Source organism: Centrocercus urophasianus, unplaced genomic scaffold (assembly GCF_019232065.1).
Source record: "Centrocercus urophasianus isolate 14NV4802_14NV808 unplaced genomic scaffold, USGS_Curo_1.0 seq_11, whole genome shotgun sequence".
NCBI lineage: Eukaryota > Metazoa > Chordata > Aves > Galliformes > Phasianidae > Centrocercus > Centrocercus urophasianus.
The window spans coordinates 19,538,726-19,682,601 of NW_024884253.1; the positions used below are offsets into that span (position 1 = coordinate 19,538,726).

The following is a 143,876-nucleotide window of genomic DNA, read 5'->3' on the forward strand; positions in this document are numbered from 1 at the left end:
AAGCATTTTGATACGAAAATTTTTAATTTATTTCTGTATTTATTTATCTTTTTAATAAATTGCCCATTCTACTTAATTTTGAACAAGAGAGAGCAAAATCTGTTCTTTTCTTCTCGTTGTCATTTTCAAAATGATTTCTGTGTGCATCACTTGAAAACTGAGACTCAGTGTACGAGTTTTAATGTCAAGAAACACTTTTTTTTTTACTTTGAGCTTTCCAGAAAGCTTGTGGAGTCTCCATCCATGGAGGCATTTTGAAGCTGCCTGGAACCCCTGCTCTGGGTGGCCCTGTGGGAGCAGGGTAGGCCAGATGGCTCCTGCCAACCTCAGGCATTCTGTGATTCTGCCATTTTGGGCTCAGTAGCTAACCTCGCTTATATTACTCATTTATATACAATCATAGGGTGGCTTGGTTTGGAAAGGACGTCCTGACTCTCTGCTGTGGGCTGGTTGCCATTTACCAGCTCAGGCTGCCCAGGGTCCCATCCAACCTGGCCTTGAGCAACTCCACGAATAGGGCATCCACAGCTTCTCTGGACAGCCTATGCAATGCCTCCACTGCCCTCTAAGTGAAAAAATTCCCCCTAACACCTAATCGAGTCTTTATAAACTCATCTCAGCAACAGGCTTGGATATGAAGTAATTTGCTCTCATCTGCAAATGAGAAAAGCAGTAGTCAGTAGTTTTCAGGTTTTTTTGAGTCATTAAGTCCCAGACGTTTCCCAGTAGAAATACAGATTCCTCTCCAGTGAAGTGAAACCTAATTGCAGGAAGTGTAATTTTCTTTTGTGCATGGTTTACTGACTCCCCTGCCCCTGGACCAGAGGACCCCAGCCGGGGCTCCAAAGATCTTAATTGTTGTTGTGAATAACTGCCTATTTTCTTAGCAGGACTTTCAGCTCCAGAAGGTACAATCTAATGGCTTCCAGTGAGTATTATTTATCATATGTGCATACTGAGACTCATGGCATTACTTCCATCCTTCAAGTCCTAATAGTGATGTCCTGTAAACAGCTGAGGGCTGTTCCTGGGATGTTATGTATTTCCTTGTCAGTCTTGTGCACAGCAGCTCTCACTTCTAACTTCCAGTGTGGTTTGTTGGATTGTACTGATTCATTTTTGAAACAATAATCTATTTTAACTATTCTTACAAAAAACAAACACAAGGCTTTACAAGTGAGCTGAACTTCCCAGGAAACCCACACAAACATCCTCTTGCTTGCTTGAAAGCTGATTGTACCATGTACAGACTGACACATCAACGCACTTGTAAGGGTGACTAATGCTATAACCTCCCTTGAAGGTAAAGACCATGTTTGTGTGATCTGCTGTACTTGGCAAACCTGCCTTTCTCCATAATCACCAGTGTAAATAAAGAGTAATTTAACTGAAATCAGTGGCTGTACCTGTGACAGTCTGGGGTGTAGTAAGATTTGATTCAAGTCCACAGGGGTGAATGTACACTTGTTGACATGGCTTCATACCACAAGCCAGTGCCTCAAAAAGACTGGGAAGCCTCAAAGCTGAATGTTGTATCTTTACCAGTTGAGATCTGCTCTCTGAAATACCTGTTCTGATCTGTTCTCTATATTCTAGCTGGTATTAGCATTTCTCTCTGTATTAATAGCACTCAAAGTGCCCACCTTCCTCTGGGACTACAGTGAATGCTTGAGTGGAAGAGGAATGACTTTTCATTGGAGGAAACTGATGGGGCAATGAGCTGAGGGAAACAGCTCCTTTCAAAAAGATGGGAAGACAAGAAAGGGATGGCTGAGGGAAGGCAATCATTCAAACACCACAGCTTCTGAGAGACTTTGTGAGTCCCTTTCCCCCATTCCACCTTGTTTCCCATCTGCACTGAGCTGCTGCAGCCTTCAAGCAAGATTGCCTGAGCGCACCTGTCAATCAGTATGGCAATGCAGGGAAATGGTCTAAATCTCACGCTGCAGTTTGTTTGCTGTCACACTGCTTTTGTATTAATCCTGGCTGCATGGTACATATGGTTCAGAGTCACATCTTGAGAACCTTAAATCTGAATTTAAATGTATATATTTTTTTTCTTATTTCTGATATAATCTACTTGTAACATACGTTCGCAACTCAGGAAATTTCTAGTGTTTTATATCCCTTCATAAAGACACTTCCAAAAGAGCACCTGTGTGCATTGCAGTGTTTGCTAGAAGCACACCAGTAAATGAGTACTCTGTGTCCTTTCAGCTGGCATTAAGATTATAATGAATCATTGATAAAGCTAATAATGTACTCAGTTTAATCTAATATTACAGCACAATAGCTGTGCCTAGTGCTTACAGCACAGGAATATACAAAAGTAATTAGTTTTACACCACTGAAGCTAACTGCAGTTGAACCTCTCCAGGTTATGAAAGTTTGCCAAAGCAAGTGGTACAAAAGATCACTGAAGGCTGCATGTGGACTGACTTTTAAGCATCCAGGCCAATCTCAGTGTCACTTCAGCAAAAGAAGAAATAATATATATCAGATGCATCTCAAGTAGCTTATAAAGGAGCTATCAACATCTTGATGTGAAACTGAGCTACGTGGGAGAGTCCCTCTGACAGTTGCTGTTGCTTCCAGAATTTTTCCTGGAGCTTGCTGTATGTTTACCTTATGAGCAGAATCACCTCATTTGCAAAGCAAGCATAGATTCTATGGACCAAAAGTAATCATAGCCTTGGAGCCAGACCCTTCACTGGTATGTGCCATAACAGCTCTTTGATGGAGTTACACAGCCATGGACCAGCTGAAGTTCTGGTCCACTTGCTCTCTGAAATGGCAAACCAAGCACAGTCTTCTACAACTTTTTAAACTTAAATCAGAAGATTACGCCCCAGATTACTGTATCTTTAGGTAGTATCCATAGACAGACAACCCTCAGGTATGATATCCTGCCCAGGTAGAAACATATAGTTGAACTCATTTCCCTGACAGCAGTATGCAGAACCAGATGTAGCCTGGATTTATTGTGGTCTGTGGATCATCCCAGCCAAAGATGACCACAGGAGAGATTACTGCCATCTCACTAGCAACAGTGCTCTATTTTCTGCCTCTTCAGAAATCATAGTGTTAGCTACAGCATAAGAAGTAGGGTAGGACAAGACAGGAATGCCAAGCTGACCTGAGCTTCTGAGGCCATCAAACCCAGCCACCTGCTGCTTGTAATTCTTTTAATGAATGTCTCCAGCTCAAGGGCCAGCACCTTGATGTGCCCACGTGCCAGGCCTCGGCTGGCAGCAGCAAGGACCAGCCTCTGTCACAGGGGGCACCACAGAAACATCAGCTCAAGTAAATGGACTTGACCAAACAGGAATTTATGGGATAGGGGCGCTGAGGAGGAGCTTCCCAAAGACTAGCATTCATTCCACAGCCATGAGAGGAAGTGGTTTTGCCTCTCAGTGAGTTGTTAGGCGGGATGGCTGGTCTCCGCACTGCAGGGCAGGCCGAGCAGGGAGCTGCTCCCTCCTCAGCAGGGAGAAATGGCCTCCTCAGCCCCTTTGGATGGAGTGCAGGGGGCAGTGAGTCCCTGGCTTGGGAGGAAGGCTTCCTAACAGTCAATCTCTTTCCCTCCTTGCCTGTACTTTATTTACGTCAAGAAGCTACAGCAGATGGCATTACTACACACCCGACTTGTAGGGTTGGTTTATCATGTGCTAGCACAACAAGAGGATGCATTTCACATTAGGTTATGACATGGCTACCCTTCTTCCTTAGGCTGACAGGACTAAGTCAAGCCAGACGTGTTGGGATGGAGCTGAGCATCATGTCTCAGCAAAGCCAGGAGCTCCCAGGAACATCTACAGTATTCCTGCGCCATATTTAGTAGCAGTGGTAAGAAAGCAACAGAGCTCAGCAGAAAAACAAGTCAAAAGAGATATGAAATGATAGCAGAGATGGAACAGCACCAGGAAACCAGAGAGCTGTAGCCAACTGAAATAATACTGAATATCGGAAAACTGACATTAACCTAGGAGATAGCCTGTCACAGCTGAAAAACAGGGCATAGCACAGTGCTGCTGGTCTTGCCACCCCTAAATTGGAGCTTTCAGTCTAAGCTACTTTATTTATTTTAAGAACCATGTCCAGATGCACCACGAGTGAATTTTACAGTGGAAGTTTGCATGTCTATCAACACGGAGATGAGTTTTGCCAAAAAAACAACTCTGCTAGCAGTTTGTTGAGCTTTACAGTGATAGTCACTTCAGGCTGTTATTGTGAGTTCTGCTGGGAAGCTTTTATCACTGGGACCACTTGTTTAAACAAAGAAGATTCTTACAACCACCAAATGTGGCTTTTAAATGGGGGAAGTTTCTTCAGAGTCACCAGTTTGTCTCTAAATTTGCCATAAACTCCCATCAGCTACTTTCCTGTCTCTTTAGAGATCTATAATGATAACAGCAATTATAATAGATAATAATTCTGAGAAGTCCTAGCCAACTCATTCCTAAGCAGAGTGATAGAACTGTTGTCCATGCTGTCCACAACTCCCTTCATCAGATGACTGTTACTAAAGCCTTTTCTATTCCTGTGCTCATTTTCTTGCCATTTGTCCCAGCTTTCTTCAGTTTCTCTTTAACTTGGAAAAGATTAAAAGAAGAAAAAGAAAAGTGAAGAAAAAGGACCCAATTTCTTCAGACGATTTTTTTTTTTCTGTTGGTGAGAACGTCTGTCTCTTCACAGAGACCAATTAACATTCTCAACATCACTCTGGACCTAATCTAAATATGAATAAAATATCAAACCCTTCCTAAAATTGTTCTTTGTTCTTCTTACCACATTGAAATTGACTTTTTGACATGATGCCAGGCAGAACTTCAAGGCAAAATGCATAATTCCTCCCCCTCCACGTTTGCATACTGAGATGTCCGCTGGCCATTGCTCCTGTAACAATGGACCCCCAGTCTTCCCTGGAACATACTGAAGGTCATGTATAACAATTCAGAACTGTCTTAAAAGTTTGGGATTTTTTAGATATCTGGATTGGTGAGCACATTATTCCTTCCTTGATCTAATGTCACCTTTTTATTGGCTTAAAGAAATGAGCCTGTAATAAGCATTGAACGTATCACAGAAAAATGAAGAAAATCTTGGGCATTGGAACATTCGCATGGCTCTTGCTCATTTCTGGCTAATTATGGTCACTTCCACATGTAATTATCCAAATAGCTCTAGCAATCAATGTAATTGTGCTAAGCTGTTTAAAAATCAGCCTCATTAGATTTTACCTGGTAAAAATGTACAGTTTTTCAAAACCCTCTGTTTTGATCTTATGTTAGCTGCCAAAAGGCCTTTAGAAGTAAGTAGGTTTTCTTTGTCTCTTTTTTTTGTTTCCTGTGTGTATTCTTTGACGCTCATTACAGTGGTCTGAAAAATGTCTACTACCTCCTGTAAAAAGCTATTAAGCGTGTCTGCAAGTTATTGTACAGTTCTTTCATTTTCAACACTGTAAAATCTCCAGCTTTGATGACTGCGAGATTAAAAGAATATCTCAAAATGTGACCTGGAGTTGTGTCGTGCACCCCTAAAAATAACTGTGCTGGGAAGCCCAAGGAACACACAGAGCTGCTCTCTGGCAATCACACCAACACGTGGTGGAGGAAGAGTGCATTATGTCAGATGTGCACTCCCTCCTGCTCAGAATTGGAGAGCAGTGGGGTTTGTGCTTTGGGGCGAGAGGGACGAGTGGAGCTGGGGCAAGGTTGGGGCTGGCTGCAGCTCTGCTCTGAGGGAGCGGAGGCGCACTGTCCCTTCAGCAGTGCCTGTAATGCGCTGCGATGGAGAGCCAGCCCCCTACCAGCGCCGCAGCACCAGGGAGGTGATAATTGTCAAAAGTAAGCAGTAAGTGCCCTGCTGAGTGTGAACATCCACTGATACATCACTGCCGTCAGCCAGCTGAAGGATACTTTTTCACACTGGGTTTGCTGTTGGAAGAGAAGCTGTTTGTTCTTCAGCAATAGGTACTTGATTCTCTCTTTTTATCAGTACTAAATCTCTTGTGGTCCTAGGGATACGCCAGGGTTAGGATTTGTTCTAGAGAGCAAAGCACAAAACAGGAGAGGAAGACAGATGCAGGGAGAATTTAATAAAACAGGGCCTTGGATGTGGCCCAAGGTGCTGGCTGAGCAGCTCTGCGGGGCTGCAGAGGTTGTGCCCTGTGCAGAAGCCAGCCCGGTTCCCCTCCAGTGGCCGTGGCAGACAGTGAGCAGGGACAGGAGGGTGGAAGTAGGCTGAGCCCCAGGGCAGCCCCTCGCTGTGCCATACGCTAAGCCAGGGCAACCCGTTGGCCCTGCAGCCCACAGCATGGTCCCATGAACATGAGGAGCTGACCCCCGTGTTCTGCTGAAAAAAAAGCAAGTGAAAGGCTTAAGCACAACTACGGACGGCTTTTCTCTTATCTGAAGATCTGATGCTTTCCATGCCTCCCTTTGAGTGTAAAGGAGGTTATGCTGGAGTCATCTCTCACAGCTGCACCATAAAATACCTCAGTCATGTGGTTTTAAGCAACCCAGAGCAAAAAAATAAACCACAGTTCTTTAAATAAAGATGCACGTATTCTTGTGACATTTCCACACAATTCCAATTTCCAAGGGAATCAAATGCTCATTACTACACACACTGTTCTCAGAGGCCAAATCTGGTTTTTAGGCAAAGAGAATTCCCATTTGGCTGGGCTTATTCATACAGCCTGCATTTTTATTTGAAGTGACTGAGAAAATTTTAAACTGGACTGAGCAAGTAATTAGATGAAGAGTTCGACTGTATTAAAAAGTCCTGCACCAATAGAGAAATGGCTCTGCTGCAGGAGCTGACCATTTTATCTGATATGCAGCTTCCAGGAATCTAGATGTAGAAGAAATGTGCTATGTAACACTTTATTGCAGCTACAGGGAGGACAATGAGAGTGAAGAATGGCCCAAGAGCATTTAATCAAACTAGAAGTTAAAAGGCCACTCGGGTGTCTGATGTTATATGGTAGATCCCAGTTTAAGAAAGAGATGGAGCCTCTCGAACTCTGTCTCTCCCCTGCTTTAGGATCGTGGAGTTCATCTTTTCTACAGTACACTTTCAGACTATCCCCCCGGGGCAGCCACATTCATTATTTCTGTAGAACACCGTTTTCCCTTGCTTTTATTAGAAGCAAGCAGCTGGAAAAGATGAGGAGCCAGCAACATGTGATCAGATGGGTCTGTGGGGACCACCAGGCAGCTCTCCATAGGTTGCAGTTGGAAATTCTGAAACAGCTCAAAAAGAGCTGGTTTTGCTCTTTGTATGCTAACACTGAGACGCTATGATAGTTGTGCCAGAAAGGATAGCAGTAGTGCATTATACAGGCTAAGAGATGGTTAACTTGAATTGTTCAATTAATGACCTAAAGGCGGGAGCAAACAACAGGCAAACACTGTACTGAAGTCTTGGCCTTTTGGCTAAGATGTTAGTAAGCATGATTATTCATTTGAAAAACGAGAAGGGACAGGAAGAATCTGAAAAACACCAAGGGAAAAATAATCTCATTAAATTTGTTGTCAGTCCCATCAAGACTAGAAGGGACAAAAGAGCTGAGGGAGCGACCAAGGTGTGGAGAACCAGGAGGCAAACTCTGCCAGGCTCTTGGGATCTCCATGTGATTCCTGAAGGAAGGTGAATGCCTCTGACCAGCGCCCTCCTCTATCTCTATTTGTGCATACGAAGGAAGAGAAAGAGTCTTCTTCACATATCTTTATTTCAAATTGCCTTTCATTTACCTGGCTCTTAGGGAATGGCACCTGGATTGGATATAGACTGAACGGTCAGTTTTATTTACCAATCTGAAAATTGCTACTTGGTACATTCTACTGCGAGTAGATCCTTGGGCAACTGGGATAAAGGAGCCTTGAAATGGGAATGATCAGAATTACTTTCAGGTTCTTCTCTTTAGCAGCAGGAACAGCAGGCAGGATGCCCAGGGATTTAACTAACTCCTGTTCAAAATACCACCTGTGGCTTTTCTTGTTGCACTGCTACTTCATTCAGTATGTAAGTGAATATGATAGTTGGTATAGAAGAGTCTTCAGTTAGTGTCTATTTCAGTTTCCAGAAACATAATATTAAATGTTCTGGATCAATCCTTTTGAAATCACACTAGCTCAACAAGTTTAATTGCTCATTTGGTTTGAGCTCAACTGCATTTGTGGATCTTCCAATCTCTCCAAAACAGTGCATACGTTAGTGAAGTTCCACTTGCCATCAATTTCCCTTTTTCTACAGATAAAAATTAGTTTTCCTCAAGCATTTTGCTTAAATTGATTTGTCAACTGAATGCAGCACTTTGTCAGCTTGTTCGTTATTCTGCAATACTTCAGGAACGGACAGTGTTGACAGCCACATTGCTCCTGTTATATATGTCTATGTGCACGTGTCCAACAGAACACGAGATCTTGCAACAAAAATATATATTCAAATTACAGGTTTATTGGCATCACATCTTCCTACTGTGCTAAAATAGCCTCCTGCAGTCTATATTCAGTGCTGCTATTTCTGCATCCTGCATTTTGCTGAGCAGCAAGACAAAAAGAAGGCAGGTCAGTATGGGCCCAGTGTTGCAAGGGTGTTAACACTCTCTTCTCTGGGCAATTCCTGAACTATTAGTATCAAGAGTGAGTCTTTTAATCCCACCTGGGGTGTTCTCAATGCCTTTTACTTGGCTGGAGTGTCCCTTACATATCCCTGGTACTGCACAAACACTGCATCAAGGTTTCATGTGCAATAAGGGAGAAGAAAGCTAGCTTATATCTTTGTCCAGCAAATAATCCTTGCAGAGACCCCACTGCATCCTTCCAGTTGCCTGTTGGGATCTGGCTGACTAAACTGTCCAGCTCTGGAAAAACTATCTTAAGAGTCTTAGAAATGGGTTAAGAGTTTATTTGCAAATAAAACTGTGATGCAAACTATCATCACTGACTAACGATAGCACTTTGCTTTTATGTATGAACATTTATTATAACAAATACTTATGCAGGAATCACCATCTAGATTTTTAGTAATGCTGCGGAGGAAGAGAGAAATATTTGATACCTTTTCTTAGACTAATCCAATGGAACAGTTCATCTTTCCTAGCTTTTCAGATGCTAAGTCTGAATCTAAGCTCATAATCTGTGCATTCTGTATACTGAAAGACACAGACAAAAAGGGACTCATGCAGCTTCTTTAATGATAATCAGTTGACGTGGGGCTATGGCATACCATGGGAAAATGGCACGCGTTGGATATTTACATCCAATATTTACATTAACCTGTGAGTTCAGTGTCAGAATGTGGAGTGTTTCTAGTGTTTCTATTCTTCAGAACAGTACTATATATCCTTCAGATCCTAACTCTGGATGCTGAGGCCTACAGAAAGGCAGGAAATAGGTTCAGTTCTTGTAAATGTAAAATCCTGCAAACAAAAGAATATAGAAGGCAAATGACAGACGAGAAAGAGTTCTAAGAATAATAAAAATAAGTTTATTGTCATTCTGTCTTTCTGTTAGGCAAGTGATGTTGTTTTGTTCATGTAACCAAGAAATACAGTTGTCACAAGGCAGGTGGGAAATCAGAAGCAGGAGTGTGTCATGAGATCTCTGCTGTAAACCTGTAATGCAGCACCATGAAGAGGATTTAAATTGATGCCATTTAAGTATCTGTCATTATGACTAATGTAATTACTCCACTGAGCCCTGTCTCTAGCAATGGACAATATCAGAGGCTGCAAACGAATTGCTCTACTACAGAGCCTGAATACGTTTGTGGAAGTGTAAATTCTTCCCTTGCCTGTGGTTAGTAGATTGCATCATTTGCTTATTCTTTCCCCTCACCCCTGTAGTTTATGTGAACTTCTTATCGATCATAAATTCATTCAGCCTTTTGTAAATATCAGTTAAGTGTCTGGGTATAATAATGAATTCCATTCACCAAGAATATCAGAACCTATATTGCAGGTCCCAAATCTGGCAGCTAAATAGGTGGTGAACTGGGGAGACCTGAAGCTTACAGGATACACTCCTGGCACTTCAGAAAGTCCACATGAGCAGAGGTCTATGTGGCCAGAAGCTGTTGCACAAAATAACGTTGTACCAAATCCATAATCTTTGCTCTGTGCTAACTCAGCACTCCTTAATTAAGTGAAGGACAGAAAATTATCAGCAGTATCCAGAGTAGGATCTCAACATCACAACCATTTCAATTACTATGCACATCAATCTGAGCCTGGAAGGATGGCGAGATGTTATTCTCCACTGGGCTGTGGGGTTGCACTGCCAGCTGAGCCTATTTAAAGCTAGCTCAGATAAATCTACATAACCTGCATTACAGATAAACCCCACAGCAGTGTTTCAGAGCCGGCTTGCTGAGCAGTATGACTGCACTTCTTTGCCTCAAGTGGAAACTTGGAATATCTCAGTGGTTAAAATTTACTGAAACCTTAAACATTTTTTTAACATGTTTCAGCATCAAATATCAGTTCAAGCCCTTTAGGAATAAATGTGGTGGAGGAACAGCTTCCAGAAGGTGGTGTGTAGCACTGCAGTCTCCAGAGAGGACTCACTTCTGTGGGTCTTCTGGTAGGCTGCATCTGCAGTGAGTATTGAATTAGGAATGGTATCTGAGGGAGAAAATGATCTCCCAAAAAGCAGGTGCAACCCTAACCCTGTCTTCTAACCATCTAAAATTTGTGACTCATTACCCTTGGGTGAGAGGAAATCTCTGACCATGTGGCTTGGCCAGAACTGAGTGCAGGGAGGGGGATGAAGGGCTGCAGGGTGAGTGAAGTCGTAGGTGTCAAGTACTTAGCTGGTCTAATGCAAAAATAGAGAAGAATCAAGGGAAAGAAACTCTGTGAAGACAGCCAAGAAAAAATTAAGGAAGCAACAAAACAACACACTGCAGCTTCCAGAGGCACAGTCCTCACAGGAGCCAAAGCCACTAATTCCTTTCTTGATTACTTTGGGACAGTAGGCAAATTCTGACATGAAAGACAGTAAGAGGCTAATTCAAGACACCTGGTTGTAGAAATCAACTGTGATCTGAAACAGATACTGCATATATTTCACATAAATTCATTTTTCTTTTTTGAGAAGGTCTGACAAAGTGGGCACACCATGCAGGAGCTGTATTACCCCTTCTGTAGCATGGCAGAGGGGAAGCCATGTCCTGAGGACCTTGTTAGACAACGTAGGGGAGAAAGCACATAGTAGCATTTTCCTCTCTTTGCCATCAGTGCAAATGCACATGAACTCCCTTTTTTACAGACAACAAAACATGCTTTCTGATCCTGTAGTTTTGCACAATAAAAAGACTGAACTGGGCAAAATTTTGACAAGATGTGGACCAGGGAATTATCTCAGAACTGATCCTGTTCTGGAAGCCATTATGCTTAGACCCACTGCCCATTCTCAATCACACACAGCTGATCCTCTCCTAGATACCATGGTGTGCAGCTAATCTGAGATATTCTCAAGAATGCTCTACCAACTCTGTAGCTAAATGGCTAATGGACAGTTAAAAACAAACAAACAAACAAAACACAAAAAAAACAGCAATACAACAAAGCACAAAACTTTCCCAATGAACCTGATGGGTTTCACATCATGCCTTTCATTGGTCCAGAACCTAAGTAGTATTCTTTCAGTGAGTAAAGGCAAACAGGACTGTTTGTCCTAAGCAGGAGAGAAACTGAGAAATTGTCAAAGGCTTCAAGAGTGCAGGGAGGAACTACAAAGTAGACAGAGGTACTTTGAGTTTGCAAACAAATATTAATAGGTTGAAAAAGCTACTTTAAATACTTTAAATACTCACCCTTGAAGTTGCTGTCCAAGCAAAGAAGAGCAACTTCAAGCTCTTCCTACATTGCTCCTGTGGTGTTCTCACCCCTCACAGAGCTCTCAGAGTGCAAACTGAGTGCTGGGGACTTCAAAGGATGAAGCTTGAGGGACATCCTCCTTTCACCTCGCCCCATGCCTTGAGCTCACAGAGGTTACCCTTGAAGTTTCAGGCTGACGTTTCTGCCCAGATCATGTTCATTTCTTGCACAGGTAGGAGAACAGGTTCCTATCGGGGCTGGATCTGTAGCTGACAGTAACACCACTGGAGGTAGATCTGCTTCCACCCCTCTGCTGTGATGTCCTAAAGGACCCTATTGGAACATGAATCCCGAAGATATCTGTATCCTCAGTGCCAGCACTGCAACCTTGTGTATGCATGCAGGGGCTTGGCTCAACCCTTTACAAATTGCATCCTGAGAGCATAGCTTGGAGCAGTTCTCCAAAGCACGTAATACACAGAGAGGCTCAATGCCCTACACTGCACATCTCTGTGAGAACCAGCTCAGCAGGAGGAAGAGAAGATGGTGGGAAGAAGCTGATCTTCCAAAGGTTTGAGGCATTACAGTAAGTAATGGTCTTTGTTGATATTTCTTCTTCCCTGTAGCCCAGTCTGAGCGGTGATCAGACTGAAAACCTTAGGCTGCTTCAGATACTTCCTTGCACATGGAAGGGATATTTGGGACCAGCAGTTATCTCCCAGTCATGCTGTACATGGCCAAACTAGGCACATCCTGGTATGCTGCCAATAAAGAACTAGAACTATTTGGAGCTCTCTGTCAAGGATTTAGCAAGGTACTCTTCCTGGGTGATCTCACAGCACTGCACTTACTGCCATGTCTGTGTGCAGTGACTGTCCAGAAAAGGGACTTGATGTCCTGGGAACTGCTGGAGTGACTGATGGATCTGGACCCTCTACCACAAGATATTGCTCTGCTAGTGACTTGTGTGGAGCCAGCTTTGTGTGAGAGAAGAAGTTCATACCGCATTCTAGAAGTCCGTATCTGGATAGGTTGATGAAAAAGAGAGCAGAGACTTCTGGGCAAGAGGTGAAGTCTGCAATTGCTGCTTCATAGTGGTCATGCTGAGGGTAATAACAGTAAACAGCAAACTTGCCAGAGGTGTTGGCAGGGAGACAGGCACAGCCACAAACGCAATGCTTGCAGTGAAATTGCAGTGCTGGTGGTGGCCCAAGCATGTAGAGGACAGCAGCTGTGCTATGCAAGAAGAGTTCACCCACTGGCACTGAGAAGGACTCAGGGTGCTCCCCTCACATCCCCTGCCCTTGGGCAGCAGCTCAGTTGGCAGGATGTTTTATTGCAAGTGGAAATCATGAGTTTGTTTGTGAGGGAACCTATAGATAACATTGCAGATGAGCCATACCATCAAGGACTAAGCAGTAACTGGGACTTTGGGGTGTAGTTAATGTGTCATCACAAAAATATGGATGCACAGTGTTTGTGAATATAAGTACAAATAAATCAGAGCAGATATTAACTCCTGGAGGAAGGGCAAATATAATTGTTGTCTGGCTCTGCTGAAGATGGACCATACATGCTGCTTCAAGGACCCTTCAGCCGATTTGAAATCAGCTTTAGAAAAAGAATAGTCCTTTTGTAAGCAGGGTTATTTCAACCATGACTTTAATCTTTTCACATCTAGTAGTGTTGATGAAGAAGCTATTCAGAACAACCTCTAGCACTTTTGCCTTCATACAATTCCTACTCCCTATCCCACTGTCCTCAAGCAGAAAAAAACATTCTTGCTCAAGCTTTCCAGAAACAATTTCACCTTTGGGCAGAGACTAAGCACAAAACTTCTCAAGCCCAAAAAACAGAAGGTCGAGTTTGTTCCAAGTAACAGAGGAGGAAAGCCCAGGGGACTGGAATGGAAACAGTGTTGTGCAATAGAAACGAAAGTCTGCTGCTTTTCACAAAGTAACTCCTGCTGGTTTTTCATTTCTTCTTCTAACAAGTTAAAGCCACCGAAGGATACAGGGAGTGACAGACCTCTAATGGGGGCTAGCTCCAAAGAGGCACATAGGTATCACATCCTCTCCCATAGGTCCCTGACTTCCACAGGTCTCCAGAGCTTGAACATTTCACCCAGAACTGGAGTTTTAGGTGTTCACAAAATTTTAAACTCATAAATGGTATTCTGGGCTCCATCAGAAGAGGGGTGGCCAGCAGGGACAGGGAGGTGATTGTCCCTCTTACTCTGCACTTACGAGGCCCCATCTGGAGTGCTGTGTCCAGGTGTGGAGCCCCCAGTACGAAAAAGATAGGGAGCTGTTGGAAAGGGTCCAGAGGAGAGCCATGAAGATGATCAGGGGACTGGAGCACCTCCTCTACAAAGACAAGCTGAGGGAGCTGGGCTTGTTCAGCCAGGAGAAGAAAAGCCTGCGAGGTGACCTCACTGCAGCCTTTCAGTACCTAAAGGGAGTCTACAAACAGGAGGGTAGCCAACACTTTGAAAGGGTAGATAACAGCAGGACAAGGGGAAATGGTTTTAAGTTGAGGGAGGGAAGATTTAGGTTGGATGTCAGGGGAAGTTATTTACTATGAGAGTGGTGAGGCACTGGAACAGGCTGCCCAGAGAGGTTGTGGATGCCCCATCCCTGGGGGTGTTCAAGGCCAGATTGGATGGGGCCCTGGGCAGCCTAGTCTAGTATTAAATGGGGAGGTTGGTGGCCCTGCATGCAGTAGGGGGGTTGGAGTGTCATGGTCTTGGAGGTCCCATACAACCCAAGACATTCTATGATTCTGTGATTCTACGAAATGAGTCTTCTGCAGGCTCTTGGAGCCTTGCAAGCTGAGTGACAGCTGATGTGTGTTTAGGAGCAATTTTTAGATTGCGACAACCAGATTTCTCTTGGTCATTCTATTCCTCCTCTTTAGGGGGAGGCACGCCTCTAAAGAACCAGTAGAGACAGTGCTTTATGAGCAGACACCTTGAGAACAATAAAGGTTCCAAACTGAGAAGAAAAAAGACAAGAAAATGCAAGTATGTTGTTGATGGCCTTTTTCTGCTCTTGCAAATATGCTTGTCTACAAGTGTCTATCAGACTGTGGAGAAACTGAGAAGATACAAGGATTCCGAAGATTTTAGAGTTGGAAAATAAGATCAATTATTATCATTATTTGTGTAAGGTAACAAAAGAATATTTCCCATTTTCCACCCATATCCTGCTTATGATCATAATTTAATAACTAGGACTTACACACTAAAGAGTACGGCTCCTTGCTACGATGGCACAACTTACATAACATTGTTTATGCCCAGCACTTCATGCCAAGAAAGCACTGTAACTTCCATATATCATGGGACTTCAGTGCAGGGGAAAACAACCAAAAAAAAAAAAAAACAAAAACATCCCAAAAACAAAATAATGAATGAGATCTTTATAAATCACAGAAAATGCCATGCATAGACTATCTAGTGTTTGCAGAGATGTAGTGGATGATCTGTAAGACTAACGTTGTCAAGGAGCTGGTTTAAAACACAGCCCACCATTGGAATTCAGATGTCATGTGGCCAGCATAACTGTTTGCTGGTTAACTGGTTGTCTAGGCTCTTCCATTTCAGTTAAACCAAACCTGCTGTGCTGTGGAAAAAATGTATATATGGCCAGTTGTCACTGGCCACTATATTGTCACTACATTGGATAAGCATAAAGTGCCAAACAATGACAATAATTAAATTTACTGATACAAAACTTTAAAAATCAAGGCTTCCCTCTGCAATGGAATTCTTCATTCACTGAGCTCCAGCTTGTGCTCATTACTCAGCACTACTCCCTGTAGTCAGTAGAACTAACCATAGCAGGCAATGCAGTATCAAGCCCTAGGACAATAAAGTGTATTTTTTTTCTTTTTTAATTGCTTTAAGCAGATTTTCTTTCTTAGGGCATGCATGTTCTGGGGCCTGTAGTTCTAGGTATCTTGAATTTTCTACCCTTGTTTTTTTTTTTTTTTTTTTTTTTTATTGACTACTATGAGAACTGATTCAATCACATGATGAAACTGTGAGATAGCTGATGTTTGAAGTGGCTATGGAAGCCTTAGAATCGTAGAATGATAGAATCATTACGGACTGGAAAAGACCACCAGGATCACGAAGTCCAACCCCAACCCAACCCCACTATGGCCACTGACCACGTCCTCAGTGCCACATCTCCACATCTCTCGAACATTTCCAGGGACGGTGATTCCACCACCTCCCTGTGCAGCCTGGGCCAATGCCTCAACACTCTTTCTGAGAAGAACTTGCTCCCAGTACCCAATCTGAACCTCACCTGGCACAACTAAAGGCCAGAAAAAGGACCAGATGGACAAAAAAAGCCCCTAACAGCATGATTCACCTTTAATGTATTATGACATACTGAGAATTTGGAAATTCTCAGCCTGCACATTATTTACTGGTACTTAGCCATTCTGTAGCTCAGATCAATGAGAGCATCTACCTCATCTTGCTCTGTTTGATACTAAATTCAGTCTCGTAAGCATTTATAATGTGTTTCTTATCATAGAAATCCTGAGTTTAAATATCCTTTCATTCTATCTTCAGGTTAATTACACTTCTTGACAAAAATCCTAACTGGGATTTCTCCCATGATGTGTATTTTTTAACCTACTCCACTCAATACAATTGATGATAATCAGTGCTCGGTAAATGATTTTTCACAGAGTAAACAGAAACCTGACAGAATTCAACACCTCTTCCTATCCTTGTGCAATTTGTATCTCGGATATAATGATATATAAGAATATATTTATCAGTTTTGTATTGATATTCATTCTCACGCATTTTTTCATGCCTGGTCTAAAGACATGTTTTGCACTCAGTGGATAACGTAGGTGTTTCAGTTGGTCAAGGGATTTCTTCTTCAGGTGCAAGTCAAGTGCGTTTTTACACTAGATTTTCTCCAGTAGCAAAATTGATCCCAGCAGTTCTCTGCCTGCCCCATGCCACTTGCTCCTGCTGCCGCATCAATTTTCTGCCACACTTGTCATACAAATGCGGCTGTTTATGGGGCAATACTGCAAGATGGATTTTTAGGATGAAGGATGCTGAAGACAAACTCTCCAGAAAAATACGTTTTTGGCAAGAGAGTTGAGCTGGTAGATGTAGGAAAGAAGTGAATTCCCTAAGAAAGAGTGTTCTTCAGAACAAGATGAGAGAAAGTTCAGAGACACAAATGTCTGTGGCAGAAGAGGAAAGCCTGAGGATATCTCTTTTTTCTCTAGAAATGATGGACTTGAGACCAGATGATGGCAGAGGCTGTAGGAAATACAAAATTATCTACAGAAAAAAAAAGAGTTTGGCTTTGGAGATTTTCTGTTTACAAAGGCTGAACAGTCACAAGAAAATTTCTGAGAGAGATAGGTGTGCAATCAGAGGGACGGAAACGTTTATCCACCATGTTTGATGCTCTTCCAAATGAGTTAAAAGACTTAAACATAAACATTTGGTGTTCCATCCCGAGGCACAGTAGCCTTTCCTACGAGATAACACTGCTGCACACGTAAGTACTGACACTATACTGAGACCTGTGGTCCACGCTAGCATGGACAATGAGAAGAATATACCAAATTAGGAAAACATTATTCACGTCATATGTCATATCCATTCTCCATTCCCCATCACTAAGGGAAGAAGCACTTTTCTTTCCCAGCCCTGTCTGCTCACTTCTGTTTGCACTGCTATAATTTTTGCCATTCCACATTTGACAGTGTGCTGTGTGTGCTTACATCTCTTTAGGACATACTGGATGTTTTGTTTGGATTTTTGTATTCTGATACAGCACTTTGTATGTTTCTGGCAGCCGCAGAATTAAATACCCTGCTATCTAGACAGAATGTTTCAATCTTAGATGTTCTCCAGAAAGCAAATTGGAAAGAAAGGTTTGTTTGTTTTCATAAACCTTGTATACTTGACAAAATGCACTGCGCATGAGGTATTTCCTTTTTGTAGAAGGGTCTGGGCAGTCCCTGCTTTTCCTCAGTATCTCTTTGTCATCCTGCTCTATGAAAATAATGAGAAAGCAAACAAGAAAATAAATATATCCTCCTTACAAATCAAAACAAACCTCTATCATTTATTTTAGTGTACTGCTTGCGTAGAAATGGCTCTCCTTCCTCCCTGTGCATTCTGCATTTTGCTAATTGACTGTTTTGAACGCTTCTGTCAAAAGGCACCTATGTAGCTGCAGGCTCTCTGCTGCGTGGCTCTTAGGAGGCAGCTGGATAGAGCTTTCTCTTTTGTCCCTCATCAGTTTACAGGGGAAACCATCAGACTGCCGCAGCGACCACTCTGTCTCCCAATGCAGAATTTAAAAACCTGGCCTCTGTTGCCCTCCTGTTCTCCACCATTAGCCAAGAGACCTCAGAATATTGTTACTGATTTGCTGAATCTCTCTAGACATTTAGATACCAATACATACTGCATTACTTTGCTTTTCTTCATGCTGCTTTTTGCTTTATTGCAACTGACAGCTGCACATTTGAGTTGGTAAAACGGTTTGCTGTTCTGGTTCCACTCAAAATGTGTTCTCTTATCAGGCTGTTCTGTGTGCTGTCTGTTCCCCTCTCCATCCTCTGCAACTCATTCATCTTGACTCTCGCCTTTGCTTTTTCTCCCTTAAAACCAACCTCACTTCTCTACTTTATTTCTGTGCACCACATTTAATACGTAAGAAAGCATCCGAGATGTTTCCCTGCGTGATTACACATAATAATTTCTGCGTATGTTGTCCAGCCACATGCAAGGGAACTATAGATGAGCCTAAAGTGATGTGTGCATGTCTGCAGTGCAGGAGCCTCAGCAACTCACCTATTTAGCTAGGAAGCAAAGAAGAAAGTGCATGGTTTGTAGACAACATACCAGAATTCCAGTGTAATTTTATTGCTGTTACCCTTGTTTTCCATTTCCCCTCCCTGCTTGCTGCAATTGCCTGTTCTATCATACAGATTAAGCACCTCACCATGGAAAGACCTGTATCCATGCTCAGTTTTGTGCACTGGGAGCAGTCCTGCTGGCTTAGAGCTATGAACAGGATTAAGGCTACGTATACGTGCAAGCCTGTAACAGACCACCCGCTGCAACTCCACAGCAAAACGATGGTACATGCCATTCATTTTGCAACATGTGCACGTTGAATGCAGGCTGGGTAACCGGGACATATCTCCGCTTCATGGGAGCACCACTGTGCATCTGTGAGCATGGGGCAAAGCCCACTTCTGGGCAGTGCACTCACTCCAAATGAGAAATGATTAACCAGAGAGGGGAAAAAAAGCACAAGACTTAAGACCACTGTAGTAGCAATGTATGCAGGTAACTCTTCCAGTGCGGCAGAGGGTGGGGAGTGGGGAGGGGGGAAAGGGGGATTGGGGCTAGCCAGAAGTGGAGCTCAGCTAAAGTGTGCAGGGAGAGGGCAGGCAGTCGCGGCGTTCCTGCGAAGATGGGGAGTCCTGAGGAGAAGCGGTGAAGGTCACAGCACAAGGACAGAAACCTGACTGAGCAGCCGGGCTGATGGCGAGAAGGGACTGATAGGATGCGCTAGGGCACGAAATCAGGGCCGCGTCCTTCCCGCAGGTCAGTCAGCACCCAAGCTGACCCAACGAAACGCCTCAGCGTTCCACTCTTCTCCCTGCACTTCTACACCTCCCCAGTGCGGAGCCCATCGCACAGCTACTCGCCGCACCCCGCCCAGGCAGGGCGCCCCGGGGGGCACGGAACACCCAAAGCCACAACCACCGCCCACCCCTCGGCTCGGCGCCCCTCAGTCCCGACCCAGGAGGCCGCCCCACTGCCTGCCGGGCCCGCCCCAACAGCGGCCGGGGGAGGGCGGGGGCGGCGCCGTGCGGCTGAGCTCAGCGCGTCGGGAAACCGCCGGGGCCGGGGCCGCCTCCTCCGCGGGCAGCGCCGCCCCTCCGTGCTGCACACCCTCTCTCTCTGTCTCTCACACACACACACAGCCGCTTCCTGCGTGGGGCCGGACCCGGCGGGCGGAGCGGCGCCGCTTCCTCCCTCCCTCTCTCTCTCTCGCCCGCCCGCCCGCCGCCGCCTCGCAGGTACCGGGGGTGGGGGCGAGGGGAGCGGGGAGCCCCGCGGCGGGAGTCGGCCTCCCCTCGGGCCTCCTGCCGGGGCCGGCAGCCGCCGCCCCGAGCGTGGCGGAGGGGAAGGTGGAGCGGAGGTTCCGAGCCGGGGCCGCCCGTGGGCGGGGGCCCGAGCCCCGAGGGGCGAGGGCCGGGCGAGGAGCGGCCGGGGAGCGGCAGAGGGGCGTCTCGGGGCGGGGGGCGGTGGCGGCGGCTCCTCGCATTGCTGCCGGGTGAAGTCATCGCGCCCATTGTCTCCCCTCAGCTCCCCCCGGGCGGGGCGAGGGGCCCGGCCCGCCCCGAGGAGGAGGAAGGAGAAAAGAAGAGGAGGGGGGCCCGGCCCGCGCTCCGCGCTGGGTGGGTAGCGGCGTGCGGCCGCCCGGGACGCCGCGCCTCTCCTCGCGGGGTACGGGGGAGGCCCCGCCCGGCGTTGCCTCGGCCGCGCGTCCCGGGCCGGAGCGGCGGGTCCGGGTGCCCGGGGCTTCCCTCCGCGGAGGCGGAGCGGTGGCGGTGGGCGGCGTCGGGCCGGGTGTTCCCGTGCCCGGGTCTCCCCGCGGCGCGGCTCTGTGTCCCGTGCGCAGGGGGAGCGGGGAGAGGAAGAGCCGCAGCCGGGGGGGGGTGGCGGCCCGCGCAGCCTTCGTGCCCTCGTGGTCGCCGGCTGTAAGCGTGCCCGCCGGCAGCGCCGCGAGCGCCGTGTCTGCGCGCTGGGAGCGATGGATGGATGCTTTATCGCCGTTGTCATCCAGGACGGCGTTATTTGTGAAAGGCAAAGGGCAGGTTGGGAAATGGGTTTCTCGGGGTGGGAAAGCCCGCTCGCAAACTCACCGTGCAAAACATCTGTTAATTTTTCCTTAAAAGTTAAGAAAAAAAAAATGTTTAGGAAAAAAAAATGCGTATTCTCCAATATTTTATTATCGGATGAGTTTTTCATTGTTGTTAAGTTCGGTAGAAAGGGTTTTCAGTTCGACGTTCGGAGCGAAGTGAAGCGCGTGCTCCGGGATCGCCCGCAGCGCGGCACTCAGCTGTGTGCGGGGCGGCGGCGCTGCTGCGTGACTTCCGAGCTCTGCCATTATTTAGCTGTAAACATCGAAATGTTTCTACCCGAAACTTTCAGAAATATGAGAAAACATTTCGTTTTAATGGCGTGTGAACCAGGCCAGCTTGGGGCGGAAAGTGAAAATGAAAGCTTTTAGTGTATTGGCAGCGATGCTGCTCCTAAAATCACTGCACTAAAGGGTTTACAGGAAACATCTCTGCGTGCATATTTCCTGCACCGTGCTGGAGTTCCAGCTCTGCTTTATGAAGTTCAGCATCTACAAAATGCAGAGTTGTAGCTGTTGTGTTTGTGTCGGCAGCTGTATTGGAGTCAGAGGACAGCATCAATTCTGAGAGGGGGAATCTATTGGTCTATTTGTGGTTTTCTCTGCTTCCTCTTACATCCACCAGGCAAACATACTGCTTTTCTTATATAAAGTGATTGTCAGATTGTATTTAATTGTGCTGGTTGGGGCTCAGGAGGAAGGAAGACATTTGGTAGGTGGGTTTGTTTACCTTTGTGGTGTGTACAAACCTCGGGCTCTGCAGTAGTAAATGAATCACTAAAACTCCCTTAGCTGTGGCACTCCCAGAGAACATCAGCATACGCGTTAGGTAAGCTTGTGTTGTGCGGTTATGTTCGAGTCCTTGAATTTTTTTGCCAGTTTGGTACAGCCTTTAGATGGAAAAAGTGCATGCATGTTTTATTATTCATTAACAGTCTTTAACTGTTACTCCACGTGACAAACCTTTAGACTTTGAATTTGTCCAGTGAGTAGGTGGTTCTTCCCGGCCATTCTGCTTTACTCAGTGAAGCTGATATTCTTCAGACTTATCAAAAGGATTCTTTGCAAAGATACCTTTCTCCATTTCCAGACAAACGGGCAGACAAACAAACTCCCTTTTTAGGGTGCCAAAATCTTTTCAGAGGACTTCTGGTTTGGAAGTGCTAGGAAAGGTCTTTGAACTCTGAAGTACAACTCAGCTGTTCTGCACCTACGATGGCTTTTAGCCAAGTTTGTGGTCTCTATTATGGGATCAGTTTACTCTGGCCCATGGTCAGACACCCATAATTATCTTTGTGATTTGTTTGTGGAGTTGGACCTAGACACTGCATACCAGCATAACAGAATAGATTTTAATACCTGACTGGAACAAATGGATCGATGCACGTTTCAGACCCTCCTTTTCTCAGCGTGGTTCCTGGCATGAGGCTGAGCTGTGAACTGCTCTGATCTGTAGCGTCAGCGAATGCTCTGTGAAGGAGCAGTAAAGATGCTCATTTTAACTTGGGCTTGTCCGTGAGGAAGTTAAAGTCATTTTTTTCTCTTTTTGCATTTGCCATAGAGCTGAGTTTCTGTTGTCCATTCTATATTAACTGGTGGAAGATGTGTAGCTGGATGTACTGCCGCATGCAACACAGCTTGGGGATGCTGAGAATGCTGTTGGACCTAAAATTGTTAAATATGTTTGAATACCTGGAGGTGGGCTGCTGCCAGGAAGGACAAATGTTACATCAGGCCCTGCAGAAGTGATTGTTTTGGGCTTTGATTTTATCAGTGTGTTGGTGGTTTTGCTTTCTTTTTTCCCTGTAAGAAAAACATGAAGGAAGGTCCGTCAGTTCCTAGGAAATAGAGTTCCTGATATTCCTCATATTTCACAAGGGTGGACTTCCTTCAATTTTTGATTACTTGAAGTTTTCTCCATGATCTGATCCAACATCTCTTCTGTAGTTGTTTGTCTTTTATGGTGAAGTAATCTTTAAGGAAAACAGAATTTTTTTTGCTGTTGTGCATAGGTTACGTTTCAGATATTGTCTTCTGTTTTAACTCATAGAGAAATAAAACTCCAAATACACAGCTGTGAGTTTCAACTAAGGGATCTGTGTTCCACCAGACTTGTGTGTGTTTTTTTTTCTGTTAAAGTAGAATTTCAGTCCTTCCCTCTTAAGTGTTTGTGTAAGAAATTATTCTTCAGGCGCTCTTAGTTACATATTTTTAGTGGTGGTAAGTCATATAAGTAGGTCTTTTGTCTATTGCTGATATTTATAGGTAGACTGATTTATTCCAAGCTTCTGTAAAGTGACAATCACCTCACTGTCAGACTTCCTTGTAAGGTTATTTTTTTAGCTGATGGGATCAGTGGAAGAGACTTTCTTATCTGAGTTGTAGGAAGGCTCAGGCTTCTTTCTAAATTGATCTCTGGTTGTGTTGCATACGTTTCTGGCAGTTCTCAGGCACTGTGGGACTGTCTCACCTTGGTTTAGGTTGCTGGTCCTTCCCTGGTGCTTGTGGCTCTTTCTTTTTTTCACTTAGTACAGCTTGTTCAATGTCGTGACTTGAGACTCTGAAACACGGCAGTGATTCCCAAAGAGAACTGTGGATATTATGTAGGATTAGAATATTGCAGGCCTTGGTTACAGTTTTCTTGTTGTGTGCATGGCTTATGCTAGTTTGAGTTGTTGAAAGAGTTTGGAGAAGAGAGAAAAATCCCACAGCTGCATTGTAAGAAAGCATTTGTAGTACCACTCTGAGGTCTTTCTTCATTAAGAGATGCAGGGAAGGCCTTTCTTTGCACTCTTCTGCTGGACTTTCATGGAAGTTCTTTGAGGAGAAGATTTACCCTACGTTGGGGTTTATCCATAGAATAAGAAAAGGTAGGAGAAATCATGGAAACATTGTGGTAGGCTTTTTGCTCTTAAACTGTGGCTTAATTGGTCATCTGCTGGATGACTGTTGGCATCTTGTTGAACAGAAGTCAAAACAATACACCTGTGCTTGCCTTGTGCAGGGTGACATAGAAAACTTGGTCTATGGATGGATGAGTTGAAGGATGAGTTTCCATCAGGTTCCCTTCACATCTAGTTATACTACACTGGACTGGAAAGCTGATACAAGAGCTGCTTTAATGTAAAGCAACCTGGCAGATGGTCCTAATGAAATAAGCTTAAATAAAAGTTACACATATACCAGTGTTTCCTTAGCCATTAAAACTTCCTTTCTTTAGAGGCCAGCATATCTTCTAACGACGCCGTCAGCAAGGCATTTGAAGGGCATCTTTGTTTGTTACGCTTCAGTTTGCTGTTAGTCACTTGTTTTTGATTTTTCTTTCTTCTTTTGCTTCCTAAATAGTGCTTCATTCCGTTAATGCAAGTATCCTGTTATTGTCCAGGACAAGCTGTTGTTGTGGGACTCTGTCAGTTCTGTTTCCATTTATAGTTGAGATAAATGACTGTTAAACAAACATTTTTCCATAGGTCCTTTAGCTGTTCCCATAGGGCAGATTAGAGCTCTTGCTCTAAATTGGAGCCCCTGGCTGTCCCTTTCACTTGTTCCATTTATTGAACAAGAGCTTCTTCAGCAAGAGGAATGGATGGCTCTGGAGGAACTGTGTGCTGTAAGAGTCACGGTACTTTGTTCTCATCATGATTCCTTAGTGCTGCATATTCTTTGTAAACAGAAGTACGAGTTTTTAAGTTTCTTGGTTAATAGTCAGATTTTTACATAAAATCCCACTGTGCAGCTTACATCAAGTTAATCATGTTATATTATTGTCTGAAAATGCTCAGTCTGTCATTGTTGTGCACCCAGGGAGACTTCTGGTGAGATGGATTCACCAGATAGGTTTCCAAGGCAGGGTGGGTTGGGTGTGCAGCCCGGTCCTGCGCCTTGGGGGTCTGCAGAACTCTGCATGCTGAGCTGGCGCTGAAGATTTCAGTTGAACCGTGGGGACTTCACAGTGCTACCTGGCTGTTATCTCTGATGGAGTGACATTGCAGCATTAGTGCTGCTGCGCTTTATTTATATACGTACATTTATATATGCATATGGCATATCTAATGGTTGCATTCCCATGGAAAGGACTTGGTGGTGCCATGCCTAAATGCATCATCTGTCCATTTCCTTTGCTGAAAGCGTGTAGTGCACAGGACTATATTTCAGTGAAACTGATCAAGAGAAGGAAAATTTTGACTGCTCAGAAGTCAGGGTCGAAGAGAAAAAATGATACATTTCATAGGAAGTAGGAGACTTTTACTTTGTCTAAACTAGATAGTTGATGACTGCTTTTCTCCCAGTGCTTTGGGCTTTTTATGACCTAAAAATTGATGCCATATGTTCATATTCAACGCTGCAGCTTTTCCCTGTCTTGAGATCTAATTGTACCAAGACAGTGAATGTTGCATTCAAGTGTTACCTGAACATATGTAAGGGGACTGTGTATTCAGCAAAGATGCTGATTATGTTTGCTCCTTCATTTAAAAATTCTTTATGTAGGGAGCATCCTGCTGTCCCTCAAACATGTAACAGTGGAAGAACATTTGGTCAAGATAAGCAATAGCTGCAGTGAGACCACCCAGCTTGCAAGGGAGCTGGAGTGAAGCCTACTGCAGAACTTTTCCTTCTGGTCAGCTGTTGGGAAGTGTCGTAACTAGGGCCTGTCTTTCATGTTTTTCCATAGTGAGCCGTCTAATATGGTGATTAATTCAAAGAAGTGTCTGTAAGATGAAGTGTATCCAAGGTTAATATCTTCATTTTTAGAATGCGTGTTAGAAAAAAGATTTTTATCACAGTTCAGTTTATCTTCAGTTTCTTTGTTGTGCATCCAGTTGGAGGCGTTCTGACTTTATGTTCCTCTACTTTTAAGTCAAAAAATAAATAGAACAAAGCTTTCAAACTTACTGTTTTTTGCTGAGTTGAAGACCTCGCTTCAGTTTCCTGTGAAGAGCAGTTTCCTTCTCAGTTTTACCTGTAAAGATGTATCTGGTACTTAGCTTTTGTTTGAGTGTGCCTCTTCAAAAAAAGGCATCATGCTTTCCTTTTATGTGATGTTGCTAAAAATACATCCTGAGAGTCCAGGAGCTCTTTTACTCAGGGTCAGAGATGGAGGTATCAAACTTCTGTGTCCTTTTTAAGCAACAGGAGCCTTGGTGTTTGTAGCCTGTGAAGCCAGACTGCTGCTTTCTTTCAGACATAAACCTGCAGTCGGTGCAGGTTTATCTGTGGGACAGCATAGAAGAAACCTGCAAAGCTATTGTGCTTCTGTATTCTTTTAATTTCATAATGCTGTGGTTTTCAAGCATCTCTGTTTGGACAGAGGAGTTTTCTGTATGTAGTAACCAAAAGCATTTTCCTCCTGAAGTTCCTACTTGACTATTTACTTTTTTCCTCTTTCTTCCTTTTCCTGCTCCTGTTTGCTGTGGATTTTTTTCCCCCTCATACATGGTAGTATGTTCAGATTTTTCCTGTGGTGGATAGTTGCAAAAAAATGGACTTTACCTTCTGTGACCTGACACCAGGCAGAAATTCAGCTAGGACAAGGATAGGAAAGAGCTGTGTAAGCTCAGCAGAGGAGTCCTGAGTCTTTCCATTATTAACAATTAAAGATGATTCCATGATAAGTTAGGTAATGGATTAACTCACTGAAGAAAAGAGAGCAAGGGTAAACAAAGAGAACGATCCTGCCTTGCAAGAATTTGGATTATTGGGATTATGCCTGTGTGTCTGGAAAAAAACCAATCTCTTCTGTTTTTAGTGTTAATTTAGTTAGTGTAGAGATAAGGTATGCTATGTGCCAGATAAAGTTATCTTTTGTCATTGAATTGAATCTGTGCTAGGAGCTGTTGTTTACTCAGAGGGTGGATTAAGAAATAAAAACATCTCAAAGCATTTTGTTTAGTCCTGCCCAGCAACACTTTGCAGTTTTTTCTCTAAGACTTGTTTTACTGAGAATGGTTTCCTCCAATTCCTGCACCCTGCCATAATCAGTTACCATTGCATGGCTACTAGTGTTGTTGGAGTAGAGAATGAACAAGGACATGCTTTTCTTATCAACATAGCTTTTTTTTTTTCTCCTGGTTTTGTTCCCAAGGTGTTGTGGTGATGATGATGATGATGATTATTATTATTATTATTTTGGGGCAGTGTAATTAATCCTTATCATTTTCTGTTGTTTTGAGTCATACAGTATTACCTTTCAGTTTTAAGTGTGATTTAGGTTGAAATACAGAATAATTTAGGTTTGAACTGTGGCTTGGAAATGATCCCCCACAAACTTGGAATATTTGCACTCTATGAGTTTTGAAGCCATCACACAAAAAATGGCACATGCACAAGGAGTATGAGGACACAATACGCTCCGTTTGTGGGATGGCTCCTGTCTTCTATGTAAATATGTTGTTGTTCACCTCTGGTGGCAAAAAGTAAAGAATCTATCTTAATATGGTTGGTGTTCCTCCTGCAATTTGGAAAACACACCTCAGTAAGGTTGCATTGTTCTAAAAATCGTTCACAAGAGAGAAGAATCAGAACTGCAGAAGGAATGAGCTTCCTGCTGGCAATACAGCGAACAGAAATGCAACCATTTGTGGAAAGCAAATCGATGCTTTTATCTTGGTGGTGGTGTTTTTTTTTTGTTTTGTTTTCTTTTGAAAGTGGTGTAAATTCCCAAGCACACTGTGAAAGCAATCCATCTGAAGTCAGAACGAGTCACCTGCAGCGTTGAAATCCCAGAAATGTGGGCCTTGGTTCTGCAGTATGAAACTACAGGCAGGATGCTTAACTGAACCTGAGTGGCTTTGCAGCATTTGGTGATTAAGGTAAAATGTTGTTTTAGTGATTGAAGGTGTTCAGGTTTTTTTTTTTCCAAAAAAGGGAGGAATGAGCAGGTTTACATTTGTTGTCCTGTGACTGTGAAGTACTGGAACTCTTTAACTGAGGATTGACCTCTGGTATTGTCTGCACGTGTGTATTTCTTGAACAGCCACTGTGCAAAATGGTGTATTTTACAGGTGGAGAATTGCACAGCTTTTAATAGTGGGCAGAATTTAAAAACACAACTCCCCTTTATGTGATGATGGCGAGGAGGATACCTCCAGGATGCTGGTAGTTTAGCTTCCTTGCTTGGAAACCGTGATTGAGTGCACTAGAAATGCCAGAAACAGGTGGACACGGCTTCTGCAGCAATTAAGTGGCTTCTTTGCCACCTTCTATTAATGATAAAGGGTTGCACGTATCAACAAGGTGAAACTGATTCCTCCGTTCCTGCAGCATGTCATTTCAGGGTTTCAGGTCAGTTGAGAAATACCAGAATTCAGGTTGAAGAAGCAAGCATAGCCTGATCACCATTTGTGCCTATCCTTGTTAAGCTGCAGTCCTTAATTATGTAGCTGTGGTTTTTGGTCTGTTGCTTTTCCCCCTAGTGAATGTTTTTTGCCCTGTATGCTGGGTAGTTGATCTGGGCTGGGCAGCATTAAATCTTGCCTCTAGGGCAATTGTTTCCTTTCAGTGAGTCTGTCGATGTACTCCAAATAAACCAGAAAGCTGAAATAATTTTCCTTGATTAAGGCATCTGAATAATGGCTGTGTATAGCTATCTCATCTTCCTGCTTTGTGGTTGATATGATCTTTGTTAGAAGCCAAGGAGAACTTTTCATAGGTCAACACTAATGGTATTTCTTGGTATTTGTGATGGCTTTTTTTCTGTGTGCATACTTGTACCTACTTGATAGTGCAGGCATCTTTGGACACATAACTTGCTATATAACATAGAAAGAAGTGAAGTTCTTGGGCATCCCAGATCCATGCACCTGTGGCTGGTAAATGGTTCTGTCCTTAACCATATGCTTTAGTATCTTACCTGTTAAGAGTAATATTAACCATAATACTTCAGTGGGATGTATGTAGTATTTTAGGGCTTCAGCAGTATTAATCTGACATGTGTTCTGCTGTCAGGAAATTGTGTTTCCTCTTGCACAATCTTCAGTATTGTTCTGTTTTTCCTTTAGTATAAGGGGAAGGATAAGAACAAACAAATGAAATACTGAGTAGTGACCTGGTGAAGATTCTACAGGAGAGAAAGGAGTAAAAATTATGTAGTTAAAACCATCATAAGGTATTTCAACCCTCATTTCTAAGCTGCATGAAGTAAACAGAATTAATCCTTAAAGTTTTTACTAATGGTTTGTGTGTGGTTTCCTAGTTGTTAAAAATAATAATTGCACTGACAGGTTTGGAACCTTCTCACTAAGCAGGCCTCTGCTATTTGAGCTTGTCGTATCTAATAATACTCTGTCATGCTTTACAGGATTGGCCCTGGACAGTATGATCCGTGTGTGTGAAGGGGGTTTTGTGAGTATCTTCATGCTGTGGGGGACCAAGCTGTAGAGGAGGGCATGCTTTGACAGCACTAGCCTCTTTTGCTGTCTTTTCTTGTCAGCAGCAGTGTACCTTTTACTTTCTGCTTGCTCAAGTGTTTTATCCAAATCCTATTCTAATTTAATCGGTTCAGATCTTCATTGAGAAGTTTCCAAGTCAGTCTGAATTTATACCCTTTCAGTGCCTAATCTGATGCCTTTCTCTTCTGCCATTTGGCAGCACTCCCTCTGTCAGCTTTCCCGGTTCTGCTGCTCTTTGTGTGTTCTCCTTGTTATCCATGCTCTATGCTTGTTAACTCATTTTCCTCTAGTGCTTGCAGTCTCTATTTTGGGGTACTTTGGCCCTACTGTATTGTGTATCTGGAAATAAAAGGTAGACCCTGTTCAGTTCCAGGCTGGTTCAAGTGCATGAGAGATTCCTAGAACCTAAAATGTGTGCTGTTCTCTAGAAATTATGTATTTCTCTCTTGGAATGAATATTGACAAGGCCAATAAAATGTGCATCCTAAATACACAGGTCAGAATTCCAATCCCAGTCTCAAAGCAACACTAGTGCTTAGCCTTTCCAGAGGAAATATTTCAAGTTTTGGATTTGTTTTTTCTATGATAACTTTCAAGAAAAATCCAAAACCTTGAAGAATTTGCTTAAGCAGCTTGTTTGAAATAACTGTGCTGAAGATCTTAGCATGTAAGTTTTCAGCCCAGTTTGCTTGAGAAGCAGCAACTAAGCAGATTTGGAAATAGGATGTTATAATGGGAAGTGACAGACAGTTGTAATAACAGTACTGGCTTTTCTTTTAACAAGAGATCGTTGTCTTTTGGGGTAAATGACATACTAAATTGTAAAAATGAGGTGAGTCACAATGCCTTTTACTTCTTATTACTTGGGTTTCTGTTTTCAATAGGATGGTTATATTTTTCCAGTTTGACTTAATCTGGCTGTCTGCTTACATTCTCCTCCCCCGTACCATCTGCTGTTTAACCGTGAGGTGTTATACCCATCCTTACATTAAGCCTCTGGTAGGTCTGCTGTACTCTGTGTTGCTCGTGTCTGGCTTGTCAAGTAAGGTCTGACAAATTGTTGATTTTTGGGAATTACTCCCACAAAATAGTGTAGCATGCTAATTTGGAAGCTTAGCTGCTACCCTCAGGACATCGTTAATGCAGCAAATAGCCTCAGTAGTTTAAGATGTTAAAGTCTGTGGCTGCCTCCTGTTTATTGCTCTCTCCCTCTTGGGATCTACTAACCCGCAGCCATCAGTGTAATGAAGTGCATGCCCTTGCTTCAGTTGAGATCTGAAAAAATTAGCTTAAAGGTATCTTCTGGTTTAAACAGAACATCTGATTCTGCTCTGAAGTGAATCTATCCAGTATGTCTGCTGTAGGTTAACCCACAGGAGAGACAGGACAGCTGCCTGTGCTAGTTTAAAGCTTTTAGGCTAGTTCAGCAGGGGCTTTCTTTATAGGACTCAAATTTCACAGAGAATCTGACTGAGGCTGCAGCCCCCTGTAGCAGTCTCTTGCTATGGACCTTGGAAGAGGCACTTACCCTTTAGTGTGCAACATCTTAACATTTTGGGAGAAAACTTCATGTGTATTTGCCTGCCGAACATATCTGCTGTGTGCCTGTGTGTATGAAGTTGCTCAGTGCATCATTGGGGAAAATTCTATTAAAATATCAGAGATCTGCAAACTGCCTAGCTCTGCATGTCAGTAGCATTATGAAATTTTGAAATGTTGTTTTTTTTTTCCTGCAGAAATACCTTTCTTAAAGTTGCCTATGGCTTAATTAGTCCTGATATCATTTCAGGTACAGTAATAAGCGATTTATAAGACAACAAGTAACTCTGAACCCACCTGAGGGAGCAGTGGAAACAAATGGTGTGCTGCATTATAATTCTGTTGCATTGCTGCAGTCTTGCATAGTTTGGATTTTTTTAACTGTCTTGTCCCTAAGTATTTTACCATTTAATTGTGGTGATAGAGATGTATGAAGAAAATTCTGAATGACTTCAAGTGATGTTAGTTTTCCTGGTGCTGTGGCCATTTTACTCTCTATTTTAGATTATTGAGCCAGCAGTTGTTAGTTCTTTGGAAAACTCCGAGATTATTTTCCTTTTTGTAATGTAGAAAGACAAGTATTGAAGGGTATGTTCTCCTGTACTGACACAAGATTTATTTGTAACAAACTTTAATAGCTTTTAAATGAAATTATACACCTGCTTCCTCTAATGCATTTGTGTAGCTGTTTTCTTTGGAACTGTAGCAGGAAATAAATGGTTGCAGATAAACAGCGAAGCTCCTGACTTCAAAGAGCTTCCTTCAAAAGCAGAATAACTTCACTTTCCTTTCTCAAATGAATAAAACTGAAACATAACTTACCTCGTTTTGTCCTTACCCATGTGTATAAATCTGTGGGATTTTTTCATCATGGGTCTTTTATAGGAATTTTATAGGAAACAGATTTTTCTCTGTTGCATATCCTTACTATTTATTTTTTAAAATAAAAGGCTCTCTGAAGGTAAGCTCCCTTGTTGAGAAGAGACTTATAGAGCTGAAGTGTTCTACGCTAACACTGTAGGACAGCATCTTTTCTTCAGTGAGTCCTTACCTAGAGTATTCCAAAAATAGACTAGGCAGCATCTGTTCTCATATTTTTCTTAACTGGGATGTTACTTAAGGAATCTAATTAAAACATAATAGTTTTTACTGACAGAGGCTGCTAAATCAGGATGCATCTTCAAATAAGCGTATGCATACACAAACATCAACTGTTTGTAAGCTTTGGACACCCATTTGTTTTCATTATCCTTCATCTCTGAAATACTCTGTGCTCCTGAACTTCTGTTTTTAGATTTCAGTAGCAGACGGTTTCTTTTGCAGCTCTGACTTGTAAGGAACCCTTTCTGCCTACCAACCCACATTCTTGGAGTGCACTGTGTGTATATTTCTGCAGTCTTTATAAGTATATATTTAGTGTTTTCAAAAACTAAACTTTTTTTTTCCTTTGGTCTGTTATCAGAACTTTTTATTAAGGTGTGCTATTCTAATGTTATGCTTCGTAATACATTGCATACGTCAGTCTTCTGGGAAGAACACAATTTCTAAGATTGCTACCAGTTCAGCTCTACTTCTCAGTAGTACTTTTTGTTGAGAGAAGCATTTTTTGAATTCATGATAAGCAAATTATTTTATTGTTCTTGGCAAGCCAGACCTGGTATGAATTAGATATGACTACAAGGCCTGTGTTTTATATAAAAATGCTCTCCCTTGGTCAGGATATGATCTGATTTCCTCTTGCTTTAATCAGGGCATATTATTAAATGTTAAATCTTCAAAAAGAGTAATTGTTAGAAAAGGAAAATACAAACATTATCTTCATGCAGCATAAAATTGTAACTGCAAGGCCAGAATTAACTCTTAACAAACTTGTTCTAGATTTGAGGAAGCTTGTGTTCCTCATACAAAACTGTGTACAAATGCTCATTTTTTAAGAAGGTGAAGCTTTAGATTACTGGAGCATCTGACATCTCGAGCATCAAGTTAAAAACTTTCCTTGTAGCAAGTTATAGAATCGCAAGGGTTGGAAAAGACCTCCAAGATCATCCAGTCCAGTTGTCCACCTACCACCAATGTTTCTTCACTAAGCCGTGTCCCTCAGTACAACACCTGAATGTTTCTTGAACACTTCCAGGGACAGTGACTCCACCATCTCCCTGGGCAGCCCATTCCACCTTCTGACCTCTCTTTTGGAGAAGAAATTTTTCCTGATGTCCAACCAGAATCTCCCCTGAAGCAACTTGAGGCCATTCCCTCTAGTCTTATCATTAGTTATATGGGAGAAGAGGCCGACCCCCACCTCACCACAACCTCCTCTCAGGCAGTTGTAGAGAGCAATAAGGTCTTCCCTGAGCCTGGTCTTCCCCAGGCTGAACAATCCCAGTTCCTTCATTTGTTCCCCACAAGACTTGTGCTCCAGACCCCTCACAGCTTCATCGCCCTTCTCTGAACATGCCCCAGCCCTCAGTGTGTTTCTTGTAGTGAGGGACCCAAAACTGAACACAGTACTTGAGGTGTGGCCCCACCAGTGCTGAGTACAGAGGGATGATCACCTCCCTGCTCCTGCTGGCAAGGCTATTTCTGATACAGGATGCCACCTGGTGATGGCCACTTGGGCACATTGCTGGCTCGTGTTCAGTCGAGCATCAGCCACCACCCTTAGGTCTCTTTCCACTACACAGTCTTCCAGCCAGTCTACCCCGAGCCTGTAGCGTTACCTGGGGTTGTTGTGGCCAAAGTGCGTGACCTTACACTTGATCTTGTTGAACTTCATCCCATTGGCCTCAGCCCAGTGATTCAGCTTGTCCAGATTTCTTTGTAGGGCCTTCCTACACTGATAGGATAGCTAAGTGTAGTTTGTAGTTAATTAATATATTTCTGACGCATGCAAAATAATGAGGAAATAGAAGATTTAGAGCAAAGCTAATAATTTTGGATAATTGGACTGCTGTTACAATATTAGGTATTTTTCTTTAGTTCAGTGACTTTGATTTAAAAAAAAACAAAAAAAACAAAACAAACAAACAAACAAAAAAAAACAAAATGAAAAAAACAGTCTATGCTTTGGGCTATTTCAGATATTAATGTAACCAGAGGGACAGCAGGGAGTTATTTCACCCTGTGCTGTAAAGGAACGCAAAGGGAATTTGCCTGTGTGCTGAAGCGTGGTCAGCTGGTGTGTGCCAGTGCTTACCTGGATAATGAGTGCTGGTCGTAATGTTTTTACAATGTGAAGAGTACCAGAATACCCCTACTGTATCCTGATTTTTTTGTGTGTGTGCATAGCCAATCTATCGTGTGCTTGACTAGAAGGAGGATTTCCCCTCCACCTTTCAAACAAAGGCAGGAGGAATGCTCTAGCTGTGCAGGCTCTTTCCCTTCTGACCCCTGCAGGTGTCTGTGAAAGCTTGGCAGCCTGGGATGGAATTGCTCTAACAAGTGTCAGGTTCAGCTGAAGCCATCCAGCCTGCTCTGGGGGGATTTCATCACCAGTCTAGTAATGCTTTACAAAAGAGGAAAATAGGATGTCAGCGTGCTGAAAGACTTGTGAGTGGCACAAAAGCCATACCTGGGCAGGACGCAGTTTTGTTCATTTTTTTTTCCTTGTGGGCTACTTCTAGTTGTCATGAGGAAAAGTAGTTTAGTCCAAAGCTGAAATTCAAGTGATCACACTGAGGTGCAGCTGGGGTTATGGCCTGGCTCTGTTCTTCCTCTGTATCGTACCATGCAATTAGCTGGCAATGTCCTGTGACATCCTGTGTTGAAATAACCTGGCTTCTGACTGCTGTTATCATTTTCACTTTTTCTTTTTGTGGAAAGGCTTTTTCTTTATTTGGTGTGTCTGCTTTTTGTCTTTCCTCCTTCTCTTATTTAAGAGATAGAGGGGGGTTGGAATAAATGGTCCTCAGGGAAGAGAGGATTTTGCACTAGCACTGGGAAGTAATTTCAGAACTTGAAGTTAATGTTTGTTGCTGTTGTCATTCATTTCTGAATCGACTGGTTAGTCACTGGGAAACAGAAATTAGTAGAAGAATGAAGAATGAGATGAAGATACTGGGGAACAATGATCACAGTGTGAAGGGCAAAAAAAAGCAAGTAGAGGAATGGAGCCTTGTATGTGTGAGAGAGGACCCAGGAAATGGTTGGGAATTTCTGGCCTCTTCTTGAAGAATTCAGCTATCCTTTGGGCTTGGGGGAAAAAAGATTTTGCCAGAAGTCTTGGATAGCTTGAAATTGAGATAGGAGTGACAGTAAAAACTGCAGAACTGCACATTTTGCTTATGCAGAATTGAAAACCCTTGCTTTCCTCTTAGAACTAGTAGTAGAATGTCTATATCATAGGAGTAATATTGGTCTTGCCAATTATGCACTGTTTTCACCTTTCCTTTTTAATTTAAGCTCCTGAGAACTCAGCTGATGCCTGAGTTTAGTAGGTTAGTTTCTTTCCAGTGAATTTAGCAGTATTAAGATGTTCTGTAGGTAAAGTTACATCTTTTCCTGCTTTTGCAACCCTTGTTGTCTTAATTCTGTTTTATATTGTACAGATACAGCTTTATGATTTAAACAGAATAGTTTACCTCAGGAAGATAAAAATCTGCTTTATTCTTTTGATGGCACAGTCTTTGTAGCAAGAAGTGATTGTAAAATTTTCTTGAACTAAAATAAACCAGAAACTTGTTAATCTATATGTAAAAGGAAAAAAAATAGCCTGGTATCTTGGCCGCAGTTGTAAAGTCTCCTTTATGATTTAGATCGCTGTGATAGGGAATGGCAGTGCTTGGTGCTGCTGCCATTTAGGTGTCTGTTATTACTGCCTATTGGGTTCCTCAGTCATTGAAGTCCCTGGCTGTTACAGTGTGTATGCAGAGCACAGTGCTACATGAGTTTTCTTCTGTTCCTCGCAAGTTCCTTAAATAACATTTACATTCTTAAATAACATTTATTTGTATGTTAGAATATTATGAACAGTAAGTATGAATTCATCAAATATTTCAAAGGATAAAATAATTACTCTAGCTGCTGATATGGAAATAGATTTGATTCTTGATGCTGCATTATGATCAGATTAATCAAACTTATTCTCCTTGTGATGTGAGGAGGAGCAGCTTCAACATCTTAGGCTTTTTATTGTGATACTTAGTTTAAATATAATACATTCAAATGATACGGAGGCTTTTGGAGCAGTAACTTGTGGAAGAGCCAAGTCTTAATGTCTTAACCTGTTACGCAATGGTGAGACTTTATCCAGGGGAAAGCTGACAACATTTGGAACAAATAGAGGAAGTTCTAGAGGAATGTAAATGCAGCATCAACAGCAAATCTGTAAAACAGAGGCCTAGAGCTGTTTCAGATACAGCCTGCTGTGTGGCTGAGCTGGGGAGTAAATGAGAGCTCACTCATTTGGCACAGAGGCTCGTTTGGCAGCCCACCTGTCTTCTCTTATCTTGGCTAATGTACTCTCAGTCTGTGTGCTTACATAGGAGCCACTTAAATTTCATTTGTTCAGTATCTACCTGAAACTGTGATAGAGCAGAAACTTGAAGATATTTGTCCTGTGCCATAGCAAAGGAAGAGGCTGTCTTTTGTGTTCTACTGCTCTGGTACAATCTATTAAAATAATCATACAATAGATCAAATTGTCTAAGTTTCTATCACTTTAAAAAAAAAAAGTTCTTGTGTAAGACCAAAAAACTGAATCGTGTTTCTTTTCAAGGTTTATTATTTCAGTCTGATTCATTTCCTGTTTTTCTGCTAATGTACTGACAAAAGCAGAAACAAGTATCCTTCAACTGTTTGTTTGTAAACCTAGGAAATATGTAATTCACTGTACAACAAGTGATTGTGTATGGCTGTAAGTGGTGCAGAGGTTGATGCAGTTCTTCCCTGTCGGTCCCTGCTCATGTGTTTCCTTGCCCTGGCTGCCCCAAGGTTTCAGTGTCTATAGGTGGCAATTCTGCTCAGATATGGATGAGGGGGGGAGTAGGTTGCAAGTCATCATTATTATTTTTTTTTTTAATTATGTGAGAACAAGGAGTTAGTAAGATTGGAATAAAATTAAATTAGTCCTTCAAAGTCAGTGTTTTTTTCAAGCCGTATTTCATTAAACTGCTGGGCTCATAGAAGCTGAGGTTTCACAGCAGTGAGATGTGATATTTATATGAATAATAGTACAGAAGGTTAATGATCAGAAGATGCTAGAACATACTGGCAGGGAGGTTAGCTTAGTTTTGTGCTTGAAAGTAGTCTTACAGTTGTTTAGGTTTATGGCATGGGCACGATGAGGGATTTCCTGCATCCTTCATCTCTACTGAGGACCTCGTGTGCTCTGCAGACGCTGTCCTGATGGAATCCAGTGTTCCTGTGCAGTGTGATGGGAGTCAGGACAGCAGACGGGTATTCAAATGACAGTGGACTTTTTTCATGGTTACTGATACCTGGAATGTATTAAAATTGTATTAAAAGATTTATAATGCTTGAATAAAACAGATTTTTTAAAAACATGCAATATATATTAAAGGTATAGTGAAAGAGTGTATCTTACATGAAAGCTACATCCCATTCCTTTCAAGAAAATGCCTGGAAAAGATGAAGACACTTTAGACAGAGTATTTTTCATGATGCTGTAGTTCATGTTGTAATTCACAAATTCATGAATTAGCAGACAGATGGAAGTTTGCAGTTTCTTTCAGAAAACATAATCAAATGAAGTAATTGCTGAAATGGCTTTTTAATTAAATTTGGGATTACAGCAGTCTAGTGTTTAAACCATTTTCAAACTTGTATTTCAGAATTAGTTGGATAATGTAGCAGGCTTCGTCATGTATGTGGTTTCCTTTCTTGGTTAAAGAAGACTACTTCTCCAAGGAGAAGCAAAAGCAAGGCCTTCACTCTTGTAACTACTTTCCACAGTGAATATTTCTGTGTAGGTAAGGTTATATCAGATGCTTAACTGAAGATAACTTCTGTTCAGAAGTATCCACTGTTTTCTGTTACATTCTATGAAGCTGGTACTGAAATGTTAGGTACTTCAGGATTGCCCTTGTGCTTTTTCATCGACTATTTGTCTTCCTCGACGTGTGGCTTCTCAAAGTATGGAATAGGCATGCTCTTGGATGGCTGGGAATGCCCCCCCTCCCCCAGGCTGCCAGACCTTGCCTTCTACTGAGCAGAGAAAAACTTCAGGGTTCTGTCTTCAGCAACATCAGTCACGTGGAAAACATTATATTGTACAATTAGCAATTGATTAAGAAAGAAAAGCGTAATACTTTGTACTGGTGTGGTATGTGGGTATTTGAAAGAGACAAAGGGGATAAGTTTGAGGAAGGAAAAAACATGCTTTATTTCTGCTCCAAATGGCAGCGGGATTTTAAAAAGTTTTGAAAGATGGCCATGGTGATGAGAGATAGAATTGGTGTGCTGCATATCTAGAGGGCAGGCAGTTGAGAACACATTGAGAAGTTGCTGTGGGTTTAAGGTGAGAGGTGAAGGCCTCAGGTTGTGCCATGGGAAATTCAGTTGGATATTAGGAAAAGTTTATTCTCATAAAAGGTGGTCAAGTACTGGGATGTGCTGCCCAGGGATGTGGTGGAGTCACCATCCCTGGAGGTGTTTAAGAGACATGTAGGTGTGGCACTGAGGGATGTGGTTTAGTAGGTGTGGTAGTGATGGCTTGACAGTTGGACTAGATGATCACTGTGATCTTTTCCAACCTCAGTGATTGTATGGTTCTAATGCTCAGTGCTTAGAGGAAGAGGCTGGCAGTGGGTATGACCTCCAGACTAACTGAGATACGGTATGGTGCCCTCTGCCCGTGTGGGAGTTGAGCAAGGCACGGTACATCAGCCCCAGTCTGCATAGGAGGAGTCATGCTTCCTTTCTCTTAATGCTTTGTGTTCTGTAAACTGCACAGGGAAAACCATACCTACATGTGTGCAAAGTGCATACCTTAATGAAAGTGGTCTTGGTAGATTGTCTTTTTGGCTAGAGCTGCTAGAGATAAGCAACAAAGGGTTCCTCTTTTTAGGAGGTTATGGCTCTACGTATACGATATTTGTGATTATCAGTATTTCCTGTGATGAAGTTTGCTTAATATTTCACATTACAAGGGCATGCTTTCAGGCTTTTTATTTGATTTCAGTGAAAAAAATAATTGATCCGAAATCTTTTTTTTTGTGGCTCAACCTGGATACAAACAAAAAAAAAGTAAGTGCCCAAATGTTGTTTCTGAGGTTTGTAATGCTTAAGAATATAATCCCTTGCAGCTGCTCTGCTGAAGTGATACAGCCTGTGTTCTGGAGCAGAGGTGGCTATCTCCTTCTTAAAAAGAAGCCTCTGTTGTAATTCCGTCAGCAGATCTTTAGGAAATTGCTTTGAGCATTTTCTTTTGAGTAGTTGGTATGGCACCTAAATTTCTAAATGTTTCACATACAACTGGCCTTTTTCAACAGAAGAAAATGGACTGAAGGGAAGACTTGCTCGCAGGTATTGTCTTTAACCCCTGCTAAATTGTCCTGGCCAACATCTGGACCAGCCCAGCCTTGTGTGGGTTTGGTTGCTGGGGGAGGAGGGCTGGCAAGGCTCGGTGTGGCTTAGCCCTGGATAGCCCGCTAAGCTACCAACTAGCATTGGTTTCTGTGGGAGTGTGGATTTATGTCATGTTCCCTGTGTTCTCCTCTCCATGGCCCCTAGTATGAGCAATGCTGCAGTGGACTGTAGTCCTTTTCAGGGAAGGTATTCTTAGAGATTTGTTTTTCTCTTTAGAAACCCATTGGCCAGTATTAATCAAATGTGATATGGGGATGGAAGTCTCAAAGAGAAGCTAATTCTAGCTAATGCCAGTTAAGTCTTCTCTTTTAGAGTCTGTGCATTACTAAATTGTATAAAATGAAAATCAGAGAACATTTTTATGCCCTAGCCACAGAAAAAGGTATTGCTGACTTTTAAATAATTATAGAAAACAGCTCCCTTTTTTGGAGATTGCTGGGGATAAACTTTGGGTAGAAAATGGTAGGACGAGGAGTCTGTGGTAGCCTCACTTGTAGAGTGTATACATGGTGTTTCAGGCAAGGCCCCTGTGGTCTTCTGGGTGTTTTTCTTTATACCTGTCTGTAGACATTAAGGAGTAAGTTGCAAATAGCTACTACTGCCAGTGCTTAGCAGCATCTTTGATTGTGTATTGTTCAATAAGGACACAAAGCAGCCCTACAGCTTGAGCATCGTGCAGTGTCTTTTTTCAGGTGGCAATTTTGGCCTTAATATCTGTTTCTTGTTTTGCAAATTAGGATAAATAGCTTTGTGTCACAAAAATTACTATGAAGATTTCACAAGAGCGCTCCGAAGACTTTGTTTTAATACTTTTAAAGCCATTAGTCTGGTTAAAAATATCTTACAGACTTGTATGGTATTTGTGAATTCAGTGTTGTATAACGTTGTTGTAAACCAAAAAGACGTACAACATGTAAGGTATGGGGCCTTCATTTATTAAGAAGATGAAGAATGAGGCATCCATGGAGTGAGGCCAGCTCCAGAAAGATCAGTCTGTCTGTGTGATCCTTTGGGTAGCTCAGCAGCCAGACCCAGACGTTAGGACACTTCTATCAGCCTTGCTGCCCTTCCCCCTAAGATCTGGGAGATGGCTGTGGAGCACTGTATCCTAACGGTGGTGCTCTTCCAGCCTCTCCTACCAGAGTTGGTGCACATGGTGTTGAGACTGTACCATGTCGTTGAAGGAAACAGCCAGCTGCTGGGGTAGGAAGCAGCTGGCCTCAATTAGTGCACACATCTGCCTCAAGCAGTCCTGGCAGTGGGGATGACCCAGAAGTGGAGCAAGCATTGGATACTCGTCTCCAGCCTTTACACTAGCCGAGATCGGTCCAGCGCTTCTATTGTGCTGCAGTGCATCCATGGCACATCCAGTGAGTGGATAGGGGATGGTGGATATCATGTTTATGGACCACTTTCATTGCTCTACCTTCAGTTTTTGAGTACTCACATGTGTGATGTTGAACATCTCCTTAACAATTTTGTGCAGCTTTGTGTGCACATCTCTGCAGAGTGTGAGATGGCACTGTGTCAGAAGCAGATAATGTATTTGTAAGGATGAGGGCATTCTGGAGGCTAGAAAAACTGTAAGATTCTTTCTTACATCACTTGTGATGTGATAAAGATGGCCTTCCTGTGCTGCCGTGTAGGGCATGGCTGTGTTAGGCTCCTCTGCAGCACAGTTCAACACCCTGTGGGAAATAATGGATTCGTAATGGAAAAGGTTTCCTCTTGATGTTCTAGCATGGATATTGTAGACAAATTAAACAGATTGGAAAAGCTGCTGGTAAGGCAGGAGGGTAAACTGGAAGGTATAGGTATTGTGCTGCTGAGAAACAGACTTGATCCACAGTTGTGCATTAATTTACTTCTTCTTAAATTGAGTCAGGTGAGAGGAAGAAGTAGAAGATTCTGTTTAAGTCTCTCAGCCTGATCTAAAATAATTGCGTATATAACAGAGCAAAAGGCAACTTCTAACAACCTTCACGTTTTTTTTCCTACTGTCTTGAGAATAATTGGTCCCAATTCCCCATTTGTGTGCTGCAGTAACATTGGTGAGGTGAGATGAGTGAGTAAACAGTATTTCACCAATGTGCCTGTTATGCAGAATTCTGACTTCACTGGTAGCGTATCTTTCACTCCGCCCATTTCATATTTCTTCTTTCTTTCTGCCCTCCTGTGTGTCAGCAGGGCTCTCACGGTTCTGGAGGTGAGTAGGTGACTCTTGGAGGGTGTAAAATGGGAGGAAGCCGGATTGTATCCAGGCAGTTAAATCTTAGGAACTTGCTGGTTGTTGCTGGCACGTGTTTCTGTTCTGTTGAAAAGCCACAAACAGAGCTGAAGCAGCTGTAAGCTCTAACGGGGAAGGGTGGGCAGATACAAACTACTCCGATTACATGAAAGCATATATTTAAACAGTCATATCTTTCTGAATGTAGCTGCTATCTTCTTAGCGTGGAACAACATCAGCCTGACCAATTATGTAAAAGGGCTTTGCTGTGTGTACGTTTCAGTTTGAGTTAAAGCTTTCTTAATATGAGTAAATAATGGGAGTCCTGTGATGTGAGACAGAGCAGTTCCTTTTGGAGGTGGTCTTGTGACTGATAGCAGAGTTGGTTTGTCACATCATTATTCTAGTTTGTGTTTATTATTCATATTCTCCACCTATTTTAATGTTAAAATCCTTTTGAATTTGTCTTGGCCTTTGTGCATGCTTAAATTCCATTGCACAGCTCTCACAGTAATACTGCTGTGGTAGCTACGAGGTGATCTGCCAGAGGATTCTTCGCTTCTAAACAGTTAGAACTTTTGTACATTTTGTAGGCCTCATTTCTTAGGTGAGATTACTGAGTTCCAGACTCGCTGAAAAATGAAGTTAATCCTTGCTTTGTACAGTGGAAACAGATGTGCAAGTGGAGTTTTTGCAGAGGACTTCCAGTTTTCAGTAATAGCAACCATGTTATTCTCTGTACTGGCGCAGTTACAGCGCATGATTCATTTTGGTCTCATGCTGTAGCAAGAAAACCACATGCATCTCACAGCGTAGCGAGGTTAGAGAAGCACATTTTAGGCTGAATGCAGAGCAGCTATCAAGGATACTTGCTCATTCCATGGAAGTCTCCTTCTGCATTTCAAAGCAGGCCTGGGGAAAATGAATCTCTTGCACAGATGTTTCACCTTCGCTGGAGGCAGCTCTGTGCTGCCTGAAGAATCAAGCTGATGGTAATACTCCATTCTTGAAACTTGGTTCATTTGTATAATTTGCTTTCCCTGGCTGTTTCCCTGCTGTCCCCCTCCAAAATCTACACCATATTTCTTGAATTTGTTTCAACAGACAGTGGGAAAGGCTGGCTTGGGATCAGAGCCTGAGTTTATACCTGTGCAGCTGAGGGGAAGGGCTCCTGCTGTGCTAACTGGAATTTGTTAAAAACCTCTGGTATCGTTTCCCAGTGCATTGGTCTTTTTGGTCATTGATCTGGTCCTGCTGGGAGATGGTGAGCACAATCACTGGTTTGTCCAGATCACAGTCCACCGTGTTGGAATTGGAGTCTCTCAGAGAACTGATAACGGTGGGTGCTGTTTGATAATGTCACTGGGTTATCTGGAAGTTAAACTTTGCCTGTTGTGAATGTGAAACTTGAAGCTCTTTGTGTTTGGTTTTCATTTGAATGTCTACATTCTCTCTGGTTTGTCTGGTTTCTCTGTTAGGCGCTCATTTTTCTCCCAGGAGCTGTGAAGTGAAATGTTTCTATCCTTGAGTGTTGCTTGTATGCAGGTTTGTAAAAATCGCATTTTAAATCTGTGTCGGCTGTTGCAGCCTTCTGTTGGGATTTCCCAGGTTGATGTGGCACCACGTCAGGCAGAAGTGCTGGCAGCAGAGGAAGGGGCTGTTTACAGTAAATGCGTGGGGCAGTTGGGAGTTACGTGGGAGGATGTCTCATGGGTCCTTGGGGGGTGACTGGGTGCCTTTTCACCTACAGGGTTTGAGGACCTGGCACATCAGCTTTTGGTGAGTATGCCTTGGTGTCTGCACACAGCTTGTTTGGAGTGAGTGCATACCTTTGGGGGAGAAATTAAAAACATTTCTGGTGTTGGACTGGAGCAGGGGTGACCTGCTGTTAGCTGTAAAGTGCTGAGGGAATAGAGGAGGTGTTTGAGATCAGATCTGAGATCTTACAGGGTTGCTGTGCGTTCCCCAAGCAGCCAGCACGGAGTGTTCTGTGACCACCGCTGGGACAGCATCCACCAGCTGCTTCAGGAAGCCCTCCCTCTGTCGTAAGGGAGCCGTGGTGCGTTCTGGCTGTTGGATTTGGCTCTCAGAATAATTCAGATAATTGTTTCTTTCTTGAGGCATCTGCTTTGTGTTTGGAGATGGATGAGAAGACAAAGGTTGTCCTGCCTGTCCCTCTCCTGCCCAGGGCAAGCATGACTGGGTGATGGGGTGTGCTGGTAGGGCCTCGCTGTGCCTATTGTTGGTGTGAAGATAGGGACGTGCCACTGCTCTACCACCTTCTTAGCGCTTGCCTGCGCCCCTCTGTCCTCCTCTTGGCTCTGCCTGGTGTGCAGTTTACCTGTAGCCTAGCAAACAAACCAGCTGCATGGGGAGGCTGTGCTCTGTGCGGCCGAGCCTCTGTCTGAAAATCAGAATCTGTCCTCCCCCTCTTCCTGCTCTGCTGCGTTTGTCTGCAGACAGGGGAATCTGCGTGAAGTCCCTGTCGTGCTGTGTGTGTAACGCCTGCCAGAGCATCTGCTGGCAAGGAAGGGCTGACGTCAGCAGAGCCGGGGCGAGGTTTAGCATTGCGCACATTCAGTCACCTCGTTCGTCGTGGGCGATGGCTTGTTGGAACCGAAGCAGTTTGCAGGGGGGATAAATCAATGTGAGCGCCATTTGTAGCCTGATCCTCACTCTGTCTTCTGTGCGTAGAAAATGTACCTGTCAATTGCGTTTTCCCATTAATTACAGACACCTCGGGTTATTTTATAAATATTTGTGCCTGACACAGTTGGTGTGCAGGATGCTGCTTTCAGTTTTTCAGCTGGGTTTGGTTTAAATAGCTCTCTGGTTTTCAATGAGGATGTTTTTCAGGAGCAAACTAAGTGCGTTGCTTGAGGGTTTTTCCCAATGTTAAAACTAAACTAGAGGTTTTTAAGCAAGAAAAACCATCTGTAATTTGAAATTCACAATGATTAACTTGGAAGTAGGAAGAAGGCGGGGGCTTAAAGGCACTCTGTGGGTTTGTGATCTTCCAGAGAAAGCAGTATTTTATTTTCAAGATAAGCAGGGGACTGACTTTGTTACTGCAGGTTAAACAAGTATATCTGGCATGGAAATAATACCAAAGCCTGTGTGTTAGGTTCAGCGTGAGGTACTTGTTTTGTCTGAGATGTGTCTGGTTGCAGGCAGTTTGGGAGAGCTGTGCGTGAGGCGATCAGAGCAGGACAGGGTGTCAGTGTGACAAACTCCAACTCGAGCAGGAGGATTGCAGCTGATATAAAAAAAATAAACAGGAGCTGTTGGAGTTTTTACAAACTGTTTACTTTGTCTTTTCAAGAAAAAATCATCCTGACACACGAGGACTTCAGCTCAAGTTCAGGTTAACAAGCAGTCTTGGCCTGAGGCAGTGTGTTCTGCACTAATTCAGTTCACCAGATCAGTTGTTTCTGTGATCTAGGAAGCTTTTAAATCTGACTTCAGATTTTGTTTTGTTTTTAAGGCTTACTAAACACCGTACTGAGTTGAAGGCATGAACCAGCATTACTGTTTGAAAACCACAAAGCCTGCCTTTACCTCAGAACCTGAAATAGCACAGTTGGAAGTTATAATTAGCGTTGAAGCCATTTTCAGTAACGGAGAAAATAAGCACAGCAGTTTTTCTAGGAATTGTATTGTGCTTGCTTCATCTTTTTTTTTTTTTTCCTTCTTGTAATTGTTTGATACGGTGCTGTGTCACACAAAGGGGCCTGTGCAGTGATGCTTCCACAACTGCTGGGGAAAAGCTCTTTAGGATGGTGCTGTGTGAAGAGGAAGGTAACAGCAAGCAGTTGTGCTGACAGAGCTGCTGGAAGGAAGATGTGAGGCTGCATGTGGGGGGGAGTTGGGGGTGAACCCCCTCAGAAGCATAGAGACAGGGAACTATGTTTCAGAAGTGAGGCTGGGCCGTAGGGATGTAGCTTGCCAATTCTAGGAATCATGGTGTGAACAGAGCAGTGCAGGTATGCCATGACCCACCCTTACTCTCCAGCAGCTGCTCACAGAATGTTGCTGCTGCACTTCTCTACCATCGGAGGAAAGTTATGAGAGGGTCCCATACATTTTTTTCTGACCTTATATCCTAATATTAAATGTGTTAAGCACAGCCCTTGAGTGTTTCAAAAAAGTTTAAGCGGCATGATACAATTTTCTGATGCTACACAGGGCTAGGGCATTTCTGGTGGCATTAGCTCTGCATGAGCCATGACGTTGTTGGCATGCAGACCTGTACTGTGTGGAAGTGCTGCAGAGATTCACCATCCCCTTGTTGCTCTCCCTTAATAGTCATTAATGAGGCACTGAGGACCAAGGGGGTTTCACAAGAGCCTTTGAAGCTGAGTGGGTGCCCTTCCACTCACACTTCTAGCTGTTTCAAACAGTGGAGTTCTGCATAAAGGAAGTCTGCTTAGCCCCAGGTTTGCATTATGGTTACTCTGCTCTGCTGTCAGTGGAAAAATATTTGGAAAAACTCGCATCAGCCAGGCTAAATCTTGCTGCATGCTGACACAGCCTGTTTTTTTGGCAGCGTGTGATGTTGTAGGTGGTATAACTGTGCTGGCAGAATAGCTTCTCCTGTTGGCACATACTGTATTTCCAGTATAGGTGCAGCATCAGATGTCCTTCTGATGGCCACCATTCAGCTTTTTCTTCCTTTGTGCTTTTGAACTAGCATTTGCAGTATTTGTAATGCCTGTGGAGTCTGTCTGTAATTCTGGATCATTCCCCTTGTCTTGTTCCATCTGTGCTGAACAGGCTCTATCTTTTCAGCCCAATCTCTTTCTAACCGATTTCATCTCAGTGGGGCTGGAAGAAGAAACCTTTCCATTCTTGTCCCCAAAATAACGTGGTAAGGTTGAACTTTTTACCTCATCTGTTGGTAAGCAGAGGTCTGCGTGTGTTATGGCTGGCTGTTTTGTCTTTGCTGTCCGTCGGTGCTGTTCCCATTTCTCCCTGCATTAGGTTAGGCTGTGCGATAAGTTCCACGGTACTTCTACCGCTTCCTGACGCCAATGGTTTTTCTGGAGGCAGGGAGTGTTTCCTGTCTGGAAGCTCAAGGCAGTGTTCCTGGCAGGAGGGATTATTTTTGTTTCCCTGGCGAGGACCTTTCCCTGTCTTTGTTTTTGTCTCTTTCTCTAAGTTGTTCGTTCTGGTTTGGTCTTGGTCTGTTTTTAAGATGGCACAGTTTAACTAGAGTTGTCACTGAACTAAATCCATCCACACAGGACTTTTGTAGCTAATGTTTGTGTAGTGGCTTGGTGAATCCCTAGGACAGGCAGCAGTGGCATTGGGTGCATTGCTTCAGTTTGTGCACTGATTTCACTTCTTGAGTTAACAGAAGTGGTTAGCTGTGCTGGTGCAGGGATGCTGTCTGGCTCATTGCAGTGTTATGGCATCAGCCATGGCAGAATAAAGAAGTCATAGTTCCTGCCTTTGCTGTGGACCTGCTGTTGGCATGGCTGCCATGGGTTGTTCCTTCAGGCCCCAGGTTCTTCATAGAATTGTATCATAGAATGGCTCAGGTTGGAATGGCTCAAGGATTATCAAGCTCCAACCCTCCTGCAGGGCCACCAACCTCTACATTTAATAGTAGAGCATCCTGTATTTCTGAGTCTCCTGCTGAATGATGTTTATCACAACGGATAGTTGCTTTTTACGGAGCCTTCAATCAGATGGAACCATGTGCAGAAGCTGTTGCCAAGGTTGAGGCGCACTTCAGTCACAGCATCTTAAGTTGTGGTGAGCTATCCCAGTGCCTTGCAGGATCTGTGACCCAGTTCGGATCCATGCCATGGTGAGGCAGCACACCTGGCTTGGTCTCACAAAGAGAGTTCAAGACCTTTAACCTCGGTTCCCTTTTGAAGTTAGTTTTAAGTATGTTATACGTGTTATCTATGTATCCATTTTGCTAATAATAATGGATAAAATAGCACTGGAAGGCTGGAAATTATGCCTAAATACTTTCCAGTGCTTCTTATTTTGAGGCAAAGATTTTTCAATACTAGATGGTATTTTTTTTTTCTTTTTCTTCCCCACCCTGCAAATAGGTGTTAGGTCTGCCAGAGACAACCCGGAAGGGAGCTGGAAGATGCTGTCTGTTGATCAGCTGTTCACTAATGCCTTGCTTCAGTGCCAGACAAATTCCTGGCTGCTGCTGCCAGATTGCATATTAAATTGGAGCCAGGACCTGAGATCTGTTACCTCTTCTGTACCCTGGCTGCCATCTCTGTGGTGTGGTATGCAGGGCAGAAGCTGTCCAGGCTTCTCTGGAACTCCTGCTCTTGGTTTTAGATCCTGCTGCTGTGATATTTGTCCTGCCTTACAGGGGGGTACGCATTACTTTGTTTTTAGAGTAGGACACACTCTGAAGATTGCTTGAAAACAAAAATGTATCAGAATTTGATGTGTGGTCATTGCTGTCTGAGCGGGCATGATTACAAGCCTGAAATTATGTCTGTGTATTCTGGAAGTTTGCAGAAGTCTGAGTTATTTTCATTCTGAAGCAGTTTTTCTGTAAAAATGACCTAAGCTCTCAGAAGTGTTGCAATGTTTTCCACTTGAAGTGTTGGTAATACTTGCAGAACCTAAACATTCTGTTACTGTTTCACTTCTCTCTGTACTCATTCTAGTTGTTTTGCAGTATATAATTTGGAATAAAAAACAGCTGAAGTAAATCCCAAGGCATTGATCAGTAGTAGTTTAAAGAGCAATATCCAAAGTAGGGATTAATTGCTTTGGACTATATGCAGAGCTTAAAGAAAATCCAGCATTGAGTTTTTGTTCTGAGCAAAGTAAACATGCTTGGGGATTGTTTTGATGTTGCTGATCATTTCTTTTGTTTCATTTATATTTTTCTTAACACTGCATGGACGGAGTATCTGGGTCTGTTAATACCTTATGTGCATTCTCAGAAGCAGGAATTTAAAATGAATGTTAATGTTGTCCCAGGCTTGGCAGACAGTTATTTGTCCATCCTTTGTCAGAAGGATTTGCTCCCACAGGCCAACTTTCTTATTGGCTTGATGGACAGAATGAGTACCAAGTTAAAATGAAAGCATTAATGCAGTTGGATTAAAACCCCTTTTTGGTGCATCGGCAGCTTGGGCAGTTTTTAATCCCTCATTGTTGCTTCCACTTTCCAGACTGCCTGCCAGCCAGATGTTTTAGAGCATGACTTCAGCATCTATATATATAAACAAATCACTCCACGGAGTGAAAATACATCCCCATCATTGCACAAAAAGAAAAAATTGCCAGCATCTATGCAAGAAAGCATTGTGTCTGTATGAGGATTTTAATGGTTAAAACAAAATATTTCTGGTGAAGTTTTGTTTTTCTCCCCTCCTTTTTTTTTTTTTTTCTTTTTTTTTTTTTTCTCTCTCCCCTCCAGGATTTCCAAGATTGGTTTGAGTTGGCTGAATTTGGTGTACGTTTGCTTACAGTAGCACCATAGTGCATAGGATCAGCTTCTTTTTGTCATTGCAGTAAGAGTGTGCTTGGGCTAAGACTGCTCTGCTCAGGTAGATAAGAGAAAATTGATTGTTAGTCTTCCCTGTTACAGATGTAGGCTGGGAGGTTCATAAATAGAGCCAAGTCTCACTGCTGAGCTGTTGGTTTCTGCCAGCCATTGTGCTTGGCGTATCCAGATGTAATACTGCTGCTTTGGAAAATTAGAGCATATATTATTTAAGGAATCCTGTTGCATTTGTCATCAACTGTATGTTGTGGGCCCTTAGAAGAATATCAGCAGACCTCTGCATTACCATGGCTGACCTTGCTTATAATGTGCATCTGTGCAGAGGAAATCTTTTACTGGGCATCTGAATTGTAGAGGAAAAGATGCTTCTCCTCTAAGCTGCTTGTGCCTGATTGTGGAGTGTTTTTTTTGGAGTTTGAAAGGACAGTGATCAAAAAGCATCACAGAGCCCCAAAACAGCCAGGCTTTGGGGAGGCCCATAACTGCTTGTTCTTCTGTGTAAATGCTCTCTGCAAGGGTAAGGGAGTGGTCGTGTTGGGGCTGGCAGCGTCACTCTGACTTCTAGAATGAGCTGAGCAGCTTGCATGACTTCCTTTCCTAAAAGCAGCTGTCACAGACACATGATACGGGATGTGTTGCGCAGTCAGTTCTAAGGAAGAAGCCTAACTACTGAAGGCTTTTCTGCTGTTCGGATTGGTTGGTCATGTGCTACGTACCAGCGTGAGTTTTAAAGCAGAACATGATGTATCAGTTAACTTTTGTCAATTCTGCAGCTGGTGCTCTGCAGAACTGTGTGTATTTTAACCCCCGTCAGTCTCCTGACTTGAGTGGCTGGTCAGAAGGACTGTCCCAGGCTCTGAGCCCAAGTGGTTCTGCTGTCTGCGTGCTTCACTGTCTTACGAACAATCACAGCTTTGTTCTGTAAGTGAAAATAACATTTCCAGATAATTGACACAAGGTTGTAAAGAAAAATGAACTGTAATCAAAGTAAACTGTGAGGTGACAGTGATTACCGTGTAGCATTTAGGGTTTGAGGAGATCTCTGCTGCGCAAGTGCTATTCATATTAAGAAATGTATAACTGTCGCTGTGTAAACCAAAATTCTTTCATAACATGATTTGGGATTCAAAGTAATACTCTAGACTTGATGTTGATAACAGAAACCACGATGTTTCTTTTTAATGTCTGTTGAAAGGTATTTACAAACAGAGCTCTTGTTCTGCATCAGTGATCACCCAGCTGGAGGTGTAGGTTAACAGCTGAAAAGGAATGCTGTGTGTCACCTGGGAGCAGTGCTGGCCTTCAGCCTGCTTTTAGTATCTCATACATATACTTTCGCTTAATTTTAACAAAATGTTGCTTTTTTTTCCAAGCCTGTCCTAATTGTTAGAAGATTTATAAAGCCAATTGACTGTGCTGTAAAGCCAATTGACTGTCTGTTACAGAAATTGTGGAACAGGCTGCCCAGGGAGGTGGCTGAGTCACCATCTCTGGAGGTATTCAAGGAGTGTTTAGATGCTGCACTGAGGGACATGACTTAGTGAGGAAATGGTGGTGGTAGGTGGATAGTTGGACTGCATGATCTTGGAGATCTTTTCCAACCTTGATGATGGTATGATTTCCACGTGTTAGAGCAAATCCTTTTCCTCCTGGGAGATTTCTCACTTTGCTTGTGTCAGGCTTCTCTTCTGAGAGGCTCTCCCTTCCCAGCAGTGCAGGGATAAGGGCTGCCCCCTGTTCTGCTCCTCAGTGCTGTGCTGAGAGGGATGTGGCCACCATCCTGTTGGCGCCTCCAATTGCTGCAAACACAAAGGTGGAGTTGGGAAGTGCCTGGAACAGTGCTTAAAAGCAGAACTTACTTTACTGAAATGGTTCTGTTCATTTAAAGTTGATATGTCGCTTTTGAGACTTGTCTTGACATCTCTAAAGATTTTGACAAACTTGTCTTTTGAACAAATGCGAATCTGGGAGTCCCATTTCTGAAAAACGGCTTTTCTGCATCCATCAGTGAATCTGCCATAGATACAGAGAAGTGAGAGCCTAATTAACTAAATAATGAAGCAATGTGCACTTTGAAAAAGGTCTACTGGTAATAGGAGCTCTGGTAACTTAAGGAGCGGTCTGGTCTCTGTGTCTGAAGCGAAGCGTGTGTGTGTGTGTGTGTGTGTGTGTGTGTGTGTGTGTGTGTGTGTGTGGAGGGGGGCATGAGTGTGGACGTATCTTCCTGCGCAAGTGTCTGAAAGATCACAGTTACTTTCTGCTCAGATCAGTTTTGTAAAGTGTAAGCTTGCTATTGTGGTGCCCTCTTTCTGAAAAAGAGAAAACCACAGCAAACAAAAATTTACTTTAGTATACACTTAAAATAATCTTACGCAGCTCAGTGTGAGGTGAATGAATTATTTAGGTCACTTTGACTTTGTGTTTTATATCTGGCATACTGTAATACATCACTGTAAGTGTTTGGTAAGCCTAGTTGTTTTTTTTTCTCCAGATCTGGGAACTTTCTCAAAGCTTGAGAATTTTTTTGATACAAATCTGTTAACTTTCTTAGATTGAACAATCTTACTAGTTTAATCCAAATAATGAACCTCTTTAATTTTACCTTGTATTAGAAATCAGAGTTAAAAGGCATCCCAAAAAAGCCTGCAAACTGAAATTAAATATCTTTATAATCTTGTAAACATCAAATGGCAAATATGTCACTAATTGTTGTAGTTTTTGAGGGAAAACACTGGAATTGTTGAGAAAACAATTGGACTGTTAAGTTCTTTGGAGGCTGTACCTCAGTCTGTTTAAATTCTCCATGCTGCCAGACTTCGGCTGAACCTCTTCAAAGGCAGTAGGGTGTATTCTTTTAGAAATCACGAGACGAAAGTGCTCTTTTTTTTCTTCTCAGTCTAAAAACTGCTATGGAATGAAGTGATATGTAAAGAATACCTGTTAGAGCCATAAACTTGATTGATATTTAAAAATCATGTGCATTGGCTTTGAACTTAGTAGCTTAAGCTTTTGCATACGTTTTACTTCTGATTCTGTTTTATTTTTACAATTCTTACTCTGTGGAGTAAACAGAAATGACGGTGTGTTTTTCTGATGCTTTCTTTAGATGTTTACAGATCTCTGTACGTAAAGAACATCGTAAACTAGAAATTCCAGGACACAGAGAGATCGCAACAGGAGATGTTCATTAGAAGAGGGAGGCAGAAACAAGCATCACATCTGTAGGTACGTTGTCTGTGGGTAAACTTTGATCTCTGGGCTTTTTTGCTAAAGCTGACTGCTGGTTGGGGGAATGCATCTCACAGAGAGCAGGAGAGCGTGGATGTTGGGTGCTACAGATGTTAAAGGAAGCTGTTATCCATTGATTTTGATCAATAAATAGCTTTCAATACACCAACACCGAGTTGATGGTTGGTTAAATTGCCGGGAGGAACAGATGCATGAGATAAAGGGTGCAACAGGAAAAGTCGAAATCTGTAGTTTAAGCACCAGTGACATTAGGCAGTACTTAAGGATTTTGGTGATGACGTAGCTGCAGCTAGATTTATGGTGTTTTCTGTTTTCTTACATCAATGTTTAAACCTGCTGTCATGTTGCAAAGCTGCGTGTACAGCTGGCTGGGAATGCCTTCTTTGTGATTGCTGTGCCAGATTGTGTGTGTGAAGAGCAGGCAGCAGGCTAAGCTGCTGTCTCTGTGTTTGAAGGAGTTAGGGACAGAAGGGTAGTCTTCTGCAAATAATTAGCCTGTGGAATTAGGACTTTATTGCTCTCTTCTTGCAAATTCAGTAGGGTTAAACTTGTCTGTCTTAGAGCATTTCTCAAGAAGTTTTAACCTTAGCACCTCACTAATTTTACATTGCAGAGAGCCATACCAGAAGACATTTTTCAGTCATCTCGAAGTAGAAAACTTAATTTGTAAGATTTTCTCATTTCCTTTCCTTCTTCCCTCACTATATGGTTAGCAATAGTGTTTACTTAAGGCAGCGTGGCCAACAAGGACTACAAAATGGAATAAATTGGGTGTAAGTAGAAGGTGGTTTAGGAGGTCGTTTGCTGGGGAAGCCTGTTGAGGAAATGCAACTGAAGGAACAGGCAGAAAATAAGTGCTGAGTTACGTCTATAAACGAGTTATGTCAATAAGGGTCATTTGTGCTTATGGAAATCTTCAAGTTAGAAGGTGTTTCTGTGCTGTGCAAAGTTGACTTGTGGTGGTCTGTGGCATGAGAAGAACACAAAGAACTGCTGGAGTCTTGATTTGTGGTAGGGTTTTAAGCATGGCAGGAGGCCAGAAACATGTTTTTATGTAATTTGTTAAGTGTTTTGAGGAAGTGTTGAAGACAGTGGTGAACTTACATTCTAGGAGTTGCGTGTTTCTTAATCCCTTTCCCATAATTGCTTGTATATACAGGTCAGGGAGAGTGGCACAGAATTTGGAATGAATGCTGCTGCTCAGAGTCAGGTTACTGATAGCTGTCATCCTAACTGAGCATCTCAGCTCCTTTGAAGTCTTTTGATTTCACAGCTCGACTTTTCACACAGTGTATCTATTCCGTATGGGCTCGTTGTTACTGGAATAATGCAGGCATTGTGTTCTCATGCTGTACAGAATGAAATACTTTTCTTTCTTCTGTCAGCAAAAATATGCAGATGCTGTGTTGGGTTGGATAGCATGAGAGCTGTCAAGGGCTCCATATTACGCCAGCAAGGCTTTTGTGCTTCTGTTCAGCTCTGACTGTAATTAGCATTGTAAGATTTGTCTTCATTTTTCTCTGTAATAGATCATTTGCAGTGTCTTTTCAGCAGTCATCTTCAAATGCTACTAAAAATGACAATCCAGAATTACTGCATAGGGAAGAATATGGATTTTTCAACTAACCTTGTGCACTTGAATCTAGAGAGAATAATTGATGCTTGTCTCAAAGTATCTGGCAGCTTCTCGGTTCAGTATTCCTGACAGAATTTCAGCCTTCTTTAGAAGAGCATGAGAGACTGCTTATTGGATCTCTCTATGCAAAGAGAACTGTAGGACTTAGTGGCTTCTTTAGAGCATATCACAGAATCTCAGAATCATAGGGGTTGGAAGGGACCTCCAGAAATCATCGAGTCCAGCCAAGCATGGGAGAAGAGCATGGGAGAATCTGTTTATTTAAAAAATAAAAATGAACATCTATTTAACCACTAGAACTGCTATTTCTTGATTTTTGTACATCTTTTGGAACTGGCAGAGATGGCTATAATGTGCATTCTTTCCTCCCCAGAGAAAAGGAAGGGGGAATGGTCATAGTTATAGACTTGGTTAGGTTACTCTGTTTTTTTTCTACTTTGGTTCAGGAAAAAAAAGCAAACACCACCACCTTGCTTGAAATAAATGCTTTGATTTCTGTTACTGTCTTTCATGGATTCTCCTGGCTTGATGAGGATGGTATTTTCCACTGTCCTGGTAGTACCAGCACGTTACTAAGTAGTTATGACATAGTTATAATCATGCTTTTAAGTGTATTTGTGCTCTTCTAGACAAACAAATGGAATTTATCAAAGGCATTAGGCTATGATTTATGCATCTTTAGTGTATTTCAAACACTACCTACCAGCTGCAAACAGTATCTATGATATAATGTCAATATTCTATACAAAAGATTATTCCCTTTTATCCTTTTGGGCAGTTTTGGACATTGGCTGGGAGGAGTCCCTCGTGAGACAGTCCTGAAGTGCAGAGGGGTCCAGAAAAGCTGGAGGTTCCTCAAGAAGGAAGCCTTAAAGGCAACAGGAGGCATGTCAAAAGTTGAATCTCCATCCTTTATTGGATGTAGTGGGAATGCTGAGTTCAATTTGATAACACGTGTGGGACAATGTAGCCAGCGTGGGTTTGTGAAAGGCATGTCCCACTTGACCAACCTCATCTGCTTCTGTGAGAAGGCAGCTCACTTAGTGGATGGGGGAAAGGCTGTGGATGTAGTCTACCTACACGTCAGTAAGGCCTTTCATAGAATCATAGAATCACAAGGTTGGAAATGACCTACAAGATCATCTAGTCCAACCATCTGCTCATCACCACTGCCACCACTAGCACTAAACCATATCACTAAACCAAATCCTATTTGAATCTGTCTCTCTCAGCATACTCCTGCAGAAGCTGGCAGGTTGTGGCTTAGACAGATGTACACTTCTGTGGATATAAAAGTGGCTAGAGGGCTGGGCCGGGAGAGTGAGGGTAGAGTGAAATCCAGCTGGTGACTCTAGTCACTAGTGTTTGTCCCTTGGGGTCAGTATTGGGGCTGATCCTATTTAATATATTTATTGATGATTTGGATGAGGGAGTTGAGTGCACTCTCACTAAGCTTGTAGATGATACCAAGTGGGGAGAAAGCACTGATCTAAGGGAAGAAAGGCCCTACAGAGGTATCTGGACAGGCTGGATCACTGGGCTGAGGCCAATTGCCTCAGTTCAACAAGACCAAGTGTAGGGTTCTGCACTTTGGTCACAACAACGTAGCTATAGGCTGGGACAGATTGGCTGGAAAGCTGCATAGAGGAAAAGGATCTGAGGGTGTTAGTTGACAGCTGTCTGAACATGAGCGAGCAGTGTACCTGGGTGGCCAAGAAGGCCAATGGCATCCTGGCTTGTACCAGAAATAGCACAGCCAGCAGGACCACTCAGTACGGAAAGGACACTGGGATCTTGGAGGGTGTCCAGAGAAGGGCAATGAAGCTGTGAAGGGTCTGGAGCACAAGTCTTAGGGGTAGCGGCTGAGGGAACTTGGGATTGCTCAGTCTGGAGAAGAGGAGGCCCATTCTGTGGCAGGGAGACTCCCAGGAAGCCTGTGGGGTCTCCTCCTTGGGGATGTTCAGGAGCTGCCTGGCCATGGGCCTGGGCCCCCTGCTCTGGGTGTCCCTGCTGGAACAGAGGTGGGCCAGAGGGGCACAGAGGGCCCTGCCAGCCTCAGCTGTCCTGGGGTTCTGGGGTTACTTTTGGCTGGATTTTAGGCTGATGATGTTCTCTTAGGAGGGGAAGGTTTATGTTCCTGAAATTGGCTTTATTTTAGATGTACCCTGGCAATAAAAATACGAATTTTTGGGAGTGTTCCACAGAGATTTTCCTGAACTCAGTGGCTTTTTAATTTTTCCTTTTTAAGTTTAAAAAAAAAAAAAAAAAAGGCTGAGTGACCTGAAATACAAGACTTGCTTTTAACAAACCCAGGAAGTGTATGTGCTGTAGTGCTTTTCTTTCAAATTCTGATACCTGTGGTGGGTAGCACCCTGTACAGTTCAGCTGCCCATAGAGGTGGCATGAGTGTGACCATCCTGACTGACCATGGTCTAAAGAGATCTGGCTATGCTTGGCTGCAATGACTGGGGGCTGCCTGGGAGCCTTTTCTGTGCCTTCTTGAGTGGGGGGAGGGGGATTGCTGCTTCCAGTGTCTTGGCTCAGTCATCCTGGAGTTAGGGCTCAGGTGTGCAGCACACAGCATCCAGTGTCTGATTCTGTCATACTGAATTGAAATCATGGAAACCCACAGCACTCCTTCCAGGGGCATAAGCTGGGAAGTGCCGAGGAGAAAAGTGGTGCCAGCAGGTGTGGCATCCAGATGCACACTGCTGATGTCCAGTGAGAAACAGCTTCTTTCTGTTACAATGCTAAGAACTCCTCTTGTACAGTGAAGCTACCAAGAAGTGGCAATACTTGTGTATTGCTCTGAGTTGGTGGTTGTGGTTGGAACTGATCTGCTACTTGTTGTAGAAATCTCCTCTGTCAGGAAAATTGGAGAACATCTTTCTGCCTCTTTCCTTGGAGCTGTTCCATCAGCAGAAGTTCCTTGCCCTTGCCTTGTACAGGGAGATTAACTGAACCTTAGTATGTGCTGGGAGTTCGTTTTTTTTCTTAAGTTCTGGGTTTTACTTTAAATATCATGAAAAATTCAAATGTCGTCACCTTAACTCTAGTCTTTGCTTGAATTGCAGTATGGAAATTGAATGGCAAAGCAGCGTTTGCTGTTACACTGCAGCTCTGTTTCCTGAAATATTCTGGTGCTTTACATCTAAATATGCATCTGTGTGCTTCTGTGCAAACCCTTAGGATTTGAGAATATCATCAGTTGTTTAGCCACAGTGACTTGTTTTCTGCTGATTGCCTAAGTGAATTCAAATCACACAGAAGTTCTTAGTTTATTTTATTTAACCTTATATGTGACCTGATCACACATAAAGTAGAGAAAATAAAGTTTCCAATGCTTATCGGCTTGTTAGCATGCTTTATGTAAGAACTGGTTATACATTTACTTGTCACCAGGGATTATGGTGATTTCTATACACATGCATGCACATCCCTAGAGAGCAGGGGAGTAAAGTTGCCTTCTCAGCACCACTTAAGAATAAAGATGTTCCTTGCCCCCAGGGAATTTTCAGACTCCTTAAGATGAGAAGGATGTAATGGGTAGAAAAAGCAGACAGAAAGAAACACTGGATGAGAAGATTGTAGTAATATGAATAACTAGAGCCTCACGATCTTTCAGAACCAAAAGTGATGAATGTTCTTCTAATCTCTCTCTTCTTTTTTCTCTTCTAATGTAGGGGATTCCTTTGAAGAATTTGCTGCAAACAAAGATCCGTGTGAATTTTCTGCATGACGACTTCCATACTGGATTACATAATATTAGGACATCTGACTCTGTTTTGATCCTTAAAAATGGTTAGGTTTGTATATGAGAGTTAACCCACTTCTGATGAGTGATCTAGACATGAGTTTAAATCGGCAAATGGGCTCTGATCGGGACCTCCAGTCGTCGGCTTCCTCTGTGAGTTTGCCTTCAGTCAAAAAGGCACCAAAGAAAAGAAGAATTTCCTTGGGCTCTCTTTTTCGGAGAAAAAAAGACACAAAACGCAAATCTAGGGATCTGAATGGAGGTGTTGACGGAATTGCAAGCATTGAAAGCATTCATTCAGAAATGTGTACAGACAAGAACTCTATTTTCTCCACATGTACCTCTTCCGACAATGGAACAACCTCTAGCAGCAAGCCAAGCGGAGACTTCATGGAATGCCCCTTGTGCCTTTTGCGGCACTCCAAGGACAGGTTCCCGGAGATAATGACTTGTCACCATAGATCTTGTGTGGATTGCTTGCGTCAGTATCTCCGGATAGAAATTTCTGAGAGCAGAGTTAACATCAGCTGTCCGGAGTGCTCCGAGCGGTTCAATCCTCACGATATCCGTTTGATATTGAATGATGACATCTTGATGGAAAAATACGAAGAGTTTATGCTTAGGCGATGGCTAGTTGCGGATCCTGATTGTAGGTGGTGCCCAGCTCCAGACTGCGGGTATGTTTTCCTCAGTGCCTGCAAAAAAGTGAGAGCATAAATGGATAACACGCATGGCATTACACTTTTTGAAAAGTGAATTGCTTTCTTTAGTATTTTGTTGTGTTGTATGAGTGGGTGGCAAGCGGACTTTTCATTTTAAAAAAGATAACAGATAAACCCACTACACCCCCCCCTCCAGCCCTCAGCTTTATCTCATGTAGTGTTCCTTTGTTCTGCACAGAGAATTTCAATAATGTAATGAAATGCATTGGTAGGTGGATGCTGTGTGTCACTGCAGGGAAAAACTTCAGGTGTGCTGTTAAGGTAAGGGCACAAAGCTCAGACTAAAAAATGTTGACAACCAGGTGGCTGTAGTTTTGAATTAGTCCATTTGTTTGGATTTTTCTTGGAAGAGAAAACGGTATTTCTGTGTTTTTGGTTTTTTTTGGTTTTTTTTTTTTTTTTTTTTTTTAAAAAAAAAAACAACAATGAAATATGATTGAAGATCTTATAAAAAGCCAGCTCCAGCTTCAGTTAGCTTCTGTCTCGTGGCTGCTTGACACACCACTTGTTGCCTGTCAGCGGGATTGTGATGTGTGATAATCATCAGTTTGTTCCTGCTTATTATCTGAAGAGCATAATGGTTAACATTGCTTTAAAACTCAAACAGTTCTGAAACCATTCTGAATTCTGACGTGAGTGGGCTCAGTGCTGCCATGCAGCTCATTGTGCTTCTCTGCTGCTGGTGGCTCATAATCCCATTCTTCAGCAAGTTGCTTTTTTAGAGAGATTCTTTTGCATTACTGTAACTTCTAAAGGTTGTAGCCATGACTGCAGTTTGGATGTGCAGCACATGCTGAAACAAATTAGAACGTGGTATTTCTGTTTTAAAGCCTCACAAATGAGCGATAAGAAAATGGAAAGGGAGGAGTGCTGAGAGAGAACAAGTTAAACAAGATTGGCTATTAAATGAGTTAAATATTCTGGTGGTAATGGTCAGAGTGCTTTAGAAGGCTTTAAAATGTAACCATATGGTAAGAAACATTTAAGATAGTATGAAAGCAGAATTTTATGAAGTGAAATATAATTTGCTAATTTGGATCAGATGTGATTTGCGACTGGAAAGGTGTTAGCTTCACAGGTCCAATGGACCAGAATGGGTGGCACTGCTGTGGTTTCATCTGAGCACAGGAGAAGAATGACTTAAGAGACAGATTGAGTGCATGACTTTGTAACAGAGTTGTGTGGACCAGTGCAGCTTACTCCTAATATTTTGATACTGCCAAAGAAAACAAACAGTGGATGGCCTTGTTTGAAGGATGCTTTGCTTGGGATTCGCTAAGTTTTGGTATTCTGAACAAACTTGTCTTACCCAAGCATGTAAGAACTTGGGTACATTGTCTGTTAAACCATGTTTCAGTGATTCCAGTCACGTTAGAAAGTGCTGAGAAAGGAAGGTGCAGAGGAGTTTAATGGAGACTTGACTTTGCTTGTTTTTTTGCATGTCAGTTTTCTGGTCTAAAGAAAATCCAAAGTTTATTTAAAGAGTTGGGGACAGTGAAGATAATTCTTACAGATGTATCTTTGGATACTTCTCAACAGGAATGACCTTTATCATTGTTGTCCCAAAGAAACAGGAGATTGTGTGCTTGTGTTTTGCCTTGCTCCCATCCTCGTGGTTGCTTTTGGGACCCTTGAATACTTTGAAATAGTTTGATGAAGAATCACAGAATCATAGGATGACCTGGGTTGAAAAGAACCACAAAGATAATTTGGTTTCAACCTCCTGCTGTGTGCAGGGTCACCAACCACCAGACCAGGCTGCCCAGAGCCACATCCAGCCTGGCCTTGAATGCCTCCAGGGATGGGGCATCCACAACCTCCTTGGGCAACCTGTTCCAGTGTGTCACCACCCTCTGTGTGAAAAACTTCCTCCTAATATCTGACCTAAACCTCCCCTGTCTCAGATTAAAACCATTCCCCCTTGTCCTATCAAGAAAATTCTGATGAAGTGGAGAATAAGGCAGGAGGTTGTAAAGAAAAGAATGTGAGGAAAGCAGAGTAAGCTCCATTTTTCTCATCACATATAATCAGGATTGAAAGAAAAAAGCTTTCAGCATAATTCAATTACTAAATTCTGTGGGGAAAAAGAAGCGACACCACAATAATCAAGTAGAAGAAGGACGACCAATAATGCCTTCAGTGAGAGAAAAGCTGTGTGTGGATCCTGCAGATCTTGCTTTCAGTTTGGCCTCTGGTCCAGCTGGCAGCCAGGGCTGCTGGGAGCAGCATGCAGGAGGAGGTGGGAATTGAGAAGCAGTGGGAGAGTAATACTGGGGATTTTTAGGGTGCAGCGGTTAGGAAGAGGGTAGAGGAAGGAATTGTGCAGAGGGGAGGTTTAGAGAATCAAACATGATTCAGCTTTTATGCTAATGCTGTGTGAGGGTCCCGTGCCACTTAGGGTGTGCACAGACTTCAGCAGACGTTTGCCCTGGTAGTTGCGGTACAGCAGTAGTCATACTTCTCCAATTGCTTTAGCAACTGCCGCCAGTTTGCACGATATCCAGTTAAAATGGAGGGCTTTCTTCTTCTCTCTCTGTTAGTGCTGTGTGTTTCTGGGAGACTGCAGCATGTTTGTGATGGTAGCTGACCTGATCTTAGCTTGAATCAATGTTTTCATGAAGGAGGTGGATTGAATGTATTTATTGAATTTGCAATTAATCCCAAAGTAGGAGAGGGAGGTGTAAGAAGTTCAGAGGGAAGCAGTGTTTCCTGAAGTTGTACATCTTGGTAATAATTTTCAGTTCAAATAGGTAAGAGAATGAACTGAGTAGATGATATATGGGAGCACTTATCTGCTTATTCTGCTTATCTGCTTATCATCAATGAAACACCTGGTGTAATTGTTTCAGGGTTTAGAATCATATGATTGTTTGAGTTGGAAGGGACCCTAAAAGGTCATCTGGTCCAACTCCCCTGCAGTGAACAGAGATGATCACAGCTAGATCACGTGCTCAGAGCCCTGTTCAACCTGACTTCCACAGACAGAACATCCACCACCTCTCTGGGCAACCTGTGCCAGTGCCTCACCACTGTACTGTAAAAAAAAATCCTTTTCTTTATATCCAGCCTAAATCTCCCCTCTTGTTGTTTGAAACCATTTCTCCTCGTCCTATCAAAACAGACCCTGTTAAAGAGTCTGTCCCCTTCTTTCTTACAGCCCCCCTTTAGATACTGAAACGTCATGTGAAAAATGGTCTCTATCAGAAGAACTACTGTTTTTATTAAAACTACAACTGTTGAGTGCAAACTGAGGAAGAGGCTGTGGGGTGGGAAAGGAGGGAAGTGGGGTGAGTGTCATAGGGTCAGTGTGTGGGCCAGCTGCAGCTGCCTGCAGTGCCTTGATAGGGATGTGGGCCAGTAGCTGATCTTTCCATGGGAAGGACAACGGATGAGGAAACCTTTTGGGCTTTCTTCCAAATCTTCAGATTTCTGGGGATTCTGTTTCAGCATATGAGTTGTCAGATGCCTTTTTAACAAGCCTGCAGTGAATGTGTATTCCAGATGTGTTGTGTCCTTTATTCTGCCTGAATTACTTAGTGATTTTGTTCAGAGATTACATTGCTGACGTTACTAGAAGAGAGCAGCAATCCTGAGATTCTATCTTTCTCAAGCAAGAAGTGGATTGGGCAGAATACAGTTCTTCATTCCTTCACCATACACCATTTCTGCAATTGCTTGTTCTTCTCCCATTATTTTTACTCGCTGTTACCCAGAGTTTGGCTCTTGAAATGAATGCGGCTGAAGCCTGGACTCTTGCACAGTGTGACCTAAGGTTTGCTGTGGTCTGAAAAGTTCCTTTCTGAAGGTCTGCTGGTGCATCAGCTCCAGAAGGGATGTGCCATCAGGGATGTGCCCTGTCCTTGTCAGCAGTGGGATGCAGATGTGCTAATGCTGCACCCAGTAGCCTCAAGCGCAGGCCCAGCGCACGTCTTTGTTGTATCCCTTTATGTTGAAGAAATATTTGGATCAGAGTTGTTCTGTGTGCATACAAAGCAATTATTTCCTCAAGTTGCTGTAACTGGGGAAAATTGAGCTGATTAACTTGGCAACAGTATGAAAGAGTCTGACAATTATTGAACACATTTTTACTTGGAAAGCAGGGGATGTTTGCGAACATGCAAGCATGTGTAATTTTTGTAGCTGCAGCATCTGTAACTTAGGGGTTGAAAATGCTTGTTCTCCCACCTGCTGTTTTAATTCATGAATGAAACCAATAGGACTTTGTGAAGCTTCAGACCTATCAGCTCCAAAACTGAAATAGCTACATTTGCCAGGTAATAATTTGTGCAGAAATAGTTTTTTAGTAACATTAGTAAACATTTCACATGAATTTTATGCAACTGCTGTATATGGGAAAGGATCTGTTAATAATGTACAATTTAATTTTTTACAGTAAAGCAACTTTCCTATGAACAGCTGTAGACTTAAGCCGTGCTGTGCTTGCAGATCTGCTAGTCTGTTCAGAGGGGCTGTTAGTATGAGCTAAGCTGTGCTTCTGAGTATTCTCAGCAGGGGATATAGCATTTCTATTTAAAATAAAGCTCTTGAATCAAAGCATTGAAAACATCACACTGGAGGAATTAAGAGGTGTGTGCATATGTATGTCTATCTGTGTATTTATATATTTGTTTAGGACCAGACCTAGTGTGAATTGTAATACGTGTCTGTATCTTCATCATATGAAGTTCAACATTTAAACCTGTGGCAGGAATTATTTTCAGCTGTGATTTGTGGCAGCAGCATCGTTGAATACAGCTGCTGATGGTTGTATTTGATTACAAAATAATACAACAGTTTTGTAAGTCTCTTTGGGAGCTTTTTGGTTTTTAGTGTTGTCAGAGTAAAGCTGGTAACGATGTCCCAAACTCGCATCTATTTATGTATTTCTGGTTAGAAATTAACGTTTAAAACAATGGAGAAACTTTTGTTTTATAAAATACTTACTCTGTTGTTTTGATATCTTGAAAGTTTGAAGAGCATTCAAGCTAGGAACAACAAGCAAAATAGAAACTGTTGCAGAGCAGCAGGTCAGCTGCCTTGGGAGTAACAGCTGATGCTCCTGTGGTAGGGATCATCCTGTGTCACAGACACAATCCCACTTAGACATGCCCAGAGTGCCTGGGACATTTCTGAACCTGTAACTTTCTCATAGTTGCTTGAACACCTTTTTTGGTTTTGTTCTCCCATTTTCCTAAATCATCGCTGCTTTCTGAGCTTCAACTTCTCAGTACTGCAGTCAGCACTTTCCGTACATTCAGTACCACCTGAAGCCATTAAAAGGTTGGAGAGAACAAAGTGTTGCATTGATCAGTGTTTCTGTGCAGTCATAATCTTCTGTAGTAGCAGTATGCATGTGAAAGATTGAGGTGGTAAGGAACCTGTGCTGGCAGCTCCTGGTGTCCACAGCCTTCCTTGTTGCTTCAGCTATTCTGGCAGCTCTTTTTAGCTTTGGTCTGTAGATGAAAGACACTTCTGTTAACAAAACTCTTTTGCCCCTCTTGATCATTCAAGATATGCTGTGATTGCGTTTGGATGTGCCAGCTGTCCCAAACTTACATGTGGACGAGAAGGCTGTGGAACTGAGTTCTGCTATCACTGTAAGCAGATTTGGCATCCGAACCAGACCTGTGATGCTGCTCGCCAGGAGAGAGCTCAAAGTCTGCGCCTGAGAACAATCCGTTCCTCGTCTATCAGTTACAGCCAGGAGTCTGGAGCAGCAGGTACGTATGATTAGGATACTGAGCCTGTCAGATACCTTCCTAGTAATTGCACAGTTAACTTTGAAACGGCGTAATAGTAGCTTGGAAGATGATAACTTCTTCGTGTTTCAGAAACAGAAAACATACGTTTTTAGGTTTGAATTCAAATTTTTGAAGTTAATACTTGAAGTACTCTCTGGCCAGGGCACCTGACTACTTTTAGAATTGAAAAATGCTGACATCTTTCTTACTTTGTAGCTGAAGAATTCTGAGAAACTTAATACAAAGCAAGTGTGTGTTTTCACAAGGCTGCTAGTAGTAAAACTGTAAAACAAAATTAAACCCCCCAAACACCTGATCTTCTGTTTTCAAAAGAGTCTATTTGTCAGATGCCAGCTTTGTTTGAGACACTTTTTGAGCAGGCTAGCCCCTGTTCACTAGGAGTTACCTAATTTCTCTTTTTCAGTAACATGTTACTCTCTTTGACTATCAGAAACCAAACAATTCCAGCTTCTGAAAAGCTATACTTAACCAAAAAACAAACAAACAAAAAAAAAGATAATAAAAAAATAGATAAGAATGGTCTTCAGATTTCACCCAGCTCTGATCTGCCTGGGAGCTTTTGCATCTGGCCGAAACACAGTACATGTCTTGGGAAAGAGTCTATTGCAGTTTGAATGTGGTTAGAACTGTCATTCCCTAATCCAGCCCTAGCCCTGGGAGCCTTTAGTTTCTTGATTGTTCTGGCTTGTGTTAACAAACTCACTGTCTTGCCTTAGAAATTGGCATTTTGCTCTAGTTTTCTGGTGGATTTTAAAATTTAGATAAATTAGCATGCCAGCTCCTTTTTGTTTTCCTTCCAGTCCCTACTAGCATGGTCACCAGTAGCTCTACCTCATCCGTGCTCAATGTAGTTACTGCCCTGTAAGTTGTGTGTCTCTTCCTATCTGGGATCAGCTGGTGCATTGTTTCAGCTGTTCACTGCCTGACTGCGCTGCAGTCAGTACATGTAGATGGTTCCTCACCTCTTTGGTTATTCCTCACATCAGGCACAAGGTATATCCCTCTTTTCCCTTTGTGCAGCTATTAGCACAGAGGTAGGAGACCGGGACTTTTGCACTAAGGACCTGCAAGTTACTTCGTCTGCTGTGCATAAATAGCTTGTCTCAAAGTGCATATGCTGACCAGTGATAGGCAGGAGCAAAGATCAAGACTGTGACTGTGTCACTGTACAAGTATTTCACTGTTGCTCAGTGACCTCTTATTTGCTGATGGTAGAGCTAGCTGCTTAACCACCGTTTTTAAATATTTGATGTAAGAACAAGGAAAACCTCTGGAATTTTCTTCTTTCCTACAATAGTTTTTTCTAGGGAATAAGTATTGCTGTGAAGAGAAATCAAGAAGAGGACAGTGATACCAAAGAAATGCAACTAATGTAGAACAGGAGGTGGATTTATGATAAGGCGACATAATGCAGTAGAGACAGAATTCAGATAAAAGATTCATAACAGCATGAAATGTAAAAGAGGATTATATTTAGAAAGATATGTTGTCAGTCCTGTTTTAACATACATGTTTAATGTCTGGCTCTACTATATATTGCATTAAGCCTAGAAGATCCTCAAACAGTATGTGCATTAACTATTGAATCACTTGAATGTGAACCAGTGTATTTTATTCCTGATCAGTGCTATTTGGTCCAGGGCTTACAAATACAAATGGATGTCAGAGCAGTCATTGCCAAATCATGGTTTGTAATGCAAGCCGTACAGAAAACTTCCTCAATTTTTGTAGATGGTGGTTCAGTCAGCTTTCCCAGTATCTGTCTGTAGTTGATTAAATTGATCTGCCCAAGTAACTGATAAGATCTTAATATTCATTTTTAAACAGCTGATGACATAAAGCCATGCCCACGCTGTGCTGCTTATATAATAAAAATGAATGATGGAAGCTGCAATCATATGACCTGTGCTGTCTGTGGCTGTGAATTCTGTTGGCTCTGTATGAAAGAGATCTCAGACTTACACTATTTAAGGTACGCTGAAGAAAAAAAGATCCGTATGGTTGGTAACTTATTGTTTCAAGTTATATAAAAGTACATTGCTGTGTGCTGTAAGTCTGGCTTTCTTCCTGTTGTAGTAGAGCATCAAAGTTGAAGTGTCTATATCTGAGAATTAAGTTAGTTTTCAGTGCAAGTCTTTAAAAGTCAGGGCACTGTTGTTCTGATATTAGATATATTAGAAATATTTTTCTAAGTTGCGTGTGTACAGCGTGTATGTTGTAGAACAACTGGTGTGTTATAGATGAGCATGGACACTATTCTTCCTGATCTCTTGATACTGCTGTACTGTGTTCATATAAAGCTGCACAGCAACTCTGATTATGTTACATTACCTCTGAACCACAGGCTGGGTGTGGTAACATGCAATGTGCTTTCCTTTGCATTTCAAAATCTGCTGTAAAGCCTCTCAAAAGTCTGAAGTGAGGTTCCAGTGACAGATACCAGAACAATAGTTCTGTAACTAGCTAGCAGCTAAGTACTGCGTAGTTATGTCCATTTGCTTACGATTTCTTTACAGTTTTCCTATTTCTGTCTTAGTCCATCAGGCTGCACATTTTGGGGGAAGAAACCATGGAGTCGTAAGAAGAAAATACTGTGGCAACTAGGGACACTTGTTGGAGCTCCTGTTGGAATTGCATTGATAGCTGGCATTGCTATTCCTGCTATGATTATTGGAATTCCTGTGTATGTGGGACGGAAGGTAAAATACTGTGTTCAGCTGGTCGTCTTCACCAGGAGAGGGGGGCTGGGGAAAAGATTACTTAAGACTGATTTCAGTTGTGCTTTTATGTAGTCAGTCACAAAACAGGTAGAACAACACACTGAAAAAGGATTTCTATATTTTGCCATTTTATGTCGTTATTTTAATCTCTAGTTTCCATTGTGTCCATTAGAACTGAACAATCTTTAGAAAGAGGGAAGGAAAAAAGAATCCCTTTTTTTTTTTTTATAAAGCAACAGAGCTGAGCTTTAATGCTGCTGAGTTAAATGAAAGAGTGATTCTCTTTGTGTAACTGTAACTTGTCTTTTTCTCAACGCCGTGCTATTTTGATGTCTTGTACAACAAAACCCATACCCATTTTCACAGTAGTCATGCTTTGCTCTCCTCCTGAGGTAAGTCATGCACCCATTGTAATGCATCCAATTCTTTCGGCCCAGTTTCTCAAGACTAGTATGAGTTCTGGCATTTTTGTAACGCTGAAAAGATTGATGGTTTCTTCCATTCGTCTTCTAAGTTAATGAAAATATTGAATACATCTCTTGAAAGGGATAGCAGGGGGAGAAGTTACAGTTTGGGGAGTAATAGGTAAATCTGATGGTTTTCTGTCAGCTTAGAAGATAATAGCTGTCTTCTTTAAACTATTTTTCCGTCTTGGCCATTATAACCAGGTTGAGCTGGTAAGAAAACTTTCAAGTCTGTGTGACATCTGCTTCTCCCTATCATCTTGGTCAGTTATCCTTGCCCCAAAGAAATTAAAAAAGATGTGATCTCCACTTGAAAAATCTATGCTCTCTTTATTTCCTGCTTTTACATTGGTGTCTCTTAAGCTGCTGGTTTTTGGGAAATTGAAGTTTCATTCATTGGCCTTTAATTCCACAGATCCTTGTTTTGTACCTTTTTTAAAAAAAAGTTATCATTGCAGTTTAACTTTTTCCAGTTTTCTTTTTTCCCCTCAGAGATACTCTATGAATAATGTTTTTCAGAAATCTATTCTTAGTGGCTCTGAAGTTGGGCCTCCTTTTTCAGATCAGCTCTTGTCACTGTGCTCTAACCTGCTGTTTTCCTACAGATCTCACTCCTTTGTCATCGGTCACCTGGCTCACAGTAAATCTTTGGTGACATCTGAAGGAAAAAAGAATGGAACAGGCCTCTAGTTTAATCTGCTGGCTGTCTTTACTTTCTGTTAAATAGCAAATTGATTTTTGTCTTCCTCTTGCTGGCATTGTTCTTGTAGAATAACTTCCTGTTAGCTTTGTCCTTTCCTTTTTTGTCTCCTCTATTTTAACCTTTCAGATTTTTGTCTTGACACCCTCATGCTGTTCCTTTGTACCCATTGAAAGTAATCTGACCTACTTTCCATTTTTTAACACTACTACTTCAGTAGAGGAAGCTATTTTGTTCTTCTGCAACATTTTCTTCTGCACTGGGAGAGTTTGTGCTTGTCTTGCTATAGCTTCTGCAAGGAAGCACTCATTCTCACTCATTTTTATAGATATGCATCTGGTAACCTACCACTTTTCTGCTGGTATTGAAATCTCTCTTATTTTGGCCTAATGTTTTTATTTGAGCATTCTTTGCTCTGAATTCTGAAGTCTCTTACCAATGTCCACAGAATCAGAGAATGGCTTGGATTGGAAGGGACCTTAGGTATCATCAAGTCCCAGCCCCTCTGACATAGGCAGGGTTGCCAGCTGCTAGAACAAGTACTAGATCAGATTGGCCAGTGACCCATCCAGCTTGGCCTTAAACACCTCCAGAGACGAGGCATCCACAGCCTCTCTGGGCAGCCCGTGCCAGCACCTCATCACTCTCTCAGTACAAAACTTTCCCTTGATATCTAATCTAAATCTCCTCTCCATTAGTTTAAAACCAACTCCCTGTTGTCCTGTCACTATCAATCTGCGTAAAAAGTTGGCTTCCCTCCTGTTTATAAACTCTTTTTAAATATTGGAAGTCCACACTGAGATCTCTCTGTACTCTTTTCCAGGCTGAACAAGTCCAGTTTCTTCAGCCTCTCTTTATAGGAGTTGTGCTCCAATCCTTGGAACATCTTTGTGGCCCTCTTCTGGACCCTCTCCAAAAGCTCCATGTGTTTCCTATGTTGGAGGCTCCAGACTTGCCTCATGAGGGCAAAATGGAGATGGACCATCACCTCCCTTGCCTTGCTGGCGACTTCTGTTCTTGCTGGTCTTCCTGGCTGCCAGCTGGCCAGTGCACACTGCTGGCTCATGTTAAGTTTTCCATCAACCAGAACCCCTAAGTCCCCAGCAGGGCTACTCTCAAGGAGTTCTTCTCCCAGTCTGTATAGGTGTCTGGGATTACCCTGGCCCAAGTTCAGAACCTTGCATTTTGCTTTGTTGATCCTCATTAGGTTCCTGTGGGCCCAGCTTTTGAGTTTATCAAGGTGCCTCTGAATGGCATCCCTTCCTTCTGCTGTATCAACTGCACTGCTCAGCTTGGTGTCATCAGCAAACTTGCTGAGGGTGCTCTCAGTCCCATCATCTAAGTCACTGATAAAGATCTTGAAGAGTACCGGACACAAGATGGACCCCTGAGGGACACCACTTATCAACAACCTCACCTGGAGTCCACAGTCCTCTGGTGTGACCTTCCAACCAGTTCCTTATCCACCAAACAGTCCACCATTCAAATCCATGTCTCTCCAATTAAGAGATAAAGATGTGGTGGGGGATCATGTCAAAGGCCTTGCACAAGTCCAGGTAGATGACATTGGTCTCCTTTCCTTTGTCCATCGATGCCACCACTCCATCAGAGAAGGCCATTAGATTGGTCAGGCATAACCTTACCTTTGTGAAGCCATGCTGGCTGTCTCAGATCACCTGCTCATCCCGCATGTGCTGTAACATCTCTTCCAGGAGGATCTGTTCCATGGTCTTCCCAGACACAGAGTTGTTACTCTGTGTTTTTTAAGAAATCCAGACCACTTATGGATTCTTTTTCTGATGTGTTCCTTTTGTTTGGGTAAAATTGCCCACAATAGAAAAATTTAGTATTGGCAAGGATCCTGCTGATGGCTTATGGAGCCCCTTAACACCAAGTCTTCCTGGATTTGTAACTCCTACATGGAGCACTCATACTGTGAGAGTATTCATTTTTTTTCTTGCTAAACTACTGCCTACAGGCTTTCCAGGTATGTTCCACACTCACATGCTCCCTCACTCCATGTTGTTCTCTGTATAATGTACTCCAGAGCAAGTACATGCATTCTCTTTATGTAGAATGACAGTGTTTTCCTTTTCCTTGCCTGTCTTGCCTGAACAAATGCAAGTTCTTATTTGATTCCAGCATGAGAACTATCCTAGCAAATTTAACATTTGATTTACAGAGCACAACACATTATAAAACTTCCATAAAGTTCTACTCGTGTTGTTACTCTTGTTGCAATGGCAGTTTGATGTAAAAATAATAACAATAATACTGTGATTATCCGCTTGTTGTTGTTCTTTGCTCTTCCTTAGATATACTGAAAATTAACTTAGCATGATGCCAACTACTAAGATAGAGACCTGCTGGTCATTTGTAATTTTGTCTTAACCAAGAGTTCTGACAGATGAAGCACTTATGCCTAAAATGCCACTTTCTTAGAATTAAATAAAAATGAAGTAGGAAATCTCTGTAACGCAGTGATTTTTGATGGCCTTCCAAATTCATGATTTGCTGCAGTTGAGTTTGAAATGGTTGTGTTTCAGAGTTATGGCAGACTTAAACCATCAGTAAGGGTTTTGGTCAGCAGATCCTTCTGAGGAGCATCTTCTGATCTGAGACTTCGCAGTTCTACATGCTGGTTTGCTGAAAGAGTCTCTTCCTCTTGGCTTGTCATGAGAGGGTGCCAGAGCAATGGAGTTCTCACTCTCCCTCCCTCTAGGTTATGTTTGGTGAAGGCTGTCTTACTGCAAGATTTGCATGCCTCTGATGTTTCAGTCTGTGTTTAGGTCTAATTATCTGTGAAAATTTCACTCCATATTGTTTGGGGGAAAGATGACAGGGAATGGGAAGTGTCAGTTTGCTTGGAGGAGGCAATCCTTTGATCTTCAAAATTGTTTACTTTTCTCAACCATGTAAGCTAGAGTCATGATTCAACAAATAACAGCAACAAAGCTATTAGTGATTTAGCTTTCTTGAGGCTGAAATTAAACACTTAGGAGCTGAATTGGAGGGCTTCTAAGTTCAAAGACAGTTGCCTAAAATCAGACATGTAAGAATTTTCTTCTTTTGATATAGGTTTAGGTGTAAATCATGGCATAGAATGTAGTCTGTATGGAAGAGAGCAGGATACGGATTCCAAATTATGTCAGTTTTTCCATCATTGCAGCAGTGCATTACTGATTATTGTAATGCTCTAAAAACCCATTTTCCTCTTCTTTCAAGATTCACAATCGATACGAAGGCAAAGACATTTCAAAGCACAAGAGGAACCTGGCGATAGCAGGCGGTGTAACCCTATCTGTAATTGTTTCTCCAGTTGTAGCTGCAGTAACTGTAGGTAAGCAAATATGATTATTTTGTGTACTGGTAACACCTTGCAACCAGAGCTGCGTAAGCACTCATGAGTGAAACACTCAGCTGAGATAAGTTTTATGGTTTCCTTTTGCAGGTACAGAAATTGACATAAAACAAATGAAAAACAACACATAAGGAGTATGGTTACACATTTATTGGGGTAGAATGGAGGATTGGGAAACATGGCATAAAATGAAGAGCTAATTATTTTTATCTTGCAAATTGAAGTTGTGATGTTGTCATCCATCTTAAAACTGAAATATGTAGAGCTTCTTCTAAATAACTAAGACAAGGCTTTTGCCACGGAGTCTGTCTGTATTCTAATGATTTAAATAATTCCTATCAAATTTTCCTCAACGCGGAAGAAAAACAGTATTTTAAATTTAACATTACAGTAGGTGACAAACTATAGTAGAATACCAGCGACTTCATGTGGCTGGAGTCTTTCATTTTGGTTAGACTGAGGAGCCATGCATTGGGTCTGTGTTTGTCCTGGCTCTTTCAGAAGATGCCAGCTTTGCCATTTTTGGTACCTTCTGTTGGCTTCCATCAGCAATTTACACACCAAAGGAATAACTTTCACAGTCCATTAAAAGTGGTGGGATAAACGTGCACGCAATATATGCATTTTAGCCTGTGGCTTCTTTCACTGTTTTCCCTCTTCTCCTTGCCCCCCAGAATTGTTTACATTTAAGGTAAAATTTTATGATTAAATTCTTAGATGGAATCTGCATGATACAGGAAATACTAAAGATCCAACAGTAGTAAGATGGTGAGTCCCATAAAATCAATAGCAAAGCCTCATCTGACTTCAGTGAATGCCACGTCCAACTGAATTTATGTGAATATTAAGTATATTCTTTTTTTGTCTGTAAAAGAAGTTACAGAGATTGGAAGTAGTAATTCACCCAGCAGTATGTATGCTTCTCTGCCTTTCAGTTCTAAGAGAGGGCCCTTGTGCCCAATGAAAGTAGTTTTGCTATCACTTCACTTGATATATCAGTATTTCTTACTTTTGTTCTCTCCTAGTTTCTTTGAAGCCTGAAATGCTAAGTAAACGTCATTCTATGAAATCACTTTCATAAGAGAGTGCAAAATATGAGTTGCATTTAGTTAACTCAAGGTGGTACCTTCCTCTGCAGGTATTGGTGTCCCTATCATGCTGGCCTACGTGTATGGAGTTGTGCCCATCTCCCTCTGCCGAAGTGGAGGCTGTGGTGTTTCAGCAGGCAATGGAAAAGGTGTTAGGATAGAATTTGATGATGAAAATGATATAAATGTTGGTGGAACAAATGCAGCTGTAGGTAAGAAGATGTTTTATTTTCTGGACTTTGTGACTTACATTTGATAGCCTCAGATACACAGAGAACTTACTTGCGGGAGAGGTATGGTGCAGTCAGGGCTGTCTCTGCTCTGTGCTAAAAGATGAGCTCTGACATGAGAGGGAAGCTTCTGTGTTGATGTTGTGCTGTGCTGTAGAACAGCATTTGCTCACGTGGACATAGAGCAAGACAGTCAGCTGTCTTGTGGTTTGATTTCTGTGTAAGCTGTTGTCCTGCTTTTTGCACGGCACTAAGTGAAAGGTGACAGCTTTCTCATTCTTGACCAAGGTTAAATGCCAGTAAGTGACTTTCAGGCAGTAAAGAGTGCTGCCACATTATTGTCCCTTTTACTCAATTGCTGAAGCAACTCTTTGAGTTTTCTCTGAAGTTGGCACGCTTTAGTTCCTTAGATCCGGTGTTGCAGTTTGATCAGCATGACTGAAAGCAATCTGAGGATCCCACTGCCATTTCACCTCCTTTCTAATGGTCAACAAGGTGCCAAAAGTGCAGAAATGCAGGACAGTGGATCTGCAACGTAATCTTACGTTAAAAATGATTTTGTTCATTTTTTTAAGAAAAAAAAAAAAAGTACTCCCTTTTAAAAGTCATTTATCAGAATACTAATCCGAAGCAGTGATGCAGTAAAGCTTTATTTGCCAATCTGAACCAGAACCAGACTTGTGCAGTGCCAATCCCATAGATAAAAATTTTAAGATAAAATCAGTGCTGCTTTTTCAGAATACTGTAGAATACTGTAGGTTTGTAGAAGCTTGCTGCTAGCTTTGCTCTTTTTATCTCTAATGGGAAAGATTAAATGCCTTTAGTTGCTGGTGCTGCTTTTTTTTTATTTAATTACTTGATGATATCCTTTGATACTGGGTTTCTGTGATCCTTGACTCCACGTTACGTGCCCCACCCCTGGACAACTTTTGGATATCCCTGGTATGTCATGTCTGATAACAACCATTACAGCAACTCCAAGAAAGGAGTCTCGTTTTCTTTGACAGTGACCTTTTTGTCACTGTATTTTATAAACCCTTCTCCTTCCTTTCTGTCTTAGATACCACTTCAGTCGCAGAGGCGCGTCACAACCCCAGTATCGGCGAAGGAAGCGTTGGCGGGCTGACTGGCAGCTTGAGTGCCAGCGGCAGCCACATGGATAGGATAGGAGCCATTCGAGACAACCTGAGTGAAACGGCCAGCACCATGGCGCTGGCTGGGGCCAGTATCACGGGCAGTCTCTCGGGAAGTGCAATGGTTAGCTGCTTTAACAGGTAAGAGCTGTTCTTCCTGACCTATAGCACCCAGCCCTGAATGTGGTGTAGAATCATAGAATGGCCTGGGTTGAAAAGCACCGTAGTGATTGTCTAGTTTCAACCCTCCTGCTATGCGCAAGGGGCACCTCACACCTAACACAGCTGTGTTCTCAGTAGGGAGCTCTCTGCGTGCATCTCACACTGACATCATGAGTTCTGACTTGTTCAGAAGTCTGCAAGTACAAAATTGCCCTTTCTGAACACCTTGGCCCTGCCTCGGTCTGCTGTGAATTGGGGTCTTACTGTCCATAGGAGACGGGGAGTATCTGGAAATGATTGTGTGGGGTTCTGGAAGGAATTTGCTCCTTAAGAAAATGAGCAGTGTTTAGCACCTCTCTTAAATAGCTTGTGGGTCCAGGCTATGTAGAAAAAGGAGGGCAAGGTAGCACAGAGAGCTTCCTTAGTCTAGAGCTGTGACTGCTGGCTGAGGTACGCCTGTCCTCATCTTGAAGGTGCTGAGAGAAGAAAGCAAAGCAAACACTTCCAGTTCACTGTCAGAACACAGATAAAGAAGGCGTTTGGAAAGAAGCTTATGATCCCGGTTTATCTGTTTTCAAGTTTCTGTTATTTCTGTTGAAGTTGACAACAGTACAACAAAGCAGAGTACAGAACACAGTTCTCTGACTGTTAAGTCCTGATAAGTCATGATTTTGCAGCTGGGTCAACATGGGAACTGTTGTGAATTTGTGTGTCCTTTTGATTGTTTTCTCTGTTTCTGGAGTACGGTACCTTATCTGCAAAGGAATTGTAGCTCAGCTTGGAACTCATTTTTGTAATTCTCAGGAAGGAAATAACCCAGAAACTCCGTTTTGTGTGCAACATTTTACTTTGTTGGCAATTTCATCTAATTTTGTTTTTAACTGTGAAACTGTGCTTACTATTGTTTGGTGGAGAAACTTTACAAGGTGGTAGTAATTCTCAGCTAGGGTGCTTTAACTGTAGTAGCAGCTCATGCAGCTCTTTTTCTTTCTCTCCAAGGCTGGAAGTACAAGCAGATGTGCAGAAAGAACGCTACAGCCTTAGTGGGGAATCTGGCACAGTTAGCCTGGGAACAGTTAGTGATAATGCCAGTACCAAAGCAATGGCAGGATCCATTCTCAACTCCTATATCCCTTTGGACAGGTAAGAGAAATGTGAAAAGAGAAGATTAAGCCTTGCTTACTAAAGGATACCGTAAGCGTGCCTCTGCAGTTCTGGTTAAAGCTTTGAAGAAAGAAACAATTTTTTGGTTAGAAATTGAATTACACGTGATTGCTTGTATTTGCCAAGCTTTCTTCCAAAGAGGAGAACAATCTCTGTAGCTCAGTAAAGCGTTTCATTTTCAGACTGTCTGCTTCTCTTTGGGTTGTTTACTTGGTTAAATGCTTTTTCCAAAACGGGCGACGTTTCTCTCACTTGCTTTTGCAGTGTATTTTGAAAAGCTGCAAGAGTTTGTCCTGCTGTATCGCCTGGCTTGGTTCAGATAACTGCTTACACCAGGTTCATTCTTGTTGCAGGGAAGGCAACAGCATGGAAGTGCAAGTGGATATTGAATCAAAGCCAGCCAAGTTCAGACACAACAGCGGAAGCAGCAGTGTTGATGATGGCAGTGCTGCAGGTCGGAGCAATGCTGCATGTTCATCGGCCTGTGTGCCAGAAAGTAAATCTAGTGCCACCAAGTGGTCCAAAGAAACAACAGCAGGAAAAAAATGTAAAGGTAAGCTGAGAAAGAAGAGTAGCATGAAGATAAATGAGACAAGAGAGGACATGGATGCTCAGCTGTTGGAACAACAAAGCACAAACTCCAGTGAATTTGACTCTCCCTCTCTTAGCGATAGTATTCCATCCGTAGCAGATTCTCACTCGAGTCATTTTTCTGAGTTCAGTTGCTCAGATATGGAAAGTATGAAAACTTCCTGTAGCCACGGTTCCAGCGACTATCACACTCGCTTTACCACAGTCAGTGTTCTCCCCGAGGTGGAAAACGATCGCTTGGAAAACTCTCCACAGGCGAGCGGATTCCCGGTGCCTGTTGCAGCAGCCGCAGGCACTGATGGTCAGCAGCTGAGTTACATTGCTGAGGAAAGCATTACTAACGGATCTTCAACAGATGTAGGTCCGGGTGTTGATGAAACTCTGAAAGAAGCAAACAACAACCATTCACAACGTGCTGCGGATTTAAGCACTGCTATTCAGACTGAAATTTAAGCCAAAAAATGCTGCAAAAACGTATTTACCACTAATGAACCCTGTCTGAAAGCTGGTTTAATTACATGCGACGGCTTCCGTAGGCTTCAGGTGACCGGCAGAAGCAAGGTTTTGATACGGCTGCGTTTTATATACCTGTCTGTTAAGGCAGAATACTTCATATGGATCTTAGAGCCATGTGAAGGGACATGAAGGCTTTAACAAGTGCATTACAGCAGTACAAATACGTCCGTGTTTTTTATTTTTGCCACAACTTTGCTTGAAAGCGTATACTTGGTGTATTTAGAAAAAATTGGGTAATTCTTGATATGATAAATGCTAAAATAAGTAATACATCCTGCACTGTTCGCTCAAAAAATAGGGGATGTGGGATAAATGGGTGTTAGCTGAGCATTACTGACTTAAAACCATTCTAGCGTGAACTCGAAGGGAAGCAGAAGTTTTGCAGAGGCCTCTACAAACATCTTTCAGTATGAAATCTGCAGTGAATATCCATAGTGATCTTTTGTTTTATAACTGGGCACAGTATTTGGAATGCATGTGGAATGGATCGTGTAGCTCCAGGTGATGTGGCCCTGTGTCAGAAGCGTTCGCGTGCACACTTAGAGCGAGGCTGTGGCGTGTTACGTCACTTAGAAGAAATTGGTACTTAATGCGTGGTGGAATGGAGACATCACCTGTGGACAGCAGTGGGGTCACTTATTTATTCATGCAACCAACCGTGCGGCAGATAAGGCTGCTCTGCGTTGTGTAAAACCTGTAAGATAATGATCCAGTGATTTATGAGCATCGTGGAAAAGCAGATGCAGTCACCTTTCGTGAGGGGGAAAAGCGGTGCCCCGTCAATTCTTGGTGCCTTGGAAAAGACTGGGTGTGAAGTGCCTGGTCGTTGGAGGATTTGTCTGTCGTGTTTTCCAGAATGTCCTCTTTGGCCACCTTCAATCACAAAAGAGAATCCTAGCGAATAAATGACTGGTAGATAACTGTATGATAACAAAGTATTAGCCTACCAAAGACTCACTCAGGCTTTCGTGAATGACTTCTTTTACATGACATCTCTTTGCAAGACGTGCATCTTCAGTCCCAGAGTCGGAGTGCAGGGCAGTGGCTGCCCCGCTGCCACGATGGCTTCTGGACATGCTGGCTTATTTTTCTTTTGCATATGGAAGATGTATAGATAAACACAAGCTGAAATTGGCCAAAGCGCCTGCACTGTCCAATGTTTTGGTTTTTTTTCTTTTTGCTATGTAAATCACTAAAAAATGAGGGGAAAAAAAGTTGTGAATATCAGAAAAACAGTTACCAATGTTCTGTCTTGTGTTCAATGTATTGCCATTATGGTGCTACTGGGAGTTGGGTTGGATGAAAAGAAGACGCCATGTGCTGCAGTTCTCTTCCATGACTTATCCTCACCAGTTTCATTAAATGCTTATAACACTAGTGCCAGTTACATCATTTGATAATGCTTGTTACCATATTTGTATATTTGCAATTCAGTTTTGCTCAGTAATATGCGTGTAAACTGCATATCTGAAATAAATGTCTAAGTACTGAGTTGAGTGGTCCTGTCAGCATGCAGGCGGCCTTATGGAACCCATCGGATCTCAGGCGGCTCTCCACACGGTCCAGCTCCGACTGCTGGCATCTTCTGTTGCCCCAGATTTGGTTTTGTTTGGTGGCCTTTGGCTCTGGTGTTTTGAAACGTTGCCAATGGTGGATGCTTAAGGAGAGGATAGAAATGAGGATGAATGAAACAGACTGTATCCTGGAAATGGCAGCGAGGCACAGAGGCAGTTCTGTCATTGGATGCTCTGAATTGGAAGCAGGTGTGAACTCTGAATTTAGTGGGAAGGTTTGAGTTGGGCATTTTTGGGTGTGTGCACACTTGATTCTGGATATTTTTTTTCTATTTGTTACAGTACTCTGTTATTGATGAGTGATGTGTTGAAATAGGATGAGCATTAACTAAACATTTTATTGTGCCTCATTCTGGGCTCTCCAGCTCAAGGAAGACAGGCATCTACTGGAGAGAGTCCAGCAGAGGGCTACAGAGATGAGGTGGGGCCTGGAGCATCTCCTGTGTAAGGAAAGGGTGAGACCTGGGGCTGCTCAGCCTGGAGAAGGGAAGGCTGAGAGGGGATCACGTCAATCCTTGTGTCTGAAGGGTGGGAGTCAGTTGGACAGGGCCAGGCTCTTTTTGGTGATGCCCAGCAACAGGACAAAGGGCAGTGGGTACAAAGTAGAACATGAGAAGAGCTTCTTTGCTGTGAGTGTGACAGAGCACTGGAGCCGGCTGCACACAGGGGCTGTGGACTCTCTTCCTCTGGAGATACTCAAAGCCCACCTGGATGCTCTCCTGTGCGACTGCAGCAGGGAGCTGCTGTAGCAGGGGGTTGGGCTGGGTGGTACCCAAAGGTCCCCTCCAACCTCTACTATTCTGTGAAGCATTTACTTCTCATCTCAATACCAGTGCAGGAATCCTGATGTAATTTTTCAGCCCTGTGTAGAAGCTCTCAGTAATGGTCATGAACTGAAATATTAACTGATTCCTTTAGGCAGGAGGGTGAATTTGGAGTAAATTGCCACTGTCGCAGCTGAATCACTCATGGTTCTGTTACATGCCACATGCAGTCCAGCTGGTGGATGTACTTCAAAGCCACACTGTTTCTAAACCATGGAGATAGTTCAATTTCTGCATGATCTCTTGTGACCTCTGTCTCGAGCCGCTTTAAGCCAGAAGCTCTTTGCACCTTGCTGTAGAACAGGAGCTGTGAACATCCTCTTAGGCATCTGGTTCAGTTGTTTTGAATCTGCCTCGTGCAATAGCAATAAAGTTGTTGCAGCTCCGAAAGTTCCTTTTGGCTTTTTCCACTCTGCTTGTGGAACACCGAGAGCACATCAAGGGGCAGTGATGCCCCCTGATGCTTGCAGCTGGGAACTGGAGCTGTATTTTGTTCTGTGAATTTAAATCTGACTTCATCTCTCAGCACCTCAGCTTTGCTGTGCAGGAAATTGAAAATATATTATTTCTCTTTTTCCTGGCAAAGCAGCTTTATCAAAAGAAAGTAGTAGTTTCAGTTGCTCTGAAATAACCTTTGGTAATTTTATATTCCACGTTAAAGCAGTTAATAGAGCTGCAGAATTTGTTTTAGCAGAGCACTGTACTGCTGACTCATTTTGTATCTTCTCATATGTGACGCAGTCCAAACGGGCTGTCTCATACATTTTAAGCTTAAAGTGGCATTGAAATGTTTTGAGTCTATAAAAGAGCAAAGGCTCTGCTCGTGTATTGATGGAAGGCAGTGTAGGTTTATTGAGGAGAAGGTGATGGTGTGTGGAGCCATCCAGGCATGCTGGGGTGGGGAGCGTGGGGTGTGCTGGTTGCAAGAAAGGTGAAGGATATTACCACAGGTAGCAGCCTGGGGGAAGTGGGTGTCACCTGAATGAAGAGTTTCCAGGTCATCCCGTGGAAGGGAGTGGAGTTGTGCTGTTGGGCTTGGCTGCATGCTGGCTACCCTGCTGTGCCCCAAAGCTGTCACATCAGGGCATGAAATGAGAAGCAGTGTAGCAGGTGGGAAGGTTTCTTGGAGGGCATGAAAGCACGTCCTTAAGATGTGATTGGAAAATATACTGAACACAGTCCTGGACAGAACATGCAGATCACTTTTTTGGACAAAATGGAGTTCAGCATACAGGAGCAGCCCCACACTGGGCTGTTGCTGGGTGTCCTCTGCCACAAGAATGAAGCTGATGTGGCAGCACATCCTCCCTGCTGCTGGGAGGGAACCCTGCGGGCTGTGTGCTGAGCAGCTGCCCCCCATCCTTGTCCTCCAATTCAGGTGAAGTTACTGCTCCAATAGCTTCATGCACTGGATGGAGGTGGGCAGGCCACAGGGAGTGGGGCTCCTTCAGCTGCATCGTGGCTCCTGCGTAACACCTGGGGTGCCATCGGAGGCTCCTGGCTGTGGCACCTGCCTGGATGCTGTGTGGGAGGCCGATCAGGTTATACCTGAAGTGCCTGGGAGCTGCTGGTGGCTCTGAGCTATTTCCTGTGCTGCAGGAACGTTCCAGTTTCTGCTCCCCATCCTGCCTTTGAAGATGAGGGGTTGTTTTGTTCTGTGAAATTTGCAGTGTCAATTAATCAGCGTGCCCCAGGGGAAGGAGCTCTCAAATGGAGTTCAAAGATGCTGAAGGTGTGCTGCGAACAAGCACTGAGATACTGACCTGCTCTTAAAGTCCTAAGACTTGGGGTTCTGGCAGCAAGACGTGCAGCACCTGGCTGAGCCTGGCTGTGCTTCTATAGCCATACAACAGCACAATCCACACCATCCCTCCCTGCTGTAGAAGAGGTAACTGCGCTCTGCCTGCACCTGTCTGTGACCACGGACAGCTGGCCCACCGACAGCAAGAGCAGCTGGAATGAACTCCCCTGGGTGCCACTGTGAGCAAGTTCTCATGCAGTGCAGGTGAGTGGATGTGATGGAGAGCACACACCTGGAGGGAGGGGTTTGGCCTCCAAGGCCAGTGGAGGGGCAGGTCCTTGGTTCAGCCAGGTGCCAGCAGCACTGTGTGCTACCTGAGGTTAAATCACAGCTGTGGGCACAGAGAGTGAGCAGCCAAGACCCAGCACTGCTTTTCCCAGGTCCTATTGACTCAGCTTTAGAACAGGACCATTTTTGCATCCTGTCTCCAAAACACAGCCATAAAATTCACAGCCACCTCAACTGGGAGTGTCTTTGTGGCCTAATAATACATCTCTGTAGTCCTCAGCACTGAATGGAGAATGTGTTTACTTCTAATGTGATAAAAGAGAGGAAATACCTGTTGGATGGTTGTTTCTTCTTTCCCTTTTCCTTTTGTTTTCTTTAGAGAGTTTTATGGTGGGAAAAACTTCCATTGGCTTAATTGGTTCCAAAACCACTTGGCAGGGTGGTCCTCCAGTATGGCCTGTGCCAGCTTCTGCTCTCTGTGCCACTATGAAGGAGTGAAAGGAGTGGTCAAAGGCCCTGGCAGAGAGACACTTGATGCCACTCATCCCTCATAGCACCTCTTGCCTTAAGTATCCATTTACCTGGATACGACTTCACTAAAATTTCAAAAATACATTGGAAGGGACAAAATAACAGCAGTGTACCATGGCCTGCTCTATTCCTTACCCAGCAGTCTTCCTTTAAGGGGAGAAAACTGCTACTTCTCCACTTGCACTACAGCAAGGGATTCACATCCCTGACTTAACCACTCAGCACATGCCTGGTTATTGTGCAGACACTGGATGTTTTCACTCTGCTGCTTGCTGTGCTTACTGCCACTCTGGGACCACACTTCCCCTGGCTGCTCCTTCCACAGCAGCAGGCCAAGGTTAAGCTCTCTCCTTAGAGCACTCTTCCCCCTCATCGCTGTCCATTGAACAGAGGGGCTAATGCCCATCTCTGCCCTTTACAAGACCAGCAAAGTGCTGATTATTCAGATGAGGGGACGTTTGTTATTCAGTCTCTGCTGACTGCCTCTGAACAGCAGGGATACAAAGCTGTGACGCAGCTGGTGCAGGCCCTCCCCTGCCAGCCGGAGAGCGGGTTCACTTGTAGACACTGCTGCAGTTCTTCATTTAGAACTTCTGCTCAGGAGGTAATTACAGCTGATCTCTTTGTCATTTCCGCTTCAAACTGAGTCTGCCTCTGTTTCATCTGATGTTCAGTGTTTCTCTGATGCTTTCGGGAAATCTTCTCACCATGACAGGAATGTAACAGGATTATTTCCATTGCTAGTTAAAAACTGGCTAGTTGTAAAACTCTTCCTGCAGAAACAAGAAAATCTACCACAGGAGAAATACGTTTAATCAATGCAGTAAGCTGTATTTCTGCTACAGAAGGCAATATCATCCCATTTAGTAAAATAATTCAGTTTCAGAAGGTATTGTCTAAATACATAATGAAATGAATTCACTCAACTCTAAACTGCGCATAGATAGACTCATAGAATGGCTTGGGTTGCAAAGACCTCAAGGATCACCAGGTTCCAACCCCCTGCCCCAGGCAGTGCTGCTGCCACTCATCCAGTGCCCATCATCAGGCTGCCCAGCACCCCATCCAACCCCAGAACATACAGAGCTACAGTTAAAATGATTGAGATTGTCATCGTAGAAGTTAATGACCACCACTACCTGGTCCTTGTGAAGAATGAAGCAGCCTGGCACTTTGTTGGCTCAGTGCAACTGGCTGTAGTACAGAGCTCTCTCAGATACACAGCTGCCTCACAGGAAGAGGATGTTTAAGAGCAAAACCCATCAATTGTGTTAATGGTGTTTTAGCAATTAAAAACTTCATTCTTGGTATTCTACTTCAAAACCAAACCCAAAAACCACACCAGAACTATAAGCTCAAAGAAGGTAGAAGCAAAAGTAAGAGTCCAGAAATTGTACTTTCCAGGAAAAAGACCTTTATTTATTTTTTTTAATTAACCTGAGAAAAGGTTTCACTGGAACAACATCCTTGATGATACTTCTGCAGCACTTGTGAGTATGATATAATTTATATTAAATGTGCAAAGAAGGCATTGGGGCATGTGAAAAGTTTTAATGCTTCATCTTGAAAATGGGAGCTTTGTCACAATGAAATACAAAACAGAAGTACTGCCTGAAAGAAAACAAAAACCCTACTGGTCCACCAAATAGCCTTAGTTTTAGCCTCATGAATTCATCTGTAAACAGCAATAGCTGGTATTTTAAGTAATCTGATTACAGACTCGGAGTTAAACATTTTAATTGTTAGATGCAGCCATTTGTTCCCTTAAAAGCTGTGCAAACTAGCAATCCTTCCGTGTACACAGAAAACAAAATTCTCTGTGCACTAAAACTTACTCGTTTGTCATTTAAAAAACATGTCCATTTAGTTAATAATTAATTATTTTGAGCCAAAGTGTTCCATGACAAGCTAATATATTATTCATTCATCTTTGTACAGCACCAAAAATATTTACATCTGTTTTGTACAGGCTGGGGGGGCGAAGAAACAGATGGGCTGTGCAGTTTATTTGATAAATGTTTATACTTGTAAATTGTTTATAGCAAAGCTATCGTTAATGGATCTGTTTGTCTTGAAGGTGCTTCCTTACCACGAGAACATACAACCCACAAAGTGATAGAACAAGTGATGACTGAAAGCGTACTTCCTTTGTACCACCAAGGTATTTCATGCTATATATAAATGCAAAATAGATATTTCCATGTCTAAACAAAATCAGGATGCCAAACACGAACTCCATAACTGAACACAAAGACATGCATTAAATTCTAGACTAAAACTGTATACAACTAAAAAGAAAAAAAAGAGCAGCAAGTTTTAAATACGTGTATGCTGTCAAAATAAAACAGAATTCAGACAGTCCATGTAGAGACCCACTTCAACCCATGCGTGTTTGCAGAGTTGTACTGACATCTTACAACTGACAGCTCTAACCACACAACAAATAAACCTCAAGTTCTTAAAGTTCATACACCTTTTTAAGGCTGTCAAGTTCTTCCAAAGAGTATTGATGATTCTGGTTTTCCGCGAGCAAAGCAAACAGTTGCTGAACCTGTTCTTTTTCGTTTTTGCTGAGAAGAGCCAACACCACCTGAGAAAACAGATTAGGTTATAATCAGCACAGGCAACTGAAAATCACAGCATTTGACAGAAATACAGCAATCATTTCCTACTGAAATATGAAACTCCTAAATTCCTGTTTGACTGAAGTACTCATTTAACCTAAGTTCTTACCTTAAATCTTTCTGCTTTGCTCAAATAGAAAAGATGCTGATATACAAGGCCAGGATCTTTTCCAAGGATGTAATGTTCCAATGACTGGATGAAAATCAAAAAGATTTCTCCTTCAAGCTTGTTACTTAACAGCATTGGCAGTTTTTTTGGATCAGTAATTGTTAGAAGATCTGCACAAGCAGACTGATCCTTACTGGTGTTCACTGCATTTACAATCTGACCAAAGTCATAGGCATTGGATGGTTCAGAAATCGTCAGTTTTTCACAGGTCTTTGATGGCACACTCTTCTGAACTGCTTCTTCAGAGCAGACATCGTCAGCCACAACGTCTTCTGATGTCACAAGCTGCCCCTCTTCCTGTTCATCAGTTACCTTCACAAAAGAAATGGCATCAAATCATTAATTCCATACATGGCACGTGTACATTCAACAATAAGATTGCTAAATTAAAGCTGGCATTTCACTCTTCACAAAGGCTTCTCTTTATAGGCTTTACTCTTCATAAAGGCTCCTCTGTTCCTCTGTGTCCTTCTTCCCCCCAGAATGGTACAACCCTTGTTTATCCTTAAAGGTTTCTTAGTCAAAAGTCTGTATTTTGCATGTCTTCTCACTGCCTGGCATTCCACTGTAGAAAGACAAAGGAAGCACACTGGAAGAGAGCTAGGGATTGGGATACATATTTTAAATGTGAAGTTACACAACTTAAGCAGAACTGAAGTTCAGTTTCCACATACTTTTCATTTACAGCTTTATTTCATTGCTGTGACTTCAGAATAGCACAGGCACACAGCAGTTGCATCAGGTTGCTGTTTGTAACTTGCCATGGAAGTAGAAGGCTCATGATGGTCTAACTGCCTGCATTGCCACTTCTCCCCAGATTGTACAGATTGCTCTGTGCAGAGCTTCATCAATCAGTTGCTAGAAAATTAGCCTTGAGTTCCACTATCATACAATCCTTAGAATTGGAAGGGACCTTTAAAGGCCATCTAGTCAACTCCCCTGTAATGAACTGGGACACCACACCTAGATCAGATTGCCCTGATCCGGCCTCACCTTGAAAGTCTCCAGGGATGGGGCATCAACCACACCTCTGGACGACCTGTTGCAGTGCCAGCCACATTTACAACTACGTAACTACTTTTACTAAAGTCCGCTTCAAACTTTTAGGAGCTGTGGAGTCAGTACAAACCTACCACTACACCTCACTGAACAGGGTCTCTACAAAAACTTCATGTCAGGCCTTTGAAAATCTGAAGATGCAGCAGTACACATTACAGTGCTGTGCTGGGAGCAAGCTTAGTCATTTCCGCAGGCATTGGGCTTATAGAGCTTTTGCTTTATTTTTAAATAATCCTGAGTATCAAGGGAGATATCTAGCTGTCTTCTATAAAATTACAGCTTGATTAAAATGGAATAATAATGACAAATCTCTTTCTAATTACATTTTCCTTCATTTTCTTTGCATACTGCTTTCATGGCATTCCCATGTAGGTTAGACAAGGAATGGTGTCTTAAAGTGGCAGCAGCAATTACAACAGCAAACATCAATGCTTCCTGCCCCAGCCCTGCAAGAATTACCTCTGCTGGTAATGTAGTCATCTCCAAACACTGCATTCACTGCCCAGATCTCCTCTGAACACTCTCAGTCCCTTTGTCACAACTCACAGCTTAACTAACACTATTCCCAGCTTACACCATTACATCAAATCCCACAAACTTGTGACACTGGGAAATATATCAATAAAACAAGTTGTTGCTGTGTTAGTAACCACCATTTCCATTACACCATCATTTTGAAATTGCACAATCCAAATTACAGTCTCAGTTTAATAGCATAGACTGGAAACTATGTATTTTAAAGGGAAGGGTAAAAAAAACATTCTTAAAGGACTATTGAAATTACAATTGAAAACATCAGGTGACTGAGAAAATCCCTTCACTACTTAATTCAAAAAACTGTGGAAAGCTATTATTTTGATCCAATAGATAATATTAAATCACACATTTCTTTTGCCAGACTCTGCAGATAGTCCACCTGTGATAGTCCACCTGCTTTTTAAGGAGGGATCCTTCATACCAGTAGCTTTACTACCAGCACAAGAACAGCTGGCATGTTGCTGACAACCTTTGCCAGAGGTTGCCAGAATAGCTCAGACTTCAAAAGCAAGGCTGCTCTTGGACAGCCATATCCTGTAGAATTACTATTTCAAAATCTAAACAGTCTTTGATTATAAGGAGCACATGCTGAAGTTTCTTGCTGTCTAAATGTACTTTTTTCATTTCTGCTGTGGTTCCGAATGCATCTCGAAGCAGGCAAAGCTTTACTGCAGAACAGAGTGGATGATGAACACATTGTATGTGAGCATCCTCCAATATGTTAAAAATACAACTCTGCCTAAAGCAGGTGTAGAGCTAAGAATTGAAACCCAAATGCTTTGGTATTATATTTGCAAATGTATGGCTTCTGTGCTGCCTGCTTGTAAAAATGAACAGACATACCTCTTGTATGGTTATTTTCTTCCTTTGCTTTTGTTGACAGTCAGTGACAGCAGCACTGCCGAGGCTGAGCAGCTGGGTTATCTCCTCTAGTTCATTTTTTGCTTCAAGAACATTTGGATCTATTAGAAGTACTTTCTTGAGATCATTGACGCTGGCTTGATAGTTCTGTAAGTAAAAGGGAAATTTTTTTTTTCATAAACACACCATGGGAAAAATAAATTACAATTATCGTATTGTCTTTTACTGTTAAGAGAAATAGAAATGCTGAAATCTTCACATTAAGTAGACAAAAATAATCTAAATGCAGTGTAATTTATAAAGGAAGAAAAAAAAGGAAGCCAAGGATGAGTTTGAATACTTTCTGCCTAAATACTTTCATATTAAATATATAGTATGAATTAATTTATGCTCTGAAAAACATTTCCCTGTGTTAGAAAACATTACTGGAGATTGCTGCTTTTAACTATAATTAACACTTTAATACCTTCTCAATGCAACTCCTTCAGCAGTTTGTGTACTTTGACAGTAGGCCTAATTAAACTTAAATTAAAACTATGCCTTAACTTCCTGGGCACCATTTCAATAGCTCATCTCAAAAGGGCTGACACACAAAGAAATTCCTGGTAATACTTGGGAAGACTGAGATTACATGATGATGAATTCTAGGATAAATACAGAAGGACCAATACAAAGATAGAGTGACATTAGGACACAATTCTTCCAGAATCAGTCTTGTCATTTATTTCATGCTTTCATTTCAAGATTTGACTTTCAGTGTTATGCATTTGTATATTAAATTTTCTGGAGAGACAAAGTTCAGAGCAGCATCAGTTCTGAGGAAGGCTGAAAAACCGCATGGAATGAACCAAGTTAGCCTGGGGGCTGAATATTGAAAATAAGGGTAAATGTAACAGCAGATAGCAAAAGACTGTGCACAGAAAAGTGAGGGAGCTACTATTCCCTCTGTTCTCAATCAGCGTCTCAAGGTTATTAAGGGTCATATTATCACAGAAAAGAAAACAAACCCTAAAAAAACAATCCTCTGTTGCATCATCAGTTGACATCTTTCCTCAGCTTCTCAACAGTTATGAAACCACCAGTGCAAAAGACAGACATTCTCTTTTCTATCCAGAATATTTTGTTCAATACCAATTAATTGCATTCAAGGCGCAGAGAAATTGCATGAAGTCTGCGAGTGAACCAAGGTTTGCTGTATCATGAAAGAAGAGTCAAAGAATCAGAATTGTGCCAATGAATGCAGCAAGGGGACAGCTTGCCTCCTTCAGCAAACAGCTGTATTTGAGCTGAAACATTTGAATATTCACAACTACAGAGAAATGAGGTTCCAGAACAGACTTCTGACAATGATCACATTGGCCAGCAAACAACCAGTTCTCCTAGGTTTTAAACTGCATCCTGGGCTATCGGGGGTAGGAGGTACAGTCCAGACCCATATCCTGTGTTACAGGCCTAATTCAGCAAACAAGTACCACCTTTATCCTGATCTTTCCTTAACTATATTTCAGTGAGTGTATAAAAATCATTAAATTCCACTGCAGCTTTTGTGATATAAATACTTGTTTATAAACAACACCTTCCAGCTAAGTTACATCTTGACAAAATAGATGCATCTGGCTCTTACTGTCTTTTGTTACAAAGTCATTTGTCAGTCCTAGATCACCTCTGTTGCTTTCCCTAGCATTACCACTCCCTCATCCCTAGAACTGGCCATCTTGAAAGTCCCTGGGTGCTCAGTTCTGAAAGAATCCATGAGCGCCGTGCCTCAGGTGATGACAACAACTTCAGTGTGCTGATGGAAAGGGAAAGGCTGAATCCTCACACTGCCCACAGAGTGAGAAAGGAAATCACTGACAAAGATTTCCAATGCATTTGGAGAAGGAAAGTAGAAGAGAATGAAGATAATTAGAGTCCTGGTTTAATATGACAAGCACTCAAATATGTGCAGGTGCCAAAAGACAGCTTGAGATTTTAGTTTGAACAGATGAAGGCAGATCTGAAGAGAATCTGTATGTAATCAGCTAAGATATAGTGAACACCTTGCCAAAAAAAAATAGACTGGGACACACAGGGGTAAACTAGAACATTATAACAGAGTTTAAACCTGCTTAACTGCCTTTCTTCAAAGCTTATTTATTCCAATATTCCTTCTTTTCTCAAATTATTGTAAATCAACATGCAGATCTTTATGTTCAAAAAATATTTATATTCTATATATGCCTAATGCTTTACATAGTAATACATCATCAGCACTGCATACTTTGCTTATGTTCACTGACTTAATTACCTGATGATTGCCTTTGAAGAGGATAAGCAAGTTTAGAAGTACTTAAGGATATCTGCCATGTTCTTTTTCCTCACCTGTAATCCTTTGTATGCTAGTGCTCTTCTGTAAAAAGCTTTAATATTAGAATCTTCTATTTGAAGAACATGATCACAATCTTGCTTAGCCTCTTCATATTTATGCAGTTTCAAGTAACAGAGAGCTCTAACACAGAAAAACAGAATACACTGCAATATAAGTAAATTCTAGTGTACTATAATGCCCTCAGCATCTGACTCTCTGTAATGTTTATTACAGTATTTCACACAATATCAATATGCTGTTGTTGTTTTTCCCTTACAGTACATCTTTTCTTCCTTCAATACATCAAAATCAGTAAGTATTAATGACATCTCTGGATGGACTTAGGGCCAATTCCAGTTAAAATTCAGGTATGAGTAATGCTTGAAGCTAAGCAGGCATACAAGTACTTTAAAAGCAGAGTCTATTTTAGCTTAATATGATAGTATAGTGATGTATATAATACGGATTCTATGCAGACACTCTGAGTAAAAAAGTGCTCTAGATTAAATAAGCAATACCATTTTCTGTACTTAATTATTACTTGGAAGTCTTCTATTCAGGTTTGGGCCTAGTAAAATCCTTCTTAGTTTGAGGAAGCTGACAAGATTACAGCATAAAGAATTATGCCAAAGAATTAGGTCAACCTTTAAAATAATGCTGCTGTATGACGATGCTTCTACTTCTATCTTTTCAGTACCCACATTTTCTCTAAATTATTATTCTCTCTATTTGGTACACTGCAACTGCACCTTAGTTTGTAATTAATATCAAGTCAATATTCTCACAAAATTCTGCAAAATGCTTTGTTAATTATAACTTTTTCTTCGGTTACTTTACAGGCATCTTAAAATCTTTATATAAACATCACTGACATTAATACTTGCTCTGCTTGGAAGACGACGTGGTTTAACCAAATATCAATTTTGTTACTAGAAATGCTCATCAAGTGGAAAAAAAAAAAAGCCTTTCTTTACAAAAGAGGTTGAAGTGATGCAAAATCCTTATTTTCAGTGTGAAAATATAAGCGTCACTGTCCCACAAAGTGGGGTTAGATTTTAGATCTTTACCTGTTGGTGTAGGTTGTGCAGTCCTTGGTATTTAACTTCAAACATTCACTGTATTTATTGACAGCTTCATCATATTTACCCTTCTTCACAAAATCATTCCCTTCGCTTTTTAATGTCCTGAACTTTTCCTCAGCTTTCTCACCTGCATAACGAAAGGATCACAGTGTTATGTAAGCAGGTCGGTTCATTACAGGTAACTGAATCATCTACCCACACCAAGAATAACTGCCTGCCTTCTGGAGTATTTTTATCAGTTTGCACATTCCAATTTCTGTCCCACATCTTCCCAGTGCTCTAAGAAAGGTATGAACCTACATACATCCATCTGACATAACACATAAGTTTCGATACACCAAGGTAACTATTTTTGCTGAAAATAATGTGAATGCAACAGACAACTCTACTTTCATCTTCTCCTCTCAACCTGCTCTTTGTGGTACAGAGGGATGAACCACTGAAATACTGGCTTTATTTACAGCAGTACAAATGTAATCATTAGCACTAAAAGCCTTCTACATCTTCACCATCACACCAAAAAGGCCGTTATGTTACCTAATATTCTTTCTGCAAGAAACCAATCCATCACAATGTCTATGATAAACTGACAGTGACAATCACATCACTGAGTGATCACATCACACAGTGAGACATCAACAATATTCTGTTAATGACTTTTATGATAAAGATGTTTCAAGTAACTGGAAAACACAAAACTATACATATATTTATATATATATATATGTATATAAGCGCTTTCTTCTTTCCTAATTATATTTCCTTCCACATCATTTGTTGCACATGCTTCTGAATTAGACCACAACTTTACTGTTTGCTATGGACAACCAAGCCTGACTGCACTTTCATGTCTCTTGAAGTAGACTGAGAAGTGTTTTATGTCAAAATCCCACAGAAACGCTCTGTGGAGAGAGTGATGGCTAACAGTAAAGTCTCAGAACACGTTAAACATGATCTAAGGAAGAACTGCTATCTTTGTATCTTTATGGTAATTTTCAAATTCTCTCTCTTCACAAAGTTATACAATGTTGTAGAGAGGTAAATTTAATCGTTCCTAGTTAACCTAGTTAAGTTAAAATGAAATTAAAAAAAAAAAACACAAATTGCACTCCCTGATAACAGAAAAAGCTCAGAGTACAACCACTGCAGCATAAATACAAAAGCTTAGCTTGAAAATTTTCTTAATAGCAACACATTTGTGTAAAATATCAGTTTTCTACTTCATCTCAAAAATAAATGCTAAACTGTCCAATCCTTAAGTGATAAATCCGTAACAATATGCACAAATAACTGAAATGCTCCAGTCATTGAACATTTTAAAAAGTAGAGTAAAACTTTTATGAATTTAATTGAGCTTAAAATATACATTGACATCCTTCATGTTCCTTAAACAAAAAACTAAGTTCCTGTAGCATTACCATTGTTCTATATATGCTCTTACTCAAATTATTCATAAACTACACCATTCAAGTATTCCAGAACCACACTTAATTCTCAATAAAAAAGTCAAATTCTCATAAATGCACGCGTGCACAAGCTGTCTGTTGCTCTCCATCAAGCATAAATAAGTTTAAGGATGACCTTTCAGATAGCGATCAGGTCTTTAAATCCGTAGTGCCCAAGAGTACAGATTATTTGAAGGTATGCATTAATGCAATAATTGATTGTGGAGAGACAACTCTATCACTGCTACATATTAGGCCAGCAACATAATCATGCGGTGCGTTCTCCTCTCTGTTAAACAAGCATAGATAGAGATGTCCCATCCCTGGAGGCATTCAAGGCCAGGCTGGATGTGGCTCTGGGCAGCCTGGTCTGGTGGTTGGTGACCCTGCACACAGCAGGGGGTTGAAAACAGATGATCTTTGTGGTCCTTTTCAACTCAAGCCATTCTATGATTCTGTGATCTTCAGTGCTTATTTTCTTTACATAGTCATAAAACACATAAGGTAACCTTATTTAACTTTAATTAACAGTCAAGGAAGTTTCAAAAATGATACAGCTAAGGCCGCTGCAAGAGGATTTAATATCAATAAGAGCAGAATTGGAGAGGCTCCTTCACCTGATCTACTGGAGCAAGAAAAATAAAAACTCCACCAAAAGGAAAAAATCAGAGGGAAGAAAGTGTGCTAACTGAAGGTAAGCACTCAGTGCGTACATGAAAAGACTCTGAACCAACATTTCTTAAGAGTGCTTACTGAATAGCCACTGTTGAAATTAAATTCTGTAGTAAAAAAAAAAAATCAGAATTTTTCTTCTGTAGTCCATTTCACTACATGCTGGCCACACAGAAGCCTACTTGTTCTGTTCTGAACAGCTGAGTAATATTTTTATCAACTATTAAATGATGGCTACAGATTATGCAGCTGCTTATGATACTTAGGGTGGGTTTCTGTCTAGTTTATTTTTTGGAGAGGAGAGAACTGTTCTAGCTGCTGTATGATGAGGTCAGGCAAACCAGTGACACTTGTGATAGGACTCAACATAATGCTGATGAGCATTTCTGCTATATTTTATATCACTTTAGAAATGACCTGCTGCAAACTACACTGCATCATTTGGCCTCCAAAAAACATTTACCATAACTGTAGCTCTATAAAGTGCATCAAACCTAATCACATAAAAGATCATCTAATCTGACTTTTCACAAAGTTCTCCAATAAATATTTTTCGAAAGTCATTTCTTTACTATATTTAATGGTATTCCATTTTTTTATTAAAAGTACTTTCTAGTACATACTTATCTGCATTAGCTATACATACGATTCATCTGCAACTGTTCTTTGTTGATACGTGTGGGACTGCTTGGCTTAGCCTCTGAAGTAAAGTTGCCTCCATCCCACCTGTGTAGCTGAGCAGCAACAGGGACAACTGGAATCGGTGGCAGTTTTTCCCTCCAACAAGAACCATCTTGATCAATTAAAGTCTTCGTTATTCTGAAAAGGAAAAGCCCCATCAACATGACTCTTCATACACTTAATTCATGCTTTAATAACTTACAAATTAAATAATACAATGTTCCAATTAAAAAAAGAAAAAACAAACACAAAACTGAACAATTATCCTTAAGATTATTGAAAAAAAAACCAACCACAACTGTCTTGGTAGTCAACACTACTGAATTTATTTATTTGATTCAGACTTTTTACTTATGCTGGTATGTAGGAGACAGGACACTGACATCAGCCAGATCTATAAAAGCAAATGTCAGATTTTGCAACCAAGCTCTAAGTGCTGCCTCAAACATGCAGTAAAGAAAGGGGGAGGGGAAACAGACATCTACGCTGCTTAGCTTTCTCAGTAGCTCATTGGTGTTATCTGAAACAAGAGTAAAATACAACGTCCTGAGACATAAGCATGGTACCTAAATTTGCCCGTGTCAAATAAAATACAATTCTCTCTCACAAAAGTATTTTCTAAACAACCAGTACAGCTCACAAATTACTTACTAAATTACATGTCTTACAGCAGTCAGAAATTCTTCAATGGATTATTCTTCATCACCATTTAAAAATGCAAAGAAAAGTATATTCAAACTGTTCAGTCTCTCTTTAACCAACAGATTACAGATCATCTGTTTCTACACATGAGAGGTTCAATACAGAATACAGGTAACTGGGAGTTTCCCATTTCTGTGATAGGTTTTGGAGAAAGACCTAAACAAGCATGAATAAAGAATCCATGGTTTTCTTGCGACTTTTATAGTGATTTAAAAAAGAAACATACAAACAAAAAAAAAAGCCCAATCAAGCAACTATTAACATGTGATGAGAATGCTAGTAATACAAGTGATATAAAAGCCTTCTAATAACAACATTAATTTAGGAAACAAGAGGTAGCTACTGTGATGTCTACTTTAGCAAAGAAAAGCTTTCATAATTGTAAAGCAAGTCAAATTGATACTCTCTAAATCAATGAATTGAATTTGCATATTAGATGCATTTCTATCTAATGTAGTGCAAGAAAACACCCTATGCTAATTATCTGCCAAAAAATAAAATAAAATCTGGTAACCCTAAATGTGACTCAAATGAGACAAAATGAGCACTAATAACTCAGATAAAGTTTCCTTCCTTGTTTTTTCCTTTATAAAAGTTTCAATAATAATGGCTATAAAGTAAAAAACTCCTCAGTGCAATACACCGGCTGGAGCCGAAGCAGCTGGCGCCAAATTATTTTCCTATTAGGATCCAAAAGAAGAACCAATACAAGAAGCAGCACTTCTAATACTATTTCACAGAACCACAGTGTTGTTAAGGTTGGAAGGGATCTCTGGATCCATCTGGTCCAGTTTCCCTGCTCAAGCAGGGACAACTTGGGCAGCCCAGGCAGACACTGCTCGTAAATTAATACAGCATTTTAAAAAACAACACAGAATAAAAGCACTGTTTGTAGAGCTATACAGCGCATGATTTTATGTGCTATGTTGCATGAAACATGCCTGCTATATGCTGCATGAAACATACCATTTGGTATTGAAAATAAGTTCTTAACACTACAAAATGTGATATTCTGTGTATGATCTAGCTATTTAATCTGTTTTCCAAGTGAACAAGAACATTTTTCTTTGTATCAACTGCATATACCCTTCCAGGGCTTTTTTTTGCTTATTAATCTGGGTGATTAATAAGCAGTATTTTATAGAGTGACAGAGAAATTCTGTTTTGTTCTTATTCTACTAAAGCTTTAGGGTTTTTTTAAGCATCATTTGAATGCAAGTGTTAAGAAAAATGTGGCACACTGTCATAAGTTAGACAGCCCTAAGATTGACTCTGGTAATGTTATTAGAGAATAAAACTGTACACTTCTTATTAAAAAGTCAATTATTTATTTTTCTGGTTCTTCTCATAGAAAATAACAGAATAATTCCGTTGACAATTGAGAGAAGTGGAATGACATTTCAATTTAATTAATGGAAACGCATGAACATACTGTCCAGCATGAAAGACACAACTGAAAATCATCTAACCATGATAAACACACAGTTCTTTATGCTTGTTTTCAGTTGAGTTTTCAGAAAAATAAACACTTTCTTTCTTATTTTACTTTGGTTGTAAAACAGCAGGTAAAGGCTCTATCTTAAAAATTCTACTCATTTTTAACATGAGAACAATCTCAAGTATCAGACTGAACAGCTGGTAGGTTTTAGGAGTTTTTGAAAGGCTGCTTAGCAGGTAAACACAGCAAGATTAGCCTTAACAAGATTTAGCGAGCCCACTTTCAGACAGAAGTAGAAAGATGAGGTTTTCTGTCAGTTTCCTACACAATCGCCATCCAGTTTCCTCCAGAAACTCAAGAACAAATAAACCCTTCAGTAAAAGCAGGTTGTTAAGACCTGACATTTCTAAAAAATTCAAAGATCTATTTTGAGGTTGTCCCACAAAGTTAAAGGGCTGTACAGTACCTACAATTCTTTGTTAAAAGTCATTTTTCAAGGTGTATCACTTCAGAAATAAAAATTGATAGTTTGGTCATCGATTACAGGTTAACTTACAAGCAATAAAATACTCAAAAATAATTTATATTAAAAATTCAGTAATGCAGGAGGTCCACGCTCAAGAAAGTAAGAATTTGCAAGCAAAAATTAATTACCAGCAGAAGAGAAGACAAGAAGGAAGAAGCAGCTGAAATAAGGTGATGGGTTGCCAGGGAGGAAAGAATAGTGAGCAGTGAAGCTAAAAACATAAGGAAGGCCTAGAGAGGAGAAAAGGAAGAATGTTAAGGGAAAAGAAGGAAATAAGCTTATTACTAAGCAAGTTACAAGTCACTGTCAGAAGAAACCAAAAAAAGAATATCTGCAGGTAAATAAGCCAAGAAGATTTAAAAAAAAAAAAAAAAAAAGGTATAATAAGTCTGATAAGCTGTAGAGATACCAAGACAGGAAGTTACTTCAGCAAACCAAATGGTCTATTATCAATGCAGATCCAGGAGATCAGCAACAATTTGTTGTGTAATCAAAAATACGACTACAAAGAGGAGACAGTAAAGTTTCATGATCTCCTTTGGACGTCTCTTCTTAAATAAGCAGAACTTAAAAATATTATTGCCTCTTCACTGAAGCATAAAGAAAAACATAGACACTCATGACCTAGCCTTAAGAAGGAAAGAACTAGATTCCATTGCAAAAAGTTGCAGAAACATGGGGTCCTGCTTGACAATTAATGTCTGTTCTGCTTTCCTAAGTATTTTTTTGTCCAATAAAAAGAAAAAGGAAAGAAAATCAACATGAAAATCCTGTCATTTGTGCGCTTATGTACTTTCAACATGCTAATGAGAATAAAATTGTAACAACACTATCATAATAATGAACGATTATATATAGTATCTTACAGTAAGATAGTGTAATGTATCTCCAAGCAATCTGTTCTGTTCCTTTTTTTTTTTTTTTTTTTATGTCTCTAAGCTTTGTAGCCAGTCACTGCAACAAGCTGCTCTAGTGCTCAGCTGCAGCATACTGAAGAATTCACACCTAACATAAATCTTAGCTGCCACATAAAGAGTGCTAGTAAATTAAGGAAACAGAAACAGCAGAGAAAAGGTATGGACTTAAAATATTGCTTTACATGATATCAAATACAAGTTAGGAAAGAAGTTGGAGTGCCAGTCCAAAAAAACCAAAAGGCTTTTAATATTATAATTAAAAAAAAAAAAAAAGTGCTGCAGAGGGCAACTGTTAAGCTGTGGGAAAACACCAAAATTAAACAGCCAGTCCTCTAGTTCTAACACACTAGTTGTGATGACCTTGCTGTGGGATAAATGCAGAAAGGATGTACTCCCAGGCAAAACTGAACTACATTCCTCTATTTGGACTGATGTGTAGAAAAGGTACAAAGTGCATTTACCTATTAACACTGTCATTTGCTGCTTGTATGCTGCTGTCTATTTGTAGAACTGTTTTGTAATCAACATATGCCTGTCGATACCGCTCCATAGACTCGTACGCCATTGCTCGTCGTAGGAGAGGCTTGAGGGAAAATGGCTGAAGCTCCAGAGCTCTGGAAAAAACAAAAGAGATATGATGTTAAAGCAGAAAAAAGTAAATAATAGTAGTAAATAATAGTAGTACAACTATTTCATTATAGATACAACTATGTGGAACAACTGTGTGATTTCAGATTCGACTTACAGTGATATAACCCAGGAAGACACTGTTGAGTGGCTTATTATCAATGCCCCAAATGAAATGCAGGTCAGAAATGGTTTTACTACAACTTACTCAACTCAAATCTGCATCTTCCACCTGCAGAACTATTCCTTTCCTGGTGATGAAAGTAACAAAATGACAGCTGTTGTTTTTCTCAAGTCATGCCTAGACCTACAAGAATTTCAGGTCTATTGTGCTTTTGCCTACACATTTTTTAATTCTTCTTCCTTATGTGAAAATATTCACCTAAAAATGCATTTAATGAAAAACAAATATATCCCTGTCTACTTTTGCCTTTTAGGTTTCTGCCTGTCTTGTTCATCTGTGCCTTGATCCCTGATGGTGTGTAATCAGAACTTCTGAATATCAAGTGCTTTGCGAGTAACTTGATGAAGCCACAAAACCTTTATCAATTAAATATTACTTTTTACTAATCACCGATCCTTGCTAATAAGACAAAAAGATAAACACCAAAATTCTTAAATTAGTGTGAGTCTGGGTAATTAGATGTCATGGAATCCTAAGCTAATTCACACTCAGTAAGGTCTCTAGTCTGACCTTCTGCTAAATGTGGAGTCAGCTCTGACATCAGACAAAGGTTGCTCAGAGCTTTATCCAGTCAGGCTTTGAAAAGCTCCAGGGAAATTTCTCCACAAGCACCCTAGGCAGCCTGTCACAATATCCCACTGTCCCCCACTGGGAAATGTTTTTTTCTTCCAATGTGCAGCCAGAACTTCTTGGGTTTGTTTTTGCCAGCTGTCACTTATCCTCCTACAGTACACTCACTGCCAGAGCATGTTCCACCTTCTGGTTGATCTCCTCATAGGTGCTGGCTGCCTGCTGCTAGGAGCCCTCGAAGCCATTCTTCAAGCTGCCCAGCTCCCTCTGCTTTTCCAGTCAAGTGTTCCAAAAGCCCAAAGCCCCCTCAGTGACACTTCCCTGAACTCATTCTAGTTGATCAATACCTTTCTTGTAGTAGGGAAACCAAAATCCAACACAATAACATAACATAGTTGCTGTCTAACAAGTGCTGAGCACAAGGGATAATCACTTCCCTTAATCCACTGGCTACATTCCTCTCTGTACTGCCCAGGATGTTATTGGCCTTCCTGGCTGTTAAGTTAGCTTTTCACCATCACTCCTCCACAAAACTAGAGAAACAACAATCTCTGTCACAAAGATTTCAAATTTCTATTTCACAAGCATACCAACATTCCAACTCTCCTTATCTTAATGAATGCATTTGAAAAATACAAAAACATACGATGTCGCAGCTCTTAAAAAACTTTGCAAAAATGCTCCCAATTCTGTAGCTTACACAAAAACTAACACAATATTCAGGCTCCTAGTATTTAGAATGACAGAAAAATCACAATTATTATTTGGAGTGGAAGACATTCCTTGAAAATGTGTGTTGCATTTGGTGGGAATGCAACACTCTTTTCCCAGGGCAGAAAGTAAAGATAATACATTCACAAAACAAGCCACACCATCATATTAAATTAGGGAAAATGAAGTTAGTGTAGGAGCCCTGCTTCACTCACAATAACAAGAAATATCCAAATGAGAGACTTGACACAAAGAGTGATCCAATAGATGGCTTTTCATAAATCTTTAAGCCTTATGCAGCTAAAACTTAGTAGATGTCCAATACATTTGTATACTTTTAATGTCACAAGCATAAGCACTACATCAAGTTTTACTAGATTAAATCAAGCAACTTATTTGGAAATCATCCCTTATATTGTGTTGCCTGGAGTAAATTTAACTGACACTGCCTACTTTCTGCAGGTTGGCTGTTCTGCCTCCCAGTTTCTACATTACTTCCATCTCTCTTATGCTCAGTAGGCATCACTTGTTCTTGAATATGCACAAGATTAAAAACACCGTGATAAAATAATGAGAAAATGAGCTTTCACTCAGTAAGAATATAAAAACCAAAATCACTGTATTACTGACTTTGGCTGAATTCTTCTATAATAGAAAACTCCTGAGTTATCTGTTGGCTGTTAAGTATGCCATCTTGTTTTATTGTAGAATCATAGAATGGCCTGGGTTGAAAAGGACCACAATGATCATCTAGTTTCAACCCCCTGCTGTGTGCAGCGTTGCCAACCTGCAGCCCAGGCTGCCCAGAGCCACATCCAGCCTGGCCTTGAATGCCTCCAGGGATGGGGCATCCACAACCTCCTTGGGCAACCTGCTCCAGTGCCTCACCACCCTCTGTGTGAATCTATTATCAGACAGCTGTCCATGTTCCTGCATCTCCTTTAACAAGTGTGGTTAACCAGTTAGATATAAAGTGTATTTTTTAACAGTTGGTTTCTAGCATGCAAAAAAAAAAAAAAAAAAGATCTAAAAGATCTAAAGTATCCCAACCATCTTGAGAAACTCTTTGCCATTTAAGCTTTGTTTTTATCCTATTTAAGAAAATATAACAAAAGACATCTGGAAATACACTAATAATTTAGCTGAAGGCAGTGTTTGAAAGTTACTGAAGGCACGTCATCTTCTCTCATTCCCGTATCCTTTAAAGTCATAATAAGCAGGAAGGATTTTAGCTCAGTTTCTTAACTGTAATCATTGCTTGTAGCTAAGCTGAATATATATTTAAAAAATAAAAACAACACAGAAACAAAGCAGATATGTGAACTTCACAAATGCTTCAAAATAATTTCCTACATTATTATAAGCATTATGGATTAATAAAGATTGCACACAGAGGTTACTAGTGAGCATTACTGAAGCCTGCTGTTATAATAAAAAACGCAGATCTTCTAAATATACTTGTGTATACAAGAAGCCTTGTAAGTCAGATAAATGTTATTCCTTCCCTAAGCTTCACGTGAATGTTTATGTAACAAATAAATGCATCTGTCAGATTATACAGGGATTCAAAGTACAATAATAAGATATCACATAAAACGTTTAATCATCATCAGGAATGTTGTTGCTCTGCTTAGAAGGTTGCAATTTACCTGTTACAATCTTGAATGCAGTCACTGCAGTTGCCTTCTTTGAAGTAACATGCTGCTCTGTTTGAGTACAAGATACTTAAATCATCCGGACTTCGTTCTCCTAAAAGAAGTTACAATTACAACCAAAGACCATTACTAAAATGACACTCAAGAATTAAAGCATTTGTATACAGTAAGTTGTACTGCAGCGATGCAGTCTGCTCTTGATGCAAAGCTGGAAGGAGCTTTCCTTTAGTATGTCACCTAGAATACTTAGTTATTCAAACACAAAGAAACGCAAACATCTCTGTCCCGAGAAGTTAAAAGAATATTTCACTCATCTTCCTCATTTTGTATTACGTAAATTATCCTCTACTGGCAATGACTAAGTATTCACTGCACAGTAACTCGTGCCAAAAATCCAGGGATAGGCTAGGTTAGTTCTTCTGCAATTCCTTCAAATCACATAAACAACAATTCTAAATTTAAGCGTAAGGTATCACACTTACCAACACTGATGACATATTCAATTGCTTCTGAGTATTTGGGCACAGCTTCTCCAAACTGCCCACTCTTAAATAACTCATTTCCTTCACTTTTCAGTTTTGCAGCAGCTGGAGGAAGTGAAGTTGAATGGGCAGAACCAGCTGGCAGGGACCCCGCGCCATGCGATCTGGAGGACTGGCCGGCTTCAGGGTTTTCACTTGTTTGGTTGCTGTTTAAATAACCGTTGGCTTCACCTTCATGGTCTGTTTTCTGTGATTTTTTCTCCGCTGCGTCTTTTTTTAATCCACTCTCAGTTGATTCCTTCTGCTTCTCGGTCTCTCTGCCATCCAACTTGGAGCCACCTCCTTTGCTGTGAAACTTTCTCAGCAGGTTCCCCATCTCAGCCTTCCCCAAAGCCGCCTCGCCTCTTACTGGCAGGACAATTTCTGCAAGGAAGTTAATCAGCTGAGTTAGAGCTTGCATCATCAGAAGAAACTACTGCCATGCCAAACGAGGGGTGCGCTTCCAGAGAATACAGAGCAACAAAGCTGCATTTCACAAAGACTGATTTGCCTCAAAAAACACAGGACAGTTCCTACTTAGCAGTGATCTGTAATGAATACCAAGAAAGCATTCCTGTGAAATCGCATTTCTCCCTGCTGAGCACCAGGGAACGCCCCTGTTCTGCAGTGTCAGAATGGAACAGAGCTCACCTTGGAATTAACTCTTTAAATACTGAATATTAAAATAGCAACACTGATTTTCCATGACCAAATCAAAATTTTTGCAGGTTAAAACCAGAACACGCGACCAATAAAACAGTGATGTTACACATTTTAGAATTCTCTCCTTCCTGTAGGAGGAATAAAATTTCATACAACATTCTCAAAAAGGCTTCATTTAAACTAAGTTCAACGAGCCTTTTGTAGACAGTTCAGATCATTCAATTTTCACCATTACCATTAATTTAAAAAAAAAAAATCACAAAGTAACAGTATTGGATATTAACATACATAAATCCCTTATTCACCTGAATTATTAGCAGATTACCAATCCAGCATTCAAATACATATTTCAGTGGAAAGCCTGACTATTGAAAATACCAGTTACATTAAGGGACTTCTGCAAACATTTTCTTTTAATTATCACTTGGCACAATTAATTAAAATGCTGGATTTTCCTCTTCCCTTAACTTGATGTGCTCGCCTGCCAAACAGTTTTTCATGTCCTCCTGTATTAGAATAATTTCAAATGACTCAAACTAAACTTCTGAAGTTGATAGAATATGAAAGTACATTTTTTGATGCACAAAATGTAACTGAAATTAAACCAAACAGGATGGGAAAGCGTAAGATTTTTGAAAACAATTCATGCCATATGCAGTAGAACTACTGGAGTCTTGTTGTCTATGTACGTGAGCTTTTAGATTCTCTGCTGTCTAATAGACAAAAGCTCTGAATTCATCTCAGCCTCTTTGATTTGAAATACGTTTATTTTTCGGTAAGCTGATACTCTGCAATGGGAACGATGATACGAAAAATCTGTTCTACTTCCCCTTCCTCCATTTTTATGAAGCTTTATTATTTTTATTTGAGATTTCTGTCCAGCAAAAATGTGGCAATGCTAAATATGCCAAAAAAGAATTTTCATCCATGTTAGCACTAAAAGAACCAACTTAACATGGAAAGTTATCGAATGCCCTGAAAGGAATATTTGACGTGTTTACACAATGGATTACATCACTTAAAATGAGTTCTCAGCTACAGAAGGTATATCTCCTTCAGAGCATGGCACAAAATGAAATGGAATGCAGAATGAACAGCAAAATATCTAAGTACACTTCACAATGAATTCACCTCCTATGAAACCAAGTAATAGTTTCAATTTTTTTTATCCATTCTGGACTAGCTATATATAAAGGCAACTGGAATCACCCTAATCTTGACAGATAAATCTTTAACAATTTTTTATATTTTACATATATATATATAATAATATTTTTTGCTCTTGTACAACACTGTGTCAGTTAAACTATCCTGTATTACACGTTCTTGCTGTAGCTGAAACTGAAATGAAACTTGGATTGTTCTAAACCAGAACACATAATGAACAAACTTCTTAAATAATTCCAGTCTCTGATTGTTTGAAGTAGTCATAAAGAATGGAAAACAACTTACTGGTCAACATTTACACTGGCCTTGTAATTGAGGGGTTTTCTTGATTTCAGGAAGTTCACTACAAATTCAATTCTAGAGTTATTTTTCAAAAGTGTGTATTTTAATGTGACCTAATTTCTCATAGAGTTTTCAATAGAGCATAAAAATGACAGTATGACCAGTACTACTAGGCATTACACAAAGTACTTCTAAGTGAGAGTTCCTTCTTCACAACATTTACAATTCTAAAAATAAAAAAATACAAAATGTAAAAGCACACTGAAAAGAGGATCAGGGAATGCAGAATGGCAATTACAATGGTTAACAAGGTGGACAAACGTTCTCATAGAAGAGCTCATCAATAAGGCTTCTAACCATAGGGAGAATGGACACAGACATGGTCACTTACTCGAGGCCACAGTGGCAAATGAACTTTCTATTACAGTGAAAGCATGATCACAGACATACCATATCCACTTAATAAAATTTGTTTAGAAAATCAACAAGAGAAACTCAAAGAGTGTTATCAACTATTTGTTTTGGAAGGCTGTCAATCAGTCACTGTGAGGATACCACCTTTTACTTAAGGGCATAAGTCATTACTTCAGAGGAACAACTCTACCTGGTCAAGATCAGCAGAACACAGTGTGTAATTCATCCACAGTACGTAATTCATCTGCAGAGACATTGTTTTCTCAATCAAATCCTAAACAACATCCCCCCATGAAGAACAATTTTGTTAAAGAAAACAAGGTCACAAGATAGAAGACTGATATATGAAGATATATGAAGATATATGAAGATATATGAAGATATATGAAGATATATGAAGATATATGAAGATATATGAAGACATATGAAGACATATGAAGACATATGAAGATAAGAAGATCTTCAATCTAAGCATGGTTCCAAATCATGTTAGAGACACCTGATTGGTACTGTCATAATGACAAGGACCTTAAGCTGGTACTAGCAAGTAAATTTAATATCACATAGAAAGTAAATCTAGACGATTAAGATGCTTAGTCTACTTTCTGCTATTGACAGAAGATATCAAATTTATTCAATAATTAAATTGACTTCGTATTTGTTTCCAGATGTACTTTAAAACAAACTTAAAACTTTAAAACTACAAAGCTACATAAATATTTAAGGGCCTGGAGCATCTCCTGCACAAAGAAAAGCTGAGAGCCCTGGGGCTGTTCAGCCTGCAGAAGGGGAGGCTGAGATGTGATCTCATCACTGTTTGTAAATATCTGAAGTGCAGGAGTGAAGTGGACGGGGCCAGACTTCTGTGGTGCCCAGCGACAGGACGAGGGGCAATAGACACAAACTGGAACACAAGAAGTTCTGTACAAACACGATGATTAAATTCATTACTGTGAGGGTGACAGAGCAGTGGGACAGACAGGCTCCCCAGAGGGGCTGTGGACTCTCCTTCTCTGGAGGTATTCAAAGCCCATTTGGATGCTGTCACTTGAGATCTACTGTAGGCATCCTGCTGTAGCAGGGGATTGGACTGGACGATGTCCAGAGGTCCCATCCAGCCCCGACAATTCTGTGTGATTCTCCTTTTCTGTGTGAAAGTACACAGTAATCTATGAAGATGCTTGCTACCTTAATCTCAAATAAACTTAAATATATAACATGAACACACATGACACTGATGTCAGTCGACAAACTTCCCTATGTTTAAAAGCATAACCTTTCATCAGATGAGAGATGGGAGTCTTCCTGCGGAACTAAAAGACACTTAGTCATCTGAATAGTGCCAATGGAAAGCAACCCCCAATTAACTGATGTGTAGGGCTAGGGATATGATCCATCCTTTCTTCCAAGGTATTTGCTGAGAAGACTTAGTGGATAACAACTGATTTTGAGGATATATTTTCCCCAAACTCTTGTGCAAATAGTGCATTATTAAATCAGCCTTTACAGTCTGTAATTCGCATGTAAGTAGAACATTTGGGTAACTGAAAAAACAACAGACTGAATTAATTTCAAGGTACAGAGTTACATAGGCTGTGGAAAACAGAAAAGCCACGGCTGTCTTGCCAAATTACCTTGAAGTACCAATAGAAAGTGTGGAAACCAACCCAAAGATGTTTTTCTGTGGCATGCTGGATCCCAGACATGCAGCTGAACCCCAAACAACTTGACAGCACAAGCCTCAATGGCTGTTGTTGCCTTACATTCTCCTGAAGCCAAGAGTTCCGACTATGCCAGCAGCCTCACCTCAGCAGTGCTGCAGTTAATCACACCCCAATACATTCAGGCCTACTTTAAGCAGTGAATGTAATTTCAATCTTTTTCTTCAGACTGAAATTAATAGGAAATAATATGACATTACTTCTATCTCTGCTGCTTCTTCCACATTCTTCTGCATTTTCCCCTCTTTCTTCATCACCTTCTGAATCCTCTATATCTTGAATAAGTATTCTTTTTCCTCTGCCTTCACTCTTAGATCCAGGCTTTAATTCTTTCAGTTTCTTTTCAATTTCTAGCAGATTTTTCTGCAATAGAAAAATAAACAGTTACAGCAAAAGCCTTTATTTCTAGAAAATGCATTCTGTTAAGTAATATACAAAAGATCCTGAAGAATTATCCAGATAAATATTACCAATATAAAACCAGAGAAAATAAATGTGACTTTTCAGTCAGTATCAAAGTCATGATTAACACTGAATTTCTGCCTCTTTGAAACTCAGAATAAAGCACCTAAGTAAATATGTATCTTTCTTTTCTTAAGCGTTACCAAATAGCTGAATAAACATATCATGCTATGATGATATCTGGCATGGTCTACTCAGAAAAGCCACACTGAAAATAGGCTTTGTAGAGCCTCTGAAAAAGCCTAAAACCAGTTCATCTGTGCTTACGCTATGGGGAACTCGGTGTCTGATGGATATTTGATGGACTAATGTGACCGGCAGAAATAGAACCACAAGAGGTAACAACTTCTTAGCAGTGTAGCAGGACACTTCTGAATAATGAAAAATTTTGTTTCTCTTGTAACATCTACGAATTAGACAGAAGGTTTCTCATTCCTTAAATATTTTTGGATTAGTAAAAAAAAAAAGCCTCAACAACACACTTTCAGAACAGAGTAAATACACCTAATATTAAGCACCTTCTGGTTTTGTATTCAGTGCTGTACAAAGAAGTGCTGTTTCAGTACTCACTTCAACAAGAAAAAGATAAACAAGGACAGGAAAAAGCCAAGATTGTTACTGACAGGCAATTTACCTTTCTTTCAGTGACTCTGCATTTAAACATTCATTTTGTTTGTGTTCTACATACTATTTAGCTCAAGAGGGTTTTGAGGATCCTTCAAGTAAAAAGGAACTGAAAAACACGTCCTGCCAAGCACTGTGTCACCTCTAGGTGTCTCAGCCAAGGCAGAAGAGCTGGCACAGATAAGGACAAAGAACCGACACTGTTTCAGCAACGAGAAGCATTACTCAGCTGAGTTACCACTGCTTTTGGATCTCTGAAGAGCATACTCACAATGAATACCATTATCAGAAGTCTCAGCACAGCCTTTGCACAAAGACTTCTGAGGAGTTTGTCAGTATAGACTGAGAAGTCCAGTGTTATAAAGGGTAAAACAAAAAGCAAAAGAGCTCTTTTAGCAGTCAAGACAAATGTGTTTGAAAAGATAAAGAAGCAGGTAAGTAGATTCCTTGGTTGATGCGAACTCTGGAGCTAGTCACACTACTAATGTGAACTGTTCTTGCTAGGAAGTTATCTGCAAGAACAGGCATGAATGCAAAGGTCGTTAATTTGACATATAGGCTTAGATCTCTCTGACTTTTCTGGTGGAAGCAATAGCAGTGGTCAAGTAACTCCACAGAAAGAAGAAGCAATCAGCAAGCTGCTAGCGTTTTAGAATGTGCCAACAGTAAGAACCAAATAGAATTCACGTGATGAGACAATTTCCCAAAACTGAGGGGTAGCAGCATGATGGACAAGCCAATTGCAGCTTAGTATCAAAGTTGCCTAGTACTGAAAACTCTCAGGGCAGGTGGTATCCATATTCAAAGCCGTAAATCGCTTGTAAGAAAATACCAATGCAATGACAAGAACCAATCTTGTCCTAAGTAGCTGAAGTAGTAGTTGTACAAGGACCACATCCTGACACTGAGCTTTCAAATAAAGCATCCTGCTCTCCAAGGTGCCTATTCATAAAGTATGCAAGTTTGGTTTGTTTGTTTTTTCCCAGCCTGCAGACGAGAAATGAGATTTATAACGTTGAACACAATGAAGTAAAGACAGAACTTAGGTCTTCTCCTTTCAGGTTAGCTTTACCACTGCAACAATAAAATGCCTGGCATCTCTTTTGAATTCTTCTTGTGAATTACATATCAAAGTGTTCAAGTGCATTTATCCCAATGGATCTTTTCGACAGAAATTTTAGCCAATGCACTAACCCTGTGAGCATGTTCAGCAGCTATATGCCAGGCACCTGGATTACTTTAATACAAAAGACTTCAGCACCTACAGGTTCTCACAACTAAGTACGAGAAGATTTGGTCACATTCAGGTACCTACTTTCTACCACAAGCACCTAAGTGCTCTTGGGAAACTGATCACTGGCACAGTAGATAATTGTGTCCTCAAACTTAAGATTCAAATCAAATAATATAAATGATAAGCACTATTCTGCAACTGCCTACAACGGTTTTCAAGTCATATGCAAGTCATTTATCTTTACCTTAGCTACAGCATTTTCTGGTTCAATGCACAGTACTGTGTTCAGATCTCTCATAGCTGCCTGGTAATTCTTCAGCTGATTGTAAACAGTGGCACGGCGCAACAGAGCTACAAAGGAACAGCATGTATTACATAAATTTTTAAAGCATAAAGTGAAAAACTATTCATTATTTTTGTATAAATATGAAGTGTAGAACAATTTCTAAAGTTTACTGCATTTGCTTCATAATGAGTGGCTTACTGATTCTCTTCACTGTTTTTAGCAATCTGATTCCGTGACATCTTTTGAGATAGGAATCACAACTTGTGAATCGTAGAATCACCAAGATTTGAAAAGACCTCAAATATCATCCAGCCCAACCATCCACCTACCACCAATATTTCCCACCAAGCCATGTCCCTCAGTGCATGTTTCCTGAACACATCCAGAGATGGTGACTCCATCATCTCCCCAGGCAGCATATTCCAGTATCTGACCACTCTTCTGGAGAAGAAATTTTTCCTAATATCCAACCTGAACCTCCCCTGGAGGAACTTGAGGCTGTTCCCTCTCGTCCCATCGCTAGTTACGCAGGAGAAGAGGCCGACCCCTGCCTCACCACAACCTCCTTTCAGACAGTTGTAGAGAGCAATAAGATCTTCTCTGAGCCTCCTCTTCTCCAGACTGAACAATCCCAGCTCCTTCAGCTGCTCCTCACAGGACTTGTGTTCCAGACCCCTCACCAGCTTCACTGTGAAGCATCTTCTCATGTTTTTCCAATTTGTCCACTCCTCACGTGCAAATACAGTTACCTGCACTCAAGCCTTTACCTTAAGAAAGGATTAAACCAGCAACTTTCATTGTTTTCCTGTTGCTTTTAAGATAATTAATGCTTCAGTATAGGTACTATGTAAACAACTGCACAAATATAAGAGGGTATATACTTATGATATAAAAAACAGAAGTTAGCTCCACACTGTTGCATAAGAATAGCCATCACGGAACAACAGAGTAGACTGCTTAAAACTTCCCTGACTTCCAAAATACTGTCGAAATTACTTTGGGAAGCTAATTTCCTTCTTCTTCATACTTGGAACTCCACTCAGTGAAAGCAACTATCAACATGAATGGATACAAATAACAATTTTATTTGCTAGGAATAAAACGATACGTAGAATGACACATTTATATTTAACTCTACCTTTTACATTGCCAGGTTCCATATCTAGCACCTTCTCACAATCCTGCAAGGCACTGTCCCAGTCTTGAAGTTTGATTTCTGCTTGAGCTTTGTTATTGTATGCAGCTACAGTGGGTAGTACAGATATACTCCTGCAAGAGAGTATTGATCATGCTGGGCCCATCATTAGGAAGGCTGAATATAGAAGCAATGTACTATTGGAATCTGTAAACAGTATTGTTACAACATTAATGCTGATACTAATTTAATCAAAGTGGTTAGGGATTTCTCGCAACAACAGAGACGATAATCCACCAACTATGTTTACTATCTTCAGGGCTCCCACTGCTCATCCATATAGATTCAAGCCAAACTGTCAAATGATACCTTTAGAGTATCAAAAATCATAGAATCAATTAGGTTGTAAAAGACCTTTTTGATCACCAAATCCAGCCATCAACCTGACCTACCTAACAGTCTCATCATTAAACCAGTGGGGCAGCCTGTTCCAATGCTTGCTCACCCTCTCCATGAATAAATAACTCCTAGCACCCAATCTAAACCTTCCCTGGAGCAACTTGAGATCATTTCCTCTTGCCCTACCACGTGTCACCCGAGAAAAGAGACCAACACCCACTTCGCTGCAACCTTCCTTTCAGGTAGCTGCAGAGAATGAAGTCTCCCCCCACCCTCCTTTTCTCCAGATGAAATAATGCCATCTCCTCAGTCACAAGGGAGTGTAAGTCCTGTTTCTAGTCCCTTTACCAGCTTCACTGCTGTTCTCTGCACATGCTGGAGCAACTCCGTGTCCTTCTTGTAATGATGGGCCCAAAACTGAACACAATATTCAAAATGCAGTTTCACCTGTGCTTCATACAAATGGACAATCACTTCTCTAGTCCTGCTACCCACACTATTTCTGTTACAGGCTAAGATGTTACTGGCCTTTTGGGTCACCTGGGCACCTTGGCTGCAGCAGCCATGACATGGTAGAGTTTAAGATTCTTGAAGCAAGCAACAGTGTCCTCATGGCCAAATAGGTAAAATGTGGACTACCTAAGTGGGCAATAAAGTAGAAAGAAAACTAACTGGACTGTTGAGCTCGAAGAAGTGTGACAAGACATATGAAGTCCAACTGGCGACCAGTTATTAGAGGCCTCCCTGCAGGACCAATACAACTTAACACCACCATCTCTAAGATGGAACAGAAGGCTCTCCCAGGAAGCTCCTCGCTGATACACAGTTACAGGGGGAATAGTCCATAATACAGCAGAGAGATGAACTCCAGACAAGAAAGGCTTTAACAAGCCAGAGAAACAAGCTGACAAACTTCACAGTAAGCTCAAAAAAAACCCCCAAGAAACAACAGCAAATGCAAAATCCTGGACTAGAAATAGAATGCAGCACTAATAAAGGCAAGATTCAGTTGGCACTTTTTTAATCCAGTGCCTACATAAGTTGTGGTTTAAGCTGAGCACCACACTGTTGTTCTCTCCCTCCTTTCTCTCCCAGCAGGATGGGGGAGAGGATCCAGAAAAACAAAGTAGAACTCATGGGCTGAGGTAAAACCAATTACTAAGATAGAGAAACGGATAACAGTTATGACATATACACACATATATATAAATGTTTATAATAGGTGATGCACAAGCAATTGTTCAGAATCTCCCAACCCATGCCCAGTTAGCCTATGAGCAGCAGAAGAGAGCAAGATGAACTCCCATCCCCTCCAAAACACCTTCTGCTTGATGCCATATGGCATGGAATATCCCTTTGGCCTGTTAAAGCCAGCTGTCCTCATTCTGTTCCTTCCCAGATCTGTGGGCCCTTTGATGAGAATGGCCTTGGCTCTGTACAACACTGCTTAGCAGCAGCTATAAACACTGGTGAATTATCAGCATTGTTCTTCTCCTAGAACCAAAACACAGCATCCTGCCAGACAATTCTGTCCCTGAGATGAAACTGAGATGATATGCTTTTCCTTGGACTGCTACTAATTACACAGTTATGCTTAAGTCGCACATAATTCTTTTTCTTTCTCCTAAGCACAGGTTATTAAGTCAGTTTTTAAAAATAAATCTATCTGATCTATCTTCTCGATAAATAAAAATTAGTATCAGGATGCAACAGTGCTAGAAGGATTCTTCTGTAAAATCCCTTCACCCTGTTGAAAATAATCTAATTGTCACCATAGCTATCAAAACAATGCTCACAGGTAAATGTTATTAAAATAAAGGAACGAGCTGCTTACTCACCGAGTGTAATATGTCACTGCTTCCACATAATCCCCACTGGCAAAGGCTTCATTGCCCTTTTCTTTTTCCCGAGTAGCAATAAAGATCTTCTCTTTCTTTGTCATGCCTATAAGAAGGTACTTATACTTGTTACAACCACCAGTTTGCATAGATGCAATCAAAATACCGTCAGCTAAAATACTTTGAATGTTACATTCCTTATATTATTTTTAAAAGAACCTGAATTATAAAAAGACAGAATTGCCTTATAATTTCTATAATAAAAACCTAGATCCCTCTGATGACACATTCTGAACACAAGATGAATTCGTTAACCTCTAGCAGTGGATCATAGCAGCAGAAGTGTGCTTTATATTTTAACTTAGCTCTCTCAACCTAAGCATGTTAAAATATTTTAAGCAATTATTAAGACAACGATATTATACTTTTAAACATGAACTTCTATGAAATTTTAGCAACTCTAGGTACTGAAAAATAAAGACATCTCTATAATACAATTTGATTTGTATTCACATTTGACAACAGAGTACTACAGTCAAAGAAAATTAAAAAATATGCTTCTAGGACATTACCAGTGGTGTTTATTTTCTTTTCAATTAGAGGAAGACTCGGTCTAATAGAGAATCTTGCTTTTGAGTTGTTTTCTTCACTGCTTTCATCAATTTTAGAACACTCCTTTTCCACATCGAACCTTAAGTTAACACAAATAACAAATACAACAATGTTGCAGAAGAAAAGTCCTCTATTTTCAGAACGGCGTGCAGTATTTCCATTATAAACCAAAGCTAAGCAGGCATAAAAGCAGCAATCAATTACTCATTACTTGTTAGGTAAAAGATGTCTAGTCTTACCTCCTTTCCTTGTGTTATTGTTTGTTCCTCCCATATCTATGTGCACATACATACATACAAATATACATATGTACATATATGTACACACAGGTGCACAAATGTATGTAAACATACATGCATTTAAACAATAAACAGCAAATATTCCTTCATCCTCCCTTCTTGTTTAAAACAAACAAAACCAAGTAACTAAAAATCAGCAAAATATCTGCCTCCCCTCCTCACCACCTCCAAATAAAGGCAGGTGAAATTTATGAAAACTGCATCTTCAGGCTCAATTCCAGTCCTGTCAAATATCTGTATTAACCTTTATTGAAAACACTGAATACACAGCTTCAATGTGACTAACAGCATAAACTTGAGAGAGGTTTCCAAACAGTCTCAGATATTTCTAAGGTTACTCTGAGGTAGCTTCTAAAAAGTGCTTAGGAATTTATACTGAATAAACATTGCTGCTGTAATCCTACAAAACAAATACATAATAACCAATTCCTACGCCACACCGCCTCTCTATTTCTGACTCAATGGAAAATAGCTTTGTTTTTCACAATAATCTCAACAACCTGAATAATTTATTTCTGAAATGGGACATCATTCACAAAAATTACACAATTCAAAACCTCTTCAGGTAAGACTAACTGTGCTCCCTTTTAAATCTGATCTTTCACTACTTTCACTTTTTCATTGTAAATTAATTACACTTCAAAACAATGATTTTTAAATAAGTAAAAACTTTCTTGTTCAGGGATAGTCTAAACAACTTCTGCTTCAGTGTACCCACATAATCTAAACTATTTCCTACATACAGGAAAATCCACTATTATCAGCATGTTGAAGGACAAAGGTTGAGCACATACATAAAATTGCAAGTAATATTAAAAAATGATTACTTCAAGTGATACAGAGTAAAAAAGGATGAAAAATAAATTGTTGCAGAAATGATTTTGATAACCTGCTTATTTAACCACCTTTGAGCAGGAAGGCCACAGTTTTTGGAGCGCATATTCATGACAAGGGCTTGGAGAATGAGCAACTGAAGGAGCTGGGGCTGTTTAGTCTGGGGAAAAGGAGGCTGAGGGGAGACCTTACTGCTCTCTCCCAATATGTGAAAGATGCTTACAGCAAAAGGAGGGTTGGTCTCTTCTCACTGGTGACAGGTGACAGGATGAGGGTAAATGGCCTCAAGTTGTGCCAGGGTAAGTTTAGGTTGGATATCAGGAAACACCTCTTTACAGAAGGGTTGTTAAGCCCTGCAATAGGCTCCCCAGGAAGGTGGTTGAGTCACCATCCCTGGATGTGTTTAAAAACCACGTGGATGTGGTGCTCAGGGACGTGGTTTAACAGAATGTTGTTAGTTAGGGTAGTATGGTTAGGTCATGGTTGGACTCGATGATCTTCAAGATCTTTTCCAACCTGAGCAACTCAATGATTCTGTGATCCTATGACAATATACTACATGCAAGTCTTAAGCAGACAGGATTTCTAAAGAGTTTTTTTGGTGGCAGAGTGAGATATTAAAAATTTTCATCAACAACCTCACTGTCTCTAGATTAAGCTCCCCACCAAGAGCACTGGAAATATCTTCAGTCTGATTCTATGACTCTGTGATTCTACAGCACCATTTAAAGAGCTGCAGGGAAGCTGCTACTGTCCATAACACAGAAGTGTACCTCCTTCACATGCAATAATTTGGGGGCATCAATCTGTGATGTGTCACCATTATTTTATTTTGAAAATGTGATAAATTAAGCTATCTTTAATTTCCCGCTTTAGGTACCTCCGTAGGCTTTATATTTTGAACATTTTAAAAAAAAAGAAGAAGAAATATTAAACAAAATCACATTCTATTTGTATTTTTCTGTTGACTCATTATATTTCACACCACTTGGATAGAAGAAATACCGACTAACTTCCTTTCAGCTGGTAGCACCACAGTGCATCATTTGCAATTTAACAGAACTGTTATGAAAAACCTAAGTTTCATTGAAGCAGTTTCCTGAAAAACTAACCTTATTACTGTGTTTCTGGACAATGCTTTTAAAAAACCAAACAAACCACTGTGTTTCATTATAAAGTAAGTAAGAGTTAATCAAAATTAAAATATAAAAATATAAAGGATTTGACATACTTATCCCATTCACTGTAATCCCGTGGTATATTTTTCTTATTTCTTTGTTTGTTTTGGAACTTTTCATTCTGAAAAAGAAACAGCCAGCCTATAAGATAATTTCCAAAAGAAAAAACACACTTTTTTTTTCTGTAATAGATATCCCTACTAATTAACAGTCATGACTAATTTCAGCACAGTCTTGAATATTTAATTTGTGTAGCTTTAATGAACATCTTTATGCATTTGTAATCAGACTTTCTCTGCACTGCCCTGTTACACATCCTGTTATCCACGAGGCACTGGATAAATTTTTTCACACAGGACACTGCTCTTTCTAAAAAGTATACTGAATTGCCATCTTCCAAACTGTATTTTCAACACAGCAAGGAACTTTATTTACTCTTGGGAAACTCCATCTCTGTAATGAGATGTTTAATGCTGAGATTGAATCACTAACCTCATTTTAGGCTTGCCATTCCCAACAGAATGCAACGCACAGTTTCTCAGAGCCTCTGGAGGCTTCCAAACAAGCATAAAATGGACATTTGCTTTGACTTTTAGATAGCATCTTTATACTTCTTTGACTCATTCCAACTGAGCTAATTTCCAAGATGATTTATGCTCATTCTTACTTTTAGACAAGGTCCACCACTGGTATTTGCCTCACCTCGAATTTATCCTTAGGATAATTTATCCTTCAACAATCCACCACAATAACTGACTCACCTGGCATATATTGCAACCCATCTCCTATCCCAGTGGAACATATTTCCATAGCTGTCACCTTTGGCATCTTTTCCCCCTTTGCCAGACCGTTTCTGATATGTCTCTCCCTGCTTGTTGACTCCAACATTCAACAAGGTGTGGTTCCAAACAGGATTCCATTGTGGAACATCCAGTTCAAAACATTCCCATGTACTCTTTGCTGTTTGTTCGACCCTCCTCTTACCTCGCAATCTATCTCTCACCAAGTTAGACCAGTGTAATTGTTTGTAGGATTGCAGATTTACAATTATGTGGGTTCAAACAATTTGATAGAGATTAAAGTGCAGCCCCTAAACATCTGTACCAGTGCAAGTGACACAAGATAAACTGAACCAAGGAAACCAGCAGCAGCCTCTTAAACTAGATTTACCGGTGGTGGCACTGTTACAAGGAAATACTTCCGCAGTTGAATATAAGCACCTCAATTTACATGATGCAAATGTGTGCCTTCCTATAAACACTTGCAGCTATCTATAATGCTAGGTTACATAAACTTTTGTAGTATGTGACTCCAGAATTACACATAATGTTCTCAGTTGTTCAAGAAGCTAGACAAAACGACAAACACGTTTAGTGATTAATGCATGTTTGGAGAAGGTAACCTAAATATGGCTTCCTAGGAAACGACATCATTATGTATGCATTCCGTATGTTACAAACTTCTTTTCAAATGTAAGTACATTGCTTAAATGAGCATATAGAAGAAAACTCAGAAGAAAACTCATGACATATTACACACAAATGCAACTTTAATACAGCAAGAGAACTACAATGTGTCTTTTAATGGAATACAGCAGAAGTGTTGATGCAAAATTTCAAAAATCCTTAACATGCTAGGTCTCAAATTCTTGAGGTCACTGTAACCAAACCATGGCTACAGCAGAGTCAGGAATTTCTCGTTTGTTCTCATCCAAGAGCCTCTCAGGAAAAGGTTATGCTTGCATGCTGTGTTAACTTTTCTCTGGTACTTGGTATTATAGGCAGAAAACTAAAAAAATCCTCTGCCACTGTCATGTTTCTTGCTAGAACTCTCAACGCATGGATCCCACAGCGTCTGTAGCTCAGTGAATAATTTTTGGACCAAAAAATGGAGCTCAGATTTAGTCCAGATGCAAAAACTTGTCCTTGGATATCTGCTGGGTCCCTTGTGATAGAAGTTACTATTCTGAGCCAGCTAACCAGTATTCTTTTTCAATTTGGAATATCCAAAATAATACAAGGGCTGCATAGATAGCATCACAGAGGAGTTTCCTAAAACAAAACTTGCAATGTGTGTTGCATGTCCTGCACCATAGTACTGTGTTTGGCAAAGAACCTACATCTGCTGAAATCTCATCCACACTGCTTAATGGAAGTCAATACTTCTAAGCCCATACTTCTAGAACGTGGTTTAGTTCTGTCCTGGAGAAAGTGATCAAAACTAATGATTAAGCAATGTGGACAATCAGAAACAGAAATAATCAAGCTGTCTTCCTGATCCTCTTTTATTTTGCAGTATACATGTAACCTCAAAATCCAAGGCAGTGTGAAAAAGAAACAGGATTATGAATACAGAAACTTCTGTATTATGTAAGAGAGGGAAATTCTGTTATAAAGCTCACTCTTCTTTCATTTGTAGAAAATATGTCCCATGACTCCACACCAGTAAAAAAAAAAACCTGCAAAATAAACCTAGTATATACCATTTAACACTACTGAAACATGAACTGTACATAGAAAAGGGTGTTTAAGATTTGCTTCAGAAATAGACTCTTTATCAAGATTAAAAGATAATTACAAGATGCATGCTAGTATGTAAGAGGCAGCTTTGTTTAAGCATTGGTCTCTTATGAGACAGCTTAAAGGGTTTTATTTTCTGGTTAATAAAATAAATCTAGAGGTTCAAGGGATAGAAGTTCTTAAAATCTGAATTTACTGATCTTAGAAAGACATAATTAACATACTTATGTAAAAATACTGTTTTAGAAAATTGGAGATACCTGGAAAGCAGGAAGACAGCTGCTGGAACAACGAATAGGAGGCAAGTTATCTTGTCCTTCATGCAATGTTCCTGTTTTCAAAACCTGTGGCTTATTATCATCTTCATTCATTTCTGCCACCCAGCTCTGAAAATAAGTAAGAATCCATACCATAAATCTGTACAACAGATACACATCATAGTCTACAATGACCCTGCAACTATCCTTACAATACAAAGCTCTTAATAAGGAAAAGCAATTCAGAGGAAGATTAAAAATAAAGCCTAAAATCAAGCTTAAAAAGCTTAAACATAAGCTTAAGTTCCTTAAATTAAAAGGGTTATTTCTGTTCATAACTTTGCCAATTCAAGAAAACTTAATGATGAACAGAGTACAAGTACACCTTCCTTTATCATCTTTTAGAGTCCAAAAAGGGGAACCATTATAAGAGAAACATGCAAAAATAAAAGCAGAAGTGCTTCTAATCATTCAGAAGCACTTGGAGAATCATCCTTAAAAGACTGGAAACAAATAGTCTCAAAAAGAAATAGCATAATTTGATTAGAACATGCTATGAACAAAGTTGCCTCTAACCCTTCAGATTCAGAAAGCAACAAAAAGCATTCACCCATCTTTTCATATAATGTATTTAAAAATAGTTTTGCCTAGTTTCTCATAAGATTAGTTTTGCTGCTTCACTTTCTCCTACATAATTCAAAGCATGTTTGTTTCTGGGCCATAAAAAGCATTACTTCACTACTTAAGGAGCGCGGCCACCAGGTCAAGGGAGGTGATCCTCCCCCTCTACTCTGCCCATGTCAGGCCTCACCTGGAGTACTCTGCCCAGGTCTGGGCTCCCCAGTACAAAAAAGACAGTGATCTCCTGGAGAGAGACCAGCAGAGGGCCACAAAGATGATAAAGGGCCTGAAGCATCTCTCCTTTGAGGGAAACCCTTTGAGGGGTTATCTGGGTCTGTTCAGCCTTGAGAAAAGAAGCCTGAGAGGGAACCTTATTAATGTTTACAAATATCTTAAGTGTGGGACAATGCCTAAGCTCTTTTCAGTGGTCTGTGTTGACAGGGCAAGGGGAAATGGCCATAAATTGGAGCATAGGAAGTTCTGCATGGTGAAGGTGACAGAGCACAGTAACAGGCTGCCCAGGGAGGTTGTGGATTCTTCTGGAGATATTAAAATCCTGCCTGGATGCCTACGTGTGCAGCTTACTGTAAGGATCCTGTTTTGGCAAGGGAGCTGGATTCGATGATCTCTGGAGGTCCCTTCCAGCCCCTACAATTCTGTGATTCTGTAATGTACACATCTGGATTTTCTATCACAGGCAAGACACGCTACTGAGGAATGACACTACAAGAGATTCTGTTTTTCAGATAAAATAATATAATCTAAAATGCTAATGCCCATCTAGACCTCTTCAATATTTTCAGTTGGAGAAAGAGATCTTCAGTTTCTACACTGAACAGTATAGAAAAGTCATCTGCTCTTTCATGAACAGATTGTGGAAAGTGCTTTTCCTATACGCAGTCTGCAATTGTTTTGAGCTTTTTCAAATGAATAATAAAAAACAAATATGTTCTGTAGAGTTATAATGGGTCTAAAGATTCATTAGCATTATCACAATAAATATGAAAAAAGAAAACGACAAATGAACCTTTCTATCATTTCCTCACCTCAGTTAATCAAATAATCACTTTCTACTTAATCACAAGATGAGGTTGAACAACCACTCACGACTGATAAAACAAAGAGATTACATTACTGACCACTATAAACTAGAGTCATACTGTACCATCAGTTCACCATTAATTGTTTCCCATTCTTCAGCTGTAAAATCAGCTGCTGTGGCTGCAGGTTTATCTTTTCTGAGAACTCTGCTCCCTGGAGCTAAATGTTCAATACGCTTTTCACAAAACAATGTCAGGTCAGGATAACATCCCTCTTCACCAGACCTTTGAAATGAACACATGTGTAAGTTACACAAGAGAACTAAATTATGCTGCACTCCCCACAAACGTCCCTATTTTTCTGTATACAGTGACTATAGAGTGCTGTTTTCCTGTTGCAACTGAAATCTATCACCCCTTGATTTTGATCAGAAAATTTCAGTTAACCACTTTCCAGCAGACATACAAACACAGTTCCAGGTACTCACAAAAAAATGTCACTGTAATTTTCAGCAAAAGTGGAACAGGCATAGCACTTGATATTGCCACAAATAGGAAAGATGTGCTTCTGTAAAAACGCAGTAGCAAAATTTGAGAAAAAGCTGGCACGATTTATCAAACCTCTTTGTTGTGTTAAATGAGGACTTGAATTTCTAACTCTCCATTTAATCATCTGGACACTTTTAACATAATTACTTTCACAGTGCATTTTAATTTCAAGTTTTTAAAAGGGAAACTCACAAAGAGATCAAGAGAAATCGAATGGGAATACAATTAGTAACAAAGTTTAAAAAAGATAAAATTTACCTTAGTACCTTGAGAATCTTTTCCAGGTGTTGAACGTCTGTACATTTTTCAATGAACTTGTAGTCGAGATGACCAATAGGTATTTGATATGTTTTAGTAGTTCCTTGATCCAGCGAATACATTACTGACTCATCACCCATAACTAAACATTAAAAGAAAAAAAATCTCCGGGCACTTAGATGTATTTTGAAGCGATGCTAATTTAAGGAATAGCCGTGTTTACGCCACAAAGTACTATCTGCGGTAGAATTATTGCTACAAAAGAAAAATTTCCGATTTCGAGACCTGATAACACAGTTTGCTCTTCTCAGAGGTCTACAGAGAGAAGCAGCAATCGCAACATAGCAACCGTTGCTATGTACAACATGGCGGCCGGCGGCGCGGAGGTGATCGACAGAGAAGGCGCGGGAACCCACACAACCACCTCCTCGCGAGGCGTCCGCAGAGCCCCTCCGGCTCTGTGCGGAGGTAACGGCGCTGCACGACGGCCCTCGACACCCACCTGCCCGAACGCCGAACAGCCCTGGCCTTCACCGTGGACGCTCGCCTCGCCTGCGCATGCGCTATGCGCAACGGACTGATGGAGGAGACCGGCGCGGCGGTGTAGGGCGGGGATAGGAGGCGCCTCCCGCGCATAGGCTTGAGGGGTGCGGCGAGCCCTGGCAGCGCGGGGTGTCTGGGCTTGCAGCGCTGTAGCATTCTGGCTATTAGAAACGCGTCCCACTGTTTTAATTTATATTTTATTAAATATAATTTCTAGCATTGTACTGATAAATGAAAAGGTTCTTCCGTCTTAGAAATGATTTGACTTCAGGGTATTCTCTTCAGAAGTATGGCAGTTGGGTTTCTGGTTTCATAAAACATCACTGGTTTGCTTTCAGTGTATTTTATTCAGTCTAAATCAGTCCGATACTCTTCCAAGTGCCTTGAGCCTCACCACTGCCCATAACCTTACATTACCCTCACTAAAACCCATCCATGCTGCTTTCTGCAGCAGGCTGCCCACTCCCCAGCAGCGGTATCATACCGTACTGACAGCAGTGAAATGACACAGAATCACAGAATCACCCGGGTTGGAAGGGACCTCAAGGATCATGTAGTTCCAACCCCCCTGCCTAGCAGGGCCACCAAACACACACATTCAGATCAGGTTGCCCAGGACCCCGTCCAACCTGGCCTTAAACACATCCAAGGACGGGGCATCTACAACCTCCCTGGGCAGCCCGTTCCAGGGCCTAACCACTCTCCTTGTATAGAACTTCCCCCTAACATCCAACCTAAATCTTCCCTCCTTCAACTTCGATCCATTTCCCCTAGTCCTGCTGTTGTCAGCCCTTTTGAAGAGTTTACTCCCCTCCTGGGTGTAGGTTCCCTTCAGGTATTGATAGGCTGCAATGAGGTCACCCCGCAGCCTTCTCTTCTCCAGGCTGAACAAGCCCAACTCCCTCAGCCTGTCCTCATAGGGGAATGAAAGACAAACGTGAAAGACACATTTGTCTTTCAACAGCGTCATCAGCACTAGCATCAAAATTTAGATCTGCAAGCATTTAATCAGGCTGAATTAGCATCAGCCACAAAGCAGCAGTGTTTTCTAAGACACATTAGCACAATGGGTATTTTAGTATCACTTAGCAAATACTCTGAACAGGTAAAGGAACGCAAAAGGTTTGGGCTTATCAGTACAAAACAACAACCACTTCTTATTACAGACTCATGACAAAAGCAAAAAGATGTTACTTCAGTTTTACCTTATCTTTATACTACAGTCCTACTTATTTTGGTGAGTACAACTTTACTTTTCAGAAAGGGTGGTCAGGCACTGGAACGGACTGCCCAGGGAGGTGGTGGAGTCACCGACCCTAGGGGTGTTCAAGGAAAGGCTGGATGTTGTGTTGAGGGACATGGTTTAATAGGAGCTATTGGGAATAGGTGAACGGTTGGACTGGGTGATCTTTTAGGTCTTTTCCAACCTTGGTGATTCTATGATTCTATGATTCTATACAAGCAAGGTCACAAAGCAGACTGAGAATTTGCATTTATGCATATAATTTTTATCCTGATTTGGGTCCTGTCGAGTTCAAATCCAAATTTCAGACCTGATTTTGTGTTGCCTTCAATATATCTTCACTGGGATTTATTCAAACCAAGATTTTATGTAGTTCACAGGAGTCCAAAAAAACATTGAAAAGAGTTAAAACACAAGTAAGGTTTAGGCAAGAGTTGTGAAAACAAGGTTAGCACTTAACTCAAAAATGAATACAATACTAATGAATTTAACAGATTAAAATTTAAGTAACAAATCCGCTTCTAAAAGTAGTATAGATAGAATTGTGATGGTATGACAAGTAATACAGTAAAGTTTAATATTTCAATATCTTAAACCACAAAATTATGCATTTATACACCAATGGATTTACAGAGCAAAGTTGCCAGAAATACTGAAGTATAAAATTAATGTATCTTCAGGTCAAATCACCGGGCATCAAAAACCACCACTGGAATTGTGCAGTTAAAGAAAAATGTGTTGCAGTTCAAAAAAGATCCAGGAGAGGAAAGGGGTCAGGGAGAACGAAAAGAGAGAATGCATAAATCTGAAGTCACAAGTAACTGTATAAATAATTTCTGAAATGCTCTGATAATTAACCCTATAACACTTTCCCTTTTTAAAAGGCTGTATAATAGCAAACATTCACAGTATGTCACGCAAGATTATTAACTGTAGTTTTCTTAAAAAATGGAAAACTAAAAGTACCAAAAAACAAGGTGCTGAATTACACTCCAGAGATGTCCCTATGGTAGTTTGATGTGTTGATTTTTGGTCTTGAAGGATCCTTGCATCATTACTCTCATTTTCAGTTTTCTTACACACCTTGCCCCCACGGCTTCCCAAATGCATTCAATTGCCTTTGCAAAAGGATACATCTTTTTGTTCTTTTCTTGTACATTATTCTGTACCCACATTCTCGGCATCTGATTGGATCTCTTGCCTTTATTTCATTTTCCGTATGACATTCTGATATGATGGAGAAAGAGAATGGCAATGGATGAACAAAAACAGTACTGCTAAAGCACAGATAACTTTCAGAAATAATAATGGTCAAATTTTTTCTACTGGCAAATAAAGCATAATAGAAAATAATTGCACTGAATTTTAATAAGTATAAGAATTATCTTAATATACTGTTAAGAGAAAAAAAAAGGATTGGCAAACATATTGCTAAAAATTATCTAAACATTACTGTACAGAATACATTCCACAGTCAAAACTCCACTAATGAAACCTTCATCCCAGCCCCTCTCAGACACCAAGTTTATTTTCCTAAGCAAAAATTTTTCAGAGGTCTTTAAAGGGGCTATTCAAAAGCTCCAATTTTCACTTTGTTAACTTACGTATAGGTAAGAGAAAATTTGACTCCTGCACAGTAATAAAAGTTGAGTGACAACACTGTATTTCCAAAAAACCTTGCGTCTAAGATGCAATAAATAAAAGTTCCACTATCATCCTCTAGAGATGCAGGACCTCCACACAGCAACAGAAGTTCTAGTGAATGACTTCCATATCGATATCCACAGGTAGTCCACGTGCGTGGGAGCATCAGCGCATAATGCTAATGGATCATCAGCATCCACAACATAGTTATGTAGATTTCTGTACTCTGCAGCACTATTCCTCATTATTAGAGCATCAGATATCATTAACCTCTTTTCTTTACCTCCACAAATGTAAATCATTGGCTGCTGCTTTGGAGGCTGAACGTCCTTCTGTGAATCCATGCTCTAAACAAAAACAACAAACAAAATATATGGTTTTTGTTGTTGGCTTACATAAATGTTTCAATATTTCCATCTGAAGTTGACAGAAATTGAAAAACTTATTTTAAAATAAATACAAAAATATTCAAGCTGTGTTTGATACATGCTATGTAAGATGATTCACATTGGAAGAGACTTCAGAAATTCATCTAGTGCAACTTCCTCCTCAAAAAAGTCAGCTCAGGTCTTTACAATCAGCTGTGAAAAAGCTCTGAAGATGGAGGCTGCGCATTGTTTTTATTAAAGAGAATTTTAAACAGTAATGCTCACTTAATATTTTTTTTCCTCCTTTCTGCTGGTGGTAAGAGTTTTTACCTTGCTGGAAACAAAACTAACTCAATTTTTTCTCTGTCCTAGCACTAGATACCCCAATCTACCTTTTCATTGTTTGATCTAATTAATTAGAAATCCTGGGAGCTGTCTGTAGTTAGAATAATAGCCATTAAAAAGAAATGAATAAACAGAGGCAAGGGAGAAGAAATTCTGTGGAAATTCTAAAAGAATTACCAATTGGTCAACTATTAGATAACCAGTAGTACTCTCCAAGCATCAGTTCACATCTTGTTGTAATAGTTTAGGTTGTTCAACCTTACTTGGACTCCAGTATTCCTTCACAGTATCAGACAACTACTACATAAACATTTCATTTTTTAGCAACCCCAATCTAACATGGAAGCACTGCTGCAGACATACATTTTGAGGTTGTGACCATATAGAGAAAGAAAGCACTCTTTTTTTCCCTTCCAGTGTAAATCTAGGCTAGAATACAAACATATTCATGTTTGGGTTTGTTTTTCTTTGAGGTTGCTGAGCCTGGTTATGGGGCACTTCTGCTTGATTTCCTAGTACATCTCCCCGACCTTCAGTTTGTCCCCATCTAAATGCACTATTGGCTTGAAAACTGGAGAATGACAGAAATATTTCATTCTTTGTTGGTGAGAGGCTGATCAGTAAATGCCAAATCCCCCTGCAAAACTCCCTATTATGCCACTTCATTCAAGATAATTCGAGATAATCCATTAAACGCTGTAACTTTTAAATAAGGCTTTGCTTTATTGCTACCACAGTAGAACCTTAATATACATGCAATACAGACACGTTGTACCAGTAGATTACAATTAGACTTTGGCAGTCATTCCTTGGCGTTTGAAAACAACGGCGCCACGCAGCCCCCCCCAGACCCGCCTCGGTTTAGCGCCAGGCACGCCTCCTCACCGCTGACACCCAGGGGTTTTAACGGGCTTAAAGGGCTTGGGCGGACCTTTCCCCACTCACCTCTCACCACGAAGAGCACCACCGCCAGCCCGGCAGAGAAAAGCCGAAAGCGGCACCGGTCCGCACACGCCAAGCCGTCCTCTCGGCGCCGAATGATGACGTCACTGCGCAGCGCCGGGGGGCGGGGCCTGCGCCGCCGTCTCTACGAGCTGTGGAGGATTCACAGCGGTTAGCGACTGGAGGAGCCTCGGCAGAGGGAGCGCGGGAAGCACCTGAAGCTGGCGCTGAGAGAAGAGGGACCTATAAGAGGAGAATGCTCCCAGGCCACCAAATAGGCGCTGGGAGGTATACACGAGAGAGCTGTGCGACCCGGGAGCGCCGACTTTTCCTATGAGAAAAATTCCTTTCTCTTTGTCCTACAGAGAAAGCAGACAGCAGCGTGTTTAGCTTAAATCCCGCCACAGGTCTCATCATACGAGTGAAGGGTTTTACTGCCGATGAGTTTTACTTCGCCATCCTTTTCGTGCTTAGAAACTCTTTATCCATGACTGTCAACTAAGATATATGACTATCAACTAAATCTCGGTACCCTGTGGGCTGTGCCATGTATCCCCGCACTGAAACAAGCTGACAAGCCGCGGTGCTGTATATTAATACTATTTGTAGGATCGTGCTCCGCAGGCGTCCTGGGGGAGTCGCATGTCCCCAAGTCCGTAGGAATTTTGCTTTATGCCTGGAAAGTGTTTAACAAATACTGTTCAATATTTACAAAACGAGTTCATCATTCAAGAATCCCCCGATGTAAGGAAATGGCTCTTTCCGAACTTCGAATAAGAATTGTTTCCTGGGGAGACGATAAGCTTTTATAAGTTATAATTTAATTCTCTCATAGCAGCAAATCACCTAGATGGATAAGCTGTAAGTCACATAAAATAAACTTGAGAAACAATAAATACTTGCAGTTTTCCTCATTTTGTATTTAAGCTAAAATTAATAACACACTAACGATTTCTAGGCTGCTCACCAGCTTTGTCATGCTGCTGTGCGAAAATAAAGCTAAATCTAACTTCTGAGTGCCAGAATAAAACACTTCAAGGAAAACGGGACGTGCACGGCTGTGATGCTCGCTGCCCTCTGTCCTCTGCTGCGATCCTCGGAGGTGGGAGCTACTGCCGAGAGCAAAAAAAAACCCGGAACGATACCTTCCTCTGCTGATGGACACTAAGTAATTAACACTCCAGAAGTAACCAGACATTTAAATTAGTGAATAAAGCCGATAGTATTTCCCCGCATTCGTTTTGTATTTTAAAACGGGTTTGACGAAAGGATTAAAGCATCGAGATGATGCTTTAGAACCTACTTACTAATTATACGCCATGAAAAAGTCGATTGTCTCAAGGAAATCATGCAGTCTCTTAATTATATCCATCATTTAACCATTCCCTCGGTGGGGGGGGGAGGAGGGAGTCTTTAAACGTCCATTACTTTCTCCGTTTGTGCTTCACGCCGCCTCCCTCGGGGTATAGCCCCGTTTCAGACAGGCTGATAAACGCCGGTCCTCAAAGGACGTTTAGTATATGCGCTTAAACGCTCCTCGGCCTCGCAGGAGGGGCCATTTCCTCCGTGAACACGTAAGATAAATTCTTCCGATTCGCGTGAAACTGCTACCGAAAGCACTTCGGGAAATCCTGGATTCCATTTCCGAACTCTTCAATTCTCATTCTAAAATGGAACGGGGAAACGTGGCAAAATCCCTAATCTTTTCACCCGTTACAGGTACCCTCCGGTCTCTTACCCGTACACGAAGGCGCCCCGTTCCCCGGCTGGGCAGGGAATGCTCTGCAACGCGCGCTGCCCCCAGCCCGCCTTACGGCGCCGCTGCTCAGCCCCGAGGCGCCAAGGGCTATGGAGCCCGCCCGCTCTGCGCAGACCTTCGTTACCACGGGAAGCCTCCGGCATTCTGCCCAGGGCGGAGGCGTTGCTCTCAGAGCGACGCCCAACGATTTAAAGCCTCTTTCATCTTGCACTGTTTCTGGTGGAGGAAGAAAGCCGTAAGCTTTCTAGGAAAGAAAAACAGAAATTGTGTATGATTATCTAGCTCCTGAACTGTCGGGTACGAGTAAGCTAATTGATGTGAATTAATTAGCGCCCTTATAACTCAGGCTTAAAGATCCTGATGCAGATTACGCTCTGTGAAGGCTCGGGCTCCCCATTGGAGGTGCCTCCCGCCCGCCCCACGGGAGCTGAGCCCCTCTGAGCAGCGGGAGCGCCTCAGCCCAGCTCCTGAGAGGAGCAGTTGAACGGAACGGGCAGACGGGCAGCACCGGGGCGCTTTATGGAGGGCCGGGAGCGGCGGGAGCCGCAGAAGTTGGAGTATAAAGTGCGAAGAGAACGCGGAGCGCAGCTGTTGCCATTCTTATTCCTAGAGGCAGCGCTCTTCGGGCCGCCCCCGCCCTGCCCTCACCTCAGAGCCGCGTCGCTCCCCTGGGGAGGCAGCGCGGAGCGGTTGGTAAAGGCGGGCAGTTCAAACCCAAGCGAGGGAAAGCGGCTGTGGCCGCACGCGAGGAGCCGGTGTGGGTGGAGAGAAGCGAAGCGGCTTCTCACTAAGGGCAACGGGCCCCGAAGCCGGGCGGCAAGCTGTGGAGGCGGCAGAATCCCCGCCTTCCCCAGCCCGCTGGCTGGCAGAGAGGGCAGCCTCGCCCTTCGTCTCAGGGAGCACCGCCGACCTCATCGGCTGCTCTCGGTGGTGGGGGCTCTGGGGTCGGTTTGCTCTGCCCAGCGGTGTGCGAGATAAGGAGGTGAAGCTGTGTGTTCGTGTCCAACAGCCCAGGTGACTGAGAGAACCCCCTCACCCCGATACTGCTCCCTAGGTAGCATCAGTTATCCTCATCGCTGGTAGGTGAATGTGACAGTGAAAGACCGAGGGGAAACTTTCTCAGCTGTTACCCACTTCTTGGTAACGTTTCTTTTGTACCTCTTTTTCACTCGTGCCCCGTCTCACTTTAGGTTGTCGGTAAGGGGTTAAATAGTACTTTGTGTTCAATACATTTGCTGTGGAGGATCTCCAGTTGCTTCACAAATTAGGGTAAGTTAACCCTGTGTGACAGAAAGGGTTGAACTAAAATATCGATGGCATTAGATCTGGGAGCTCAAAGAGCAGAGACTTCAGATAAAGTCAGTTTTATTGCAAAGTGTGTTTTCCATTGAAATATGTGATGAAATAGTCCTGTATCACCAAAGCTTCACCTTTATCTGTTAGGTTAACAGGATGGACAGTGACAAAAAAAGTACAGAAAACATTTTGTTAGAGGCAGCTTTGTATAGTGTGCATTACCAAGGAATGTAAGTTAGAATCAAGATCAGGGTAACTCCATTCTAGAACTCATGTCTGTGATATAGGTGCCATTTACATTGCTTTCCAGTAAACAACATTCTTTTCCTCTCCTTTTTTTAGGATAAGTCTAGATGTGTCAGATATTCTAAGTCTAGCATCTGAATCCAGTCCTTACTTTAGTTTGGGTCTCTGAACATGAAATACTTTGCTCTGAAAAGTGCCAGAAAGTTTGCTGTTGACCTGTGGGCCAATTTGAAAACTACAGAATTGAAAAAAGATATTAGAGAAATTGAAAGGGAAGATATGCCTTTTATTCCTTCCTCTGTAACAGGCTTGATATGTCCTTGCTATGCGACCAGTCTGTTCTTCCTAGCTTGTCTGTTTCCTGATGCCTAAAAAGGAGCTTAACAATTTCAGCAATTACTTCAAGATCCTCAAGTAGGAAAGGCTTGTTTTTTTTTACATCAAAACTAGTAGGTCAAATGTTTCTCCTGATGAGATTGCCTTATAAAACAGTAAACAAGTCTTAAAGAATTTTATTAGTTATCTTTTATGAGAATAAATAGGATGTCATTCTATAATGTCCAGCAGATCAGAAATTCTCTCCTTTTGGTACTACAGATCTGAATAAAACAAGACCTAGTGTTTAATTAAACTTCAACTTTAAAAAGTGATACTTGTTTATGGAAAAACTGAGGTGTAAACTTGGATCTGTTGTAAAGAATTTTAAGTTGATACTGTCTGTTCTGTCCATACTATAGTGGCTTCCCTGTAATTTTTCAGGGAAAAAAAAAAAAAAAAAAAAAAAAAAATCAATATAGGAAGCTCAGAGGCTCCTCCTGCTGGACGTTGGCCCACCAACATTGTAGTTTTCACTTTTGCTTAAGGTTTCAACGCCGCTTTTTCTTTAAACTCTGCTGTTCTGATCATCCCAACAACAGTAAAAAGCTTTTTTTCTCTGCAATTTTATGCTACTCAAAAACGTACTACAACTTTATGTTGTAGTATTTCGAATTTCCTCCATTCTTATTTTGTTAAGTGAGTGCATAGCTTGTCTCTATCCAAGAAATGAGTAAAAAGCAATGAGGAAAAACAAGTGCAAAGGTGAGATATGAGAGTAAGGTGAAAATGTTGTAGCTATATAGGTATATGGGAAAGGAACAAGGCCAAATTTGTCTTCGTTTTCTAACATCTTTTCTGCAAAAATTCTTTTCAATTAGGTGCATTCTTTGTTTTAAATCTAATCTTGTTTCATACTGTCATCAGTCTGATTTCACAGACCTTTATGTCAGTTAAAGTCTGTTCTCAAGTGTCGTGGTCCTCTGGACTGACATTGCAATCTGCTCACTGTAGGCAAAAAACAAAATGGCTGGAAGGCTGTGTGGAAGAAATGGACCTTAGGGTGTTAGTTGACACTTGGCTGAACATGAGCCAGTGGTGTGTGCCCAGGTAGCCAAGAAGACCAATGGCATCCTGGCTTATATAAGAAATAGTGTTGCCAGAAGGACCAGGAAGCTGTTTTTCTCTATATATTCAGCATTGGTGAGGCAATACCTTGAGTACTGTGCTCGGTTTTTTTGCCCTTCACTACAAGAAAGACGTTGAGGTCCTTAGAGGGTGCCCAGAGAAGGGCTACAAAGCTGTGAGGGGTCTGCAGCACAGCTCTTATGGGGTGCGGCTGAAGGATTGTTCAGCTCTGAAGAAGAGGAAGCTCTGGGAGACCTCACTGTTCTCTACAGCTGCCTGAAAGTTGACCTATTCTTTCTTGTTGCTAGTAATAGGACTAGAGGAAATGGCCTCAATTTGTGCCAGGGGAGGTTCAAGTTGGATTTTTGGAAATTTTTTTTCTCTGAAAGAGTGATCAGGTGTTGAAACAGGCTGCCCAGGGTGGTAGTTGGGTCACCTTCCCTGGAGGTGTTCAACAAATGTACAGATGTACTAAGGGATGTTGTTTAGTGGGGGAAATACTGGTGATAGGTGGATGATTGGGCTGGATGATCTTAAAGATCTTTTCCAATCTTGGTGATTCTATGAAAGTATGTTTATATTGCAATGATCCTGCAGAGTGCCTTCATCATTTGAAAATTGACCCTAGATCATCGCAGGATAATTTCTTCCCCCCTTCTTTCCCTAGGACTTTGGGCTTGCCTCAGCTGTACTTGGTGGCTTAATTCCTGACTAGGTCAGTGCTGTTAGTAGCAATGTCTTAATGTTTGTTGTTTAAGCCACCTATAAAAATTCCAGTTTTGTCTGGTCTAAAACTTCAGTGATAAATTCTAGATTTTTATTCCAAGATACCAGTTCTTGAGGCCAGCAGCAGCCCACTGAAATCTCCATTTCAAACTTTGAGACTCTTCTGATTTTTTTTCTTCCTGTGATAACACCCCCCCTTAACAGCGTTGTTCATAATATCTCCTTTATCACTATTACATCTTGTGCAACCTATTGCAATTTGGGGCAATGTAAAGAAACTCCACATTACTGGATGGCAAAAATCAGTCATTTTGCGTTCTTACAATTATTACTTAAACGCATGCATCAACTATTTATTATTTTTGGTTGGAGGAGAACATATAGTAGCTCTTGAGAACTTTAGTACTTGTTAAGTCTATGTTGAAGTTCCCACATACGTATAGACAATCAATAGACAATATCCAAAGTGTAAATCTTCAGAACACTTAGTTTATCCACAGAGCTGTGTGAAAAAAAACACACCTTTAGAAAATAACATTTAAGTATTAAGGCAGATGAGAATATGTTGTCTGCTTTGCACCCAGAGGTCAAATTTTATTCTGTCTGGCTACTGTGGAAGCTACAATAGGGAGAACTGTAGACTTGTCTCTTCACAGCTAATCTTCTCTTTAACTAATGAGAAAATAACTTTTACATTAGAAAATCTATCTCTATCCTCTGCTAGCTCTTGAGGGCTACTGCTTGTGATTTCATGAATCAGTAACACTGCTGATAAAAAAATAATAACAAAAAAATTCAATCCTGTTGGGATAAGGGGGAAATTGATCATTCTAACAACATGCTTGACTGTACAAAGTTAATCTTTGTACTCACATATAAGCACTGTTTCTATTAAGAGTAATGAAAATACTTTTTTTTAACATGTATTTGTAGATTTACACAAGGCTTCTTTTTACTCTTCCGGGGTGATTATTTTCATTGTTTGTTTCAAAAATAACACTGCTGTCTTCATTTACAGAGTTAAAGTGCAAAGCAGAAGATGTCAGATAGTCATTCAGTAGCGTTCAATATTATTAAAAGAAACAGGTTAACGTCTCCCAGCAGCAGTTTTAAAGGCTCCAGTTTTAAAGACACTCGTTCCACTTCAGTAATTCTGGACAGCAGATGCAATGAGTCATTAAAAGATCCTGATGCAGAACGTAAAGAAACACCGAGAGCAACAAGTTTATCTTTGCTACAAGAGCATTCTGACCATATTCGTCCAAATGACCTCTGTTCTGTGTCATCTATTGAAAATGAAATGAATTCTATCTCCTTATCAGACAGAAGAGAAGTAAACAGGAGCACATATTTTTTTGAAACCCCGAAAGCGGGTAGAAAAGGCTCCTCGTTACGCAGGAGGCTGCTTTCATTGAAGGCTGGTGCAGCTCTAGGGAGCTGTGAAAACCAAGTTGGTTCTTCAGTGAGCAGCAGGAAAAAACTGTTCCCTTCCGTTCTGAGCTCTGAAGAAAAACTGTCACAAACTGCTTCACACTCTTTGAAAGATGAAAGTTGCAACACCCTGAAAGGTAGCACTGCGGAGACTGAGGGCTCTAGTCCTGATTGCCCAAAACGGCGACTATCCTTTTCACAACAAAGGACTTCTACTCTAGATGAGTCCAAATGTAAGGATCCCTCATTGCTGGAAACAGAATGTTTTTCTCCAATTGAGGGTAAGGATGTTACTGCTAGTAACACTAATGAATTCAGTGAGAGTGTCCTTTTAAGTGTTAGTGAAGGGTTGCTTCAGACTCCTACTTGCAGTGTGTTACCTGAGGCCAGTGATAGCAAGATCCTGAATTCTATTGATAGTCTTGTAGAGAACTTCAACTTTGAGCTGTGCGATGGAAACAATCCTTCTGTTAAGCTGGCAAGTTACCCAAATATTTCAACACCTGAGGATAGCGGATATAATTCACTCCAACTGGACAAATCAGGAGACTTGTTGTCTGATCATGAGGGTTCTTTTCAAGAGAGCTTTCGAAAACGCAAAGAAGGTTCCAAAATTCTGGATATTAAAAGAAAGGCAAGGAAAATTGAAAGAGTGAGAAGGTTGTCAACTCTTCAGGAACAGGGCTCACAGTCGGAGACAGAAGACCATCATGGCAGTCCTAATTCAGCACGTATGTTAGTGGAAGAAAGAAGCTTTGTCACAGAAGACCGTGGATTATTTTTAAAGGAACAGACGAGTGAAGACTCAGCTGTAAATTATGGAGATCTCTCAAGAACTCCAGCTCTGCAAGTAGTCCATGAAATTTGCTTGCAAAGACAAAGATCAGACAAAAATCAAATATCAAAGAATACTGTCGGAACACAAATAGTTGCATTAAAACATGTTCTCGCTGGACTTATTGGCAAGAAAATGGGCCTTGAAAAGTTAGATATTTTAACTGAATTAAAATACAGAAATTTAAAACATGTTCTTGCTATTGTTTTAGATGCTTTGACAGTGGAAAGTCTATGCAGGTAGGTACTACTGCTGTTCTGCCTTCTCTCTACCCCATGAAATTTTGAAAATGTTTCTGTGAATAAATTAGGGTAATTTCTGGAATAATGGGAATTGTCAATATATTTTTTTGTGTGTGTGTAATTTAGGGGAAATTAAAAGGGGTTTTTCACAAGTAACTAAGTGGTTATTTCTACGTAGTTCTAATTATACTTTGTATACAGGAATTAGAGGGAAAAATAAAAGGGGAGATTAAATTGAAACTGTCACACTACTTGTAAGTTTTAAAACACTGACATTCTTTTTCAAACCTAGAAAGTCAGTTATTCTTAGTACAAGTTTCCAATCATTTTTCTTGCATATTTAATTTCCTCAGTTATTTCTAAGCACAAAGACAAAAGAGCTCAAAGAATATTGCTTAATGTTCTGGATTTATTTTCTGAAATCAGTAGAAGTTGTCACTTAATTTAAAGAAATCAAGAGTGTCACATGTGTTACAAAAGGAATAGGTAGAATTATCAGGACATAGATATTGTCAGAATACTTAATGCTTAGAAATATAAGTTGAGGAGCAAAATTAAATGGCTTATGTGGGAAAAAATGTATTTAATTTGGTGAGCCAAAGATGTGCTATGCTGTTTATACTGCAGTTATTCACTAGATTCTTCTATGCGTACTGTGCAATGGTGCAGAATGTGTGAAGTTTGTTTTATGGCAATGCAGTGGTATACTACAATTCTGTAGTATATAGAAGTACTTTATAAAATCACAAGAAGTCTGTGAAAGTCTTAACAAGGTACCTATACTGTTTTCTGTCATACCATGAAAAATTGTGAGTGGATAATTTTTCATTCATTTGTTCCAGCATTTGGAAAGTAAGCAAAAACTGGCGTGAAATCATTGTACAAGATAAAAGAGCAGACAGGAGGAGGAAGTCATACATAAAACAGCTGAAAGAAGCAGCTGAGGTAAGCGTTGTCTCAAAGTTAATGTTTTTGGTTGCTTTTTTTTCCCCATGTATTAAAGTATTTGAGACAGAGGGTGCACTAAGCTTTTTAAAGGTAGCTAATAGCAACAGTTCTAGCATGTTAACATGAGAATGTCATTGCTTTGATTTTACTGCTTTTCATCTGGTCCTACTTTGAGTACTCCTGTTAAAACCATGTGATTTCCTTCCCCTATACCCTGAGCATATTTTCATCAAGTGATTCTAGCCTGGGGTCTTTAAAATAGCTTCTAACACCTCTATATCATAGTATTTCTCATTTCACTCTAGTCTGCAGTCCATTAGAATTCTGTACTACTTCCCGATTATTTTTCAGAGCTGCCAGTATCTTATCTTCTTCATGGTATACTTGAACAGAGGGAAACACAGATGGTTCTTAAGAGCTTTCTAGAAATCAAATGTATTATGAATATAAATATGCATTTTCAGGAGATTCTCCATCTGTGCACACAATGCTTTAGGTGTGACAAAACTTATGTTTGGTAGCCTTGTGATTGCTATTGAGATGCATTCTATTTCAGAAACTTGAGGACCGATGTGAAAGTAATCAAGTGCTAAATACTGTTGGTTTGTTTACCCTGCTCATGGGACTTTATTTTTTGTGGTTCCTATCTTGTCTCCTTACTAAATACAAATGTTTAATGGAAATGCATGCACTGTACATATTCTGTTGTGGTGTTGCAAGGAGAAAACTTAGGAAGCAAAAACATTCTGAAGTAAATAAAGCTCTGATTTGCTTCCTTCTCATCCCCCCTTATAATTATCAACTTTTACAGGAACACCTATTGAAAACTGAAGATGCTGCCACAAGACTTAATGTCCTCAACAGATCTGCTCTAAGGCCAGTTCAAGCTCAAGCCAGAACTCCTGGACTGCAAACACCACCCTCTTACACTGAACTTACACCCAGGAGATGCAGTTCTGTTCCCCAGTCAACCAGTAGACAGGAAGAATACATAAAAGTAGGTAGCCAAGAAATTTGTCACTTTCAGTTCTAAGAAAATTCTCACTTATGAGAACTAACTTATTTTTCTCTCCCTCCTTTTTGCTACAGGTTGCTAAAACTCTATTCACTGACGAAGCTCTAAAACCCTGTCCAAGATGTCAATATCCTGCTAAGTATCAGTTGGTAAAGAAATGGGGGCTATGTAGCAGAGAGGCCTGTGCCTTTGAGTTCTGCATTTTATGTCTGCATGCTTTCCATGGGTCCAAAGAATGTAACAGCTTATCAGCAAAACAGAAGAACAAAAAAGATGCTCCTCCAGGAAGTGCCCAAAGCAAAAGAAATTTAAAAAGACTCTAAATCTGTAAGGCACGCAAGTCCTTACATTTCATTCCTTTTCCCCTTCTTCCTAAGTACTGACATCTTGGAAGTCTAATCTGATGTAGTTTTGCTTATCAAGATAACTCCACGTGTACATATCTTAATTCAGTGCATTTTTCTTTTTGAAAAAAGTGAATATTTTAAAACGTTTTGTTTTACCTGTCATGTAGTAGCTAAGCACTTACTAACATCTTAATTATTCAATAAAGTATCTTAAGTGTATTCTTCAATATCTAGCTTACAGCATCTCATAGGTGTTTAAAAATGCAATTCTTGTCTTAATGACAAATTAAAGAAAATGATTTTTAAAGAATGTTTTTGGAAATTTCTTTATTGTTCACTTATTTTTAAAATATTTACTTTAAAAGTTGTACCTGCAAGTACTTCTATCTATATAAATGGTGATACCACAAAAAGAATGCATTAGTTGTCTGAATTTTACGCATTTTTCTGCATAATTAGAATAATAATTCTGTTGTTCTTAGACTCCATAGTGCAAGCCAGTAGAAGAGTAGTCTAAATCAAGGTGTTGCTCCAGTGATGATCGATTCTACTGTTTTTTTGTAAAAAAAACTTGAAAACTGCAGGTGACACAGCATACATCACATATCTAAAGAAGATGTTGTATCACTCTACTGTTACGGACTTAGGCTATGTGTTTAGTGAGGTATTACTTCAGCTTCCAGATACTGGTCATCTTCATATTTTTGCTTGAATTAAAGGATAGAAATTATCCTTTCTCCTCTTTTAGACTTAATAAAGAGAATTCACTGATTTTGTACTTGAGCTAAACATATTGACCCTTTGCAGAAAAATAATTCGGTCTTCCTCCCAGACATCAAATTTTGAGTAAATACTGACAACAGAAGACAACACTACTTACATGATGGAGATACAATCTCAGTTTACTTCCCCAGTTGATATTTTTCTACTTGGATACTTGATATTTACTATTCCATCTTCATGGAGATATTTTTTTATCATAAGCCTCTTTTGGGGTGTTTGTAGTCAGCTGTTTCCTCTCTCCTTCCCTTCCTTCCTCTCTTTTATTTGTTTCTTGGACCATGTGTTGTTTCAGACTTTAGCTTCACTGTGTGTATTTGCAGGTAAGCCTTAGGACTGGGCTGTATTTAAAAGATAGCTTGATAAAATGGGCTTTCAAGTAAGCTATAAGATGCATACTTTATTTTATCTTGCCTTGCAGTTGTCTCATACTTATTCCTATATCCTTTTATAGTTTAAAAATTATTCATTGCAATTTCAGACTTTTTTCCTTCCATTTTATCTGTTGAATTAGAGAGAAGCTCCAATACAGCTCATTTTAGGATGTTCTAAAGATATAACTTCCTATTTCTCATTTCTAACTGTTGTATTTTGGTTAGTACTTTCAGCATACTTGGATTCTGTAGCATGGTAGAGGGTGAAACAGCATGGTTGGTAAAATGCCAAAGTTTTAGTACTAACCTTAATAACGAAGGATGATATCATTAAAGACGAGATCAACTCAATATATCTGCCAGAAAATAATGTTTAAGTTAATTATCAGTGCTCTAACTCTGTATTCATTTGCATTCTGTTAAACCTTTGTATTATTCTTGCCTATGGTTAGTCTGGTAGGTCTTGAACTGGAAGATTTTTATGTATATATATAACAGCAGAGGAGAACACAGTTTCTTACTTCATAAAATAAAATAATTTCAGGGTGTTGAGGGATTGATGTCCATTATCTTTTTCCTACTTGGCTGAATTAACTCTTGGAGTCCTTAACCTGATATTTGCTCAGTGCTGCTGCAGCTTTAATGACTAAGGTTTGTCACGTGCTAACATTCCTTTCCAGCATAGAGAAGAAGGATGCAAATGTGGTCCTTAGGTAGAAGCAATAGGATGCTAATGGTCAGGAGTTTCCTGAAATGTTTTGCCTATTCTCCAGCACCAAAATTCTTTCTTACTGCAAGGTTTTGACAAAGAAATGAGTGAATTATCTTTCACTCTGAAAGACATGAATAATGAGGTTAAAATTGATGTGTAATGTAATTTATGTACTGCTGAAAAACTTATTTTTGCCATTCCCATTTCTCTTCAGACAGGCATGTTCTGCTGTGGGAGGAGCAATATTGCCTACAAAGGATGTCCGTAGAAATGTGTTTAGATTTCTGAAGGTGATGATTTGAGCTGAAGCTGTGGGTTTAAATCCTAAAAAAGAATTCTTAGAAATGGCCATTTGCTGCTGACAGGTCTTGCTTCAGCAATCATACTTCATAAATCTTTCTGTTTCAGAGCAGCGACCATAAATTTCAACTAGTCTGTGAGAGGGAAATTGAGATGACTTAAGTCTCTGATCATTCATTCCTTGGAGACATGGAGCTTGGGTAAAATTGCTATAAATCTTTTGAGTTGTTTATATAATAAAAAATGTTTTTAAGTTTTATCACTGTAACTCTATCTTCATTAAACTAAGGAGCTCAAAAACATCTGTCAGATTATTTTCCTTTTCCACATATTGGTTATTTGTTAGTATACTTTAGGCAATCCAGGGTAATTTTAATGTAAGAAGTAATCCCTTTTCATTCTGTCTTCACAGGCACATGAAGAAACACAAACATCAGGTTAGGAAGGGACTCCTGCTTCCTGCAGTCCGGTGCCAAGCTCTTACATCAATTTATCAAGCACTGTCTTAAAACTGGTTAGAACCTTGTCTGATTACCTTTACATTGAAGATCTATTCCAGATTGCTCTACTAGTCTCTTAACCATTTGTCTTTTTTTAAGCATTGCTATTAGAATACCTATTGAATAAATCTATTCAACAACTTTTTCCCCACATGTTATGATTATATAGTACAAATAGCCTCTCATCCTTTACATTTTTGACAAAACAACCTGAAATTTATTTAGTATTTCAGATGCATCTTCTGTTCTTCCGATTGTCTTACTGATTCTTCACTATTTCCATTTGAATCTATTCTTTGAATCTATGCAGCTAGTATTCCAGGTAAAACCACCTCAAGATCTTGAATAATGTCAGTGCTTTCCTTTCTCACCCCTAAATGCTTGGATGGACTCATACACACTGAGTAGTATTTCTTATAAATGGCTTCTGCACACTTGCAATTTACTCACTAGGTGTCCAGTGACTAGTCATATATTCTAGAGTACATTCTTCTCTATTTTTGAAAATACCTCATTTTTTTTTCAGTAAATTTTTAGTGGATATTAAGATAATTGTAAGGGTTTGAGGGGACCACTGAATATCAGCCATCCTTACAGCACAGGTGGGTCTTGAATGTCTCCAGAGAAGGAGAGTCCACATCCTCTCTGGGCAGCTTGTTCCAGTGCTCTGTCACCCTCACAATAAAGCAGCTCCTTCTCCATGTCTGCATGGAACTTTTTGTTCCAGATTTTACCTGTTACCCCTTGCTCCTGTACAACACTGAAAAGGCTTTGGCCCCATTCATTTGACTCCCAGTGATGATATTTAACCTGTTGTAACTTCGTATTTCCTACTGCTAGGATTTTTCTTTCTCTACTTCAGTCTTGTAGCGATTTAGTGTTTTGTCTTCCTATTATCTATAAGTGCTAATTCTTTATAGTGCATCTTATAGAATTTTTGATGCAAAACATATGGCATGTTGTTATTACTTGTCAGATGCTTCAGCAAAATCTGTCTGCTGCTTTGTTTTTTTACAGTTAAATGAAAAGAAACTTTTCCATCACTTCTTGAGCTCCAGTTAGTTAAACTGCTCATTGCAAAAAGATTTCATACTTCTCTTTTAAAAAATAAAATGCTTTACTCTGAATTTTGACAAGTCTGTACATTAGTAGAATCTGCCCAAACTTGGAAATGTAAATGTTAGTAGGATTTATTGAATTGAGTGCTGCTGGATACGTAGTAAAGACACCAACTATGCAACTGAAAATATGAATGAGATGGAGTTCTGTATGAACTTAGACTTTGGTGTTGAACACTAGAAGCTTCATATGAAAAGAGACCTTTAACTTGGAGATTTGAGTTTATCTTTAAAAGTACTCCTACTTTTTTTCCCATGCGTTATAAAAGTAAGTCTGAAAACAATTGTGGGAGGGTTACTGAACTGTCTTAGTTTTGTGGATACTTTCAGTTTCTGGTGAATGGGAAGCTGTGCTCTTCTTCAATTCTGAATTATAGTGACAATCTAATCCCACAAACTGTTAAAGCTGAAGCGTTGTGACATGGCTGGGGCCAGCTGAAGTAAAGAATTGTGATTTCTGGCAAAAGGTGGATAGTTAGCAAATGTTAATCTAGTCTCTACTCTTACTTCCCAGCTAAAATGTGTGTATTATATATACACACATTTTAGCTGTGTATTTTTACTCCAAATATGTATATATTTGGAGCTGCAAGGTTCTTGCATAATTAGAAAACAGTTCTATAGTGGTCTTTCCACTTCAGCAAAACTAACGTCATCCTAAATTGCTTCTGCTGAATGGAGGACTCCAATCTCATCTTCCCTCAGAAGACACAAACAGAGGTTCCCGAGGTCTTCAAGTGTGTGTGGAAAAATTATCTGGGGCCTGAAAAACGTCTCTTAGAAATGCTTCATTGTGACAGTACTTGGCAGTTAAATAACCAATACATTGGTCACTGAGATTCAAAATTAGTATTTTTCTCTGGTTTGAATCCAGTACACTTTCCTGGTGTGTGGGCTAATAGATGCTCCGCAGATTGTAGCCTTTTTCTGCTTTTAAACACGGCTTGATTGCACTGAGAACGTTCTTCTGTCTTCCAGGGGGAAAAAAAAAATTCTGTCAGAAAAGCACTCCCACAAAACATCAGTATTTCAGGGTCAGTTTTTCATCCTTTCTATGTATTTTGTACAGTACAGAATGTGCCATTGGGATGCAGTTATTCTCTAGCCTTTCTGTCAAAGATCTTTCAAATCATTGAATCCAAAATGGGCAAGCAACAAGCACAATTTATTTTCTGAAGGGCAAGGTATGGATACTGATTTGTGTTCTGAACAGGAATGCTTGCTAGTGTATTCATTATTTTAATTCCTGTTCTAGATTTTTTCTTTAAATAATTGTAGTTGTCATAGAGCATGCCATGGAAAAAGAAATGGATAACAAGATGACAAACTAACTCTAGGAAATTATTTACACAATTAACTAATCGAAATGTGAATTCATCTTGAGGGTCAAACTGCTTTCCTCTCTGAAAATAGACCTCTATTTCAAATACGCGCATTCTGCTGATGGAAGTATTTTATCACAAGGGGGCACCAAAGACTTTTGTTACAGAATAACTTCTTAATTCTTTGCTTTAACCCTTGCACATCAGCACAACGTTAAGAATACAAAATGTTTTGAATAGCTTGAAGTAGTGCTGGCTGTAATTCCCCTCAGGAGATGCATACCAAAATCTTCTGCCAGGAGAAGAGTGGCATCCTAGAAAGAAATTCAGGTACTGCTTCTTCAGGGCCACTTTTGCAGGATAAAGCTGTGCTGAGTGCACAGCCAGGTCCTACAATAAGTGGGCAGATTGGCCTGAACAGCCTCAGTTCCTCTCTCAGCCATGGACTTCAGTCCTAATCCAGCCGTCTCTATGGCAACCTGGTGCTGTCTGCAAGATCTGTCCTACTAAATGTCATGGTTGAAGGATTTGAAAACTGATAGTTTCAACTACTGGGCTTATCACAAACTGTTTTTCAAATATAGACAATGTTTTTTGTAATAAAATCTAATACAGTTTCCCAAAATGAGTAATTTGCAAGTGTATCCTCTAGCTATCTTATTCTAAAATGATAGAGGGAAAAATCTTATTGTATGCATTTTGTTCATATTTAATTGATTTGCTGATGGCTTCAGTGAACAAGAAAGGGAAAACATTAACTCTGTAAAGAATGAAACTGGAATGGGGCAAGTATTCCTATGTAAGACACTTCAACTGCTATCAGAAAGGCAACATTTTTTTCTTAGTTTACGTCTTTCAGATGTAGTCTGGAGTGAGAATTTGGGAATATAATACGTTCTGTGTTCTGAAGTCTAGGAGAAGGAAGAATAATTTTTTAACTATATAGTTAAAAAGGCTATAACCCTTTGCTTTTCTGAAGGAGCTCCTCTTGGTTAATAATTATTGTACCATACTTAATATCTGTAGTGTCGACACTGGTCTGTTCTGGAAGCTGATGTATATGAAAGCTTTCTTCTTTCCTCCCAATTTTTTCCTACCTGGATCAGTCTCCCAGTCTACTTCCTTACAGAGATGTACAAGATGTACAATCCGGAAAGGTATGGATCAGTCATCAGAGAGAGGTGCTGTTATGAACCCACAGGCTGGATGCATCAGCAATAATATCCCTTGTGGAGAATTCAGCTGTCAGCTGGGGATCCTGGCTATAGGGGCTGTTTTTGATGTCTGTTTGCTTGTAAAAGCAAGACTTGACAGCATGCATTTATTGTGTATTACTGGGTGTATGCTACCTGTTGCCAGGCAATGATTTTATGAAAGGATAGTCATGGCATTATTGGCATATGTTGTCACTATCTAATGAAGCTGCTTCTTACGTCTTTCATATAAAACCTATAGGTGACAAGGCCACCTGCTGAGCTGAGATCAAGGAACTGATCCAACTTAAACCAAGCTACAGATAACACTGAGGGAAATAATGTCAAGATGTTTATTTGTATAAGTGAGAAGTGGTGGTAAACTTACAAATCTTGGACTAGCACTGTGAAAGCCTAGTACAAACCACGACTCCAGTTTATCAACATGAAAAATAGAGAATAGACAAGAACAATGCAATCCTTCATCCATGGTACATCCTGTTACGGTAAAACCACTGAGAGAAATAACTCCAATAGTTGTTTTTTCTTTTTTTTCTTACGTTTCCTTTGAAGCAATGGTATGTTAACTGTAGTAGGGTCACTAGCAATAAACTCTCTCTGTAAATTTGTTCAGCATACAATTTTTATCATCTATCTGGTTTATTAGCTATGGGTCTAGCAGTTCTGTCCTGGTTTTCATATTACCCTGACAGAATGACTCATTTCTATACTTGTCTTCCAAATTTATGAGTCTTATCAAATAGGTTTTTTCAATCATGCATTGGTTCTCCATCCAAAAATTAGAAGAGTTATTGCAATATTCTCCTGAAGTTCTAGCAGTTCCCTGAAGACATGAACGCAAATTTCTGAAATGATCAGATGATTGTAGATACAAAGTAGGTAGCCCTCAGGTACAAGATAACAAGGGTACAATGTATCACAAATTGCCAGGAGGTTCTACTAAATTTCAAATTAATTTCCAGGTACGCCTCTGTATTCTCTATCTTATTCTAAGGCCCATATTAAGAAGGGGAAATCACGCTTGAAATCAAGGCTTTAAACTTGGTAAGACATCTTATCCTGGCGGAATAACACTGTTACAGGAATCTGTGGATCACTGGTGACATGAACAAGTTAGGGACTGTTCTCCAGGGAGTATCCTAACACAGACCTTTGTACAGGTGGATCTCTTCGGATTCACATTGCATTTGTCAGCCATATTCACTAGTAAAAGCTTTGTAATGTTGATAGATAAAAGGTTAGGTTGCATGTCTTCCGTTACTACTTAGCCCTTGCTACCTTAGTCTAGGTGAGAAAGAAAAATTTTATCTTTAGGATTGATTGACTTTTTTTTCTCTTCAGAATTCTGTCCATTCACCTTCCTAGTAAGTATTTCTTCCTGTGTCTGCACTTTTTCTGTCAGAATTGCAATAAACTGTGGTATGAACTTCTGTTATCAGAGTCAGTGCAGAAAAGCCATGCTGCAACAGCTGGCTTCTGCCATTTTCTTAATAGAATCATTCAAGGCATTTAAAGGCCAGCTCTCTGACAATGAATTCATGCTTTCCCTTCAGGATTTAACTCCCATTTTGGCAGTCCTGCAGTCAATATTTAAACAAGTTTCCTAGCACCTGTTTTCCGAACATGAGGTCGCTGCTTTCACAGATATGAAACCTAAAATGTATGTGGCAATCATCCAAAGAAGAAAGAATAATAATTTAAAGTATGACTGGATTTTTGTAAAGGTGGTTAAATATTAACAATAATACATGTTGAATTGTCCATGTGCATCTGAGATGGGAAGTTTCCATTGAAGTCAATGAGAATTTGTTCATAGCTGCCAGTGGAGATGCATCTGTATGCCTATCTGCATTTCTCTTAATGGTACTGTTAGTTTTGTATGCCTTTCATTGTGGAGATATTCGTGACTTCATTGTGATCGTTGGTAGGAATCAAGCACATGTTAGCATCAGAAAACTGAAGCAGACATTTGTTTCAGATAGAAAAAATACGAGGAGAAGAGTAGAGAATGAAAAAAAGGGGGAGATAAGATAAAGACTTAAATCCAAATTTCACCACCTGATGAGCTTTTAACAGGTTAACTAGCAACAGAAAATGAAGAATGAAAGGTTCTCTTTCTCCAGACACACAGGTTGATTTAACTGTGTGCTGGTAACTAAGAGAATGAGTAAATGATAATGACTGCTGACAAGTTCTCCGTGAGAGAGTACAGTCTGTATTTCCTGATGAGCGTAATCCAAAATCAATTTCTGAAGTATACTGCAAGGAGAACAAAGACCTGAGGGTTTTATACTGAAATATACCAGATGACAAGAGAGAAAAAGAACTTTTGTTTATTACTGAATTGTTTCCAAACTTTATTTCTATCTAAGTTGACTTGTGGTTTCTACTTCTTATTAAAAAAAAAAAAAGCATTCTTCATGCATCTATTGTTGTTTGTTCTTGTAAATAGACAAGAAAGTTTGTAAGTTAAGGAGAATATTAAGAACTAAAGCCTAAGCATACATCAGAAAGAAAAATGGGCAAGGGGAAAAGGAAACATCCACTGAACATTAACATTTTAAATCATACTGAATAGTTTAGTTATAAAACCATGCATTTTCATATGCACTGCAATTCTACTACCCGTTGGAAAGACTTCTCTTTGCTTTTTGTGTTGTCTTGTTATGTGTGTTAGGTGTATCAGTTTGAAATATTGTATAATCACAACAAAATATGCCCTGATACATGGCACTAAGAAATCATGTACCTAGGTGTATTTCACTGAACATTAACCTGCTGTTTGTCACATCTTCCTGAATAGAAGCTACACAGAGAGAGCTTCACTTGAGTGATTAATATTTCATCAGAATAATGACCGCACTAATTAAATTGTCTGCAGCTCACTTAAATCTGGGAGACCAAAACTTTATATTTTGTTGGTTGCTTCTGTTCAGTATGTTTGCCAGACATAGCAAACTTTTAGCTAAAGTGCATATCTTGGCTGTGATATTATTTAGTATCTCTTAGGTCTTTGGAGGCATTATTCTTCCTTTACGTGAAAAGCAAAACATAGCCATATATGCTAGAAGGTAAACCTGCCTTCTAACAACATTCCATTGGGACAATTAGAGATATTATTCTGGTATTTTGATTTGCTGTCTGTTTGTCTTTGACAGTTGTCCACTCCAGGACTGTAAGCTGTAGTCCCTACACGCATTTATTTTGTTTTCACTTGATCATGCCTTCCACCAACATCATGTAGCAATTAAAATAATCTTTTTTTTTTTTTCCACACCTGCAGAGTATGTCTAGAGAT

At 40.9% G+C, this 143,876-nt stretch overlaps 4 protein-coding genes across 7 annotated transcripts; 2 read left to right on the forward strand and 2 right to left on the reverse strand.

Annotated features, from left to right (window-relative positions):
- The first annotated feature begins 20,644 nt into the window (after positions 1-20,644).
- Positions 20,645-77,698, forward strand: RNF19A (ring finger protein 19A, RBR E3 ubiquitin protein ligase). 4 transcript variants are annotated; one of them, XM_042837864.1, is made up of 11 exons: positions 20,645-20,719; positions 52,062-52,180; positions 57,524-58,271; positions 63,828-64,036; positions 65,906-66,050; positions 66,615-66,777; positions 71,188-71,302; positions 72,462-72,623; positions 73,702-73,915; positions 74,936-75,079; positions 75,454-77,698. In XM_042837864.1, the coding sequence occupies exons 3-11, from the start codon at positions 57,655-57,657 to the stop codon at positions 76,142-76,144; spliced, it is 2,460 nt and encodes an 819-aa protein (XP_042693798.1). In that variant the 5' UTR covers positions 20,645-20,719; positions 52,062-52,180; positions 57,524-57,654; the 3' UTR covers positions 76,145-77,698. The 4 variants fall into 4 exon arrangements, with proteins under 4 accessions (XP_042693798.1, XP_042693804.1, XP_042693789.1 ...); XM_042837870.1 differs by lacking the exon at positions 20,645-20,719 and adding an exon at positions 29,082-29,103; XM_042837855.1 differs by lacking the exon at positions 20,645-20,719 and adding an exon at positions 30,883-30,939.
- A 4,885-nt stretch (positions 77,699-82,583) lies between these two features.
- Positions 82,584-119,080, reverse strand: SPAG1 (sperm associated antigen 1). Its single transcript, XM_042808970.1, has 18 exons — positions 118,886-119,080; positions 118,204-118,363; positions 116,421-116,546; positions 113,695-113,762; positions 111,291-111,409; positions 110,719-110,824; positions 108,485-108,615; positions 107,305-107,411; positions 104,941-105,103; positions 100,455-100,877; positions 99,967-100,066; positions 96,687-96,839; positions 92,608-92,780; positions 89,830-89,971; positions 88,777-88,903; positions 86,398-86,562; positions 83,899-84,270; positions 82,584-83,755 (listed from the first exon to the last, which is right to left on the reverse strand). The coding sequence occupies exons 1-18, from the start codon at positions 119,023-119,025 to the stop codon at positions 83,624-83,626; spliced, it is 2,907 nt and encodes a 968-aa protein (XP_042664904.1). The 5' UTR covers positions 119,026-119,080; the 3' UTR covers positions 82,584-83,623.
- Positions 119,081-120,920: 1,840 nt separating this feature from the next.
- On the reverse strand, positions 120,921-124,074 carry POLR2K (RNA polymerase II, I and III subunit K). Its single transcript, XM_042839869.1, has 4 exons — positions 123,974-124,074; positions 122,599-122,662; positions 121,806-121,898; positions 120,921-121,380 (listed from the first exon to the last, which is right to left on the reverse strand). The coding sequence occupies exons 2-4, from the start codon at positions 122,657-122,659 to the stop codon at positions 121,358-121,360; spliced, it is 177 nt and encodes a 58-aa protein (XP_042695803.1). The 5' UTR covers positions 122,660-122,662; positions 123,974-124,074; the 3' UTR covers positions 120,921-121,357.
- Positions 124,075-130,479: 6,405 nt separating this feature from the next.
- On the forward strand, positions 130,480-134,234 carry FBXO43 (F-box protein 43). The gene is made up of 4 exons (XM_042809030.1): positions 130,480-131,945; positions 132,791-132,893; positions 133,708-133,893; positions 133,986-134,234. Exons 1-4 carry the CDS (start codon positions 130,480-130,482, stop codon positions 134,232-134,234), a joined length of 2,004 nt encoding a protein of 667 aa, XP_042664964.1.
- The last annotated feature ends 9,642 nt before the right edge of the window (positions 134,235-143,876 follow it).

Bases quoted from the DNA above. Each gene is read 5' to 3' on its own strand.
- SPAG1 (XM_042808970.1), bottom strand. From the start codon at position 119,025: ATGGGTGATGAGTCAGTAATGTATTCGCTGGATCAAGGAACTACTAAA. The intron at 108,616-110,718 runs GTGAGTAAGCAG...ACTCTCTTGCAG, and splicing joins GCAGTGACATATTACACTCG to GAGTATATCTGTACTACCCA. The intron at 84,271-86,397 runs GTATGTCTGTTC...TCTTTTGTGAAG, and splicing joins AGAAAATAACCATACAAGAG to GTAACTGATGAACAGGAAGA.
- RNF19A (XM_042837864.1), top strand. From the start codon at position 57,655: ATGAGAGTTAACCCACTTCTGATGAGTGATCTAGACATGAGTTTAAAT. The intron at 71,303-72,461 runs GTAAGCAAATAT...CTTCCTCTGCAG, and splicing joins TGTAGCTGCAGTAACTGTAG to GTATTGGTGTCCCTATCATG. The intron at 72,624-73,701 runs GTAAGAAGATGT...TTTCTGTCTTAG, and splicing joins TGGAACAAATGCAGCTGTAG to ATACCACTTCAGTCGCAGAG.
- FBXO43 (XM_042809030.1), top strand. From the start codon at position 130,480: ATGTCAGATAGTCATTCAGTAGCGTTCAATATTATTAAAAGAAACAGG. The intron at 131,946-132,790 runs GTAGGTACTACT...CATTTGTTCCAG, and splicing joins ACAGTGGAAAGTCTATGCAG to CATTTGGAAAGTAAGCAAAA. The intron at 133,894-133,985 runs GTAGGTAGCCAA...TTTTTGCTACAG, and splicing joins GACAGGAAGAATACATAAAA to GTTGCTAAAACTCTATTCAC.
- POLR2K (XM_042839869.1), bottom strand. From the start codon at position 122,659: ATGGATTCACAGAAGGACGTTCAGCCTCCAAAGCAGCAGCCAATGATT. The intron at 121,899-122,598 runs GTAAAGAAAAGA...CCATCATATCAG, and splicing joins AATGATTTACATTTGTGGAG to AATGTCATACGGAAAATGAA. The intron at 121,381-121,805 runs GTATCCTTTTGC...GCACAATTCCAG, and splicing joins CAAGAAAAGAACAAAAAGAT to TGGTGGTTTTTGATGCCCGG.